The 131,153-nt window shown below is 48.1% G+C and overlaps 2 protein-coding genes across 10 annotated transcripts; one reads left to right on the top strand and one right to left on the bottom strand.

Annotated features, from left to right (window-relative positions):
• Positions 1–12,215: 12,215 nt before the first annotated feature.
• Ntsr2 (neurotensin receptor 2) lies at positions 12,216–19,120 on the bottom strand. Of its 3 annotated transcripts, none has more exons than XM_021179744.3 (4): positions 18,277–19,120; positions 15,503–15,776; positions 13,960–14,050; positions 12,216–12,712 (listed from the first exon to the last, which is right to left on the bottom strand). In XM_021179744.3, exons 1-4 carry the CDS (start codon positions 18,898–18,900, stop codon positions 12,451–12,453), a joined length of 1,251 nt encoding a protein of 416 aa, XP_021035403.1. In that variant the 5' UTR covers positions 18,901–19,120; the 3' UTR covers positions 12,216–12,450. The 3 variants fall into 3 exon arrangements, with proteins under 3 accessions (XP_021035403.1, XP_085686334.1, XP_029340213.1); XM_085830208.1 differs by having other exon boundaries at positions 12,585–12,712; positions 15,510–15,776; XM_029484353.2 differs by having other exon boundaries at positions 12,585–12,712; positions 15,684–15,776.
• A 6,478-nt stretch (positions 19,121–25,598) lies between these two features.
• Lpin1 (lipin 1) lies at positions 25,599–128,099 on the top strand. 7 transcript variants are annotated; one of them, XM_021179736.3, is made up of 22 exons: positions 25,599–25,742; positions 52,102–52,158; positions 84,654–84,854; positions 85,566–85,661; positions 88,324–88,631; positions 91,524–91,649; positions 93,939–94,034; positions 96,636–96,765; positions 99,578–99,884; positions 100,652–100,745; positions 101,502–101,692; positions 102,878–102,971; positions 104,229–104,298; positions 106,798–106,890; positions 111,249–111,328; positions 116,261–116,387; positions 117,660–117,808; positions 118,485–118,571; positions 120,438–120,590; positions 123,439–123,553; positions 124,264–124,367; positions 126,725–128,099. In XM_021179736.3, exons 1-22 carry the CDS (start codon positions 25,629–25,631, stop codon positions 126,882–126,884), a joined length of 2,952 nt encoding a protein of 983 aa, XP_021035395.2. In that variant the 5' UTR covers positions 25,599–25,628; the 3' UTR covers positions 126,885–128,099. The 7 variants fall into 7 exon arrangements, with proteins under 7 accessions (XP_021035395.2, XP_029340211.1, XP_085686332.1 ...); XM_029484351.2 differs by having other exon boundaries at positions 25,600–25,742; positions 93,936–94,034; XM_021179741.3 differs by lacking the exons at positions 25,599–25,742; positions 52,102–52,158 and adding exons at positions 74,987–75,080; positions 79,830–79,966 and having other exon boundaries at positions 93,936–94,034.
• The last annotated feature ends 3,054 nt before the right edge of the window (positions 128,100–131,153 follow it).

Genomic DNA, 131,153 nt, shown 5'->3' with positions numbered 1-131,153 from the left:
ACCTTGGGTTATCATGTCACAGTGCCTGTGACCATGATTTCACGAAGTAGGTTTCCTCTGGCTCCCTACAGAGCAATATTCCAAAGGAACATTTTAACTGTAAAGCTGGAGACAAGAAGACAAACGAGTAGATCATTTTAATAAGAATTATTCAATCCCAAACAAGTTTTCTTTGCAGGAGCTAGCCCAAAGGCATCAAATTTAATATGATAAAATGAATTGCTGTACCTTAGAAACAATGTGACTCTATTAAAATAGTATGGGGTAAGTACCCTACCTCTTATAAAGGGCAAAATGCAAAAGAAGTTTTCTTACAAACCAAAAGGGCTTTAGGGAGGAAGTTAGGGTTATAGCTGTGGACTGAAGAGTTGCCGTCCAAAGGAAAGAGGACCAAATTGCTTACATGATTAAAAAATAAGAAAAGCCAAAGAGATACAGGGGACAGTGAAGAGGGTTGGGGCAATGGCTCAGCTATGTAAGTGTGTGCTGTTCAATCCTGGGGGCTGTAAGTGTGTGCTGTTCAATCCTGGGGGCTGTAAGTGTGTGCTGTTCAATCCTGGGGGCTGTAAGTGTGTGCTGTTCAATCCTGGGGGCTGTAAGTGTGTGCTGTTCAATCCCGAGGACTGGAATTTGGATCCACCACACACATAACAAGCCACATATTCTGCCAAAGCCTGAGAGATTCTAGCCCAGAGAGATTTGATGCTTTCTTCTGTCCTCTGTGTATGCTCAGACACATGTGCACACACACACGCACACACACACACACAATCTTTAAAAAAAACAACAAAACAGTTAAGAACCAGATTTATAATTTATTGAAGTTCCCTTTTAGTAAGACCAACCGTGTTTTCTTATTCATCTTAGTTCATCTAGGGATAGTCTGGGTTTCCCAGAAAATGTGGAACCAGAGAGAAACAGGCGGGCGTGTGTTAGTTACCACGATGGTGTTTAAATCAACACCCTCGTACGCGACCTGTCGGCCTGTTGGTGTCTGGTGTGTGTGAACCCTTGAATGATTCTTCTCATTTGAAAGATGAGCAGATTAGAACGCAGAGAGTACAGACTGTGGTAAGAAGCAGAAAAGCAGTTCAAACCACTGTCTTCTGCACCCACAGTCCAACTCCATCCCAGACTTCCGTGTGTCCGAGCTAAGGGGAACACCGAGATTGCTGAGAAGTTAATCAGGGCACAGTGCACACTTAGACATGGCTCAGCACCGCGGGTGGTAGTAGTTCAAGGAGAAACCTGTCCACGTTGATGCCAAAGATTTACTGCCAACCTTTTTCCCCCAAGGGAAAAAAATATGCGCAAGTATAAAACGTCTACATCAATGTTTATAAAACAATCATTTGTGAATGTCGTGATGCTGTTTTGTAACACAAACTGAGCTCCTTTAGTTCAGTTTGTCTCCTGTAAATAGCGGCTCCTATGCCATCCTCCCTGCTTTATTAGTTAATTTAAATGAACACTCTTATGTTCCAGTCTTATAAATAAAACCTATAGTGCACTTCTTGTTTGTGTGGTGGGTACGGATTATATTGTTTTGAGGATACAAAGGTTGCCCAGGGATTTCCCAGGGCTGCCTGCTTAAAGTCTCCTGGCATGGCAGTATAGTAGAGAGCAATAAGAGACCCAGTCTCAAGGTGGAAGGTGAGGGTTGGCTGTATTAGTCACTTTGCTTTAATACTGTAATCAAACACAAAGCAAGTTAGAGCAGTGGTTCTCAACCTGTGGGTCGTGACCCCTCAGCTATCCTGCATATCAGATATGTACATTTTAATTCATGACTGTAGCAAAATTGCAGTTACACGGTAGCAACAAAATTATTTTATGGTTGGGGGGTCAGCACAGCTTGAAGAACTGTTTTAAAGGGTTGCAGCAATAGGAAGGATGAGAACCACTGAACTAGGAAAAAACAGGGCACGTTTAGCCTCCACAGCCATTTGATGTAAGGGCTACAGCAATTGAACAATAAGGAAACAGGAAATGCAGAAATTAACATAATAAAGAGCCTGAAAAAGATTCAGGAAATGCCATCTTGTGAGAGGAGGGGGTAAGCTGTGTGGAGATGGAGATAGGGAACCACACAGCATGAAGCAGGTAAGGTAGGGACTGGAGGGGAGGAGGCATGGGGTGAGGGGTCAGGATGTAAAGTGAATAAATAAATAATTTTTTTAATTGGAAAGAAGTGAGGTGATAATGTATCCAAAACATAAAGTTCAACTACAGGTCAGAGAAGGAAAAGTCAGTGCCTCCCTGGGTCACCTGAGGTGATGTCACCTGAGGTGATGACCACAATGCTTCGCAGACACCAGACACTGCTACAAGCTAACTAAAGGAGGAACTGTCAGAAGTACAAAATGGATGCTAACACAAGGTGACACTCCTGGAGAAAACTGGTTTTCCCTCTCGCAGCATGGCTGAGCAGCTCGTGGAGCAGATGAATGGAAAAGAGAAATGAGAAGAGGGCGCGTGGCCACTCCTACAGCGTGGAGGAGATTCCTATTATAGACAACAGGAGAAAGTAGACAGAGGGAAGAGTCCAGGAGGAACATGGCCAGCAGACTAAACCAGACCAGGAGTGGAGAGGGGAAGGGAGAGCAAGAGAGAAGCCACTGACCAAGATGTGGCTCAGACTAAGAGACCTGGTGTAAACAAAATGGCTGGATCGTGTAGGGAAGAGAAGCCCAGCCCCTGGGCTAGAGAGTTCAGAGTAGGGGGTGGGGTAAGCCAGCAAAGAGAGCCCTGTAACAGCAGCGTCTGAGGGATGTGAGACGAACTTGGCAGCTGGGTCTGATTTGATATGTTAATAGGGTTGAGACCTAACTGTAGAAAAAGTGCAAAATTCTAAGCTCTGCATACCATCTCCTCCCCCTCCAAATATCATGAACTAGGTTAGTACTCTGCCTGTGGGAATGGTAAATGAGGAGGCCGAGAGAAGCTAGACGTGTGCTATTGATGGTATTCCCATCAGGGAGAGGAAACATCCAAAGTTGGGAATCTTTAACACACAGGACTTGCCCCCTTACGTCTGTGATTAACATGGGTGATCTCTTGGGAGATGAAAAACTCTTAGTAAAAAGCTTGCTCTGGTTTCTAAGACTGCTCACTGCTCACCTTTTGACAGTGTTGAAACTTGGGTATTGACACAGAATGTGACTATGCATTTAGGAGGGAGGCTCAAGAAATGAAAGGGGCCAGGACCATAAACAGCCATCTTGCTCCTCTTCATGGTGGTCTATGACGAGAACCCATGACACCCTCCAAGCTACCCCACCCCACTGATCCCCTGATCAAGCTCCTGAGATTTCCGAGTTCACTTGTTGTCTGGACATAGTTTAATTGTTGGATCACGGGTTCTTTGGCCTCATAGATTCGATGCCGGTTGCACACTCCTGTCTCAAACTACTTCATGTGGTGCTGAGAAACTTTGTGTATTACCTACTTTGCTTGTTGCTATGAAAAATACCTGACAGAAGGCACTTAAGGAAGGAAGGAAGGAAGGGTTTCTTTCCACTGAGTTTGAGAGTACAGTCATGATGGGGAAGGCATGGCCGTAGTTGCTTGAGGCAGCTGGTCACATTGGTTTTTTTGTTTGTTTGTTTGTTTATTTGTTTGTTTTTTGAGACAGGGTTTTTCTGTCCTGGAACTCACTTTGTAGACCAGGCTGGCCTCGAACTCAGAAATCCACCTGCCTCTGCCTCCTGAGTGCTGGGATTAAAGGCCTGAGACACCATGCCTGGCTTTAGCTTGTCACATTGTATCCAGTCAGGAAATGCAGAGATAAATGCAGGTTGGTGCTCTGCTCTATTTCTTTTCTTCATTCATTCACTATGGAACTCTAGCCCATGGAACTGTGTCATTTACATTTAGTGTGGATAGTCTCACCTCAGCCAATCCAGTCTAAAATCTTGCCAGCAGATATGTCTAAAGCTTGACAATATTAACCTTGGTGACTCTCAATCCCTACTACTTTGACAGTATTAACCATCACACTTAGCAATCTGTCAAGTCGTCCCTATCCATTTTTATCATGGGCCCACCTGCTGTGGCTGTCTGGCTGTCTCAGACTCCCACCCAGGTGCTTTCTAACTAGTTCCTCAGCTGAGAAGCTGTGTGGAACCATGGAGACTGCCTCCTGCGGGAGCTGCCCACCTTCATGGTTGTTTCTGTGCAATCACCTTCCCAACCCTGGCGAAGGCCATAGCTCCCAGCACTCCCTTTCCTCATTCTCAATTGCTCCCAGCCTTCGATGATCTTCCTCTCTGCCACGCCCTTCTCCTGTCTCCTTTCTCCCAAATGGCTCAGCACTGGTTGCTGGTTTTAACCTTTTTAAGACACCTCCTCTCTTCCTCTGTATCTGTGGTCCTAGGACAGGAATGGGCAAGTCCAGATTAGAGTCCTTTTTTTTTTTTTTTTAATTTCTTGAGTTTTCTGCCCAGACATTTGTTTTTGCCAGCGTATGCCTATCTATTTGGTCAGCTTGGACTCCTTGAGATAGATGACACCCATGTTTGAGGCCTGCCAATTTTATGTGCCAGGCAAATAAAATGTGTACATTTTCACATATGTAAGGAAACACACACTTACTACTTAACATTTATATAACACTCTCTCCACCCTGTTCTAAGTGCAGATGTTAACTTCTCTCCCTGCATGGAATAAGCCACTCAGGAGATGCTGTATAGCTCAGGTTTGTACTCCCTGCCAGGACTTGATCTATCCACATCTGCCTGGCTTTCTCTGGTGACTTCATCCCGCTTTCCTTAGTGTTGGCCCATCTTCCAATCACCCATCAGGGTGCTTCCTCAGAACGTGGCCACTCCTGTATTTCTACATCTCTGGAAACTTAGCCAGCAGTGTTTGAAGAATTCACATTGGCATAAAAGGGCTTCTCCTCTTAGACATGCATGTCTAGACCTCTTGCTGTAGTTGTCACATTGTTATGTTCTTGGGATCTTAAAGTGCCCGACATCTAGCCCACGGTTCATACATACCATGCTATGGCTGTCCCAGTCTTAAGGAATTGGCTGTCTTCATTGCTCCCCATAATTCTCACTTGAGAATATATTTGTCACCTTTAAAGTCTGTCTTCAGAGGCTCCAGATCCTGGTCCCCTGGCAGAGACATGCCTGCTGTTCTTACAGTTAATTGCATTCCCTCACCATTTCTGATCACAAACAGTTAAACACCACCCCGGATTTCCTTACACCTTCCCAAGGGCGGCTCCGTCTGGGTTGACCTCCACCCCTGTTCCACATGCACATCGAACTTCAGCTCCTCAGTTTTACTTGAGTAAATCTGGTCAAGCCCCTTAGAGTTCTCAACTCTGATAAGAACAGCTTTCTTGGTCTCTGTTCCCTTCTGGTCTTCTTTCTGTTGGGGACACAGAGGCTCACATGCCACTATAGGCCCTCCCTGGTGAGCCAGAATATGTAGAAATAATTGATTTATAGTGTTTGGTTTACAACTGAAGCACATGTTTCTTGGATTTTATCCTATCACTTTTCCTATCAAAACTTTCCAATAAAGGCTGAGAATGTAGATCATTTGGTTAAGCACTTGCCCAGCCTACACAAGCCCATATCTATCCCCCAATAGACTTTCTCACTGAACCAGGCACGCAAGCAGCACTGTGTTCTGTTGTACTTGGAAGCTGAAGAAAGTCATCCAGAATGAAGAACACTGATCTCCGGAGGCTGGAAAAAGTGAGCCTGTAGAAGATGGAGTAGAGAGCTGTTGACAGTGGGGCTCCAGCACACAGAGGAGATTTGTGATGTTCTCAAGCATGGGGGATGGCTGTGATCAACAGTCACATAAAATGTCATTATAAAGATCTAGAATGGAGAAGCCTGAAGTCCGAAAACAACAAAAGGGGGGGGCTGCCAAATATGTCATGGGAACGCATTGAAATATCACAATGGAGGCTAGAGAGATAGCTCAGTAGTTATGAGCACACGCTGCTCTTCTAGAGGACCTAGGCTCAGTGCCACGTGGCTGTTCATAACTGTTTATAACTCCCGTTCCAGGAGATCTGAGGCCTTGTTCCAGCATTCTTGAGCACTGTACCCACATACTGCGCGTTCTTAACAGTCAGCACTTGTGAGTTAAAATTGGGGTCCCGCACCTGCTCGGGGCTCAGGCTGCTGGGCGAGGCAGACACGGGAAGTTTGACTGCGCACCCCACAGTGGCTGCCCGGCAGGTGTGAGAAGCCACAGGACCCTGCTCCAGAGGTGGGGAAGGTACTGTCTGAGGTCCCCGAGGACCAGCTGGATTCAGACTCTCGGGCACCAGACGCTGTTGGGGGCTGCGGAAGAGCCAGTTCTGGGGTTCCTGGGCCACATGGAGGCCAGGGACATCAGGTTCTCAGTCTTGGGTACCTCAGACACTGCTGGATGTTGCTGAAGAGCTGAGAACAGAAGGGGGGCCTGCGGGGCAGACTCTGGCCTGGGGGCCAAAAGGAAAAGAGCAGGGAGGAGAGAGCTCTGGTTGGTTACTGAGGAAATGAGAGTCATCAGCTAGCTCAGGTGGGTGGCTTGGGAGTGGGTGGCTTGGGTTGGTGGAGACCGTCTGGGAATGCTGAGAGGCTCCGGAGGGAGACGCGAGGCTTGTTAGGGGAAGACCTGCTCTATTGCTCCAGCATAGTGGGTCCCAATGAAAAGAGGCAGTCCATGGTTTTAGGTAGTTTATTGTAAGGCAGAGAGAGAGAGAGAGTAGGGAAGTAGAGGCTGACCATGGCCACGTGGGGAGAGGGGGGATGAGAGGGGGGAAGGGAGGGGGAGCAAGAGGGTGAAAGGCAAGAGTAAGAAAGTAGAAGCAGCAAGAGGATAAGAGAGTGAGGAGGCAAGTAGTCTCCTTTATAGCGGGCTGGGCCTACCTAGCTGTTGTCGGGTAACTGGGGAGGAGCATATCTGGCTGTTGCGAGGTAACTGTGGGGGTGGAGTCCAGACAGAATACCAGGAGCTTGGGGCATTGCCTATGTGACTGATAGCCACACACCTCTCGGCAGGGGGCGGGGCGGGGAGTTGTGGGGGGCTGTAGCTGCAACAGGAGGAGCCAGGGGCCCAGGAGGCGTGGCCAAACACCTGTGGTGCCCTGCAGGCTGGAAGTAACCACTTACCAGATCACCTGGGTTCAAGGTTTGTGCTTAACCGGGGACCAGGCTGTCTGTGCTTAACCGGGGACCAGGCTGTCTGTGCACAGCTCATCGCCCCACAAGCACTCCCACACATAAAAGAAAAATCACACTGAATTCTACTCGTGTGTGTCAATAATATGGGGCATTTAAAACTTCCTATGATGTTCCTGATCTTCTGTCTCAGGAATCCTGTGGTACCTTGTTAGCTCTGGTATTGTTCACAGCTCCCAGCTCTGGCTTTGTCTCTGTTCCTCTTTCCTCCTCCAGAAAAACTCCCAAGTAGGCCATGAAACCGTAACAAAATGTCCCTGCTGTGAGTTCCTCTATCCTGATCTTGCTTCCAGCATCTCCTGGTCCCAGCGGCTTCCTCCCTTCATAGCTCTTTGCTGTGGAGGAGCCATGTTTCTTTGGAAGTGTGAAAACCATGTCACCATCAACTCCGATCATAGTCCCCTTCAGGAGTGTGCCCCAGCAGCCCTGCATACCCCTCTTCGGGCCCTGTGCTGGGGTCATGTTTTCTATATTTGTCAATTAAAGAAGAATCTGATGAGTTCAGTTTCTCTAATTGGCAAAGCTTGTCTTTGGCTTTGCTCTTTGGTTATTTTGGAGGCTTTGACTGTTCTAAGAGGCAAGGCTGATATGTACACACTGCTCCTGGTCTCACTTATCAACAAGATCCAAATCTGCTCTCTCGGATCAATACTCCTACCAGCTTCATTCTGAACTAACAACGAAAAGGGAAGAAATGGGGCAGCAGAGACTAGGGACGGAGATTCCACATGGAAAGCTTCCATCTGCATTTTAACACCAAAAAAGCCAAGTAGCTCCCAACTTACTCTGTAGCTGCAGTGTAAGACTGTGGCAAGCCTTAGCCAGATACCCAACTCTCCAAAATGTTTGCTATCCACAAAGCAAAATCCAAGGAGTAGCAAGCACTACTGAGCCTTTGCTGAGTGCCAGGCACTCACTAAGTGACTAACACCCATGATGACATTCTGTTAATGCAATAGTGCTCTGAAGTAGGCACGATTGGGGCCATCTTAACAAGCAAAGAGGCTAAGTGATCTGTGGGAAATTACCCTGATGTTAAATGAGGAAAAAGTAGACCCAGACCCTCACCTTCAAGTGTAGTAGCTCCTGTTAGCATTACAGATGTTTTCCATCTTAACTTCTGCAGATGTCATTTTAGAAGATACTCTTGCCTTCTCTAGCTCTGTATTGGATAAGCATATTGGTCCCATATTTTTTTCACTGGAAGCCCACTTGCAGGGCTTCAAGTTGGATTTGAGTCTATAGCAAACCCACTAGACTTTGCATCTTCTGCTAAGTGTCTGATGATGCCATCACTGAAGTGTGTAAATCTCTTTTCATTCAGAGATTTGTGCCAAAACCATGAGCTCTGGCTTCAGCTTTCACAGACAGTGTTTATCTGAGGGAGGACATGAACTCAGGCTGCCTTGACTGAGCTCATTTCTTTTTTTCAATCTGCTTGCCTGGGCAGATGTCCCAGCTCAGAAAAGATTAGCATCTTAATGGACAAAACCATCGGAAAGGCCAGTGCAGATTTTTAAAAACCCTCCATGCCCAGAGAAGAAACAAGAATTCTGTGACTGCATTTGTCAATCGCTGAATATACTGCCCCAGTTTCTTTCCCTCTTTCTTCATTAAATGTTGGCAAGCTCTTGTCTTCTCCCCGGAGACCTGGGCCATGCTTGTGCCTGTTCCTCTTCAGTAGAAGCTCCTCCATAGTTACACTCCTGACCTCCAAGGTGGGGTTTCTCATGATCTTTAAAAAGAGGTATTGTGCCCCCTAGTGACATACTGGTCCCACCTAACCCTCAGTGCCTCAGGATTCTAGCCTCATTTGGGAATGAGCCACTACCATGTAATTGGCCAGAGCAGTGTTTCTCAACCTGTGGATCCTGATCCATTTGAATGGTGACCCTTTCACAGGGCTTGCCTAAGACTATCAGAAAACAGATTCTTTACATCACAATTCATTGCAGCAGCACAATTACAATTATGAAGTAGCAATGAAAATGATTTTATGGTTGGGGGTCACCACAACACAAGGAACTGTATTAAAGGGTCACAGCATTAGGAAGGTTTGGAACTGCTGCAGATAGGCTTTGGACTATGAGGGGTTGGAAGAGTGGAGGTCCCATCTGATAGCCTGTCTGCTCCCTCAAATTCATCCAGCTCAGCACCCACTATCACCCTCTACCAGAGATCTTTATTATTACACTAGTTTATATACACATGCATCACATGTATGACATATATACATACATGTCACATGTCTCATACATGCCCCTGTCCCAGTCCTTTCTTCCCGCGGAGACAAGAACGACATGGACACCAAGTCGGGTTCACGCAACAGCTTCTTCTTTTACTCCTTCTTGCAGCATTTCTTATACAGCTCTCTCTACTTAGGCAAGGGCAACAACAACAACACTCCTATACTCGCGCAGACTGACCTCATCTAGCTCCACCCCACTTCACCCAATCAGAATTCACACACGCTCCAGGCACGAACTCAGATCGGTCACCGATAGGCTGACAGGTCCTGATAGTGGGGTTACAGTCCAGCCTGGCAGGCAGCCCACGAATGCAGCCTCACTGCGCATGTTCGGGCAAGACAGTAAACATGCGGGGGGTCAGGGTGGGAACTAAAGGCAGGAGAGGAGAAATGTTGTTTATTGGCTCTCTCCCATGATTCTGTTTAGATACCTTTCTTATACAGCCCAGCCCCACCCCCTGCCTAGGAATGGTACCACCCATAGTGGGCTGAGCCTTGATAAATCAATTAACAATGGAACTATGTCCCACAGTCATGATGATAGGCTGATCTGATAGGGTAATCCCCCCACCTGAGATGCCTCTGGGCTGTTTTAAGTTGACAGCTGAAGTTAACTAGGAGACCAGGAGACCTGGCTTTCAGATCTGCAGCCTCTGCAAGTGTGAGAATCACCTGGGGTTCTTTGCAGCTGTGTCATTTGTGTTACATGGTCTTGACAGCCACACACAGCCACTCCAGGTAAGCAGTAGTTCTTTATTTCTACCCTGAGCCAGGGTCTTCTGGTCACTCAGGACAGTGGGATGTAAGCTCTAGGAACTATGTTCAGTGATTCTGGCTGGAACTCAAGGACTCTGGGGCTGGAGAACAGTCACCTCCAAGTATGTAAAGTCAGGGCAGCCTGCCTCTGTGGGGTGTGTGTGTGTGTGTGTGTGTGTGTTATTTATGGATATGTGACATTTATCTGGGATGTATGATATTCATGTAATGACTATTGTTTTGGGTATGGTACATGTATGTAATGTGTGATAAGGTATTGATGTGTAGGATGTGTGGGACATGTATGTGTAAAATGAGTGTCTAGTGTTGAATGGTGCCTGTGTGATGAATGCCTAAAACATGTAGTGTGCATAATGCACGAAATGTGTGATGGGGCATTCGGGAAGCGGGTGAGGCCGCATGGGTCAAGACGGTGCCCTGGCTCATTGCCAGGCCCCGTGAACCCCCGCATGTTTACTGTCTTGCCCGAACATGCGCAGTGAGGCTGCATTCGTGGGCTGCCTGCCAGGCTGGACTGTAACCCCACTATCAGGACCTGTCAGCCTATCGGTGACCGATCTGAGTTCGTGCCTGGAGCGTGTGTGAATTCTGATTGGGTGAAGTGGGGTGGAGCTAGATAAGGTCAGTCTGCGCGAGTATAGGAGTGTTGTTGTTGTTGTTGCCCTTGCCTAAGTAGAGAGAGCTGTATAAGAAATGCTGCAAGAAGGAGTAAAAGAAGAAGCTGTTGCGTGAACCCGACTTGGTGTCCATGTCGTTCTTGTCTCCGCGGGAAGAAAGGACTGGGACAGGGGCATGTATGAGACATGTGACATGTATGTATATATGTCATACATGTGATGCATGTGTATATAAACTAGTGTAATAATAAAGATCTCTGGTAGAGGGTGATAGTGGGTGCTGAGCTGGATGAATTTGAGGGAGCAGACAGGCTATCAGATGGGACCTCCACTCTTCCAACCCCTCATAGTCCAAAGCCTATCTGCCTCCTATAGCATATTCCACATCCAGGAAGAATCAGGGTTTCTCTCTTGGCTTGACAGCAGGGCTACAATGTGCAGTGGAGGCCTTGTGCAGGGTGGCAGTCCAAGGGACTTAAGCCTGGCCAATACTCACAAGACCTGGATTTTCCTTTCGTCCAGGGTGGAGCTGCTCAAGTGCAGCTAGGCCTATGTGTTTGGGGGCCAGCACAGCATGTAGCTGTTTCCCTCAGCCACAAAGCCATTGTCCTGCCAGCTCTCCTGGCTGCCACAGATAAACATCACATAGGCAGAGGTTGGCAGGAAGCTGGGGATACCATTCCAAAGCCTATAGAATATGTCTGTTTGCAAGCAGCTGTCCTCACCTAGAGGGGACTGTAGATAGAGCTTCACTACAGCTCCCACAATGCTACCACCCAGCCAGTACCTGTGTGTCACTTGGTTGTCATTTGTGAAAACTTATAGGACATTTTGCCTGAACTCTATGAGCACAGAGCTACAGCAGATGTCCAGAGAACTCACACCTACAGTACTACTAACGTAGGAGTTCTAGCAGGCCTGAGGTGATGACTACCAGCAAAGTCCTTGCCATCAAGCAAGAAGACTCAGGCTTGGTTACCATTATTCATGGGGGCTTTGTTGTTGTTGTTGTTGTTACTGGGTGTGGTGGCATGCACTTATAATCCTAGTGCTAGAGAGCCGGTGACAGGACCCTTGGAATTCTCTGACCCGCTAGCCTAGTATGTTTGTTGAGCTCAAGACCAGTGAGAGACTATGTCTCAAAAGCAAGGTGGATGATTAACCTTTGACCTCCACATACACAGGTACCTGGGCGCATCCATGTATCTGCATACACATGAGATCATACCAGACACACACACACACACACACAGAGAGAGAGAGAGAGAGAGAGAGAGAGAGAATGAGAGAGAGAGAGAGAGAGAGAGAGAGAGAATGAGAGAGAGAGAATGAGAGAGAGAGAGAGAGAGAGAGCAAGCAAAAAAAATAGCACCAGCTAAAATTTATTGAGTACTGGCTCTATACCAGGCCTGGCACTGGGCACCTTCATCACTAGGCAATGCATCCTATTCTACACCTTGGTTGCACAGGTGGGAAGCTGAGGGCAGGTGTTACGTGGCTTGCCTGCAGTATGCACTGGTCAATGACTGCACTGGGTCAGTAGGTCCGCTTGGACTGTTAGTGATGGCATGGCTTATCTGATGGGTGTGTCCCAAACAGCCATTGTTTGTTCTCTTCACACTTGTATTTCACCCAGGCTGGGGTTTCTTGGGGATCCCCAAAGCCGGAAACTGTATGTACTAGTGGTTGACTCTGGGGCTTCTTGGGGTAAGGGCACCACAGAGTGCTGTTCACCACACAGGGAGCTGAGGGATTCCAGGAAGAGCTTTCTGAAGGAGGAAGACACGGCATTGTAGAGGACTGGGGTCACTGCCGAGCTGACATAGAAGAGCGTGTTGGTCACCATGTAGAAATAGTGATAGAAGTCATAGAGCTCACTGGAAGGCAAACCCAGAGGTCCAGTTAGAGGCTGTCCCCTCTTACATGGCCCTCAAGTCCCCATCCGAAGTGCCAGGTGAGCAAGGAAGTTCTTTCTGTTGACAGGGCTCAATGGAAATAGTATACATTTCTATTGCTTTCCTTCCCTGATGCATTCCATCCAGCCTCTGTGACTTCCTGGCTATGATGACTGATCATCTATAAAGCAGACAACAGCCCCAATAACAGAGGTTACCTGCCTAGGGCAGTGAGATGCTGGGAGCCCTGTGCTATGGTTGAGGAGGTATGACTTCACTAAGAAGGGAAGATTTTCCCCAGCCATCCTCCTCCACGTGGCAGGTTCTTTGCAGTGTTAGGGGCTTGCTTCTGTACGCACATGTGTGCGAGAAGTGCTGCTTGCTCCTGAAGATGAGGTACCTGTGGACACAGCTAAGTCATTTCGGGATCTCTACTCTGTTGGGTGTTTGGCTTATAGTTGTGATCACAGGAATAGTGATTTCCAAAAGACTCTCGTGTAGCTCAGGCTAGCCTTCAATGTTTCATGTAGTCAAGGCTAACCTTGACCTTCTGGTACTCCTGCATGCACTTCACGAGTGCTGGGACTACAGATGTGCATCACCATATGTGATGCTGTGGATCAAATTCAGTGCTTGGTTCATATTAGGCAAAGACTCTGTCAATTGAGCTATATTTGCAGCCCATAAACTTTCTTTTCTTTAACTGTAATAAAAGAGGGTCTATTGATCGCCATGTGGCCTTTATCAGCTCATCGACCTATGTTGAGTCTTTAATAACATGGCTGTCCCCACCCTGTCTGGGCTGCAGACTTTGGTCTGTTCTGGTGTCAAGATGCTCATAGTCCTGACTTCTCTCTACAAGGCTTGTCATAACCATGGCCTTACCATGTCAGGAAGATATTTAGAGAATGCCCTGATCCTGCCAGGCATGACACATGCTGTTATCCCAGTTCTTGGAAGACTGAGGCAGAAGGACTGCCATGCTTGGCCACAAAGAAAGTAGTAGGCCAGGTAAGGCTCTATAGCAAGACTTTGCCTCAAAACAAACAAGAAAGCCCACAAACCCTTGTCTTCCACCTTCAGCTGGAAGATTTTGAAAGTACAGCCTGAGCAGGACCAGATAGACTACAGGCCAAAGATTCAGAAAACTCCAGCTGAAGCTCCATTGTCTGGCTCCAGCCCAACCCAAAAGTCTCTTCTCAGTGGCCAGAGAGCCATGGCACACTTACTTAGTCCATCCATCATCGGGGATGTAGCAATACATGAGCCTGCGGGCATGGTACGGCAGCCAGCAGATGACATACACAGCAACGATGGCTCCTGAAGGAGAGTGGGAGAGAGAGAGAGAGAGAGAGAGAGAGGGCATAGCAGACAGAAAGCAAACATGTTCTCAGTTACATCATTGTTGAGGGAAAAGCATGCCCAAGGTGACAACAGCAATTCCTGTGGCATCTTCCTGGAGCCAAAGGATGGGAAGAGAATTTTAAAGTTATTGAATACGAACCTTCCATGTCCTTGGACACAACAGGCTTCCAAAATCTTCCACTGGCTACTGGAATGTACTCTCAACTTAGGACTAGATATTCCTACCTGGATGATTGCATATGCAGCATTATATAAATGCCTTCTGTGCATTCATTGCAAAGGCTCTGCCTCAGCTCTTCCTTTTCCTTCTGCGTGCATGGTAGTTCCATCATCAGACCTCAAGCTACAGTCTTCTTAGCTTTCTCTCCTTCCACATCTTGTCTTTTAATGGGTTCTTCCTCAGGGACTGTCCACTCTGTTTCTACCTTGTCCTCACGGCTGCTACCTTATGAAGCTTCTGTCTCCTTCCCTCTGGACTCTGACAGCCTTCTCTCTCCTACATGAGCAACCACCCACATATTACCCTTTGTGATCCCTGCAGCAGTAGCATTGACTGGTATTCTGGTAGAAATTCAAATTCATCAACCCACTCAAGGCCTCTTGGGTTGGAATCTCATGGCTGGGCCCTGCACTCTGGCTCTTACAATGTCCTGGATCACTGCCTCAGACCTTGAAGTTTAGGAGTATGATTTGGCCCATATGCTAAAGAGCTATGAAGACAACAGATCTTCCAGACATTGGTTCTTGGACCGTTCTGCTCAGCGACTACAAAGTGAAGCCTGACACCTTCCTGGGCTGATTATGTGTGACTCATCACATCCAGTGCACTCAGCACTTACATCTTTTCCCACAAGATGGGGATGTTGCAAAGAACACAGATCTGCCTCATTGGATCCTCCCAGACTTCAGCTGGTGCCCAGATTTCAACTAGGGCAGATGGGCACTTGGAGAGACCTGTTTTCCTGTTCCTTTAAAAAGTGTTTCTTACAAGGCCAGATTGTTCTGGATCCTTACAAAGGCAGGCAAGCAAACAGATGAATGCTGTGAGCAAGAGAGGGGAGTGGTAGAGGAAAATGGGATATGGGGACCCAGCCAGTCTGAGAATCCACAATAGGCAGACTGCAGTCCTTCTCTAGAACTACTTTTGGCTTTCCCACACAGCCCAACTTTCTGAAACAGAGCCAAGACCCTCCTGTGTGGGTATGCCACTCCCTGTGTGGATCTGTAATTTCATGCATAAAATTCCAGTTCTTTCTTTTAACTATCCCATTGTGCTTTTGAGGTACAGGAAGAAGGAGGCCTAGAGAGGGGCAGTAGCTTGCCAAGGTCATCTAGTCAGGAACTGATGGACACAATCCCTGGTACCTGGGCTCCTCTCCCTCAGGGTATTGTGGTAGAGGACTTAACTGAGAACCTGGGCGCTGTGCTGGAGGCTGCGGATTTGGCTGGCATCCTTGTGTCTCACCAGGCTGGCTTGGACCCCCAGGGAGAGGGTCTTTCTCCATGTGATGAAGCCCAGGAGGCCTTCCTCACTCAGGAGCTCCAGGCGGCTGGGGATGGAGTTGACTTGGGCAGAAGCTGATGGTACCTGGGAGTAGAGGGCCATCAGGTGGTTGACAGTGATCCCATTCAGGAAAGCAGTGAGTGCCAAGGGCAGAACGAAGGAGACCAGCACGTTCACCTATAAAGGTAATGCCGAGTGTTATGGGGGCAGCCACCAAAGGCCTGTGGCTCTGGACATCAGGTTTGCTCTGTGCTAAGAATCTGCATCAACAGAAGTAGGGGATCAACGTCCTGGAAGGCAAAGCTAAGGAAAGTCTCAGAACTACAATGCTACATTGCAAGCCCAAGGTCACAGAGAAGTCATACTTCCCTATGTACAGGAATCAAATTCTTTCCAAGGAAACAGACACATCACTGAGTGCTCAGTCTCCTCAGCCCACTTTCTTCTCAGCTCTGGAAACAGGACCCTGAGTGCCCCAGCTTTTCAGCCTTTATATTCAAATGGCTCCCGCTCGATAGATACCTTCATTTAAAAACAACAGTCTGTGGGCTGGAGAGAAGGTCCAGTGGTTAAGAGCACTTACTGCTCTTGGAAAACACCAGAGTTCTGTCCCCAACATCCACCCTGGGGAGCTCACAGCAGCCTGTAATTCTGGCCCTAGGGAATCTGATGTCCTCTTTCGGCCTCTTCAGGCACCTGCACTCATGTGGACATACCCATATACCCAGACATATACACATGATTAAAATTTAAATGCATCTTTTTTAAAAAATCACAGTCCATTATCACACCCTCACATGTTGGGAATCAGGCCAGGAGGTTGCAATAAGTGTTAGCTCTGGGAAATGCCTCTCAGTCTACCCAGCAAGGGGAACAACAGCATCCAGAGCCATGTGGCAAAAGGGAGTCCATGCCAGAGCTGGGTCACTATGAGTCCCCAGTGAAGTGGGGCCGCCTGGACATACCCAGGGCAAAGACAGCAGAGGGAGTGGCTTGTGGGAACTTTCTCTCTACTCATTCTTTTAATGATTTTCCTAGAGGCCACATGGGTAGCGCCTGCAGGTTGTACATCTTATTCATATGCTTATGGAAAGACTACATGAGGACAGGATGCAGAGAGGGGAAAGGGGAAAGGCTGCATGGGGTCATGGGATAATGCCCTCAGGTGGCCCAGGTTAGGTGCTCCAGTGGGAAGGAAAACTAGAGATCAGGTCTCTAGAGCATAAGTGGGGAAGAAGAGAAGAGGACACAGAGTGAGGATCTGCTGTGCCGTATCCCTGACACCTTCATGAGGTCACATTTAATTATTTTCATGACATCTATGCCTTCTTTTTGACATCCATGCAAATCTGGGCATGTGAATGACACACACCAACAGACAAGCACTCCATTCTGCCCCAGCAGGGACAGAGAACAGAAATAGGGCCTCCTGGGAGCCAGCAAACTGATAATTCTGACTCAGGGTCCCTGTTCTACTCACCATCCCTGTCCTGAATCCTTTTCTTAACTTGAAGTTTCTTCCAACAGAGTCCCGACTAGAACCCTTCAGTTTCCTTGGACTCCCTCCCTTCCTCCCAGATAATGGCTGAACACTCTTTCTAGAGATGGGCATGATGTTTCAAATGCCAAACTCCTTTTAAAGCAAATCCATTACCAGCAAACCATTGTTAGGCATTTGGTCCCCTTGTCCCCATTCAAGGAGAACTAGAACCAGATAGGGATAAGGCAGCCCCGTAGGACATGGTTAAACATGGGCACAATTGGCTCTTTCCATGGTTTCTCTTGATTCCTCTTGGGTGAAAAGGGAGGTGGTAGTTGAAGGACAGATGAATAGGTCCTATACTCCTCCCTTCCTGTCCACCAGACCCGGCTGATACACATAGGATGGTGCAGAGAAAGAGAGGGAGCTTTATGCCAGGCACTGCAGCCTTGTACTGTGGCAAGATAATAATAGGGTAGAGAGAAAGAGGTATCAAGATTAATATAAAAGAAACCAATGGCAGAGAAAGGCTGGGGACCCTCACCAACAGCTACACATAAGAGACAAAGCAATAGAAAAAGCCCATGGATTATAAATGTGGGAGAAGGCAGGTGCTGTGTAAATGACACATAAAAGGTCACCACCTACTCTACTCCTGGCCAGTGCCCTTGAGCTTCTAACAGCTCCCTCCTCTTCTGCTCTGCATCCACTTCAGTTGTGCAAGTGTTTTTCTTCCTGACAAACCCTTCTGTTCTACAACCATATGTGTGCCCCTAGTCTAATCCATTGTTCTGGCACACACAGACTTGAAAATCTCAAACAATAGCTGCAAGACTCCAGTCCACACTTGGCCAGGAATTCAGTGCAGAAGATATGATGGTCCAGTCATCTATGCAGCCCCTAATCCCACACATGTCCTGATGCACCAGCCAGATGCCTTTCTGCACTTTCACATGTTTACCCTTCCAGATCCTCTGTGTGCTTACGGGTAGTGAAGGGATGCTGCTTGCACCCTGCCTTGGTCCTTTGAATTTCTGGGAAGGACCCTGGAGGAATTGCTTTAGTTTCTTTCACTACCCCAGTGTGTGTGTGTGTGTGTGTGTGTATGTATGTATGTGTGTGTGTATGTGTGTGTTAAACGCTAACTGTAGGACATAGGTTTCCCCTTCTACTGTGCCCCACTCCCCACTCCCTTACCTGGATGAAGACTTGGAGGGTGGCGTGACTTACTAGCACCGTGCACACACGTGAGGCAGGCTCAGGCTCCCCGTCGGCCCTCTCCATTTCGTGCTTCTGTCCCATGATAACCGCCATGGGCAGGGCAAGGCCCAGAGAGGCGACCCAGACCAGTGACAGCAGGCGGCGGGTGCGGCGCGGGGTGAGCAGGCGGCGGGCTCGCAGCGGCTGGCACACGGCCAGGCAGCGCTCTGCGCTCAGGCTGGCCACGCTCAGCACCGTGGCGTAGGCGCACAGCTCGCGCACGAAGTAATAGCCACGACAGCCGAGATCGCCGAAGACCCAGGGGTAGTGGGACCACACGAAGTTGTAGAGCTCCATGGGCACGCTGATCAGCAGTAGCAGCAGGGCTGACAGTGCCAGGCTGAGCACGTGGTAACGCAGGCGCCCGGGGCGACCCGCCCGCGCCTTCAGCACCACGTGCACGGACAGCGCATTGCCGGCCGTGCCAAGCGCGAAGATGAGCGAATAGAGCGCGGTGAACAGCACCTTGGCCCAGAGGCGAGTGTCCACGCCCAGCCGCGCCTCCAGGCTCAGCCCTGCGCTGGGGCTGGGCCTCGGGGGCCACAGGCTGCTGGTCTCCATCTCTGTCTCGTGGTGGCCTGATCTCCCTCCCTCTCACTGCCCAGAGCCTGGGCTAGCTGCCCAGGGAGCCAGCACCACCTCCTTTCTGGGAACCTCCAAAACTGGGAGGACACGCCTCTGGAGGGAGTTCCAGAATCAGTCTTCAATCTTTCTGCCATTCGGCTCATCCAGAAAAGCACGTGTTGGTGAAAAAAGGTGGGGGAGGACATCCTTTGAGGTTCACCTGGATGGCATTGCTGGTAAGCCATGTGACCCGTGGGTAGGTTTTTAAAAGCCCTCTGTCCCCATCCCATTGCTTTTCAACTTTAAAATACTACCCATGCTGCAGAATTTTTCTAGGGATCAAATGAGTTAATTGGCAGGCAGATGCTCAAGCTACAGTATAGGCAGACAGACACAGAATTTGAACTTTGCAACATCCCTCACCCCCGTCTGTTTGTTGTTATTTCTATGAGCAATCTGAGAAAGAGACGGCTCAGAGAAGGCTTTGCCAGGCTCCAGCAACTTTGCTCTCATTAACCTGGCTGCCTCTGTGTGATGGTTTGTATGTGCTTGGCCCAGGGAGTGGCACTATTAGAAGGCGTGGCCTTAGCCAGGCATGGTGGCACACACCTTTAATCCCAGTACTTGGGAGGCAGAGGCAGGCGAATTTCTGAGTTCGATGCCAGTCTGGTCTACAGAGTGAGTTCCAGGACATCCAACCCTGTCTCAGAAAAACAAAAAACAACAAAAGGCGTGGCCTTGTTGGAGTAGGTGTGTCACTGTGCGTGTGGGCTATAAGACCCTCATCCTAGGTGCCTGGAGGTGTCTTCTCATAGCAGCCTTCAGATGAAGATGTAGAACTCTCAGTTCTGCCTGTACCATGCCTGCCTGGATGCTGCCATGCTCCTGCCTTGATAATAATGGACTAAACCTCTGAACCTGTAAGCCAGCCCCAATTAAAAGTTGTCTTTTATAAGAGTTGCCTTGGTCATGGTGTGTGTTCACAGCAGTACAACCCTAACTATGACACTCTGTTGCAGTGTGGCAAGTGCACGCAAGAAGGTGGCCAGTGCACGCACCCTCCTGGTATCACACTGTCCCAGGATGTCACCCTCAGAGCAGAGGGACGAGTGTGTGTTAAATCTGTTAAACTGTGCGTATTTGTGAGCTCATGAAGAAATGAGAACTCTGGAGCTGGAAGACTTTTTAGATACCCATCTTCCTGTCCAGAAGAGGTCTAGTGTCTACTGGGGACAGAATTAGATTGACACCCATACCTCCGGATTCTGTTTTTCCAACCCCACAGGTTGTATGGCCCAGTGACAATCAGTTTCATCTTCTTCCAGATCCATATCCACAATGAAACTGAGATTTATTCTCCTTCTATACGGGAAGGCTTCTGAGGTGGGGAATGGACAGGGAACAACACACACTCCATGCCTTTATCTCCAAACCAGAGTTGGAGAGATGAACATGCAGGCAGATACAGAGAAGCACAGTGTTGTGGAGCAGAAACCAAAGCCTCTCTTCCCTGAAGATGCTCTTGTCAGGTTTGTCTGAGCATCACTGAAAGTAGCTAATACAATGAGCTTGCTCTGCTCAAACATAAGCACATCTTGAAGGGCTATATTTACTGTAAATGCCTTTATTAAACAAAACATTGGCTTTACCTCCCGAAGCTGCCAACTAACCATACTACAGGGACTCTTCTACCAACCCAGAGCAAATACTGTGGCTATGTAACTATAGCCCATGAAATATTTCTGGATTTGCCTTATGAAAGCCATTCCCTCCTGTCCCCTGTGGGACCCATTACAATGTTGGACACTGGCTGATTCATGCATCGCTATTTGCTCAAATATACCTTAAGCAGTGTAACTGTGTATCAGTTAGCTGGTTTACAATGGCAAAAGTGAACTAAATCTGCACCTCATCCTGAGAGACTGCTGTGCGTGTTATGATTTGAGACACAAATAACAGACCCTCCCTGGCACATTCAGAGCGTGTAATAAAGGAACTGGATGAGAGAACTCTGTTGAAGTTGCCCCCATTGTGGCCTGTGAACTGCCCAACTCTTCACCTGGAAATTCCTGTCTAAGCCCAAGAAAGTTTGTGGAGAGTTATGTGTAAAAAGAGCATGTGGCTCTCAGAACGACCCCAGCAATGTCAGCCCCACACACTAAGCTTTCCCCTCAAAAGTTAGAAGAAGAAATCATTCTGTGATGGTGGAGAAGTCTTGGCCTTGGCAGGGGACAAGCATGAGAAGGGTGAAATCATGGCAGAAAATGCTCTGTGTGTTTGCATGTGACTCCGAGATATGGCTGCCAGAGCAAGGGTGGCATCCTATGTGTTCTTGACAGCTGGGAGCTGCAAGGGACATCTATCCAGGTCCTGGTCTAATCACTGAGGGAGTGGTGGAGAACTTCAGTGTGATATCCTAAAAAGTTAGAGACTCCTGCAACTGGTGATGTTCAAAATAAAACTGAGCTTTTAGGGCTTAGGACACAGACCTGAGGTGTCCCAGTGGTGGTGAGGACGGCAAGGCATGGACTCACAGATAACAGCCCTCCTTGGCACAGTCTAAGTGTCACATAAGAGGAGCTCTGGCAAATATGAGGACTCAAATTCCATCTTCCAAACCCAAGTGAGAATGCCAAATGTGGTAGCATGCGCTTAAAAGCCCAGGGGTATGTTGATGGAGGCCAGATGGGAAAGAAAAGGCTGCTGGAGGTAGAGCAAGTCCGTCTAAGTCCTGCCAGATTCTAGGGGACAGAGCTGGATAAGAGCTGCATGGTTCTGGCTGTAGTTTCACCCCAATGCTGAGCCCATGTTTGAGCCTCATTGGTGGTCACTTCCCTGTTCTTGGCATGCTACCTAACTGTAACTCCCCATTTAACACTACTTAAGTCAATCCCGGCATTGGCAACAGTGTTCCTCACAACCCACCCACAATGTTCTGGGTTCCGGAATAACACACACACTCACACACACATACTCACACACACACACACTCAGCCTTTATATTTATATATGCCTTAAATAGCTCAATGGCTGGACCACTTCCTAACCTTCACATGGCTAATCCACCCTCTGATATTCCCAAATTACTAAAATCTATATTACATCTTTGCTGTCCTAGCCCTAGATGTGCAACCCTCTTGGGCTGTGATCTCCTGACTCCTACAAGGTGTAGGACCTATGTTCTCTGTCCTGTGCCTCTCAGGTGTGGCATCTAAGTCCCTTCTCTTGGCATGGAGGATCTCTCTCTCTCCCTTCCTCTTTCTGTTCCTAGCCAGGAATCCTAAAAGTCCCACTTCTGTCTGCCCCGCCCAGCCATTGGCTGTTGGCATTTTTATTTACCAATCAGAACCAAATGTGGGCAGGGTCCCTCAGTGTCTTACATGTGAGACTCTGCAAACAGGTTTTTGGGGGAACATAATTAGCAGAATACAAGCAGCATTAGACCAAACCCACAACACCGGCCCAGTGCAAACTCCCAGCTGTCTAATCCGCAGTGAGACATGTGTCACCACGAACTCTGTCACTTTCAGCAAGTTGCCAGTGTGTGTGAAAGCCCTGTGATAGGCTTGGAACTCCGGGGACGATGGCGGAGATGCAGCCCACTCTGTCTTCCTCACAGTGCAGTGTGCCAGGCATCCAGATGCACAGGCTACATGCGCTGGTGTTCTCATCAGCCTGTGGGCCAGTGCTGAACCTGACAGGTACAATCTTATCACCTGTCAGTCATGAGGTTCCTAAAATAACTTGACAGGCCAAATTAAAAATAGTAAGATGAGTGTTGACCCAGATTAGCGGAAGTGTCCCGGGGAGTTGGCATTTTTTTTCTCTTGTACTTAAAGGCCTTTCAGAACATTCAGATGTGGACACGAGTCCATGTCATAGTGGTGGGGTGCCTGCTATGAACTGTGTACACCCGTCCTCCTCAGGGTAAGGAAGGCCCAGGGTGTCCCTGCTGAGTGGGTAGGGACAGAGAGGCCCAGGGTGGAACCCCAATCTGACTTTATAGATCTTGTCCCTATACAACCAGCCTAAGGTCTCTGAAGTCACCTGTCCTGCTTTGCCATGTTCTGTTTTATCACGGAAGACCAACTCTGCAAGCTCTTGTTTTGTGTGTGTGTAATCTTTCAGGGATGCTGTAAGAACCATAGGCTGTCATAACCAAGGGGCAGAACTAAAGATGTCAGGGAATGTCCTAGCCTCTGGGGCTACAGGAACACGAGGAAGGGGTTACACAGAGGAAGATGAGGCAGGCCGCAGCTTCTGCTACCCACTGTCCTTTGCTGACTCTTCCTGTCTTGGGTATAAGAGTGCAGTGGCCATGTCATACCTGAAAGTCAAACTCTACACTGGGCCCCCACTTCCTCTCACTCTTATTTTCTTTCTTTCTCTTCATCTGAGATGTTTCACGAGTCTTAGGAAGGTTGATATAGATGTCCTACTTATGGCTGGGCATTTTGCAGTCACCCATTCTTGTCATTCTGACCAGTTATGAGTCTGTATTTACCACTGTCCACTGCAAGGAAGTATCTCTGTCTAAAGCTGAGTATAAAAATGTAATTATTTAGAAAGCTGTTTGACAAAAATATTGTGTCTATTTAACAAGTCAGTAGCAATAGCTTTTCCTCCTGAGGCCTATGACCTCCCTAATTACAGACTTTTGACCAGGCTTACAAGACCAGATGTGAATTTCTTCCTGTGGAGTAGTCTTCATATCCTAACAGAGAGCAGTTGGTTACCTCCATAACAGTCATGTCACTATAGATGAATGGCCAACATAGTGCTACCCACAGAGTCCACAGTTAAGTACAGCAGATCGATGACATCTTCCTCCCAGCATCCTACATAATCTTGTCTTCACTATGAGGGCTATGCAGCAGTGAGGAAACTCCCAGCTTAACTCCAGCTTGATCTCCCTATGTGCTTAGAGCAGTGCGTAGCATCTTCAGCAATAGAGCTTGTGATCTAGATCTGGTTGCAGGCTTGCTCATCTCTGGCTTCCTTTGTCCACCAGCGTGCTCAGAGACAGTATTCTGAAGTCCCTTCCTAGGCCCTGTATGCAGGTGCACTCCCTCTCATGTACCTTTGACCTCAGTTTTGCCCAGAATCAGCCTCCCTCCTTGCAACCGCAGGCCACCTGAGCCCAACAGAATCCAGGACTTGCGGGAATACAAGAATCCGTTTAAGGGCTGTCCCTTAAGTCACCTGGCCTGCTTTGTCACTTTTCAATTCTTGACCCAAGGCCAGCTCTTGAAGCTGCTATTTTCTTTGTGTAACATTAGAGCTGTGCTGGCAAAGCACACACCATCATGCAGCTTCCATGCTCAGTAGAGTTCCCAAGGTGTACAAAAACCATTGCAAAACCAGAGTTATGTAAGATGCATAGAGCTAGGAAGCAGATTGGTAATGAAGGGTACAGGGAAAGGGGACAGAACTCAGTGTACCACGTAGCCACATGGGAAATGCAGCCCTGCCGTGGAACCCTGCTTTCTTGACTCCAACAGGCCTGTGACAGCACTAACAGAGAGCAAGCTCTCTCAGATTTGGTGGGAAACTCATAGAGTAAGCCATGGATAGTATGGATTTTTGTTGTTGCTGTGTGATGTTCTGTGGTGTGTGTGTGTGTGAATAATAGTACATGCATGCCACAGCACGGAAGTGAGAGGACCACCAACCACTTGGGTCTCTTCTTTTGCCTGTGGGCATCAGTCTAGATGCCAACAAGATTCTGGGGAGTCTCCTGTCCCCACCTCCTATATCTTGAAGGTACACCAGGATTATAGATGCCCCTCATGGTACCAACTTTATGTAGGCTCTAGGAATTTGAACTCAGGTCCTCTTATTTGCACATGTGCTGGATAGTTTATGCCAACTTGACACAAGCCAACATCGTCTGAGAGGAGGGAACCTCCATTAAGAAAATGTTTCCAGGAGATCAAGTTGTAGGCAAGCCTGTAGGGCACTTACTTAGTGTTTGATGTCGGAGGGGACAGCCCTTTGTAGATGGTGCCATCTCTGGGCTGGTGGTTCTGGGTTCTATAAAAAAGCAGGCTAAGTAAGCCTGTATCTTCCATGGGCACTGTATCAGCTCATGTCTCTAGTTTCTTTTTCCTCCCCAATTTGCTTTTGATCACGGTATTTTATCACAGCAATAGAAACCCCAACTAAGGCACACAGCAAGCAAGTTTGCACACCGAGCCATCTCCTGGGCGGTAGATTTTTGTGACTTTAAAGCATCATTCTCTGCACTCAACCAGGAAAGGGGCTTCAGTGATAGTCTCTCTGCCAACACTTCCTCTGTGCAAACTTCCTTTGTGGATGCTCTGTGGGTTTGAATCCACATTCTGTCTTAGGACTTCTCAGCTTTGGGAGTTACTCAGTCTCTGGGTCTTATTCCTGAGATAGATGGACCTCAAAGGCAGGAGTGAACATAATGGATTTGAAGTGTCCTGCTGAGTCAGCTGGCCTCATGCCCCCTTCCCTTGTAGCCCGCACAAACTGGACAGAAACTGGCATTTTCTGGTATCTTTGCATCTTCCTTGTGGTGTTTGTCAGCCAGTCCCCAGGTGGGAAAGGATTTGCAATTCAACACCCTGCTCTTTGCTTGGGCCTTGTGACTTGGCCCAGGCTCAGTAAAGAGAAGCAGCTTTGCCTACTCCGATGTCACTAGGCCCGGCCTCCAGCTTCTGAGCCGGGTGTCCCCAGGGTCATTTCTCTCCAGACACTGAATGAGGAGGTGGCTAGACCGTGCAGGTCCAGCCATGGCAGAGCAGGATCGTGTCTGCAGCTCCAAGTGGGAGGCATCACGAGACAAGAGCTCCCTCGACTCGGCATGGTCATGGGTAAGACTGCATGTGGCTGCCTGAAGACTCAGCGTCTGCTCACAGCCACAGCTGTGCCCAGAGGCTCCATTTGGGAGGGTCCTGCCCTCCTGGTATCCAGCTGTGTGCCCTGCAAGCTTCCACTTTAGGGCTCTCAGGGAGGTTTGTTTACAGGTTGATGTATTCCAGCCTTGAAGCCTGGTTTCTTTGCGCTGAATGGAAAAAATGCTTGGGGTATGCTCTGAGCCTGGGTGTTTTCAGGTCCCCACCTCCTCAGAGAGAAAGGCAGAGAGGCATGAAAATGACTGGTCTTTACCATGGTCATTTGCAGCACTGTGTATGACATGGGGTTCCTTGGACTCGGAAGCCCTCAGCTCTTCTGTACTGTCTATTTCAGACCTCATTCAAAGTCCAGGAAAGGGTTGCTTAGACATAACTACGGTCACTGAAGACCCCAAAGTTCAAAGGGAAGGAAGCTATGATCACTCTAAGTGGCAGTGAGTATTGAGGATAGGACCTGGGCTAGATTCAGACCTCGCTATTCCTGAAAAGGCTAGAGGGTTTGGGTGCAGTGCAGACATTATGCCCCTGATCCAAATGGTGCCCCTGGATATCCCCATGATACTCTGTTAGGATCCCAGATGTAGGGGCTAGACCGGTGGCAGGGAAGGCTTTGGGAGCAGAGAGCACCTGTTATTCTGCACCTGCAGGAAGAAGCCTCCCAGAGGCTGGTGTCCCAGAGCACCTGGTAAGGATGGTCAGTTTGCTCATCTTTATCCTCAGGACAGGTGGTCCATTAGGGGGATGGGGTGCAATGTAGTCAGGGTAGCTGAGGAGAGAGGAGGTCCTGGATTCTGCTCCCGCTTCTGACCCATAAATCACTTCGTCCCAAGGGCAGATATTTTGTGAAAGGACCCGTGCTTGTGGAGGTGTTTCCATAGGCCTAGCCCTAGGGACAGGAGTGGCACATCTCTTTGGGAACACTGCTCTGACAGTCAATGAGCTGTTTTTTGCGGTTAATCGGGAATTAAAGTCGCTTTTCTTCTTTCAGTCCAGGAATGCCACTTAAAAATGTAGCACACATCCTCACCTGAATCAGTTCAGATGCAAACTCACTCCTCCTTTGTGGGCAGCTCTGGATGCCCACCAGACACATCTGTGTCCACCATAATCAGTGACACCCTGTAGGTCTGAGATGCAGGCCTCATTGTCATGTTGTTGTCTTGTCCAGCCCAGGTAGCAGGCATCTGAGGAAGCTGACTGTTAAAATGGGACTTGCCCATGGCGACTGAGTGGGAGGATGGATTGAAGATATATGGTGGGAAGCCGGGACCGCTGTGTATGGTGAAGAGTCTGTTCTATCCTCCAGTCTGTGCCCATTGGCTCTTCAATCTGAGGAAGCTCTCTGGCTGAATATCTGTGTTCTGCTTGTGCGTGTATGTGTGTGTGTGTGTGTGTGTGTGTGTCTGCCTGTCTGCCTGTCTCTGTCTCTCTCTGTGTGTCTGTATCTGTCTATCTCTGTATGTGTGTCTGTCTCTGTGTGTGTTTCTTCATGTGTGTGTCTGTCTCTGTTGCTGTCTCTCTGTCTCTCTGTGTGCATGTGTGTGTCTGTGTGTGTTAGGTCAGAGGTCAACCCTAGGTGTTATTCCTCAGGTGCCACCCACCTTGTTTTTTGAGACAGGGTGCCTCCTTGATCCAGGACTTGCCATGTAGGCTGACTAACCAACTAAGTCCACTGCTCTGTATCTCTGCCTCCCCACCTGTAAATACAAGCATGCAGCCACTGTACCTAGGATTTTTCACATGGGTTTCTTGTGGGGGCTCAAAGCCAGGTCCTCGGGCCTGCAAGGCGAGCTCCTCGTTGACGAGGCCCCTTCCAGCCCCTGCTCATGTTTGGAATGTGGTCAGTGTGGATTGTGCAGGACATAAAGGAGCATGTGAACAAACGCCTAGAGCATTGTAAGCCGAGGCGGAGCGTCCATCTTCGGTGGCTTTTTATAATAAAGGGACAAAGGGGTTTGAAATCCACACTTTGTCCCCTTTAATTCGGTCACTTTCCCCACGGTCTCATGTACTAGATAAGTGCTCATTCACTGAAGAAGCTTAGTCTGTAACAGGTCTGTCCCCTGTGCCACCATAGCCTGGCTTCTCTTGTTTGTTCTCAGAGCAAAACAGGCTATGGTGGGGGGGTGGGGGGTGGGACAGACAATGAGAGGTGATAGAGTCTTGGCTGCTGCTGGAGACACACTGCTTCTGGTTCCCCGCAAGGGGGGTTGACTCTAAGGTTGGGCTTTGTAGGTCCTTGATTCATTGGCTCAGCCTTCTGGAAGAATCTGACCCCCTGTTATGATAGCATCCTGGAGTGCCTAAACAGCAGGCCCAGCGAAACCAATGCCTTTCTCTCTTGGTGGGGGTTTGAGCAGGATCTGGATCAGGATCAGGCACTGGATCTCAGGAGACAAGGGAGTGCCCAAGCTATGGCTTTAATGAAGCGTAAGAACTGGGTCCAACCCCAGACTCTGGAGCAGGATCCCAGACGGACCTGTGAGATCAGGGATGCTTCAGGGTGGCTTCAGAGGATCTGGTGAACAGACAAAGGCAGGAGCTACAGCTGCCCTGGCTCGGGGCCCAGGCTCAGCTGCCTGGCTTCTGGGAAGGGTAAAAGCAGCTCAGCCACTGTGAGGCTGGGAAAAGGGCAGCTGGCAGAGACGCAGCTCCTGGAAGCACCTGCTCAGCTGGCACCACCCACCTGCAGCGTTGGCCACAGAGTCTCTGGGCTCTGTTTCAGGCCCATAGGCATTGCTGGGTCCTGAGTATGTTTAGAGCCCAGCAGGGTGGGGGAGATGCTAAGCTTGGCCCTTAAAGGAGGTCAGGCAACTGTGGGTGGGCAGACTGCAGCCTGCCATCCACAGAGTTCTCAAGGCCCAGTTCAGGAGTGACCGTGCCGAGCAAGGCCAGGAAGGCGCCTGTGAGAAGCTGGCCTAAGGCAGAAGAGGAGTAGGGTTTCAATAAACAGCAATCAGGGATAGAGCCCACTTGTCTGGGGGGTGAGTGTGAGCACAAGCAAGCTTGAGGGTACAGGGTGTTCCTACCCCAAGCTGCCTGCTCTCGGGGAGTCTTTTTTTTTTTCTTTCTTCCTAGTTGGGACGTGCACTCTGACATTCATCTTGGCTGGGCACCTAGCCTCTGAAAGACAGCAAGCAGTCATGGGCCAAATATGAGACCCAGAAGGCCAAAGTGCAGGAGCCAGAAAGCTTTGGGTTCATATGCCAGTTTAGCTTGCTAGAGCCTTAGTTTCCCCATCTGTAAAGCAGTGCTTCTAATATTTAACGATAAAAGAGTCACCAGAGTTCCAAAGACAGAAATTGTCCTTAATACTACCATTGAAGCTGGGAAGGATGCCCTGTGGCTAAGGGCTGTAAATGTAATAGTGACAAGTAATCAAATTTTGAGCCGGAGGTGGGGAACTCAGTAGTGAAGAGCACCTGTTGCTCTTGCAGAAGAGCTGGGTTCAATTCCCAGCTCCCACCTGGAGATTTACAACCATCCATCTCTCACTCCAGTTCCAGGGCATCCAAAGTCCTCTTCTGAACTGCTTGGGCACCAAACATGCATGTGATGCACATATATACATGCAACCCACATATCACATGTAAAATAAATTAATAAATCTAAACTTTAAGAGATCAAAAAACTGAGGGCCGGGCATAGAACTCAGTTAGTGTTTGCCCATTATGTCCAAAGCTCAAGTTTCACCCTGAGCACCGCATACAGCAAGGTATAGTGGTGCATGTATGTGACTCCAGGACACAGGAGCTGGAGACAACAGAATCAGGAGCTGAAGGTCACCATTGACGACACAGCTAGCTGTACATGAGATTCTCTCTCTCTTTCATATATATATGTGTGTGTGTGTGTTACATGTTTCTATATTATAAAATATAATATATAACTATATAAATTTATCTGTACTATAAATTATATATATGCTATAATTTGCAAAAGTACATATGTTCACTTAGGTGTTGGACCTACAGAGCACTTTTAGGACATAGACAAATGGAACCTTGTGTTATTGTTATCTATCCTGAGTGCAGGTTTCATCCAGGCCAGACCTTTAGTCAGCCCAGCCACTCCTCAGCGTTGTGCACAAACTTCATCCATCTTGGACACACCTTGCCTGGGGCCATGTCCTTTTCTTCAGAGGTTTTAGCTGGATCTCCAGGGAGGTGACTCTTCAGGACCCCAGGCCCAACCTACTCTGTCAGATCTAGGCTCTGCTAGGGATTACAAAAAAGACTAAATACAGAGCATGTTTGTCTCTAGGATATTGCCTCCACCTTCCAGATACCTGGACAGAGGCTGGGGGATGATTTCTTGGGGGATCTCTGGCACCAAGGGACAAGGTCTGTCTATGCCCTGTGCAGGCTGAGCACCTGTGTCCAAGAGCTTTTGCCTTTGGGCAGGAGTGTTGGGGGAGAACCAGAGAGAAAAATGGCCGGAAGTGTTGTGCAGAGAGGTAGGAAGAGGGGAGTCTGGTAACAGCCTTTACATGGCTCCTGCCCCTGCGACTAAGGCCCACCTTGGCCAGTATCAGGTGAGCACGAGAGTCTTGAGCTCCCTCTGCAGGTGGTACCCTGACATCACATGCAGAAAACCAGCCGTCTTCTAACACGGTGGCTCTCAACCTTCCTAACGCTGAGCTGAGACCCTCATGTTGTGGTGACCCCCAATCATAAAATTATTTCCATTGCTACTTCATAACTAATTTTGCTACTGCTGTGAGTCATAATGGTATCTGTGTTTTCCGATGTCCTTAGGCAACCCATGTGGAAGGGTTGTTCAACCCACAAAGGGATCATGATCCACCCACCGTCTGAGAACATGGCTTTAACCTGATCCCTAAGGGACCTAATGATGCCAAGTTAGAATGAACACATTGCAGAAGTGTTGTGATTAGTTCTGTTGTTGTTGTTTTTTGTTTTGCCAAGTTGACGCAAACTATCTAGGAAGAAGGGATGTCAGTTGAGAAGTTGCCTCTATCAGATTGGCCCATCGACAAATCTCTGGGGGCATTTTATAAATTAAGTATTGGTGTGGAAGGGCCCCAGGGTGATGTCACCTATGGGCAGGTGGTCCTGTGTTGTATAAGCAAGTGGCCTGAATAAGCCACGAGGAGCAAGCCAGTGAGCAGCACTCTTCCATGGCCCCCTCTTCAGTTCCTGCCTCCAAGTTCCTGCATTGAATTCCTACCTTGACTTCCTTCTGTGATGGCATACAACTGTAAGCGGAAGTGAACTCCTTCCTTCCTGAGTTGTTCATCACGGAGCACAGTAACAGTAACCTAACCAGAAATCTCACTAGAGTAAGGACTTAAAGCCAGTCCTAGGAATGAGCAGGCGGGGCAGTCTGTTGGATGCTCCACGGAGCATAGCCATCATCTTGTATGGACATGGCACTGATCTACTCCTCCCTGCAACCACCACAGCCCTGCCTATCCCCGCGGGTTTAGTTATTGCCACCTCCATAACTGTACAATCTACGGTGGACCTCTTCTCTTCTTTAAAGTATGTGCCTAGATTTTCTTCACTTCATAGTTGTGTTTCTGATATAAATAGATTTTGTATTGCTTTATGGAGTTGAGTTACCAGAGACAAGCAGACACTGCTTTTAAGTGAGCCTAGTGTTTCCGTCGATCTCAGGCTGTGACATTCCAGGCCTCCAGCCTGTACCTCCACTCTCTTTCCCTCTAGCAAATTGAGATGACACAACTTTTGATGTCTAATTGTTTCCTCTAGGTCAGTGGTTCACAACCTTCCTAATGCTATCGGGGGGGGGGATCCCCAACCATAAAATTATTTTCATAACTGGAGTTCTGATACTGTTAGGAACTGTAACACAAATATCACTGTTTTCGGGCCAAAAGAATGGGAATGGGTGGGTAGGGAAGTGGGGGGCGCTATGGGGGACTTTTGGGATAGCATTGGAAATGTAATTGAGGAAAATATGTAATAAAAATATTAAAAATTAAAAAAAATCACTGTTTTCCTAATGGTCTCAGGTGAGCCCTGTGAGGGGGTCATGACCCACAGGTTGAGAACCACTTCTCTGGCTAGAGAACACAGGGTACCCCGGCTTTAGAGCCCACAGTCTCTGGATGAAATACTAGCTCTGCTGCCTCTAAACAAAGCTACTGTCCTTGACACAACTGTTTGGGGGGCTCCAGTGGTCTTGGGTTTTTTAATCTTTCAAACTGGGGCGTGGTGATGTGTCTATAATACCAACACTTGGGAAGCTGGAGCAGAAGGATCATGAGTTGAGCCAGCCCGGTTTACATATGGAGGTCTCGTCTCCAAAAAAAGCAAAACAAGTCAGAAAGCATGGTGCTTAGGAGTCTGCATTCCTTGTCCTGGGGTGAATGAGGTGATGTTGGCGAGGAGTCTGATGGTTACTATTTCGTCTTAGAAAAGGATTTTGTTTTTAAGGTTGTAGAAAAAACTTCTCATGAAAAAATGTATCAGAAGAAGCTGAGAGGAAAGCATGAACCGGTGTAAAGTTCCACAAGCCCTGCAAAGCTTGTGAATTCCAGGCAGGTCTCAGGCTCACGCTGACCTCACTGGTGACCCTGGGTCCCCGCCAGTTGCTGGAGCTTCAACCTCCAATGCTCGCTAGTGCCAAGAATGATGCTGACGTAGGCAGGAGAGTCTGCTGGAGCAAGGGCCAGGCCAGGAGTGGATGGCTCTCCAACCTTTTTTTTTTTTAAATCTTGATTTTTACAAAAGGGACCAGGGTGACTCAGAGTTGGATAGTTGTGGGGTTGTGGGGTTGTGCCAAGGTTTCAGTACTGTACCCCCCAGAGGAGTTAACATCCTGGAGACATCCTCATGTCTTTCACTCTGCAGCCATGGCTGCCATTCTTTTTGGCATGGAGTAGCAGACTCCAGCCTTCCTTCACAGCCACACCAGGGGCTCTGCTTTGCTTCGCTGCCTTGTTAGACTTCTCGGGCCTCGCCTGTTTCTTATTTGCCCCCTCCCCTACCTTCTCCTCAAGGGCAGCCCTTTATAGGAGTGATCTTGGGCAGTGGTTCTCAACGTTCCTAATGCTGCAACCCTTTAATACAGTTCTTCACGCTGTGGTGACCCCTAGCTGTAACGTTATTTTCATTGCTATTTTATACCTGTGATTTTGGTATTGTTGTACACTGTAACATAACTATCTGTGCTTTCTGATGGTCCAGGCCACCCATGTGAAAGGGTTGTTTGACTCCCAAAGGGGTCTCACCCGCAGCTTAGAGCCATTGATGATCTAGGTGATTCTGAATAAGGCTCTGGTGTTCTGGCTCAGAACTAGCCTCTAGAGGGCGGTGTCACAAGATTCTCAGGCCGGGTCTTGCTGAGGGAACTCGTTCCTTCTTCAGTAAGGAATGGCCATCGTTAACAAATGGAACATGAATCAATACCTAAAACAACTTCAGCTAACAATAAGAGTTTTATTGAACTTCTTAAATGAATTCTCTTCATCTAAGAATGAAGTGGTTTAAACCAGTTCAAAATGAAAGGGGTGGGGGAGGGGAGACTTGGCTCGTCCGTCCTTTTACCGGATTTGACCTCAGCAGAAACCAAGTTTATTAATAGCCATCTGATAGACACTTTGCAGTGGCTGGTGAAGCGAGCCGAGCTCGAGTATCTAGCTTTTACACAGTTAGAAATGGCCATGGCGTCAGTACATGGAGAGAGAGAACGTGCGTCAACGTGAATGTAAGCCGTCAATTTGGGAAACGGCATTTTGCAGACATGAGTTATTCTTGGGCTTTTGGTGATCCAAAGTGCTTTAAGGTGATTTATCTGGTTTATTATTGTGTACTGTGTAAACGTTCACGTTGGGTACCATATCTGCCATTTTCCATATTTTGCTCTATCCCTGCCTAAGAATCCAACAGTGGATTCATGCATAAAGGCACTTGCTGCCAAACTTGATTGTCTGCATTTATTTCTCTAGGTTTACGTGGTGGAAGGGGAGACCTGACTCCTGAAAGTGTCCTCTGATCTCAGCCCCTAACATGAACCATGTAATAGTAAATAAGAATGTAAAACACACGCGCACGCGTGCACACACACACACACACAGAGAGAGAGAGAGAGACAGAGACAGAGACAGAGACAGAGAGACAGAGAGATAGAGAGAGACAGAGAGACACACACAGAGAGAGAGACAGAGAGATCCTACACTGACAATTAGTCACACACAGAGGACCTGAGAGAGTTTTATTAGTATTTCATTTGTGTGTGCGCGTGTGCATACGCGCGCCCCTCTGTCTGTCTGTCTGTCTCTCTCTCAGCTGTGTCATCCGGCAGCCATGCTGTTTCCATGGAGGGTCGCCTATTTCCAAAGACTCTGCTCTCTCCACTAGAGATGCTGCCTTCCTGTTTCTCTCTGCACGTGAAACATGGGACCTGACTTTCACGGATGCTAATTCTCCAGCCTGAATTAGAGATCTAATGTCTCTGAAGTGATGGTCATTTTCTGCTGACCCTAGCAGGAGCCTTCTTAGGGGGTGATAGCAGATGGGGTGTGCACATGAAGAGCCACAAGAGAGTGACTTTTGGGGGATCCATTTCTGGAAATTCCCACCAGAAGGAAGACTTGACATAGGACATTAGTCTTGAGTGCTGACTATGGGTGTGGCCTGCTTGGTCATCATGCTTTATAGGCAGAGCTGAGCATCTTCTGCTTATGTCAGCCCTGGACAGTCAGGACTGCTCACAGAGCAGCCAGATGATGTAGAATCTGAGTATATAGGCCTGGGCCCCAGGCAGCCCTGTTTTCTTACAGCTCTGGTGATGACGCCTGGCCAGGGTTGGAAAGGGTTATTCTAATTACACTGAGTTCTTGTGAGAAATGAAGTCTGACTTTCTGTAGTGAGTGTCAGAATTACACTCTGTGTTTTGACTTGCTGGTGCTTCCGAGAACCAGTGGTGTGTGTGTGTGTGTGTGTGTGTGTGTGTGTGAGAGAGAGAGAGAGAGAGAGACAGACAGACAGACAGAGACAGAGACAGAGAGACAGGGACAGAGAGACAGAGAGACAGAGACGGAGAGGCAGAGACAGAGAGAGACAGAGGCACACACAGAGGAAAAGGGAGGGAGCGCGGTAAGTTGGCTATTGGGGGCTAGTGGGATGGCTCAGTAGATTGCCACCAGTCTGACAATCTCAGCTCAGTCTGAGCAGGCTCCTGCAAGTCACACTCTGCTCTTTTCATGTGCACTGTGGCATGGGCACATGTATAATAAGTAAGTAGAAAACTGACATAAAATATTTTAAAATTTTATTTCATGTGTATGGGTGTTCCACCTGCGTTTGTCTATGTACCATATGAACGCCGGTGGAGGTGCCTGAAGAGGACACTGAATCTTCTGAAACTAGAGTCACAGAAAAGTACCAGTCACTGTCTGTAGGCCTGTGGCTTGCTCAACCACATCCAACTCTTTACATTCTTTTTAAAAAATATGTATCTATTTGTGTGTGTGTGTGTGTGTGTGTGTGTAGGGGAAGGGGGCATCATGTGTCATGGTACACACTTGGAAGTCAGGGATTGAACTCAGGTTGTCAGAATTGGCAGCAGGCACCTTTCCCCACGAAGCCATCTTGCTAACCCTCTCTTTACATCTCTGCTCTGATTTCGGCTTCTGCAAACACCCTCTTTGTAAGCCTGTGTCTTTTCTCTATGACGTAATTTTTCTTCCATCTATTTACGTACCAGGGGGTTAAGATGATTTGAAGAACCAATTTATGATGTCATCTTGGCCATAAGCTACAAACATGCTTTCTTTCTTAGCTCAACATTGCTAAAATGTTTAAGAGAGGGTAAGACTAGAGCCACCAGTGTACCATTTGAAGCCTCCATCTGAACCATCCTCCCTTTCCTGGATAGAGTGGTTTATCTAGCTGGACTCAGTACATGAGCCCCACCACCCACAAGCCCTCTCATCTGCCCTGTTGGGCCTCATGGAAGATTTTTATCAAATGCCTTACTGGAGCCTTTTTGACCATGTGTGTAGAAAGCACGTGTGTCCTTGGGTGCCTGTGCCTGCTCTTCTCTGCCTGACACTCCAAGTTCTCCATGGGAAAGGAAAACTTGCTTCAGCACAGCTGAATGATGTGTACACATTCCCAATGATGCCTTCTTGCAGGAGTTAATGTCCCTCGTTTTCCAGTGCTAAGAATGACTCACTGGAAGGCATTTAGGACACAATCCACTCCCTGACGCCTGGGTTTCCTAGAAGATGTGTTCAAAGCAAAAAGGTGTGTCCTGCTTCTTCTTACCTGGGACAGTCAAAGCTTTGACCTTCTGTGAAAGTGTCATTCCAGAGGCTGGTGTTCTTCCCTCCGCTTTGCTTTGGCTCTGGTGCATCCTTGCTTTGTGATGTCGGTGAGTCACTCTGCTCGCAAGCAGCCTTATTTGAAAGTCCAGTTGCTGTGGGACTTGCAAAGCAATGAGTGATTCCCAAATAGCAGAGTCACTGAAAGCTCTGACAAGTCCCTGCATTACTGTAGGTCATCTGGGTCTAAGTCGGGTGTTTCCAGGTTCTTGGCTTCTTACCTAAAGAACTGAAAATATGGGGTCACAGATTTGTAAAAGGAACAATATAATTTCGTTTGAGAAATGATAGTGCCGATTGTAGAGGGACCCACTACCAAGATTGACAGAGGGCCATGAGTCTGGAGGAAGGAGGGCAGTTTACTCAGGAGAGTAGTGGATGGATCCTTGTTTTGAGTGGTCACATATTCATTTTCCCACTGTGCATTTTTCTTCCCATAATGCATTTAATTTTAATCATATGCACACCCAATTATGCATATGCATACGATGGTACAAGGTGGACATAGTTTTGCTTTACTGCACATGCATCCTAAGCTAGTTCACGCCAGATTGGCCTTTCTGTTCTTCATACCTGGACAATATGGGAACATACATGGATAGCAACTATCTAAATTTGATTGTTACTAGGGGCAGAGAAGTATATTATTGTTTCCTAGTGTAGGTGGAGAGAACCAGGTGGTTGCTGGGTGTGTTGTTTGGAGAGAAGTATGTGTGCATAGTTTGTAAACCCAGGAGAAGAAATTAAGTTGCCAAGTGCATTATTGTGAGGTGTGTGTGTGTGTGTGTGTGTGTGTGTGTGTGTGTATGTGTGTGTGTGTGTGCGCGCGCATGTATCACAAACCAAATAGTTTCAGGCTAAATGATCTTCTAGACCTTGCCTGGTTCCCGTCGGCTCATCTGCTTGCTATTGGTAGCTGATAAACAGGGATTGGGAGTGTACAATGCTATAGAAACCTTTAGCTGATTCTGGTGAAAAAACAGGATTAGTCTTTGTACCATAAACTTTGTGACGTGTATAGCAGTGATTGGAGCTTCCTGTAAGTGTCTTACGAATGCTTCCTCCCCAACTCCCAGAGCTCATGCCTCCTTCTCTACTTTCCTCCAAGGGACATGAGACTAGGATTGCTGGAATTGGATCACAGAGTACTGCAGGACAGGATTTGTTCAGGCTCCTTTCTATAGATGTCTTCCTTTGAAAATCGTTATCAGAAAGTGAGACACTGCAGGCTCAGGTACCTTTTGTTAAATTCCAAGCCACAGAGACGAACGGGATTCTGAGATCCCCCTGAGATACTGAGAATTCGCTGCAGTCTGAGAGTAGCTGAAGTCAGGAAGATATGTTATCTGGGGACAGGGATCAGCTTTTCCCATACACATAATCAATCATAGAGACTTTGTCTGGACTGGGTCAGAGTGGAACTTCCAGGTGGTGGGGATGGATGCTTTGTGCACAGTAGGTGGCGCTGGAGAGTCGGAGAACTAGATAAAAGCCTCACAGCTGGGTCCCAAAGATATTAGAAGTGAGTAAACTCAGCATTTGGGAGGTGAAGGCTGGAGGATCAAAAGTTCAAAGTTACCCTGGGCTACATAGCAAGTTTGAGATCAGCCTAGGCTACACAAGACCCTGTTTAAGTGGAAAAGGTCTGGTAAGAGTGTCCAAAATGCGGGTTTGTCCTTTTCCCACTGAGTCAACGAGTCAGTTTGGCACAGCATTTTGGGGCTCTTGAAATAAGAGTTGATTTTTGTAGGTTGTGGAGAACGGTTTCTCTGAGCTGATAAGGAAGTCGAGGGGAGGTTAAACAATGTGTTCAGATGGTCCGCAACTATCACGTGATCTACCCCGTGACCAGTACAGGGTTTGCAGAGCCCTCCAACTCTGTGTCAATGCCATCTCTAGGAACTCACCCTTCCCTTGGCTCTTGAGAGCTGAGCTCAGCCTCTGCGATCCCTCTCCCCGCGGCCATCTCTGTTTCCTCAGATCTTCTGCAACATCATATGGCACAGTGGCTTTGGGACTCTGGTCTGGCTTCATTCGACAGCCTTGGTGTGTGTGGGGGGGGAGGGGAGCACGGAGGCAGGACACAGTGTGCATGCGATGCGAAGGAGACAGGGCCATGGTTCTTGGAGTACCTCATCAGCCACTGAGGATAGGACTGAATATATAATAGGCATGTATAGCTTTTGAAATTTTGTTTTTTAAAATATATATACGCTCTTTTCATATATACCCACTATAAGGAGAAAACAGTCAATTATTTTCTCAGTGGATTTCAGTGACAGTCAATATGAGCTATTATAGGACATTATTATTATTATTTGCCATTATTATCATTATTGTGACGCTGGAGTGTAAGCCTATGGCCTCACACATGCCTGACAAGCATCCTACCACTAAGATATACCCCAAGCCCCAAATCAGGATCTTAGCCCCATGGTCCAAGGCAATCACCAGGCTGTGCTTTGCCCACTTCGATCACCCAGTGATGTTTACTGAAATCAGTTAGATGCTCGCTCCTCTGCTGGAGATTTGTGAGCAATTCTGGCCCACACAGCCTAAACCCAGACTAAAGTCTAGCCTTCCTGGACCTCCCATCCTGGACAGTCTTATAAACAAACAGTGAAAGCAAAACATTGTATGCTGTGCTATATGAGAGGGAAAATAGAGCAGAGTGTAGGGCCCGGGCTCTGAGTCGGGAGGGAGGCTCACTGGGAAGACGCCATTGGAGCAAAGACTTGAAGGGGACCAGAGGAACTGACACTGAGTTTGGGGATAAGTGCTCCAGATACGTGACTTGCTGGGACCCAGGAAGGATGGACAGGAGACCGTTTGTATTTTATATTACATGGGGACATTTATACCGTGTATTGCAAAAAGGGATGTACCACACATACAGGCCACTGATAGCTTAGCAGGTACGTACTGCTAATGGCTTGTTCTGAGCTGACTGTTCAGCCCAGGTGACCGTGAAAGAGCACAAGGCATCAGGGAACACTAACTAGGTTGAATATCTAAAATTTTCTTATATTTATTTTGGGTGTGGGTGGTACATACAATGCTTGTGTGTACCTTGGCATGTGTGTGTTTGTGTGTGTATACCTTGGCATGTATGTGTGCATGTGCTTGTGTGTGCCTTGGCCTGCGTGTGTGTATGTGGGGGGGGGTGGTGGTGGTGGTCAGAGGACAACTTTGGAGAGTTGGTTTTCTTCTTCCACCATGTGGGTTGTAGGGATTGATGTCAGACCATCGGGAGCCTGTACCTGATAGGCCAACTCACTTGACCCACATTCAATATTTTAAACTGTGCCAGAGTCCAGATCTCCAGATGATGAGGGAGAAGTGTAGGAGATGAGGGAGACATAGCTATCCTGAACTTCAGGGAGAAGCTGACCAGCTGACTGGAGAGGCTAAGACTGAACTCTGGGATGACTGTCTTTCTACCCCTCCTACAACGCCTGCTGTCTGGAGAGGAGATGGAAGGCAGAACGTAGGGTACCAACCTTCATCCTTCTGGACTAGCCAGCTCTCTAGATAAAACATGACTTTGTTATTTCTCTCTCATTGTTCCACTCACGTAATCACCACCTCAAAGTCCCAGGAGCATTTTGGCACTGGTATAGGTAGGTGCTCCTTTGAGGCTGCCTTTTGCCCATTTTATCCTTGGATCTTCCTTACCTTGCCTCTCTGATCCACTCTCTGCCCCCACCACACACACACTTGTAGTTTCCGAACCACAAGTCTTATTTCCCCAAAAGCTGATCTCCCCCTGGGAGTAGTTGTTATCTCTATCGTACTGCTGAGGAGTTGGAGGCACACATTCTGTGGTTTGCCTTTGGGCACACAGAGATGATGGCACCATTGTTTAAAAAAGCAGGGCACATTTCAATTATTACCCAGAGTCACAGTGTTCAGATTTTTTTGTTGGTGGTGGTTGTAAAGAGAACATGGCGGCTCAAGGTACTTACAAAGAACTGGCTTCGAGTTCAGAATAACCTTGCACAGAGGTGGATGCTGGGAATGTGTGTTGAGCAGCTCTGTCTTTAGAACAACTCCTATCCTATTGGGAATGGGAGCCGGGATGGAGAAACAGCTGGCCTTGGGAAAGGTCATTTTGATTCTGCAGGTCATGAAATGTGAGAGAAAAACAAACAAACAAACAAACAAACAACCTTAACCAAAACAAAACAAAAATACAAAATCTCAGAGTGATGTCCTTATGTGGTTCTGCAAGTCCTTACTAGTGTGTGAGCACCTAGAGTTTGTCCTTCTGACCTCACCCTGGCTCTTTCCCTCCCATCTTACAGGGCTGGGGAACAAGCTCTACCTCATCCTACTCAAAGGAAAATGAGTTCAAGAATAGGTCTTCCGAGGACAACTATTGAGGGAAGGAAGACAGCCCTGATTTGTCATGCACCTGGGCTTTGGGTGGCTTTCCAGCATGCCCTTGGGCTTTGGGTGGCTTCCCAGGCCAGGCAGGCAAGGCTGTGGCCTTGGAGTTTTGCTCTGTGCAGGACTGACTGTGCCATTAATTTCTCCCAAGCTACGGAACCCCCTTGAAGCTAAAATCCTGCCCAGCTCCTGGCTTTTCAGAGACATGGGAGTCTGCATTTTCAGGTAGCTCATCCTCATATGCAGCAAGACCTAACCACGGCTGGTGTGAGGGGGTTGGGGGCTGGGGCAGTCATGACTGCGGGCTGCCTTGGCAGGGACCCAGTTGACTGTGGATAGCCTCGTTCATGCTTGGTAATGTCACCATGGCAGTCTCAGGAGGCCAAAGGCTTTCAGAGGAGGAACTGGATGTTCTAGAGGCCAAAGGGCTTTGTCTGAGTTATTTATTGAAAACTTCTCTCCTGATCACGGTTGCAAGAACTGGCTGCCGTGCATCTACCTCTTCTAAGAAATGTAAGAACAGTCCAGGCACCCCCAGGACAGTATCTAGGTGCTCATGTTGTCAGAAACAGTGATTTCTCCACACTTGGGGCTGCTGTTTCTATTGATAAGCTTTTGCTTTTGAGTTGATGACGTAGAGTCAGATGTCACAGTTGTCAGTGGCCCAGTTCCATGCAGCCGCACTGTGACCATTGACTGACTTCTTTCCTCCCACTCCAAGTGCCATGTTCTTTAGCAGCTGGCAGTTCTTCCAAAGAGGAGCTCTGCTCTCTGCATGTGCAAACCTGCTCAGCTGGAACCCATTGTGCTGTGAACAAGGTCAAGGCTTTGCATTTTGTAAGCAGAAGGCTTACTATGACAGTGAAGGTACCCAAGGTAGATGCCAGATGTGATATCAGCCCCTCTCCCAGACACCTCCCACTGTGAGGTCAAGTCCATAGACGCTGGATTTGCATGCAAAATGTTGTGTTATTTCAGTAGCAAGGAACCAGAATCAACCCATCACCAACAAACAGATAATGGTATTTATACATATACACATGTTTGTTTGTTTGTTTGTTTATGTTTGTTTTTTGAGACAAGGTGTCACTACATAGCTCTGGCTGTCCTAGAACTCATGCTGTAGACCAGGCTGACCTTGAACTCACAAAGACCTGCCTGCCTCTGACTCCCGAGTGCTGAGATTAAAATGAAAGAGTGCAAAATATATCTGGCTCACAATGAAATTGTTGTCACCCATAAAGAAAAATGAAATTATGGAATTTACAGAAAGAAAGATGGATGGAACTGTGAAAATGTATGAAGCAAGGACAGCCAGGTACACACACACACACACACACACACACACACGCATGCATAAACAAAACAAAATCAAACAAACACAACACCCTCTCTCTCACACACATGTATCCTGGCTTCTAGTTTTTACTATGTATATGTATGTGAAAAGAGTCTGGGTGGCAGTCAGGAAACTAGAGGAGGAAGGAGGTTTTAAGGGAGGTGGGTATGAGGGTAATGGAACACATGTAATATGCAATTGGGAAAAAGAGGAATACCAGGGCAGATGGACACAGCCAGGATCAAGTCAGGGAGATGAGAGGGGTGGGGCGACAAGAACTAAGTATGTATAAAAATATGGCAGGGAAACCTGTTACTTTGAATGCAAATTAAAAATAAAGCTTAAAACTTAAGAAGATTGAAAATTTGTCTCTCTGTAGTCCCAAGTCACATGCAGACACTTTGGGGAACTATTTCTTGCCAAGAAAAAAAAAATCCTTGTGTTGAAAGAAATACCTTGCAGGTCGATTTCAGCTCCATGGGCACAAACTAACAAGGTTAAATTAATGGGGTTGGGTGAGTTCCAACCTTCTAAGAAGTACTCAAGCTTTGCCCACATGCTGTACTGGATCGGTGATGTCATGAGGGGTCTGGAGTCCTTGAGACACCTGGGGACAAGATGGCAGAATAGGGAGTGAAGTCTCATCTTCCCACCCCTTCCTAGTGGTCACAAGGTTAGCAGAACATCTTTCCCACTCTTCAAGCCTGTGACATAGCTGGTGGCATTGACATCACACATGCTGGGAAGGTCTAAATGAGGTGACTTCTGGCCATCAGCGTAGTGATGTCACCCCTGCCTTCTATACGTCAAGGTCGTGAGTCAAGGGTCACCAAGTGATTGCTGCATGTACCTTGTTCTAAAGAACAGGGAGGATGAGGCTGGGGTTGCCTTTGGTGAGCTCCGGGATTAGTGGAGGGAGGGGGATGGGCAGAATAGGGAAAGACTACATCCACCTGCAGGAGCTCTGGGAAGAGTGAGATGGGAGCCAAGGATGAGACTAGCTGACCTGGGGGAAATGAGCCAGCGTTTCTGAAATTGTTTCACTAAAATGGAAACAAGCAAAACAAAAATACCACAATGGAGATGCTCTCAATGCTTAGACAATTAGATGAGTTCAGTGGAGTGGCACCTGGCTAGTCTAGTAGGAGGAGTTTATGTTTCTGTCACCATCTCCCTGCCTTGCTTGCTGCAGGTGCAAGCCAATGGACTCCGTTTGTCAGGCTCACTTCAGTGCAGGGATCACTGTCCATCACCGGGTGCATGCTCATCTGGTGCCCAAGAACACACTCTTAGTCAGGTACAGCCTCAAGTTTGTCCTGCTACAAAAAATGCTCAAAATACTAGATGCTTGGAGGGCTAGACCAACCTTGATCAGGGATACAACACCCAGCATCACATGTTCCATGGCCCTGGTTCGTGTGATGACGGCTTCTTCCTTTCTTCTACAGCTGCCTACCCCATGGGCCTCTCAGGAGGCAGAGACTGGGGAGTAAGGTGTTTGGGGCAGGGCAGATCTAGTTCAGTCTGCTTTGGGGCAGTGTACCTACCATGTGTAAACTCGGGAAGGTCGCATAAAGCTGCTTTTGAGACTTGGCTTCTAGAAGTGGCAGGCTTAAGAGTGACACAGGGCTGTGACGTCCCTGGTGCAGAGTAAGGACTGTGGCTGACACTCGCTGACAGATGAAGACTCTGAACTGGAGCTCATCTTTCTTTCCTGGCTTTCCTGGCTCCTCTCTGGCTATGGCTGGAGTTTCACTGACTCTACTGTGGACAAAACAGTTCTTTGATGCTCTAAGTCATTCTGTCTCTTCCTACTTTCTCTTCCTGAGTGCTCAAATTTCTTCTCTTCCTCAATTCATTCTCCCCAGGCCTTGAGCTGTAGTCTCACTCCTCGCAACTCAAGACTCCCCTGCTAAGTGTCTTGACTTTGCTCCCTGGGTCATCTTATCCTCCTGGGTTGTCTTCCCTCCCCTTTCCCTACAGTTCTCAAAGAAAAATTCCTTCTTTCTCTAAGACACACTTCATGCTAAATTACACACGCTTCCTCCCTGTTTCCCATGAGCAATCCCAGTATCCTGTCTCCATCCTCATAGAAATCACCGCATGAGCTCAGCACTTAGCACAGGCGTGGCTCCCAGTAGGCTCCCAGTACATGTGAGACTGGACTTGACCAAACCAGTCTCCAGGCCCTGTGCTCAGACTGCCACAAGCTCTTAGGTTTGTCCCCAGTACAGGACCCAGGTGGCCCATCCTGGGGGACTGTCATACCAAAGAGTTACTGCCCTGTCCTGTTGCTATGTAGTGATATTCTAAACAGCAACAGCCAAACAATGAAAGTCTGATAGTTGTTGAATTCAGACAGCATTCTGGTTTTCTGGACTAATTTCCCCATCGTTGCTGTCATTTAATTCTTGCATTAACTGTGTGTCATCATCTCTCTTACAGCAGAGAAGCAAGTGTGGGTGATAAGTCAGGGTTGAGCTCTGCTGGTCAAACTGCAGTCTTCTGAATTGCATCAAGCTGGTGGCATCACTTCTTGGGGTAGGGGAACCCAGGGATGACTTGTCTGTTCTGGCTGGCAGAAGTCTAGTCCATCACCCACGCTGCCTTGCTGAACTAGCCTGTGCAGTGTCTGGTTGTCAGTATACCAATGCCATTTTGCTTGTCTCCACTGAGTTCCAGCTAGTCACGGGCTCCAGGGAGCCAGAGGTTTTAAAGGTATTCAGAATTGTCTTTAAGAAGGTGTGTTAGGAGTGCAGACATATAAATGAGTGTCATGAACGGACAGTGTGGTGTCACCCTAGGAAGCAGGAGGCCTAGGGGGATCATATAGGGAAACAGGGGCTGTCTGGGAGGTATTGCAAGCCAGGTAATACAAGCCAGATGGGGTTTCTATGGGAAAGAGGGAATAAGGTGGGACACTCAGGCTAGGACCAGCCAGCCTGCATCATCTGGAACAGAGGAGCTGGCCTTATTGTGTGGTGACAGTCCTCAGGTGAAAAGGACAGACATTTGGTTGGAGGCTCAAGGCCATGAGAGCCCAGAGAGGTTGCAGTTAGAGGCAAGGTTCGGTTTGCTTGAGAATGGCTGCCTAGTCCTGGGAGGACATCAGTGCAGCAAAATGTAAGACGACAAGAGAGCTGAGGATGCAGCTCAGTGGTGGTGCATGTGTGAGACCTTGCCATCTGTCCCTAGTATAATATAAGAAGACAGGAAGCTGAGACTGGTGCTCAGCGACAGCATATGTGTCTAGCATACATGAGACCCTGCTTTCTGTCCCCGGTACCTCAAAACCCCCAAGCCTTTCAAATAGATGGAAACACATGGCATGTAAGATTTCAAAGAGCATGGTGGTACCTGTCTGTAATCCTAGCACTTTGGAGGCTGAGGCAGGAGAATTGCTTCAAGTTTCACTACAGCTGGGTTGCATAGCAAAACCCTATCTCAAAGAACCCCAAAATAAATAAATTTAAAGAAGGCATGGTTAAAGCTGCCACTTGGAGTCTAGAGAGAGACAAACCTTGCCCTCCTTGGCATGGCTTGGCAAGGAAAAGACAGTGTGCAACAGAAAGCCCACAGGGTTTATGGATGGCTAGGTGGAAGGCTGCAGTGAGAGCCTCCTCTTCCCTCAGGTCCCTCTGGGAATGTTTCCCTGCTGCCGGGTGGGGGTGGGGGACGACTGGAGTAGGGGTGGCTCTGAGCCAGTGCTCTTTGGCTTGCCTCCAGTCTTGGAGGCCAGAACTTCAGGGAGGCCAGTGAGGCTGGAATAGCTGCCTGTCAGCTCTGGATCCTAGGGTTGGCCCATTTCCCAGGCAACCTGACCCTACACAGAAGCATTTGCGTGTGCAAACACGTGGAGTCTGCATGGTGCCTTTCGTAAATAGCCAGGCGGCTGAGTGAGCCGTGGGATCGATTTCGCTCAGAGAAGAGTGTCAGTTTGCTATAAATACACACACACACACACACACACACACCACACACACACAAAACACACACACACACACACACACACACACACACACACACACGGGGTGGAGGATAGAAATCACACAGAGGTCAAAACTGTCCGTACAGACAAGACAGACATTCTAGTCCAAGACAGGCTAAGTCACTGTCCATGTCACCTTCCAGGTACATGCAGGTCAGTTCACAGAAGCGCCCAGTCCAGACTGTCTTCCTGTTCCTTGTACATGTTCTCTTCTGGCTGTTTACTCTTCTGGAACACGCTGCTCCAACACTTGCTGGCTTGCATATGGGGAAGCCTCTGATGTTTTGCTAACTGGACACAGTGTGCCTGGCAAACTTGCCTTCTAAACAACTATGTTTATGTCCATAGGTTAGAACTTTTCTCAGCTTTCGTCACAAAGACCTTTTTTTTTTTTTTTTTGAGTAGTGGTTACTGCAGAGACTCAGAACCAGTCACAGCATGGAGAAGAAGTGACTGTGAATGCTATCCCTAAATGGGACAACTATATCACCTCCTCCAAGGCTGGGGGGGGGGGTGGGCCTTGCAGAAGAAGGGGCAGAAAAAAATGACAGAGAGGCCATTGAATTCCTGGAGCTCACGTAGGGAACAGAGAGAACTGAGTCCTGCAAGGAGCCTGCTGACCTCCAGACACTGCTGTAGCAAAGTGGTGACATCCAGACCTAAAGAGTTAAATGTTTTAAAAAAGTCAGAAGTGGGCTGGGCATAGTAGTGCATGCTTTTAATCCCATCTATCAGGTCTCTGTGAGTTCAAGGTCAGCCTATATTATATAATGAGACTGTTTCTAAAAAGAAATGTACAAACAGGAGGAAGTAGTTGGGGAGTAGTGGGAGGTGCTGACTTTTGGGTATGATGAGTGTCATGAAGGGGGATGAGGGACTCACATGTCTTAGTTAGGGTTTTACTGCTGTGAACAGACACTATGACCAAGGCAACTCTTTTTGTTTGTTTGCTTGTTGTTGTTTTTGGTTTTTTTGGTTTTTTTTCGAGACAGGGTTTCTCTGTGTATCCCTGGCTGTCCTGGAATTCACTCTAAAGACCAGGTTGGCCTTGAACTCAGAAATCCACATGCCTCTGCCTCTCAAGTGCTGGGGTTAAAGATGTGTGTATCATCAAGGCAGGAACATGGCAGCATTCAGGCAGGCGTGGCGCAGGAGGAGCTGAGAATTCTACATCTTCGTCTGAAGGCTGTTAGCAGAATACTGGCTTCTAGGCAGCTAGGATGAGGGTATTAAAGTATTAAAGACCATACCCACAGTGACATGCCTTCTCCAATAGAAGACACCTTCTAGAATAGTGTCACCCTCTGAGCCAAGTATATGCAAACCATCACATCATGCAACCCCAGCTCTCCCTGAGGATTCATAGACAAGTGATGACTGCTGGCGAGGTCTCCTGTGATCAACACCCCCCACCCATGCTCCTGCACACAGCCCCAACTCATGCTCCTGTAAGTATGAAACTCATTGGATCATTAAAAATAAGACATGAAGGTCAAAGGAAGACTGGATGGGAAACGAGAGAATCAGCAGGAGGAGGAACACGAGAGAGACTAATGATCTGGGGTGAAGAGCATCAGAACACGCTATCTACATGTATGGAAACATCACAATGAAACCCATTATGCATAATCAATATATAATAATAAAATCAATATATGATATTGAAAACATTAACTATTTCAGATATGGAATGTGTGTGGGATTCAACTCTATGATTCTTCTGCCCCACGGTGTTGGCTGACTCAGTGGTACCTGTCAGCTAATTGAGCTGAGCAACCCATCTATGCCTGTGGGAGAAGGGAGCGCAAGGGCCCAGGACAGTGGGGACTGTGGGCAAGAGTTGTATACAAGTCCCTGAAGGGCAACACTGCAGAGCCAGGGTCCTTACCTGGTGTCCAACACTTCAAGAAAGAGCGTGGCTGGAGACATAAAAGAATGATGTGAGGACTCTCACAACCTGGCCTGTGAGGTGGTTGTCATGGGTCCTTCATGTTATTGACCAAGTCACAGTCACTCAGAGTGGCTCAGATTTAAGGGGAGAGTGGTCGGATTCCCCGATACCAAGAGTCATGAAGAATCTGAAGGCATTATTAATCTAGAACAGAGGCATGCCCATATGTATGCATGTGAACACAGGAATACACACCTACACACATGCATATGTACACAGACACAAACTCTGTCACACTCACACTCACACACACACACACTCACATACACTCACACATACTTACTCACACACACTCATACATACAGACATTCCTCCATACAATTCTTACACACATGCACACACATGCACACGCACACATTGTTCATGCAAGCCCAAGCCTGCCTTCTCTGCCAGCAGGGTATATGTAGGCTAGAAGTAGCAGGCCATGTGATGACCTTGTTGGGACAGAGCTAGGAGCTCACAGGCTCCCTGCAAGTGTCTGTCCTGGGTCCTCATGACTTACATTTTCTTCTGGGGGACTTAAATCCCTCATTATCTTCTTCACCCCTTGGTGAATCTACTGATATCTCGTGTCCCTCTTACAGAGTATCCACGAAGTCAGGTTGTCCATACCCACTGGAGTCAGTGAATGTTAGATCAGGTAGCACCGTGCCCCTCACTGCACCCCAGGACATGGGGTCACATCCTTGGTGGATCTTCTTTGGATTTCACACAGTCCTGGGCTCTTCCTCTCCAGTGTCTTTTGTTAGATCTGTTCTGTGGAATGTGCCCAGCCTTGCCTTTCAACTATGGAGGGTCCTGCAGAAGCCACATATTTATGTAAACATTGGGTAAAGCCTGGGGACTCCAGCTCTCCTACATGTAGCCAAGAGGATGTGACTAGAAACAGAGAGTAGAGGGAACTCCTGGACCCAGGACAGAGGTGATAGAGGTGGCAGAGGCTGCAGGCAGAGCTGTAGAACGAACTGAAGGATCCCTGCCTCCCCACACACATCTTGTTAGGAAAGGTGTTTAAGAATAAGGCTGTGCTAGCCCCTCCCACAGCCATCAGCTTGGAATACAGATGGCATCCTGGCTTTGAAGTTACTGGAACTAGGGATGAATTCCTGCTCACCCCCCACAATCTGCTGGTTGTATAATGAGCTAATTCACTTGACCCTCTTAGCTCCAGTGTCTTCCCTTGAATGTTGAGAAAATTATACCTCTGTTCTTCCATTCAGCAATATTTAATGACTACCTACCATGGCCTGAGGCTCCAGCGAATTTGATGACAAGAATAGGCCATGTTCCTTATGGAGGAGGCTGTCATTAAGTGAACACTTGTGCAAACGAATGCAGATTGTCAAGCTGTGCTCTGAGGGAAGCATGCAGGTGCGCCGAGAAGGTACAATTCTCCGTGATCATGTTGAGGAGGCCAAGGGCAGCTTTGCTGAGCAGCTGACACACTTGGCTGTGTCTCACCAGCTGAAGTGTATCCCAGGCAGGAGGAATGGCCTGTGTGAGGATGGGAAGGCTGCTCTCAGAAGCTGAATGAGCTGCAGAGTGTGGCAGAAAGCAGAGGGATGTAGATGGAAGAAGGGTTGCTCTCCTTGAACCCCCCCAACACACACACACAGGGAGGTTTTCTGGGGTGATTCAGTACATGCGATGTCATGATAGCTTGCTCATGCCAGCCCTGAAGCTCAGTTTAACTGGAGACAAGGACCCACTGAGACATGATTGGACTCACTCAAGGCTAAATATTATGGAGTATTATTAAGAAAGCAGGGGCCTGAAGAGATGGCGTAGGGGGTTAAGAGCACTTGCTGATCTTCCAGAGGACCTCAGTTTGGTTCCCTGAACCCACATGTTGGCTCCAAACCATCCATAACTCCAGTTCCAGGGGATCCGATAACTTCTTCTGAACTCTGTGGGCACCAGGCACTCACGTGGTACACATATATACATGCAGGCAAAACACTCAACATACAGAAGATAAATCTTTAAAAATTTTTAAAAGGCGTGGACCCAGCTGCCTTGTTTTCCTTCCCTCCATCCCTCCATCCATCTATCCCTCTGTCCCTCCCCTTCCTCCCCCTCCTCTCCCTTCCTTTCTCTCTTCTTTTCTTCCCTTCTGTCCCCTCTCTCTCCGTCCCTCCTTCCTTCTCTGTCCTTCTCCTTTGACACATGGTCCCAGGCAGCCTTGGACAGTTTCAAACGCTCTGTGCAGTTGAGGATGACCTTGAACTTCAAATTCTCCTGGCTCTACCTTCTAAGTCCTCCCTTGCTCAATTTTCATGCTCTTCTGAGAAAGCCCTGGAAAGCCACAGAGTAGAGCACTGCCAGTCTGATCTCCACTGCCCCATGGAGCCTGTGGAGTAACATACACTTCTACCATTCTTGGTGTCCCTGTGTTTTAACCTCCGAAATCAAAACAACTCTCATGGGAGGTGGTGTTTGAGACACCATGCATCTGTTGGTAGGAGAATAGCTTTGAGGTTTGATCAGAATTTTCATTTTCCATCAGGGCCAGATGCATTCACTGTGATTTTCAATTGCTGTCTGCCTTCCTAGTCAACCATGTGGCTGGGCAAACAGTTCAGTTGTCACACAGACAGACTGCTGTATGCATGACCATGTTTATGGCCCCTGAAGAATTTGAGTCAGCTGTTCTCAAACATTGGAGTTCAAATCAAAAGTCTCCTTGTAGCGTCCAATAGAGATGGGGGTTAAATAGCAAGTGGAAGTGTGTCAAAGGCAGTGGTCATTTGAAACCAGGATGTCATTAAATGCCATGGGGTCATTGCAGAAGTGGGAGAGCCAGAGGAACAGAAAACTTGCTGTGAAGTTGTGTCTCCTAGAAATATCAGGGAATCTGTATCTGAGAAATCGCACTAACATGGTGTCTTAGATAGTTTTGCTGCTGTGAAGTGATGGTTGCAGGGCTGCTTTAGCACGGACACACTATACCTGGAGTACTGACAGCTGTACCAGGGAACCAAGCTTTGCCCTTTAGTCTCTGTGGACTCAGAGACTAAACAAAGCCCCTAAGATCCCCCTTTAGAGGTGAACAAGAGGGCTGTGCGCACTTACACACTCCTAGGAAGCAGGTGTGGCTGCTCTCCTGAGTTCTGATCCCACTGCTAACTCTGCCTGACCTGTGGCTTCACCCAAGTGTTGTGTGGTAGGAGGCGGGATGGAGAAAGAGGGAAGGAATGGGGTTCGTGGCTACATCACATTCTGGATGCCAAGGGAAGTCACCGCATGCTGCTTAGTCCTGAGTTCTTTTAAAGCTGAGCTGCAGCTCTCTGCAGTAAAGTACAGTCACTGGTTCTTTAACCCCCACTACGGGCTGATTCCAGAGTGTCCCATTGATTCCTCTAAAACCTCATTTTGTTGTTAATTGTTTTGTTCTTTTGAGTTTGGATCTCACTCATGCTATAGTTCTAGCTGGCCTGGAACTCACTGTGTAGCCTAAGTGGGGCACAAGCTCCCTGTAATCCTCCTGCTTCACTTTTCTGAACACTGGAATTACAGATGAGAGTTACCACCGATGATTGTTGTGCCCCCCCCCCATGTGTGTGTGTGTCTAAATGCCAATCAATGCACATGCAGAATCCAAATCCAGAGGAGGATATTGGGTGTCTTCCTTGGTCATTCTTTGCTGCCTTGGGACAGGCTCACTGTTTCAGCTGGCTAGTGAGCTCCTGAGATCTGCTTTTAATCCACACCCCCAATGTTGGGGCTATTCGCCACACCCACCATATTTTATAAGTGAGTGTTGAGGATTCGAACTCAGGCCCTCAGTGTGTGCAGCAAGTGGTTTTTTTGTTGTTGTTATTGTTGTTTGTTTGTTCATTTGTTTGCTTTTTTTTTTTTTTTCGAGACAGGGTTTCTCTGTAGCCCTGGCTGTCCTGGAACTCACTTTGTAGACCAGGCTGGCCTCGAACTCAGAAATCTGCCTGCCTCTGCCTCCCAAGTGCTGGGATTAAAGGCGTGCGCCAGCAGCAAGTGTTTTTATCCACTGAGCCATCTCCCCCACACCCTCCCTGGGGTTGGTGAGTCTCTCACTGACCTGGGTTGCAGATGGTTTGGCTACACCAGCTGGCCAGCCACTCTCTGCCTCCTTAGTGCTAGGATAACAAGCTCAGGCCCCCATGCTCAATTCTATTATGTGGGTTTTGGGGATCAAACTCAGGTGCTGGTGTTTGTAGAGCAAGCACTTTGCTGGCTGAGCCGTGTCCCCAGCTCCATGATTTTCTACTGGATATGTAAACACATAAAGACTTTGACATATAACCAGGTCATGGTTTGCTTATTGCAAATTTCTAATTCACTTCTCTTTTTGTCTTTCAGATTCCAATGATGCGAGACCCCGGATGGATCCGAAGTGTGTGGCCTTCAAACATTAACGTGAGTAGAGCAGCTATCAGGTGCTCTTGTGATTTCATAGGTCAAGATGAAACCTTCCTTCTTGTCACAAGGCAGCTTCCCACTGTAGGCAAGCCTAGTCTTCAAAGCAGGGACTGTGCCATCCAGTGGATGCTTCCAGAGCACTCCCTGTGTTTCATAAGCTCTGCCCCGCCGGCTCTGCTCCGCCAGCTAACTTTACCTGGCTTCTTATTTTTCCTTCTAGCCCATCCCCCTCCAGACATAGATGGAATTTTGTCATCTCCCCAATTAAAAACCATCCTCTAAACTTTAGATTTGAAGGGCTCCTAGCATAGTGGGAGAAGGTCCACAGCAACTCATGCCTTTGGTTGCCCTTGACAGGTGTCCCTGTCTCTGGTCACAAGTGTCTAATTAAAGCCTTGGTAGCAACACCTGAGCTCTTCACAGCTTCTTCTGGGTCCTGCTGTGGACTCCTTTCTCCTTGTAGCTAGTACAAGTAGGTTCCACCTCTTCCCCTCATCTTTAGGATTATACTCCAGCCTTGTTCTGTTTGCCCTTGGAGCCTGTCTTTGTAGATCTCCCCAGACACCATTTTCAGCACCCCAATGCCCATTGTAAGTTGTTACAGCTCAGATGGAAAGGTATCCTGGTAGCCGGAAGCCAAGGACTACCACAAAGTCTCACTGCACAACAAACTTTACATAAGAGATTTATTGGGAAGGGAAATCAAGGAGGGTGGCTGCCTCTGCTTGGATGAGAAGCAGCAACGAACTGAGCAGGAGGTAGGCTTTCTTGAGGGTTGGGGGGGGGTGAAAGAGCTTTCCAGGGTAGCCTGGCATTGGAGGGATTATTTGGCCAGATCTTGAGGGCAAGCTCAGTGACTGGGGTCTTGGAAATGGCCTTGCTACCTCCCAAGTCCTTTTCTTAGCATTCAGTTCCTTTGCCCTGGTGCTTGGCATAGTCTCAAAAGCATCATATAGCACATTACAGCTCATGGTTGTGAAATGTTCAGATTATCTAGAGGTGACAGTGGGTTTGAGGTAGGCAAGCTGTTGTAAAAGTCCAAGGAAGAATGGATACCTGAGGCTTACTTGACTCTACTGCAGCTTGTTCTGAGGTTATAAAACAACTTTGGGTCTGCCTTTAAAGAACTCACAGGCTGGAGGGATTCAGGAGCAAGGTGTGGACTAAGGCTTCCAGAGGACCTCAGAGGCCTAGTAAAGTGCTTGCCCGAGCAAGGGATTCATCCTTGTGCTGATCTTGAGGCCCCAGTGGAGTGAGTGAAGAAGGGAGCTGAAGGAGACAGAGCTCTAGACACTCTGTAAGAGATGAAGTTCTACTTCTAAGCTCTAGAGAGAGATGGGTGCCACAGGAGGCCAAGAAGCCTGGGTAGTGAGCAGTTGGTGGCAGTTGAGCCCAGAATGGGGAATCAGTGTTCTGTGAGAAGGGGCAGGGAGTCTCTGGGTAAGCAGTGCTCCTTCTGAGGACAGCTGTGTAGGCTGATGGTCTTGGAAGTAGCTTGAGGTCACTTCCTGTAGTCAACTACCTATTCTACAGAACCTGGGTTGGAAGCCATGGTTACCAGATTTCCAGCCCACTTCTGGTCCAACATGCAGGCCAGTGGTTATGGTTTACAGGCCGGGCAGGTGAAGGAAGCAGCTCCCTAGCCCTGGAGATGGCACCATTCGCAGAATTACTCACCCTAACAGGGCAGGACACTGGGCAGAAGACCCAAACTGCATATCTTGCTTAAAGGGCACAATTACGGAACATCTTTATCACCCAAGGTAGGGGATGAAATCCCAACCCGTGGCTGTTGCTCTGCTACTTAAAGTATATGAAATACACTAAGAGAGATGTCTAATAACCTGCCAGCTCCTGTGTATACTAGGCAATCACTTAATCCCACATGAGTCCTGGCTGTTTACCACAAGCCTCTGCAGTAGGAGAGGAGAGTTAACAACTTGTCTGAGATGGGTAGAGAAAGATTAGGAGCTATTTTAGAGCAAGGTCTCCAATATAAGGTGAGTCTTATGGGAAACAATGGAAAAGCCCTAACAGTTGGCTGAGCACGAGGTAAGCAATGGCATTGGGCTCCAGGACTGGAGAGGGGAGCCATTGGACACACATAGAGAATGGGAGGAGGTAGCAGGAGCTAATGCCAATAACCAGGAGGACTTACCTGGTCTTTTAGGGACCTCAGATAATGGGGTGTTTACCTCAACTCTCTTTTTGCTTTCACATCTGATTAAGCCTATGTTTCAGTAGTGGTGGTTACTGTGCCAACTTGACATGACCCAGAGTCACCTGGAAGAGAGTCTCAGTGAGAGAGGTTGTCTAGTTCAAGTTAGCCTTCTAGCATGTCTGTGGGGAATTGTCTTGATGACTAGTGTTAATTGATGTGGAAAGCCCCAGTCCACTGTGGGTGACACCATTCCCTGGTTAGGGGCCCTGGACTGTGTAAGAGTAGAGGAAGTGAGCTGAGTACGAAGCATGCACATCTTCATTCTCTCTGATCTTGATTGTGGATGTGACTATTTGCTTTGGTTTCCTGCTTTGACTTCCCCACAGTGATAGACTGTCACTCACCTGAGACTGTGAGCTAAAGCAAACATTTTCTCTTCCAGGTTGCTTTTTTCAAGGTATTTTATCACAGCAACAGACATTAAACCAGCAGGTTTAAACAGGTGAAAATGACCCTCCTATTTCCAATATTGAATTTTTACATTCTAAAAACTTGAGTCTTGTGCTGGCTAGTTTTATGTCAACTTAACACAGGCTAGAGTCATCAGAGAGAAGGGAGCCTCAATTGAGAAAATGCCTTCATAAGATCTAGCAATAGGCAAGCCTGTAAGGTATTTTCTTAGTGACTGATAGAGGAGAGCCCAGCCCATTTTGTGTAGGGACATCCCTGGTTCTGGATTCTAATAGAAAGCAGGCTGAGTAAGCCATGGGGAGAAAGATAGTAAGCAGCACCCCTCCATTGCCTCTGCATCAGCTCCTGCTTCCTGGTTCCTGCCCTGAGTTCCTGTTCTTACTGCTTTTCATGATGGAATTCTGAGTGAAATAAACTCTTTCCTCCTCAAGTTGCTTTGGTCATGGTGTTTCATCACAGCAATGGTAATCCTAAAACTCATCTTTTGAAGCAAAGGGAGCATAGCGTATGCGGTTTGTCCTGTTGGTGTGCTTCTTGCTCTGTGGTTTTCTCCTTACCAGGAATTTGAAGTGGGAGCCCTCTCAGGTATCTGAGATATTCAGAGCCATTTGCTGGGGTTTTTCCTTGTTTTAAATATCAGTTTGTGTATGTGTGTGTGTGGGGGGGAGTGTTGACTACCAACAGGCACCTGCACAGTCTGTTACAATCATGATGTCTTTAACTTTCATATGACCATAAAGTACAGAGCTTTAATTTTCTATTCAGTGGTTTCTTGGGTTTTCTAGAGATGCCCCAAGGCATTGCTTCATTTGTCAGTGGCCACACTGTAGTAACAGATCAGTTTTCTGTCTTCTGTTTATAGCTCCACATAACCATCTCTTTTCCCATCCCAGGGAACACCTTGGTTTGGACTCTCCTTGCTGTCTCTTCCCAGAGGTCTGGGATCTGTTATTGGGTTGGGCCTTAACTTCCTTGAGGGTAGAGTCATCATCTCCTATGTACTTACTTGCTGCTGGGCTCGGTACGTTGTAAGCATCAGGGTGGTCTCTGACAAGGGTGGCAACACCTTCTATACCGTGGCAGGGTTCATTCATTTATTTTCAGTGTGATGAGTGTATATTTAAACGAGTTTATTTGTAATTATAACAAGCCTATTTGTAATCAGGTAGAACACTTCAAGATATGTTAATTAGTCATTCATTTAGAAAATATTTGTTGAGACCTGAGTGTCAGGCTCAGTTTAGATATGTTGTGGAAAAAAAAATCAATAGCTGCCTACTGGAGAGTGATTCCTAACAGTCATGGGTACAAATAGAACATTGCGTTTGGAGTCCAGTAGGGCAGCACATTGAGAGCCTCTGACGGAACCCACGTAGTTTGCTGGTGGTGGGGGTAGTGATACTTACAGTGAGGTTGAAGGTGGGACGGGGAAGACCCTTGTCCCAAGGCTGTTCTGAATAGAGAATGGTCCACCCTAGCCACTCTTTGGGCTTTGAATGAGGTAAAGTTTTAAGTCCAAAGTGAGCAAAAGTAAAGGAACAAACAAGCCACAGACAGACAGAAGCAGAAGATTAAAGAGAAAAATCATCAAATCCACAGGCTTAGGGCATGCAGCAGAGATGACTTGGGAATGGCTCGCTGGGAGTCACAAAGTCTTGATTGGGAATTCCTAGGCAAAGTAGAGCTGCCTCTGTGTGGGTGAGCTTCCAGCCTCTGGTCCCCACTTCAGGCGTGTTTTTTGTTTGTTTGTTTTCTACCTCAGGATAAACAGGGCGACTAACCTCAGTTGGAAATGCTATACCTTCCAGCTATTCTCAAGAGTACAGTGCTTTTTAACACCCTCAGCTGGTTCCCTACCTCCCTGTTTCAGGGCCAGGAGACCTGCCCCCAGAATAGGGTGTCTTGATATAAGCATGAGTCTGAGACAAGGAGGGGGAGTCTCCTCATCCCCACAATCTGCTTTCACCAAGTACAAATACATGATCAATATAATTGATGTTACAAGGGTGAATCATGGACAGAGACACTGTGGCAGAAGGGATTCGAAGAGTGGAGAATAAAAACGACCCAAGGAGGCTTGAACCCAGAGCCAGAGGGGAAGCAGCACTGCCACCAGGGTAGTGGTGTCTGGCTTTTGATTGGTCAGGTGTTTGGCGAAGATTTAGAGATGCATCTCTCTGAGCCTCATGCTCTCATGGAGCTGGGTAGTCCCAGGTCTCTTGACTGCAGCAGAATGGAGTGGTGACTTGGCTGGTTCATACAGTGACACAGTGGACTCCACAAAATGAGAGAATTCAAAGTTGTAGTGGGGTGTTCCAAGGGCAGCCTCAAACCTCTTGGCTAGACCATTCTTCATGTAAGTGACTCAGGCAGAGAGGTGATAGGAATGAGTAATGGGTGTTATCTATTCTAAAATTAAAGGACTTCATGCTAATTCCTTCTTCTGATGTGATCCTAACACCCCTTTAGGTGCTTAGGGATAGATAGTGACACCCTTCAAGTTGACCACTGCTGGGGAGGACACGCATATGTGTGGTGAGGGTACAAAGACACTGTGGACATCCTGTGAGGTCCCAGCTTAAGCTGTGGGTCCTGACTGTGACATCTGAATGTGGGAGTCAGTCACAAAAAACTTGACGAAGGTTTCTGAACTTTCTCTCGACTCCCAGAAATTAATTAAAACATCGAAGATGTAATGAACCCAGGTGTTTCTGGCATCATGTGGCACCACTGCAGCCTTGGATCTGCAGCTTTGCACACATGTGTCTGTGTGGTTTCAACTATCTTGGCCTGAAACACTTTGGCTCAGGCTCATGACTATTGCCTTAGAAATTGCAATTATTTTTTAACTGTACATAACAAATTTTTCTGCTATCATGTTATTAGAAACATAACAGCTTAATTACAGAAAACAAAGATTTTCGCTATTTTCTACCATCAGTCCTTAGCATGTAAATGCCAGTTTAGCATGTCTTTAGATTGTATTAGCCCAGCAAGCACATGCTGCTAATTAGCATGCAAGTCTGCTCCCGTCTTTAACTGTAAAATTATATGTGTCAAACTATTATTTTGAAGATTTACTTATTTTATTTTGTGTGCACGAGTGCTGATATTTACATAAGTGTACCATATGCATGCAATGCCCATGGAGGCCAGGAGAAGGTGTCTGATATTCTGGAACTGGATTTAGACAACTGCAAGCTACCATGTGGATGCCAGGGACTGAACCCAAGGGCTTTGCAAGAACAGCCAGTGCTCGCTCTTAACCTCTGAGCCATCTTTTCATCCCCCAGAGAACTGTATTAGGTAATTTCTTTCTGAGTTACTAGCAGAAATTGTTTGATTTGTATGTCTATTCTATATACCTATCACTCAGGGTCACAGCGTTCTTGTCATGAGTAGAAGTTTAAGAAGCCCTGATTGAGATGGTAGGTCAGAGGAGGAAGGTACCAGATGGTTCTGTTCATTGTTGCTTTCTAGTGGGAGGCCCGGGGTCCTCAGGTGATATGACCTGGTAATGTCAGAGAACAAATTGGAACCCTATGCTCTTCTGCTGGCTCACACTTGTCAGGACACAGTAGGCTCTAGAAAGATCTGAGCTCTTTTGTTTGTTGGTTGGTTGTTGTTCATTGGACCTGACTTTTGGGGACAGGGTACAAAATCAAACAAAACAGAATGTTCTGGGTCTCAAGACAGATTCAGTGCAGTGATCTGGCCACCACTTTTCCCTGTGGGGACTTGAGCAGCCCACAGGTGGGATATGTGGTCTGGTTCAAGGGCAAACGTAAAACTCTGAACTTTCCAAGCAAGTTTTCTTGCCACCTCATGACTCATGGGGTGAAACTGTGGTCCCCTCTTCAAAAACACCCAGTATGGAGCTTCTCCATGTCTAGATCATCCTTGATGGGGAGGGGGCGGGGAGGGCAGGGGAGGGGAGGGGAGGGGAGGGGGAGAGGAGAGCCACTAAAGACCACAGAGGCCCAGCAAGGTGGAGTCATAGCAGCCTTCAGAAGCTGGCTCTTCTCCAGATGCCACCTCCAGGTCCATCTGTGGTCTCCTCAGATGAGGAAAAAGACAGCTCTCTATGGACTTCTCAGACTCCATCGGCAAACACACAGCAATTCACTGCAGAAGAGAGAGAGAGAGAGAGAGAGAGAGAGAGAGAGAGAGAGAGAGAGAGAGAGAGAGAGAGAGAAGGGGAGGGGGAGGGGGGAGAGACAGACAGAGACACAGAGAGACAGAGAGACAGAGAGACAGGGAGACAGAGAGACAGAGAGACAGAGAGACAGAGAGACAGAGAGACAGAGAGACAGAGAGACAGGGAGACAGGGAGACAGGGAGACAGAGAGACAGAGGGAGAGTGCAAGAGAGCCAGCCGTCCTGCTTTTTGTGTGGGGAGGTTACAAGAGTAAAGGGGAAGAATTATATCTTCATTTGAATTCCCCCCAAATTTTGGTATAGAAGGGTCATCACACTGCAGTTACTGTAGAAGAGTCTGGTACTCAGTAGGAATTCTTCAAGGATGTTTTCGGTACAATCTCATTCTTTTAGAGGACAGCTCAAGGTGCTAGATCTGCACATAACTTACTAAGAGGGGCTATCCCATACAGACAAGCCAACAAATAACACAGAGGATTCCCCTGTGGTTTCTACACCCTTCTGCCCTGCTCTAAACAGTGGTGCATGACCTGTAGAGTCCCCCAGACAAAGTGCCAGGAGCAACACAAGAAAAACAAGTCTTTCAGATGCAGCTTTCTTTTCACAGTTCAGGAGCACCAACCAGAAGCCACGTGGGATGGCAGAGTCAGGTCTCTGCATACAGTCAGACTCTGTGCATAGTCAGGCTCTACCTTAGGTTTCCAGGATTCACATCAGTGGTAGAGCACTTTCTACCTGGAAGCTGATCATGAACTTTGATCCTAGGTCTCTATACAGTGACAGAAAGGAAGGAGCCAAGGTGCACCTTGATGCTGAGAAAGCCTTGGAAGCTAGTGTGACACCCCGGCAGAGTCCTGACACTAGTGTGGTGGCACTGTTACTACCTAGAAGATTCATTTCTCCTTAATAACTTTCCACCTTTTACAGTTATCTAAAAGCTTTTGTTTGTAGTGAGCTAGGCAGTGAGTATGTAGCACTTGTATTCCTTGTGATTACACATAGCTCCCCTTTCTGTCTTAGTTATTTTTTTGTGTGTGTGCGTGCATGTGTGTGTGTGTGTGTGTGTGTTGACAACCTCAGATGTCATCTTCAAGAATGCTGTCTACCTCCTTTGAGACAGACTCTTTTGTTGACTTGGAACTTACCAATTAGGCTAGACTTACTCGGCCAGTGAGCTCTAGGGTTTCTCCTGTCTCAGCTTCTCCATTCTGAGATTACAAACTCATACTATCATGCCCTATATCGTTCTAAAAAGGTGAATGCTGGGTCTTGAACTCCATCTTTCATGCTTGCAAGGCAATCTAGTCACTGACTGAGTTATCGCCCCAGCCCCTGCTTTAGCCATTTCTGAGACCTCACATGTAGCTACAATTTCCTGGAATCATTTTATTTTTTCTATACAACATCTATTAGAAGAATCTCAGTAAGAGCCTTGATAAACAACACTAATTGCCCATGCTCTGTGAAGAAAAGTGGAAGTATTCCCCTGACAGCTTCTGTCTGTTGGGTCCTGGATTATGGATTCTGTGATTGCAAGAAGGATAGGTACCCATTCATCTGCCTCCAGCATTGCTCAGGCTCTGTGCTGAATCCAAAACTGGTCTCTAAGCACTTGCTTGAGTCCTCATCCACCTCTCTCTTCTAAGCTCCATCAGATGGTGATGTCACACCCCCAGTGATGACATCACAATCCTGACACCCACCAATGAGCTTGGAGCTTTAGCAGAGAATGGTCATGAAAGAAAGCTGGAGAAGGGGAGACAATAAGTGTGTGTGTGGGGGGGGACTGGGGGAGGGAGGATGGGGAAGAAAGAACGGGAAGAGGGAGACTCGGGGAGCCAGTCATGCCTACCCTAATCACTACCACAGAGGGTTGGCTTAGTAGACCGACACCTACAGAACAGTGAGAAAAAAAAGGAACAATTCACTGGGGTACTAAAGAGTTCACAAGCAGGGACCTTCCTGTGAAACTGATGGAAGACAGATGGGGTCGTCACAGCCTATTCTCCAGCAGAAGAGACTTTCTTCATGCAACTAAGGTACCTGAGGCCAGGAAGGGTGGAGGGTAACGAGGCTTCAATGGCTCTGTTGATTTGCTTTAACTTTGTGTGTGTTGATGTGTGTGTGTATGTGTCGTACATACGGACTTGCATGTAATGGTGTAGGTGCCTAAGTGTGTAATAGAAGCCAGAGGGACATGCTGGATGCCTTGGTCTACCAGTCTTTACCTTGTTTCCCTACTGAATCTGCAGCTAAGCTGGCAGCTAGGAAGCTGGAGAGAGCCCTAGTCCCTAGTCTCCATTAGTACTAGTTGGGGGTATAGATGTTGGTGCAGACATGCTCGATGAGTGTTGGGGATTTGAACTTAGGTCCTCTTGCTTGAATATGAGGCACTTTAATTCACGGAGCCATCTCCCTAGGCGCTCAATAGCCCTTTAGATATCTCACATTCATGCTCCGTTAGTTGGTTTCCTTTGGACTTTTTTCTCCATCTTCATTTTCATCTGTCCCTGTCCCTGTCCCTGTCCCTGTCCCTGTCCCTGTCCCTGTCCCTGTCCCTGTCCCTGTCCCTGTCCCTGTCCCTCTCCCTCTCCCTCTCCCTCTCCCTCTCCCTCTCTTTTTCTCTTCTCCACCCTTGCATAATTCAGAAGCTAAATGATATCCTGAAGGGCCTAGTTAGAGATCCTTAGGTCACTGGAGGCACAACCCCAGAAAGAGATTGTTGCTGGATGACTTGGGAGAGTTAGTACTAATGGGACTGGATTGCCGTAAAGCAAGGCTACCCCATGTTTGCATGCCCATATTTCTTTCTGATCCTTTGCCATGTTGTTACCCAGTCAAGGAGGCCCTCCCTGGATACTGAATAGATCATGCTTCCAAGTGTCCAAAACTGTGACCCTATGAATTCCTTTACTTTACCAAGTATTCTGCTTTAGCAATAGAAAACAGGATCTGTGTTCTGTGGCAAAATATACTCGGGTGAAGCCTAACTTTTAAGGGAATTTATATACTCAGTCAAAGAAATCACCAAATACACAAGACAAGTCATCTATGTGCTGCTGTAGAACTTGAGTTTCATATTGAAATGTTTCCAAGACAACAACTAGGATGGCCCCTTCCCTCTTCTGTTTCTGTCTCTGTCTCTGTCTCCCTCTCTGTCTCTGTCCGTGTCTGTCTGTCTGTCTGTCTGTCTGTCTCTGTGTGTGTGTGCATGCATACAGGAGTCAAGTCCAACCTTGTGGGCCTCTCCAAACAATACTTCAATATCCCTGGGAGAATGGCCCCTATAGGCTTATATATCTAAATGTCTGGTTCCCACCTGATCAACTATTGAGGAATGGTGGGAGGTGTGGCTTTATTGGACGAGGTGTGTCACTGGGAGTGGGCTTTGAAATTTCAAAAGCCCAGGCCAGGCCCAGTCTGTCTCTGTGTCTCTCCCTCCAACTTGCGGATCTGATGTTAAGTTCTCAGCCACTGCTCCGGTACCATACCTGCCTGTCAGCTGCCATGCTCCCCGCTATGATAACCATGGACTAACCCTCTGAAACTGTAAGCAAGCTTCCTCTTGCCTCTATCATGGTGACACAACAGTTCAGTTACAGTGGTGAGGAATAATCCTGATCTGTGCTTTTGCAGGCCTGCTCCCTCCCATAGGTGAGTGTGTGTGTGCACGTGTACATGTGTATGTGTTATTATATCTATACACACACACACACACACACACACACACACACACACACACACATATATATTAAACCCACAGTCACCAGAGCAGCTCCCTGGAAATACAGTAAGATAGAGGCAATCTGTTGATTGTAATTTTGCTTGGGAATAAAACTCTACAGAGTTCAAAGGGCAACTTTGTCAAGTTTCAGGAATGGGGTAGACCCACAGGGGACCTGCCCAGATGACCTTGAGTGACGGTGGAGCTGCAAGAAGGTGGGTGAGAGTTCTGGTGGAGAACTTGAGGCTGGCCTTCAGTGAAGTCCATCAGGATGAAGCAGATCTGAATGTCCCTGCCACTCTCCTACTGTGCATAGGCATCTGTCTTCACTACTGTTCTATTGCTGTGACAAGACACCACCTTAGGGACACACGGAAGCACTCCACGAGTTCCATTTGATCAAAAGTAACGATGCAGGAGGCTATGGGAGAGCTCTTTGTAAAGGTATGATCAAATTGAAGTTCAGGTGTACCTTGGCTGCAGTCACACAACTGATGAGAGGCAGGGCAGAGACATAAGGCCATCTTTTTTGATTTTTAAATCTTTGGTTTTTTTCCTATACTCAAAAATTCTATGCCAGCAAAAGACATTGTGTGTTTGTCCATGAATTAAAAGAGGGTCTCATAAAGAATAAGCCCCAGCCGCCCCCCCCCCCGCCCCTCTCAAAAATGCGGAAGGCAAGACAGGGAGATACCTAATGCTAACCACTGGCCTTTGCATGCATGTTCCTGCACTTGAGGGGATACACATACACACACATACACACACGCACACACACTCACACACATGCACGCGTGACTCTCAAAAGACTATGGAAAGAATTTATAAGCAGCTGCTGTAAATGCTCCATGAAAACCAGGGAAAGCCATCTCTTTCCCTTAGTGCACAAGGATAAAGGAGCAATACAGCTCCATTCACTAAACAGAAGGGTGGCGGGTGGAGACAAGGACCAGAGGCTGAGAAAGTGTTCCCAGGCTGCCCGGGAAGAGGATAAGGTTGGCCTAGCATTTTAACTCTCCTTTTAGATACATGGAACTTTATTTATATATGACATTAATACTGTGTCTTATGTTAAATTTCTTGTCACCTTTCTATGTACAAAGGAGTGTGTTTAAATCCAGGACGATGTCTGAAGTCTTCTCACCCTTTCTTCTACTCAACCAACCTTATGCAGTCACCTCCTGGCTTGTTGATTAAGTCTTCTGAGCCTGTCCTGTGGGCTCAGCACACAGCGATCGAACCCCATGGGATGGGGGGAAAGCAGGAAGCCCCTCTCCCTACCAACCCCAGGGTCTAGGTTAACCATGACAGGTGTCCAGGTGGCAAGCTGGCAACTGTGACTGATACAGGCAACTTTGAAATTCTTATCACTTGTTGGCAAACCTCATCTCTCTAGTTTCCTTGTTGCTTCTTAAGAGATAATTAATGACTCTGTCCCTGGGCTTTGAAGATTTTTATCTTAAGCGGTGCAAAGGTCGATCTACTGAACCACCTCCCAGTAGCTGAACAATTTATTCAGGGGTGACTTGGATGTTTTATCACTGCTGGCCGGCTGCTAGACGGCTGCTGGACAGCTCACTGATTGACATCCAAGGCTGTTACTCAGGTTCTCTGGCTTGCTGACCAGCTCTGAGGAAGGACTAAATGACCTCAGCAATATCTTCTGGAGAGGTTGGCTTTGCAGATCAGAACCACCTAGAACCTATCTATTTATCTATTTATTTATTTATCTTTCTATTTATTTATTTATTAAAATGAGCTTTTTCTGTATGCTTAACAAGCTGTTAAGTCCTTCCAGGCAGTAAGAAAGAAAACTACCAGCAGGAATTCATTTCTTCAGAGGATGGAGGTCCAAGATGAGGGAGCCAGCATGGCATAGTTCTGGTGAGGGTTGGTTTCCTCTGGTCTCATAAGAGCTCTGGTCCACCCTTGAGTTTAGCTAAACCTGTTCACTTCGTGAAGGCCCCGCCTCCTGGTACCGTGGGAGAGTGTGTCAATGTATGAATTTGGAGGAGGCATAAATGGCTAGTTAACAGCAGATACTTTTCTCCATTGTGGCTAAAAATAATTCCAAGTAGTTTTTTTTCCCCCCTATGTCCACAGAGGCCAGATGAGTTCCTAAGATGTGCTGGGTGCTGGGGGGCTGGGAAGGTCAGCTCTTAACTTGCTGAGTGATCTCTCCAGCCTCTGCTGTAGAGCAACTCCATCTAGGGGCTGGGGAAGTAGCTGAGTTGGTAGACTACTCCCCTCACACGCATAAAGACACAGGTTTGCTCTCCAACATTGTAAATGCTCACCATAGTGGCCTGTGCCTTGGCTACACGGCAAGCTGGAGGCTAGCCTACCTCGTATGAGACCCTGTCTTAACCCAACTGAAAAATGTTAATAGAGTAGATTGGCCTAGTATATATTTGATACAACCTTGACAATAACTAAACCTTAGATTAATTAATGCCAGTTTTAAGCATTGCTCAAAGTCCCCAAGAGAGGGGATAACGGATGCTTCTTTCAACCTGCTCAGCAACCTTACAGACGTCTGCCCTGCTGTGGCTAACACTTGTTCTGATTGGCTGGTACACATTTCATTCGAAATAGTTAACAGGCAGGGAGGCAGTGCTCACACAGGCGGAAGGGAGAGCTGGAGGGAGAAGCCTGCAGAACTACATGTATACATTCTGCTCTAAAGTATATCCCAAAGGGTCATTTCTAAGGCAGCAATCCAGGTGCCTTCTGGTGAAATGGGCTGTTGGCCTAGAAGTGAACCAGGGAGAAAAGAAGGTACCATTTGGCTGACTCTCCCTCTATTGCTTCATTCCAGAGGTCACTGCAGCTACCAGGGATGGACACTTACGGTACTGATGGACCAACAGGGGAAAACTTAGACCACTGCCTTGAACAGCCAGAGAAGGGGCAGATGTTTGAAACAGCAGTTAGTGGAGGCCATGATGAGGGAGCGGGGAAGCAAACAAGACTTCAGCAGGTATCTTGCTGCTGTGCCAGAGGTTAGAGTTTGATTCCCAGCACCCATGTTGGGTGGTTCAGAATCCAAGCTCCAGTGGATAATGACCTCCTCTGGCCTCCTTGGGAACTCACACACATGTGCCACAAAACACACATACAACCTTAAAAAAAATAAGTGTGCAAGCTCAGTTTGGAAGATGTGCCCTAAATAGTGCTCAAGGGCTTCCCAAGAAAAGGAGAGTTTGGAGTTGAGGGTGTTAGGATTGGCAGGGCAACATGCAGAGAGGATGCAGCCTGAGAGAGGTGGGCAGAGGGCCTCCTTTGCTCTGACTGAGGCTCAGTCTGCACATGATTGACTGAAGCTGCCAAAGGGGCATCTTCTGGTTGTAACCGTCTCCAGAGATGACCCAGGCCTGGAATAATCTGGGTTGCTGGTGAGTCTTTCAACTCGAGGAGTCTGGTCCTACTTTCCCCAAGTGTGGCTGGATTTACTTATTCACGTGGTTCTCAGGAACAGAATGCGGTGGCAGGGAGGGTGACAGGTGTGCCAAAAGTGTCCCTAAAGTCACTTTAGCAAGAAACTAGGCCATAAAAAGTATTCTGGCAAGGTGGAAACCTTGCCCTCTCTTAGACCCACCACTCTTGGGGAAGCCAAAGCTATGTCAACTCAAGCAACCCTATGGGGAAGGTCCCGGTGGAAAGGATCTGAGCCCTTTACCAAGATACATGAAACAAGCTCTTTCGGAAGCAGGCCTCATCCCCAGTCACTGTGACTATAACCTTTTCAGAGATTGCAATTTGATTTCCAAACATTACCATGTATGGTTGGTTGTCTTATGATCTTAATGAATGAAATGGTGTTCATTGGTAAACAAAGCAGCCATCCTGGGTGGGAGGATTCCCTACAATGCAGAGCTTTGGGCAGAGGACCATGAAGGGAGTCCCACAGCATCAGTGACAGGGATCATATGTCAGATTTGCAGGAGCCAGGCTTGAAGTCATGCCTCAGAAGATTTCAATTAAGCTCAAGTGTCTTACCTGCATCTCAGAGCAAAGCCCAATAAAGCTTAAAGGAATGTAACAAAACCCGGCTACCCACAAGGCAAAATGTCCTTGCAGAAAACACAGGGCATGCAAAGAAGCATTGCACTATGGGAAGAAATCATTCAGAAATTGTGTTTGCTTTGACCAAACACCTAAGCAGAAGCAACTGAAGGGAGGGGAGAAATATTCTTTGGTCCACAGTCCCAAAAGGTCCAGTCCACTGTGGTAAGAAAGGTGTGCTTGGGAATTTTGTGGGCATGGGGCATGTAGAGACCACTTACCACAGTTCTGCAGCACCAGGAAAGAGATAGTAGAACAGGAAACAGGTAGAAATATAATCCTTGAGTTAGTGTCTTTATTGGTTTATGTTTGCCTGGCTAGGTTCTATGCCTTAAAGATCACACATCTGCATGCTGTGCCACCAGATGGGGAAGTAGTTTTCCAATGCACGAATCCATGGAGGCTTAGTCAGGGTTTCTATTCCTGAACAAACATCATGACCAAGAAGCAAATTGGGGAGGAAAGGGTTTATTCAGCTTACACTTCCATACTGCTGTTCATCACCAAAGGAAGTCAGGACTGGAACTCAAGTAGGTGAGAAAGCAGGAGCTGATGCAGAGGCCATGGAGGGATGTTCTTTACTGGCTTGCTTCCTCTGGCTTGCTCAGCCTACTCTCTTATAGAACCAAGACTACCAGCCCAGAGATGGTCCCACCCACAAGGGGCCTTTCTCCCTTGATCACTAGTTGAGAAAATGCCTTACAGTTGGATCTCATGGAGGCATTTCCTCAACTGAAGCTCCTTTCTCTGTGATAACTCCAGCTGTGTCAAGTTGACACAAAACTAGCCAGTACAGAGGCTGTTTCATACTCAAACCACAGGATGAGCAGAGAGGATTGTCAGAGATGGTAGAATAGTAGACAAACACACTAAGATAATTATTTCGAGGCAAGGTTTCTCTATGTAGACCTAGTTGTCCTAGAACCCACTCTATAGACCAGGCTGGCCTTGAACTCAGTTCTGTCTGCTTCTGCCTCCCAAATGCTAGAACTAAAGGCATGTGCCCACATGCCCTGTTAAAACAATTATTCTTAAAAAAATGTGTATGAGTGTTTTCCTGTGTGTATGTACATGCGCCATTTGTATACCTGGTACCCACAGACGTTGTCAGATTCCCTAGAGCTGGAGTCAGAGAAGGTTGTGAGCCACTATGTGAGTGCTGAGAACTAAACCTGGGTCCTCTGCAAGAGCAGCGAGTGCTCTTAACTCCTGAACCATCTCTCTGGGTCCTGAAATAGCTATTCTTCAGGAGCAACCATGCCACCAATGATGCGAAATGAGAATCCCTGGTGTTTGTCAGTGTTCTTCTGAGAAATGGAGTCCACAGAACACAGGCAGTTTGGGGAGAGGGCCCACTGGATGCTGATAAGTCTTCAGTCTGAAAGCAGAGGACCGGGCAGTCAATGGGATTGTTCAGTTTGGGTGTAAAACTAGGGAAGCCTGCAGTCCAAAGGCAGTAGGTGAGAGAGGGAGAGGGAAGGGGGAGAATGGTTTCCTCTTGTGTGTGTATGTGTGTGTGTGTGTGTGTGTGTGTGTGCTGGCTAGTTTATGTTGCTTTGGCACAAGCTATAGTCATTGGAGAGGAGGGAGCCTCAGGAGAAAATGTTTCCATAAGATTGGGCTGTAGGGCATTTTCTTAATTTGTGATTGATGGAGAAGGGCTCAGCCCATGGTGGGTGGAGTCATCACTGGGTCGGTGGTCCTGGGTTCTGTAAGAAAGCAGGCTGAGCAAGCCATGGGGAGCAAGCCAGTAAGCAGCATTCCTCTAAGGCCTTTGCATTATCAGCTCCTGCCTCCAGGTTTCTGCCCTTCTTGAGTTCCTGTCCTGGCTTCCTTCAGTGATGGACTATGATCTGCAAGTTCAAACCAAATAAAACCTTTCCTCTCCAAGTTGCTTTTAGCCATGGTGTTTCATCACTGTAATAGTAACCCTGACCAAGACAGCGTTCTATCCAGACCTCCAGATGAGCGATGGTGACAACCCACAAGAAAATCATTCTTTCTTGATCCATTGACTCAGATGCCATTGTCTCCAAGAAGCATCCCCATGGATGCACCCAGAAAGGAAAACAAAACAAAACAGAACAAAACGAAGGAAGGAAGGTTTTAGCAGCTGTCTAGGTGTTTCTGCACTCAGTTAAGTTGCCTGTTAGAGCCAACCACCACAGTAAAATGCAGGGCTTGTCAGATTGGGTAAAAAGAAGACGCTTCTTGATGTTGTAAACAGGAGATCCAACTTAAACAAAACAGCAGGGTAAAAGTAAGTGGAATAGAAGCTTGGTGTGGCCACACATGCCTTATATCTCAGCACGATGGGAGGTAGTCAGGAGGAGCTCTGTGAGCCTGTGGCCAGCCTGGTCTACATAGTGAGTTCCAGAACAGCCAAGGCTACCAAGTCAGATCCTGTTTTTTAAAAATGTAAACAGAATAGAAAAATATTCAACGCTAACATGAATATAATGAGCTGGAGTCTTGCATTGTGGCACATGACTGTAATTCCAGCACTTGGGAAACTGAGGCAGGAGGAATGCTGTGAGTTTGAGGTGAGTTTCTGTATAGTTTATGCTGTAGAGTGAAACCATGTATCAAAACATAAAAGCAAAGGCATCAACACCCAAAGAGAAAAAGATGTAGAACAGCTTATCGGTGTCAAACATTCAGAGCATGTGATAGCTGGAATTCAGGGTCATAGAGATCTAGAAGCAGAAAGATGTGTGCGGAGAGAGGGCCTTTGTCTGGAGAGAGTTCCATGAACCCTTGGCTTCTGGGTGCTGCTTCAGGTTATGCATCTGTCAAAATAGCTTGTTCTTCCCCATGAATCTGAGGTTAATTTTACTGCACAAATGTAAAGTCCTTTCCCCCTGGATGTGCCAGTGATCAGAAGCAGCCAGAGCAAATTCAATAAGACCCAGGGCTGTTCCTCTCAAGAGGTGAGATGTTCCCCAATCTTTCCTGGCTGTGAGCTCAATGCACAGGCTGGTCACAGAGCAGAGGCCATTGAGACATCAGCCTTGGGCCTGGCAAGCTCAGACGAGTGACTGAGCTGGGCCCCAAAAGTCTACCCCAGAGATACCACCAACTTGCTTGGTGACCCTTTGTGGAAGGTGAAGATGGTTCTGGTCTTAAAATCTCCCACGGACACCATGGCGAGAAGATTACTTTCTTAACAGACTCTCACCTTGTTGGCACCAAGTTACTGTGTCAGAGTGTTGTCATCTGCTGGGGTGTCCTGACCTACTCTAAGTGACAGTTTGGCAAGATGAATGGTAGACATTCTTTCTTAAATACTTGTCAATCATTATCAACAATATGTCTCTGTGAATGCTGAGTGAGAGCCAAGGATGGTCTAGTGACAAGAATTTTACATGACACATGTCCAAATACAGGAACTCCTCTGATTGCACCAAAATGCTGAGCCGAGACTAGGTCACTCATGATGGATGGCCAAGGGAGTTGAGGTTCAGCCATGCCTATGCCAGGGATAAGCTAGGCTGGAACTCAGGTCCACAGAATTTTAGTCCCTAAATATTGTGTATCTACCCAGGTTGCTTATTTTTTGTGGGAAATTGTAGACCAGTTGTTCTCAACTTGTGGGTCATGACCCCTTTGGAGGTCACATATCCTGCATTATCAGATTTCAGGCCTGCCCTGAAAAAGACGACATGGAATTCCATTGACCAGGGAGCACTGGGGCTAAGGAGACTCTAGGGGAAAGGTCTAGGGCTCAGATCGACAAGTATATACCATGAAGTCTAGCTTCAACTAACTGGCCGTGTGACTTCAGCCACTTCTTGTTGCCTTACTTTCTTTATTCCTCTGGGACAGCAAATGGTATCTACTCCATAGGGCTTGTTAAAAAAGAAATGCGGTATACAGAGTCTAGAGCCGGGGTTGGCTTGGAAATAGCCTTTAAACGCTAGCCGCCGCTGTCCTTACTCTATGTCTATTGGTCTGCCACTCCGTATACAGGAGGACTCTTTGAGCCTTGGGATTCACAGAGGTACTCTGACTGTACTCATCTCACGCTCAACTCTTGGGTCTCTGCCCTTGTCTCACCCTTTCTGGGCAGCTAGTTTCTTAGCTGGGCAATGTGAGACTTGAGACACATGACTCACAGGTCTGGTGCCCTCACCCTGGCCTGACAAGGTCACAGGTGACACAGCTGACTGGGGACAGAGAATTTTGTTTGTCCCTAGCAGCAAGTGGTGAAGCTATCAGTAGCTTCCCAGAGCAGCATCAGTTCTTCCTAAATTATAGAATTCATCCGTCCAGTCTATGCTGACGTTGACCTCCATCAGCCTTGCTCTGTACCTTGGCACCACTAGAGTCCAGTGTTGTCCTTCTAGTCTAGCCTGGCTCATTGAATCTTTCCCATATGACCACAGTGAAAAGGCTGTTACGGTGGTGCCTCTCTTGCTTTCTCTGAGGGAGACATCTTACACAGTAGCTACGACTGTCCCTGCCCACCGAGGCCAGACTCTGTCAGCTCTGATGGACCCCAGGTTCTCCGTATTCACTGTTGATTGGCCCTTGCCCTTAGCTCCTCCATCTGGCCTGGATTTGCCCAGAGGATCTCAGGACTCCAGACTGGGACGAATCCTCTTGCTTGGGAACTAGACTGCCCAGACCCTTGGTCAGTGGACAACGCTTGGGCTCGTAGCAACATTGAACATATGATCACTACTTGAGACCGCGTGCTTACTGAGGACAGGTACCCTCATGTAGCCCAGGAACCTACGACACCACAGGCCGCTGTGCTGACTGGGAACTGAGTAAATGACTAGGGACCACGGCCACAGTGTGGGTGTCGGCCCGAGGCTGCGTGTGTTGGCAATGTTGTAGGCCTGGGTCCCAGGGGAGCCTGGGTGCTATTTCCTTCCTGGCGTGATGGGGGATGGATTGGAGTAACACAGACTCTAAGATGTGTGCTTGCTGCCAGCTAGCAGCTTCCCTTATATGTCTTTGACCTCCCCTAACCCGCTTTGCTCTCCTGGAGCATCACCCTGATTAAGATGGCTCTGGTGACACTCTGAAGTCTGTCTTCCCTGATGCCTTTGTTCCTGCTCCTTGCCATTCCCAGATTACCTTCCTCTTCCTCTGCCTTTGGAACCAGGACCATTTATACCCTCTCCCCAGAAATTCCCCCAGGCCCAGGCCCAGTGCCATGGGCTGTATCCTGTCTCTGCTGGGGTTTCCCACTGCTGGGTCGAGTTGTCCTCCCTCACCCTAGTGAAGCAGTACCAGGTGGCCAGAGGTTCCCGCCTTGCTTCTGAGGACCCCAGTAAGGAAATCCCCACGATGAAGAAGCCTCATTGTGTTACCTGGGGTTAGCGTCAATGCCTGGGCTCTGCCAATCCTAATTCCCTGACAAGTGGGGCTCTGCTCCCATGCCTTCAGTGGGCCAGTCAGACAGAAGGGCAATGGGGAAGAGCAGAGAAAGGAGACATAGTCAGTGTGGCCCCAGCAGGAAGGGGAACAAAGAAGGTGTGTGTGGATTCTCTTCCTGGGAGGCAAGCTTCCTCCTCCAGGAGGATGCTGGGCTTCATTCAGCCATTGTCTTCTCCCTGAGTGGGAGTCCTAGGGAAATTCTAGTTTCTCCAGAGGTCCAGTGTCTCCTTTGGGTACCTTAAAGCCGGGGGCCCTCTATTAAGGGCTAGCCTTAGACTCTGAAGAGCCTTCCATTCCCAGAAGCCCTAGGCATTAGTACTCTGTCCTTCTGGCACAGCATCCAGTGGCTCTGCAAGACTTTCTGCTGTGATTTTGCAGAGCCGACCACTAGAATGGAGAGGTCTACCTATGGTGGCTGTGGGGGTCTCATGCAGAGGGCAGCTCACTCTTCTGTCCACACCTGCCCAGGCACGCTGGGTCAGGCCTGTTAGCCGTGCAGCATTCAGTCTGCAAAACAGAACCTAAGGACTTAACAGTTACCATCACTGCCAGCAACTGAGGAGACCGCTTTTCATTTAGAAGGGGTGGGTGTTTTTATATTCACATCAGCAGGGACCAGTTCCTGGTGTGGTGAGGAACACCTGAGGTCCCATTTTTAGCAAAAGAGTAATTTTCAGGACGGCATAGCCTGTTGTCCCATCCTGATGGACGCCTGCATGATGCTTGTCCTCTCTGAGGGACCAGGAGCCAGCTGCAGCCACTAAGTCCTTATAGAATTCCCACTCCTAGTACTACTGTATTTTAGAATTGAAAATCTAGTCAGTGTTGGCCAAGAACTTAACAAGTTCCTCTCCAGCCTCCAAAGGACCTGCTTAACCAACACCTCCACTCACTTCCTGGATTGTAAAACTGAGTATGGAATCGAGGATGCTGTACTGCTGAGCCCAGCCAGGATTGGCTCCTTCCTCCTCTAGCTAGAGTCATTAGGTTATTTCCCCTCTTCCGACTTGGGCTGAACACAGCAGGTACTGGGATTGGCTCAGGGGATCACCTCAGTTCTCCGGCTGAGTCACAGCTCAGCGGCAAGAGCGTGCCTGCTGACAAAACACTGCCTGGGGCCCCACCAGGGGGGCTCCAGACTTTGCCGGGTTAGAACACCTGGGCTTCAGAGAATCCATCCAGTTTTTGTATAGTGACCTATAGTGACCTCCTGTGACCTAGTGAATGTTTCTGAGATAAGTGATCTGTTTGTGTGATCTTCTTATAGGCAGCAGGCAAAGCTGGACCTATCTTTGCTACTCAGAGCTGTCTGGGTGTGTTTGTGGTTGTGTGTGTATTTATGTGCGTGTTCCAGACCCCAGGTTCATTTGTGGGGTAAGGGCTTTGGGCTGGACTTTATGTGTTCGGATCCCCCTTCACCTGCTTCAAATCTGGAAAATAATAATAATAAAAAAAGCCTTATTTAGATGACAGGATGTAAGACATGCTTTCTGGAAAGCCTTGAGGTGTGGGGGTGTGGGGGATGGAGGAGATGATGGAGGTGGGGCAGGGTGCCTTCATTCTGGGGTCCAGAACCCCAGGACTTTGTGGGCAGCGGAGGCAACCCTTGTGGCTACTTGTGTTGCCCCAAGTGCAACTGGAGCGCTTCCACCTCTGTCTTTATGCACAGAATCACCCTGCCTGTGCTGATCTCCTGAGCACTGGGGTGGAGGCAGCCCAGCCTGGCTCAGTTCCGCTGCAGGTCTTCTGTGGCCTGGTCTTGGACTGGGGGCCTAGCTTGCTTGGTGGGCAGAATCCCTTGAGAGGAATCTCCAGTGCCTCGTAAACCCAGTGTGGAGGTGGGGGACCTGTAATTCCAGAAACCGGAAAGCAGAGGGGTTGGAAGTTCGCGGTCACCTTTAGATTTGTAGATTTTAGGACCAGTTTGGGGTACACAAGACACTCCTCCCTGGCCCTCCCCATGAACTAGTTTTTCTCAAGGTGGGACGCACCCGCCATCATTCTGAGCACCCTTTCCTCCCTGGTCTCCTGGGTTGCTTGTGGCTGGCATCCATTTCTGACTCATTTTCCAGTGACAGGTACGTAATACTTGGGCTCTCTTGTTGGTCTACAAGACCCCAGGTATATGCTCTCCAGCAGTCTTCCTCGAGGTCTTTGCTCTTCTGTTCCCCAGAAAGCACTGACTCTTTGGAGGGTCGTTGTATATATAATTTGATATTTATTACCTGGATGTAGCTCAGTTAGCGGATGTGAAGCTCTGGGGTCCATCCCCGGCTCGAGTAAAGTAGGCATGGTGGGGGTAGGATTGCCTGTAACCTCAACACTTGGGAGGTAAGATAGGCAGATCCGAAGTGCAGGGTCATCCAGGAACCCATAGAAAGCTTGAGGCAAGCCCGGGATATAGGAAGGAGTCCTTGTCTTCCAGTGGTCTCGTGACACTTAAGAGTGACTTGGTCTGACTTGAGCCATTCCACCCCCAGACCTGGCATTGTCCGTTATTATTTATTCCTTCCTGGCTCTGCTGACTGGTGGTGAACGTTAGCCAGGAGGGAGGCAGGATGTGGGAGTGCTAAGATTAGGAATTGATCCCTAGCTTGTGACAGGGGAAGAACTAATTGTAAACATGACATAAGGTCAAAACAGGGTCAGGCTGTGGAAATAGAAGACTTTGGCTGCCTACTCCCTGGAAAGCCAAGGCAGACAGTCCAGTCTGGGGAGGGATGGGGAGGGAAGGGGGAGGCGGGGGGGATATGTGAGGGAGGTGGTGGTGGGGTCTGTGGGCTCTGAAAGCGTCCCAGCAGCACGCTCCTCCAGAGTCCCCTGGCGTCGCCCCGGAGACTCCGCCTCCTTTCAGGCCCCGCCCTTTGCCGTGCTCCTAGCTGACAGCCGCTCGGCTGGCTGTTTGCATACAAAGGCGGCCACACGCGCGCGCGCCCGCTCGTGAATCCTCTGGTGAGTAGCAATGGGGACCCGGGGCCCAGCTTGCGCCCCAAAGCCCGTTACTGAGACGTGGGGCCCCGCAGGGAGGCGGTGTGGGCCGTGTTGTGACACAGGCCTTCCCCTGGGGTGTCGAAGCTTGCAGGGACCCCGCGGTGGTCGGAGACCCGGATGAGACGTATCGCAAAGGGTTTAGGATTCAGGCTTTGCAGCCAAGGAAACTGAGTCCAGGCTGGTAGGTTGACCTTCGTGCCCAAGGGCACGCCTCCGCTGGGTGGCAGCGAGCGGGGAACCGGGATTCTTAGATAACCAAGCTCGCAGCAGGCCTCTCTGCAGCTTTGCGGTCTGGTGGGCACTGGGCCTGTGGCTCCCTTAGTAGCTGCAGGCACTTTTATCTGGGAAAGGCCGGGGGAATATGGGAGGGAAAGCAATGCTTTGGAAGTCATATTAAGTATTAATATTAAGTCATATTAAGGGGACAGAGTCAAGGTGGCTGGCTGATAATTTGTGTGGCCAGTAGTTGCTTCAGACGCCCACCCTCCTTGGCAGGAGACAAGAAGGAAAGCAATGGTCTGGGCTGGGCTGGGCTGGGGCGTGTGGGAAAAAGCTTCCAACTGGGTAGTGAAGTTGTGGGAAAGATGAGTCTGTAATGGTTCTAGGAGGAGAGGATGGCGGCCCATGGGGATTCAGACATATACTATCTATCCTTTGTTCCATAAAATACGTTTTATGAATGAAAGCAGTTAAGGACTAATATCTGCACCACTAAGGGGACTTTCTAGTGTTCCCAGAAAGGCTGAAAGATCCCACTGTGTTTGATTCCCTGTGTTGACAAAGCTTCCTGTTTGCCGACAGCGCGCTTCTGCTGTCACGGGTTTTGTGTGTGGGTGTGTGTTTTGGCCCTTATTCCTGCTTGTGTAGGGCCTGGTGGTTGGATTGGGAAGCCTGGGGCCTGAGCTTGGTTTTGTCTTGGTGGCTGTCCCACCTCACGTGATTTCTACCCTTTTTAGGTAGCAGTCAGCAAAGTTCTTATGATACTTGTCACTTTATTGAAAGGGACAACATGCCCAGTCTTGTTGCCTGGGTGATAAGTTGGGGTTCAGATGAAGGAGATAGGATCCTTGGTTGCTGTTCTGTGTGGGGTGCTGTCTGCTGGTGGGGCTGGGGCCGGTCTTTGCTTATCTATTGCTCTCAGGGCTTCAGGCTAGAGAGAGGGAAAGGTCAGGAGATGGCAAGACAACTCACTACTGATAGCTGGAAATCCATGGGCCAGAGACATCACTTGGGAGCCTCCCTATCTAGAGTGAGGGAAAGGCCACCCTTTGTTTACTAGACTGGTACTCAGATGAACCGAGAGGCTCCAGGTTGTTACAACTTCGGATTGTTACACCCTGGTGGGGCAGCTCAGGGTACCACTGAGGTCCCTTTGTAGGGCTGGGCTGGTCCTGGCTACCCAAGGCTAGCCCCTGGTCCATAACTTGGCACACCCTTTCCCCACCTTAGATTGTGAATCCATTTTTCGTGTGTCTTTTCTCTCTTAGGTTCGGGGTCTGTAAGGGACCAATAAAGGTATAAATTGATTTGAAAAGCACATGGGTGGGAATGCTTAGGGCACAGGTATCTTGTTTCAGAATAGCTAGGTATGGGGTTGGTGTTCTTGGTTTCTGGAGCCTTTTGAAAATCAAACAGAAGTGAGTGGTGCAGGCTGGTGGGTGAATTGGCTGTACTTGGACGTCTTTGTACGTGAACTTGGAGCTGTCCTCTTGACCTTACTGTCTTGCCCAGGCTAGTCTGGAACTCAAGGTCATCCTGCCTCAGCCTTCTTGGTGCTAGAATCACAGGTGTGTGCCACCATACTCTGCCGGCCTCAAACTATGTTTATTGTGAAACACGAATATATCCTTGCAATATGCCAGTATTTATCTGATTCAGTAGTGTTCCCTGCTCTGCGTGTGTGTGTGTGTGTGTGTGTGTGTGTGTGTGTAGGTACAGCCTTCATACTTTAACTTTAAACACACATGAAGTACTCTGTACTCTGATACAGGAGACTTAGTATGGTATTTTTTGGAGCCGCTTGTTACCGTTGGGTCAGTACCCAGGCTTTCCCTGGGATGGAGACTGGGGAAAGGCCATTCCTAGCTCCTTCCTAGTACCTCTGGGTGGTGGGTGCTGTTTGAATCACCCACCCTACAGACTCAGAATGGAGCCACAATTCTCTTGGAAACGCAGGGGATATGTGACCATTACTAACGACCGAGGCAGGATTGCAGGGAAGTACAGCAATGTACAAAGGTCCCAGGAGCAGAGTCTTCTAGACCAAGCTGTGCATCTGGACAGAGCGCTCTCACAAGTGTGTGAAAAGACACTGGGGCTTCCAAGGAGAGCAAAGATCCTGAGCTCTGCAAGGGAGCTAACAGTTAAGGGCCGTTGAGGTTCTGAGTCCTAACCCAAGGCAATGTCACAGACCACAGGGGCCACACTGGGTCTTCTATGTGTGTCTGTCCTGCTGGCCAGGCCCTGGGTGCTTCTTGGCAGGGACCTGAGGACACTCATTACCTGGGATTATAATACCCACTTGTTGCCAGAGCTCAGCTCTGAGAAGTCTTATGTCACTTAGAAGACCTTCCAGCCCCAGAGCAGGGATCAGATCCTAGTTGTCTCTGCTACTGGGGCCTCCTTTCTTTTAAAATGAAGGCTAATGAAAACCTTGTTAGAAGCAGTATTCAGAAATCAGTGTGTGTGATTATGCATGTCACAGCTTGTGTGTGTTTGTGTGTGTGTGTGTGTGTGTGTGAGAGAGAGAGAGAGAGACAGAGAGAGAGACAGAGAGAGACAGAGAGCTTATGCATGTCACAGCATGAGTGTGGAGGACAGAGGACAACTTCATAGAATCTTTTCTCTGCCCCTGCCTTTATGCCAGTGGGCTGTAGGGCTTGAACTCAGGTCCTTAGGTTTGCCAGCAGGTAGCTTGTCTGGTGAGCCATCTCGCCAGCTGCTTCACGTCCCTTTTCCCCATCTCAGTCAAGTCTGTGATTACTGCTACTCACAAAGATCCTGTTGTTTCTGGGGCCTGGTGAGATGGTTCAGCAGGTAAAGGTGCTGGCTGCCAAACAGGCTCACTTGAGTCCGATTTCTGGAACCCACATTCATGGAAAGAAAGAACGAACTCTTGCTAGTTCTGTGGAAAGAACTGATTCCCACTAGTTGTCCTCTGAGGTCCGCACACATGCTGTGGCATGTGCCTGCATGTCCCTGTGTGTACACGCACACTCTAAGAACATGATCTATCTGTAGAATTGGTAAGGAGTTGCTGGGGTATGCTAGTATGTGTCAATCGGGTAGTTCTTTCTGGGACTTTATCCCGTTAATGACTGGAGCACTGATTGATTCTACTCTCACTATTGGGGTATTTACAGAATATTTTTGTCTGGGGCCTTCTGTAAGGCCTTAAAAATTAATCATTTTTGTGCATGTGTGTGCAAGGGTCTCTGTGTGTGTGAAAGTGGGTGTGTCTCTGTGTGTGGGTATGTGTGCACACTGGTGGGTATATTTGTGTATACAGATATGTGCTTGGGCAGCGAATGTGTGTGTTCAGATGTGTATGTGTGCGTGGGCAGGTGCATATGTGTGCATTCAAGTTTGTGTGTGGGTGGGTGTATACATGTGCACAAACCTAGGGACTTTACCTTTTGAGCTAGGGTCTCTTAACTGAACTTGTTGCGGCTGACTGAGTTGGATTCGCTGTCCTAGGAAGTCCTAGGGATCTCACTGTTTCCTCTCCGTTCCTCCCCAGTGGGTTGTGCCAGCCTTTTATGCTGGGATTAAGCTCAGGTTGTCATGATTTGAGACAGGTACTTTATGGACTGAGCCATCTCTCTTTTGATTTGCATATCTGTAGGAATCTGGGTTGATGACTACTCAAGCATGGTTGTCCTGGAGTCTTTTAACTGTCTTATGAGCCCCTTATGTTATTGTGACAAGTTTACAGTAGGACTGACCTGAGGCCACCTTCACATAACCTTAATATTCCAGGTGGTGGAACGGCATTAACAGAATGTGTGCTGTTAGGAGAGCTATGGCAAGGTTTTTGAATTTTGGCAGATAGAGATAGAGAATAGAGATAGAGATAGAGAGAGGGGCAGATACAGATGCAGCATTTGGACTAAGTGTAGACTTTTTCTAATATCCTAACTAGTTGAGGAGTCACGAGACTTGTGACACTTCTTGATGGTATCCCGAGGCTGCGTCTGAGGCTGGGGTGGTGGCTGTGCCAAGCCCTTGTAGAATGCCACAATTGATGAGGGAGGCACGTGGCCTCCAGTTCCAGGTTGGGGCCTTGAAGTTGGGCTTCCTTCCAATATGAGCTCCACATTTATCTAGGAAGATCTTACCTAGAGATGGCATTTCAGAGAACTTAGGGTTGGTTCAGAATGCCAACTGAGAAGCATTAAAGAAAAAAAAAATCTGTGTATTTTGTGACTGCAGAGTTCCGGGAGGCCCTGGCTTATGCCAGAGCAGCGGTTCTCAACCTGGGGGTCTCAGCTCTTTCACAGGGGTTGCACATCAGATATTTACATTACAATCCATAATAGTAGCAAATTACAGTTATGAAGTAGCAATGAAAATAATTTTAAGGTTGGAGGTCATCACAACAAGAGGAACTGTCTTAAAGGGTCGCAGCATTGGGAAGGCTGAGAACAACTGGTATAGAGAATTCCAGGCTTGTCAGAGGAGTCTGTAAGACTTGGTGAAATTCTCCTTCAGAACCCATTGGAGCCTGGACTTGTGTCTCCAGTATGTAAATCCCTGCCAGGCGCAACATCTTGCCAAACTTGAAGATAAAACCCAGCAGATTTTAAAGTAGTCCGGTCAGTGTCTTCAAGCAGGCCCATTGGAAACAGGTGAGCACTGGGCTTTGTTCTCTTCCAGCTCCTCTGAACTTCCTTCTGAGGGACTTGTCCATCTGCTTTCTTTCGCAAATCAAACCTCTCCCCCTTTCTGCCTCCTCAAGTGCTTTCAGAGACGCTGAAACACCTCAGCAATAATGGGATTAATAATGGGAGGCCCCTCTGCCTGGGGAGGTTTATTCTGGCTGCTTATCTACAGGCTAAAGGAATTATCCCCTTCCTTGAGAGCTTTTCAGTGCCAGCGCAGCTGAAGGAAGTGAAATTTGGGACTTTAAGTCTAGTGGTTTGATTGTATAGAACTTTTAAAGAGAAAGTTGCACGGGGCGTATTTAGAAGAGAGCCTAGTGTGGGCAGGGGCAAAGAAGGAAGGGCCCTGCCCACACCCGCCTTGCCTGATTTCAGCCCACTGTGGCTTGCTAAAGGTCATTGTGCGTCACATGCCTCCTAGGGAGGACTTGTCCCTGGCACTTAAAGTTTTTTTTTTTTTTTTTTTTTTTTTTTTTGAGGCAGGGTCTCATGTAGTCTTGGCTGGCCTCAAACCTCGGATGACTTTGAATTTCTGATTTTCTGATTTTCCTGATTTCTGACTGGGACTGCAGGCTGCAGCACTATACCTGGTTTATACAGTGCTGGGGACTGAGCCATGGCTCTGTGCTGCCAGACAAACGCTCTACCCCCTGAGCTTCGTCTCCAGCCCTTAAATAATTTAAAAGCGGATGCCTTACTTAGGGTTTCATTGCTGTGAAGAGACACCATGACCAAGGCAGCTCTTATAAAGGCAGCTATTTAATTGCAGCTGGCTTACAGTTTCAGAGGTCCAGTCCATTCTCAGCATGGCAGGAAGCATGGCAGTGTGCCAGCAGACGTGGTGCCAGAGCCAAGAGTTCTACGTCTTGATCTGCTGGCAGCCAGGAGGAGACTGCAATTGTTTCACATTGGGTGTAACCTGAGCATTTAAGACAAAGCCCCACCTCCACAGTGACACAGTTCCTCTGACAAGGCTACACCTTCTCCAATAAGGCCACACCTTCTAATGGTGACCCTCCCTCTGGCCAAGCGTTCTACAAGGGGGCCATTCCTATTCAAACCACCACTGTGTGCAACTCAGTGCAGCCATCAGTGTATCAGTGTATGCCTCTGGATCAGAAACCCTTGACCCACGGCTGCCCACTCCACATCTCTGTTCCCTCTCAGCCCCTGGTAGCTGCTCTTCTGCTCACGTGACTTCTTGTAGCTTCTCTGGTTAGTCCTCAGTGTTTGTCCTGTTTTGACTGGCTTCATTCACTATCCTCACTGCCCTCCTGCCTCCATATTGTGGCAGCTTGCAGAATTCCCTCCCTTCCTTTCCTTGCATTGTGTATGTGATCCGGTGTATATGTATGTGTGTGTACATGCGTGTCATGGTTCAGGGAGTGGCACTCTTTGGAGGTGTGGCCTTTATGCAATAGGTGTGTCACTGTGGGCATGGGCTTTAAGACCCTTATCCTAGCTGCCTGGAAGTGAGTATTCTGCTAGCAGCCGTCAGATGAAGATGTAGAGCTCTCAGCTCCTCCTGCCCCATGCCTGCCTGGATGCTGCCATGTTCCTGTCTTGATGATAATGGGCTGAACTTCTGAACTTCCTTATAAGAGTTGCCTTGGTCACGGTGTCTGTTCACAGCAGTAAAACCCTAACTAAGACCAATGTAGGTAGAGCCCACGAGTGGGCATTGGGTGTCTTCTTCTCTCTCCTGATCATACTGAGGTCAGGACTCTCACCGAACCCAGAACTCACTGATTGGACAGGCCTAGGGAGTCTTTTAAATCTCACAGCCCACCCCCAGTAATGACGTTTAGCATGGCTACATCACCCCAGCCACCAACTGGGGACCAGGTATTCAAATGCCCAATACTGTGGGGGAGGGAGGGTGCTCATTCAAACCACCACACTGATGTAACTTCCTTTTGACTATCAATACCTTGCAATCATATTCTTGCACTGGCTTCTACCAGTTCACAAGTTAAGAATCTTATTGTATAACACTTCAAACCTGGCAGCAGAATTTTCTGTCTTCATTGCACCCTGCTTATATAGTCTCAATCAATGATCAGGCAGACATCTTTATGCATGACATCTGTGTCCTGTGACTGCTGCAGTCTCATGCAACTGTTTTGACAGTGGAACACAGGACTCAGGGGAACCAAACCTGTGTTGTCAGTGCTTGCTCACTTGCAGTCGCTCTAGAATAAACCATCTTGTACTCTCTTTGCAGCGAGAGCTGTGTTTGCTCCACATTGTGGAAAATTTCAAAGTCGGTCTTAGCTGAGCTGGCCTGGGCTGGGGCTTCCTTGCCCAAGAACTTGGTTTGTTGCTCAGTGATAAGCACAGCCCCAGCAGGAGCAGGGTAGAATTAGGGGATGGTGTGGTGGACGTCACAAGAGGGCTTGACTGGACCAGACTAGGGTCTGCTTCCAGTGAGCCTGCCTCTGGTCTGACAGCTTGGCACCAAGCCTGTGATCATGAGTATCTGCTTCGGGATGCTTGAATGTACCTTCCTGTTTCTTCCTGTGGCAGGCCTTCTACCTACAGGGCTATTGAATGAGGCACAGGGATGTGAGATTGGATATAGGACAGATATTGTGAGAAAAAAATGCCCCTAAAAATGATCCCACAGGACTGGAGAGTTGAGACTTTCTCTTTTGCTAGACTCAGCAAAAGTTAAAATCTTAAGTTTAATGTGGAGGGCGGCATTCTGTGGAAGAATGTGAGGGTTGCGACATCATGCTTTTTAAATTGCGGGTCTTTGGGGGGAATTCTGCATCTCCTTTTTTATTTTCTGAGGCAGGATCTCACGTAGCACAGGATTGCTACATGAAATCCCTGTCCTCCTGTCTCCACCTTTCGTGTGCTGAGATTACAGGGATGTGCTATATCACTGACTGATACTTTGGTTAGAGGAGAATCAGTTCTCTATCCCCGTTTTTATGCAAGCAGTAGTGCCAGGTCCAGTAGGGTAGAAGTTCCAAAGGTTTGCTGAGGATGGTGGTTGGCTGGCTGGTTGGGCAAGCTCCCTAGCATATATGTCCCCTGCAGTTGTCAGAGAATAGGTGGGCAGGCAGGGATTGGACAGAGACTGATAGAAGCCATCATCTCCCTGTTGGCTAGCATTCAGTGTCAGAATGCAGTACAGGCCGGCTGTTGGAGAACTATCCAATTGTCATCAGCTATCTCCCTGGGCATGGGCCCTGCGTACTACAGTACCGACTGGACTTGTAAGATATGCCCATGTTGGAGTAGTGGCATGCTTGCGAGGGAACCAACTGCTTCCTGATTGGATCTGAAGTGCTCCATGGGAGAGAATGCATGGCTAACCCTACATGTAGACCTGATCAAAAGCTTATGGCTGGGGAGGTCACAGGCCCTAGGAGGGGATCTGTTACTGATGTGAGGGACATCCACTCCTAATGTTTTACCAAATGGACACATAATTAAACCGACTTGTAAATATTTATGACATGAATGTGAGGAGGTCAGAGGATCAGAGGGTGATCTGTGGGAGTTGGTTCCCATTCCTCCACCGTGTCCTGCAGACTGAACTCAGGTTTCCAGGCTTGGTGGCAAGCCTCACAGCAGCAGAGCCATCTTGCTAGCCCCTGAACATGTTCACACATACAGGCAGGCGCAGCTCTCATGCTCGGGCAGAGATACCTTTCAGCAGCGTCAGAGTTTCATCGCTGTGAAGAGACACCCTGACTACGATCACTCTTATAAAGGAAAACACTTAACTGGGGCTGGCTCACAGTTTCAGAAGTCCAGTCCATTATCCTCAGGGCAGAAGCATGGCAGCCTGCAGGCAGAGATGCTGCTGGACTTGCTCCATCAAGGCCACACCTACTCCAAAGAGGCCAGTCTCCTAATAATGCCACTCCCTGTGGACCTATGGGGGCTATTTTTTTTTTCTTTTTCAAGACAGGGTTTCTCTGTGTAGCCCTGGCTGTCCTGGAACTCACTTTGTAGACCAGGCTGGCCTCGAACTCAGAAATCCTCCTGCCTCTGCCTCCCAAGTGCTGGGATTAAAGGTGTGCGCCACCACGCCCGGCTGGCTATTTTTTATTCAAACCTCCATAGGCCGTGAGTAATGGTCAAAATGGGGATTCCTAACTTACCGGAGTGTTGAGGAAGTGCTGAGAGCTTGACCCTAACTGGGACATCGGCCCAGGGGACCTCGTGGAAGAGCACTTGGAATGGAAGAACGGGAGGAGTGTCAAATGTTTTCTGTGCTGTCGTGTTTGTGTTTCCAGATCCTACTGTAGTACTTCCTCTGACTGAGCCCCGCATAAGGAGTGGTCTCTGTACTCCAGCCTCCTAAGCTTCCTTGATTGATGCTGAGGCAACATTACCAAGCACAGGCGTGAGGGATCACATTCATAGTCATCCTGGGATGCTTCTTGTGTTAGGGTTCTGGGCCTCTCCGTTCTGGACCCCGTGGTGGGAAAGATGCTGGGCTTCCGGATGGGGTGGGAGAAATGAGCCGGCACACGGGTGTTGTGGAGAACATCCCAGAAACAAAGTGGTGTGGGCAGAGTGTGAGAAGAGAATGTGTTCAGCTGCGTCATTGAAACGGAGTGCTGAGTTGGAGGCTCTGGGCGGCCCTCCCTTGTTAGTTGCTCTTGTGAACCTGTGTGCTCTGTCTGCCTTTCAGGTTCAGACAATGAATTACGTGGGGCAGCTGGCCGGCCAGGTGTTTGTGACGGTGAAGGAGCTCTACAAGGGACTGAACCCCGCCACACTGTCGGGATGCATCGACATCATTGTCATCCGGCAGCCCAATGGCAGTCTGCAGTGCTCCCCTTTCCACGTCCGCTTCGGCAAGATGGGTGTCCTCCGCTCCCGAGAGAAAGTGGTGAGGCCTGGGTACCCCTCTCCTCAGAGCATGAAGCGCTCGCTGTCTCCTGCCCTCACTCTCCTCTTCTCAGACTCACTCTTACAAGAAGCCTCGTTGCACAGTTTAATGCTCACGAGTGAGCACATTGTTCCGGGTTCTGTGGCATTGACAGTTACTCTAAGGCATTGGGCACACCCATCTTACTGCTTATCAAGGATGATGCTCAGAAGGCACAGCAGCAGGGCAGGCAGGGCAGGCAGGGCAGGAGAGCATGGCAGCGAGGCAGGGGTGGCCACTTCTCAGGAAAACTCAAGGCAGAGATCACCTGACCGCCCAGTGCCCTCCTGTGCCTGGGGCCTGGTTCTGTGTTCTAAGTTGCTCTTCTATGTGGTCTGCTCTCATTTTCAGCATGGTGGCTGTTTATGAAGGAATGGTGTTTTTATGGCCTGGTTTCCGAAGCCCCATGGAGTTAGTTCTGGTTGGGTGCTAGTCACATAGGCTTCCTCAGCCTCAGAGAGAGGGGAAGTGTTCACACTGGTGGGGAATGGGGAAGTTCTGGGTCAACAGTGGAGGTATTAAGAAGGACCAGCGTAGCTCTGTTTGGAAACCCAAGCTCCCTTCCCACCTCCCCAGAGGTCAGGGCAGGTGTGCTTGGGTTAGGGACACCAGGAGAGACGTGCGGCGCCTTCAGGGAAGCTCACTGTGTTCTTCACGGTATTCCCTCCTCAGGTGGACATAGAAATCAATGGGGAGTCGGTGGATTTGCACATGAAGTTGGGAGACAACGGAGAAGCATTTTTTGTTCAAGAGACTGACAACGATCAGGTGAGGAGGGCTGGGTGTCCAGGGTCACTCCCGGGTGTGGAGGCACAGCAGGTAGGCCCGAGCAAAAGGGATTCTGAGCCCTTTGCCCAGTAGACGCTGGCATCCGAGCAAAGACATACTTACCTGTCATAAGGACTGAGCCAGGCAGGCAGCCTGTATGCTGAGACCGCAGAGACCCAGTCCCAGCTGGCTTCAGCTAACTTGCCGTTTCCAGGAGACAGAGAGACTAACATTGTACACTGGCTAAATGTGTGCTGGTGTACATCTGAAATGCCTGACTATTCTCAGTTTTATTATTATTATTATTGTTTGTGTATGTAGGGTATGCATATATGGTATATACTTATGTGTGTGTATTCATGATTGTACCCATGCAAATATACAGTGTCTTTCTCTGTCACTGTCCACCTTAGTTTTGAGACAGGGTCTCTGATGGAACTTGAAGCTTGTCTCTTTGGTCATTCTGTCTGGGCACTGATCTCTGGTGATCCTTCTGTTGCGGTTCCCTGATGATGGGTTTATAGCATGAGTGACATCATGGCCAGCTGTTACATGGATGCTGTAGATTTGAATGCAAGTCCTCTTACTTTCACAGCAAGCAGTCTTACCCATGATGTCCTGATGGTTTTACTGAGATACCTATCACTAGTACGGTTCCGTGGCTTTAAGTCTGTTCATAGATACATGCAGCCACTGCGTTTGTCAGTTTCAGAACGCTTGAGTCACATGAAAAAGGAACATCACATCTTAAACACACCACTTCCTTATATTCAGCCAGTCTCCCAGCACCTGACCCTAGAGCAACTAAGTTACCCTGTGTATAAATTTTCCTATTTTGAGTTTCCATACGAATACAATAATGCAGGAGGCTGCACTCGCGCCTGGTGTCTTTTTACTTTTGGGAACTCTTCAAGCTTCAGCTGTGTCGCCACACGTGTCTGAATTTTGATATTAGTTTATTATTTTTGGAGGTGCCCGTGTACACACGTGTATGTGTGGACATCAGAGGATACCTGAGAGCTGGTTCTTGTCTTCCCTGTGTGGATCCCAGAGGTGGAACTTTGAATTGCCAGGGTTAGCAATAGGTGCTTTACCCACTGAGCCAACTTTTGGGCCCTGTTAGTGTTTTCAGTGGCTGACTAGTTTGATACACAACACTTTGTTTACCTACGTTGTCTCTTGAGGGACTCGTGTGCTGTTATCTTTTTGCTAGTGTGAGTAATGGCGTTGTGAACATTCATATTCAAGTTTCTGTGAGGACCTGTGCTTTGGTCTGGCTCCTCCCCTCCCTAAGCCCCCCCCCCCCCCATGCCCTCTCCCGCTCCTGTGTAGGCCCAGGGGTGAAATGACTGTGTTGAGCGCTAACTTCATAAAGTTTAACACTTTGAGGGGCTAGGCCTGGGGAGAAGACTTAGTGGTTTAAAAATGTTTGCTCTGCAAGTTTGAGGACCTGAGTTTCAATCTCTAGCACCCAGGGTAAGACGAGCTCAGTAAATGCCTGTGACTTTAGCCTTGCAGGGCAGAGGCAGGCAGATCCAAAGACCTTGCTGGCTTGACAGCCAGCCTCACTGAAGCATCCAGCTTCAGGTTCATCGAGAGATTGTGTCTGAGCTCAGTAGGGTGGAGAAGGATAGAGTGAGATGTCCAGTGGCCTTTGTGGGGCTCCCAAGCAAGTGATCTTTTGCAGGGGGCTTCTTGCTGAATCCATGTAAGTTGATTCTTTCCTGGGAAGAAGGTTCCATGGAGCCTCAAGTTATAAAACGAGTGTCTGCAATTTAAATGGCCCCAGGCTAATGACTCCCCCTTTATGTACTTGAGGGAACGGCTTCTGGGCTGGAAGCCAAAGGCTGCTTCTGCCCCACTGTCTGCTGTAGGCCCCACAGCCTCCAGGCAACGCCTGTCTAAATGGGAAGCCCTGCTTTCACTAGCTGGTTTACTATAACTTCCTATTGCTCCTGGCTGAGATCCATTTTAGGCTCTTGGAGCTGAGTTGGTTGGGACTCCTGTGCCATAGAGGCTGTGTACAAGCTGCCCAGCTCAGCATCAGTGAGTGCCTGGAGCCTGCTGGAAGCTGAGACTTGTACTGTCACCACTGCTCCCTAGGGCTCATGCCACCTCCACTCTTCTGCATGTCTTTCCAAGGGATTCCGTCTCCCGGCTATGCAGCTGGATGCGCCCTGGAACGACAGGCTCACAGACAGAGTTATCATCTGGGTTTCTTTCTCTTTTGTAAAACGAGACTGGTCTCATCCATTTCAGAGCTGGGATGTGAAAATGCACACATATACACACCCACACACTTGCCCCTGGAAACCTACTCACGTTTACTCTGACGCAATACAATGTAAAACTGTGTCCAGGTTCCAGCAACAGTGTCAGTGCCTGTGCCTTCATTGTTCTCGGCCTTGGATATTGTAGATGAGTTTCGATGGTTTGGAATCATCGGTGATGGCCTGACTTATGATGATAGGAATACTATGTTCCATACAAGACAGTGTTTGAGGAGTGGATGACTCTGACCCTCTGTCCAATGCCCCCCTGTGGTTATGAAATGCTGGGCTGTGGTTCCCGTGGGTCTCTCTCTCCTGAATAAGTCCTTTGTTGTGACCCCTCTCCTTCCCTTCAGTCGTATTAATGGGACTTTTGAACACCTCCTGATTAGGAAATCATCCCCATGTACCTGGCCACGTCCCCCATCCTGTCAGAAGGAGCTGCGAGAATGGAAAGCCAGCTGAAGAGGAACTCTGTGGACAGAATCAGGTGCCTGGATCCCACTACAGCAGCCCAGGGTCTTCCTCCCAGCGACACCCCATCCACTGGTTCTCTGGGGAAGAAGAGAAGGAAAAGAAGGAGGAAGGCCCAGTTGGACAATCTCAAAAGAGATGACAATGTCAACACATCTGAGGATGAGGACATGTTTCCCATAGAGATGAGCTCGGATGAGGACACAGCACCGATGGATGGGAGCAGGTGAGTGAGCAGTGAGGTAGGATGGGTGGGAACACGTGGACAGAGGGGAGGATGGGGGCCGTGGATGGAGCACGTGGACAGTGAGGGAGGATGGGGACCCTGGATGGAGCCACGTGGACAGTGAGGGAGGACGGGGGGGGGCCATGGATGGAGCATGTGGACAGTGAGGGAGGATGGGGTTTGTGCTGTAGGAGGATGAATTAATTTCTTCTTCTTTTTTTTTTTTGGCAAATTGAACTGAATTTGTAGCTGAGGATCACCTTGACCTTCTGGTCATCATGCCTCTTGCTCTCAAATACTGGGATTATAGGCGCACACCATCCTGCTCTGTTAAATGGGCTGGGTTTGAACATGGGGTTTTATGCATGGTAGGCAAGTACTCTACCGACTGGACTATATCTCTGTCCTACATGAGTTCGTTTGTAAACATGATTTCTGTAAGTTTTTTTTTTAAAAACTGTCCCTTTTTTTAAACTGTTCCTCTGCTAGGCATCTTAGATTGAATTTTCGCAGTCAGTTCATGAGCCCAACTCAGAGAAGAATAAAGCCTCCCTCCAGTGTTTTAGCCTAAGACACAGTTGGTCAGGCCAGGCCTCTGTGGCAGGGAACTCCAGCTCTGAAATAAAGTAGGGACAAGAGTCAGCAAACGGGCATTCACAGAAACCGTCTCCTAGGAACTCGTTTATTGACTGGTGCTGGCGGCCATGTCTGTGCATGCTAAGCCACCACTGTGTTGTTGAGTCCCAGCCCTTACCCCTCACTGGCTGCCCCAAACCCAGCTGTTATTCTCCGAGCCCCAAGTCTGCCTGTGGCCTTGAGGCAGACCTGTAGGTTGGGAGGCTGTGTGGTCAACACAGTGCTAACGATGACTTGAGACTACACTCACTTCATGTTAAGCAAACCTTTCCACTTTAATTTGAATCATGCCCCCAGTTTGACGAGCTTCTCTCCTTGTCTATCTCTTTGCTTCTAAGACTGTAGCAAAGCTCAGTGTGTATGTATGAATTTCAGTGGAAAAAGCCAGTTTCGAAAACTAATTTTTTAAAAAGTTGTTTATTTTATGTATATGAGTACACTGTTGCTGTCTGCAGACACCCCAGAAGAGAGCATCAGATCCCATTACAGATGTTGTGAGCCACCATGTGGTTGCTGGGAATTGAACTCAGGACCTCTGAGCCATCTCTCCAGCCTGACCCTGTTTCAGATGTTTGATTTCACGTGCTTTTGATAATTTTTTTTTTTTTAAAGATTTATTTATTTATTATATGTAAGACACTGTAGCTGTCTTCAGACACTCCAGAAGAGGGCGCCAGATCTCGTTACGGATGGTTGCGAGCCACCATGTGGTTGCTGGGATTTGAACTCTGGACCTTTGGAAGAGCAGTCGGGTGCTCTTACCCACTAAGCCATCTCACCAGCCCGCTTTTGATAATTTTTATGTCTTGTTAACATAAAGAAGGGATAAGGAACACCAAGAGAGACTGTTTCTCTGCGTCATCGGTCAGAGGGAATTATGTTTTACCTTTTGAGACGGGGACCTTCTGTGACTGAAGATGACCTTGAACTTCCGATCCTCCTGCCTTTACTCCTCCCAAGTGCTGGGGTCACAGATGTAAGCCACCGCACTCATTTTTTTGTGGCACTGGGGTGGAACTCAGAGCTCTGAGCATACTAGGCTAAAAGCCGATGGAGCTGCACCCCCAGTCCCCAGATCTGTATTTTCTCCTGGTTTATACTAGAAGTTGTCTGGCCTCCTTGTCTTCCCTAACTGTAGCCTGTGATCTTCTGTGGGTACAGAGGCTGTTGGGCTTGCACTGGTTATAATGGCCTCTCTTAGTGGAGAGGGCCACTCACTTTGAGCAGCTGGCTACAGGCCCTTCCAGCAGCATCAGAAGTGTAAACAGAAGGCCTCTGCAGGAGTGGGCTTGTGAACCATGTGTTGTAATGTCTGTGGCCTATCTGAAGCTAGGATGTTTTACAGTCATGTTTAATGATGGCTGCCATTTATTTCTTCGGCCAGACATGAGAAGGATGTTCTCTGTGGGCTTTGTGTGTGTGGTTTTTGTTTTTTGTTTTTTGTTTTTTGTTTTGTTTTGTTTTTGAGTGGCAGTCCCCCTGTAAACGGAAATGTTCTAGAATACCTGGAAACAGTTCCTGTTGACCTACCTGTCAGGCTCTGGTGAGGGGAAATGTAAAAGGTGACAGTAAGATGCTGTAGTAGAAACCAGGTGTGGTAGCACACATCAGGAAGCCTGAAACTGGATAGACTGAGGCAGGACGATCACCAGCTTGGGTGACTTAATGAGACCCTATCTCAAAGTATAAGAGGCCAGTAGCTCAGTGGTAAAGTGCTTGCCTACCATCTGCGAGTCTTGGGTTCCATCCCCAGCACCCCTCCCCTGCCCGCCACACACTTGAGGATGTATAGTGGCACACATACACTCTTGAGGATACTGTGGTGACACAGACACATGAGAATGCTACCAGGGCTATACACACACACACACACATCACACTTGATGCTAACCAGAGATACATGTACATGCTTGAGGGTGCTGCAGTGGTACACACACATGCTCTAGGATGCTGCAGTGGTACACACATGCGTGAGGATACTGCAGTGGTACACGATTGGTGCAGTCATTGTGCTCATGCCCTGGTGAGGTCATTTTAGGTTTACAGTCCACCCAAGACAGATGCACAAATGCACACTTATATGTGCCGACTTTTACCTCTTCCATTTTCATCTCCACTCCATAGCATGTGCCTGTGTGTGTGGTGGAGGACATGCTAATCAGTGAGGTCCTTAGATGTAAGCCAGAAGAAATTGGCTGCGCTTTGAATCTGCCCTTGGTAATTTTTTTTTTTTAATTTTTTGGCTTTTCCCTCTAGAACTCTTCCTAATGATGTACCACCATTCCAAGATGATATTCCTAAGGAAAACTTCCCCTCGATTTCAACATACCCCCAGTCTGCATCGTATCCCAGTTCAGACAGAGAATGGTCCCCCAGCCCCAGGTAAGTTGCTATGTGTGTCAGAGAGTTTTGAAGTCAGCTATAGAAAATATGTCTAAAAGAAATAGTGAAATAGAAATTAAAACTGAAAGTAATTAGGATCAGAAAATCTTGAATGTGTGTGTTGAGGGGTGTAAATTAGGATTGAATGTGGAAGGCAAGTGAATCTCAGACTTGCGTTGAATTGAGATTCCATCTGCAGGCACATTGCAAGGTTCTGTGGGGCAGAGGCCCAGCAGGAGGAAAAACACCTGCTGAGTTACCTAGTGCCCATTGGCAGCAGGAGAGGGCAGCATGGCCAACCCGGCTTTGGTCCTTAGCCTTGAAGTGACATTCAGATGCAGGGACACTGCTCCTGTGGGGCTCTGACATCACCGAGGACTGGCAAAGGGATGCTGCCCTCCGTTTAATCCACACTGCTGGGTTCAGGAGCTCCTGCTTCCTGGGATGCCTTTCCCCTTGTCCTGGAGCTCCATGTGAGCCTGAGAACGGAGCTGCAGCTGCTCTGAGCACAAGCGACCTTCCCGAAGTTCTGCCAAGAACCTAGGGAGGGCAAAGACCCAAATCCTGTGTTCTCTGTGGGACAGGCTCACCCCTGCTAGGGAGAAAACTGGTTGCAGATCCTGGGCATGATAATGGTTTGTGGCCTCTAAAGGACAATAGTTTTAAGTGTCATGGTGGGTGGAGGACAGGTTGTTAGCTTGCCAAGCTGTTTGGGGATGTGGAGATAGTCAAGCCAGCTAAGAAGCGTGGTGGCTATGGTGTCCTTGGGCTAGCCTACCAGATGCTGTATGTTCACTTGTAGTTTAGAATGGAAGTGAATGTACCCTGGAACTGTGGCATGAGCTGCCATCCTTGTCAGACACCTGTCTTGGTTCCAGTTTGATCAGGGTCATCTTGAGAATGAGGTATCCACAAGTCATAAGCTAGGGCTGAGCTATCATGCTTGATTCTAGCTGGGGCTGACGGGAAATGCTCATCTACCAGAGGATAGGGTCTACCTGCTTAGAGGTCAGACCTTCCATTAGGTACCAAATAGCCATTAGCCATATATATGTATGTATGTGTGTGTATATATATATATATATGTTTATATGTTTATGTATATATGTGTATATAAGTATATATACATATATATGCATGTGTGAATGTATGTATATATATAAATATGTATATGTATGTAGTTTTATATTAGACATGTTGTTTTAATTTCTTTTCCTATTGTTGTCGTAATAAAATGCCCTGACAAGTGACATGCATGCATGCACGCACAAAAACACAAGTACAAACAAACCTTTGCAAAAAAATCAAATTAACTTAAAAGGTAGATTTTATTCGACCCACATTTCACAGAGTAATCCATTTAAAAACATTAATGAGATCTTTTAAATCTTGTTTTCATAATAAATCTTTTAGATCAGTGATCCATTCTTTGGACCCAGCAGACAACTATCTACACATCTCTAAGATGCCTGGAACCTCATGTGTTCTTGTCCTGGTTCAGGGGAGATGATCCTAAAGAAGAGAAGACATACTGATTTAGGAAGAAAACAGAGCACCGTCTTTAGACACTGTTCATTAATTGACGAAACCTATTCTTCATTAATCTGAAGAATGTAAAAGGAATGTTTAGGACAGCCCAGGGAGGGACTCACTGTCTGTCTTGTTCTCTTTGTGAGTCCAGGATACTGATGGCACCAGATTATTGTCACATGGATTGAACATAAGGATACATAGATTCTTATGTCCACACTTGGAATAATGTGTTTTATAGGAAACGAGAGAAAGAGAGCCCATGTCTGAGTCTGTAGATCATGGAGTTCGATTCCATGCTGAGGTTCAACCAGACATGTGTGGTCTTGCCTTGGCTGAGAGTACAAGGATCAAATGGGAAATGGGTCTTGGCAGTTTCCTATCTTTGCATGCCAGGAAGTTCATGCCGATGGCGTAGGGAGGTAGCTCAGGTTAGTGGGTGCTTGCCTAGCACGCATGATGCCCTGGATTCACTCCCTGTCAGGGCGGAAAACCCAGCAGTTCAAGGTCGTCCTCAGCTACAAAGCTGGTTTGAGGCAGCCTGGGTAGCAGGAGACTAGCTCAAGAGAAAGTTCACGTTGATTTCCTACTGATTTCAACATAGCTGGCCTTTCACTGGTGCTGGTTGACAGCCAAACATTTTCATTTCTTAAGTCGTTGTGCTGAGAGCCACAAGCAGTAGTAGAATATTTCGTTTAACTGACTGTGACATTTTCCCCCCTTTCTTTTTGTTGTGTGTCCGTCCGGTGCCTCCAGCAGCCTGGTAGATTGCCAGAGGACTCCCCCTCACCTGGCCGAGGGAGTTCTCTCTAGCTCTTGTCCTCTGCAGTCTTGCCACTTCCACGCTTCGGAAAGGTAGACCTGTTTTTACAGAAGCCGTGATCTAACTCTAACCCAATCACTTGCAATGAAAATTAACTCACATGATTTGAAACAAATTTTGATCTAACACTTAAAATCAGTTGTACTCACTAACCAACTTACTTATGGAAAAAATACTTCCTTTCCTTTTAAGTTGTAAGTAGGTGATTAGACATGTTTATTTTATTTTAAAGATGTATTTACTTTGATATGTTTGAATGTGTGCCTGCATCATGTATGTCTGTGTACCACATGCATGCAGTGCCCGAGGAGGCCAGAAGAGGGTGGTGGGTTCCCCCCAGAACTGAAGTTGGGAAGAATGTAGAGCTGCCTTGTGGGTGCACCCTGGCTGTCCTGGAACTCACTCTGTAGACCAGGCTGGCCTCGAACTCAGAAATCTGCCTGCCTCTGCCTCCTGAGTGCTGGGATTAAAGGCCTGCGCCACCACGCCTGGTGAGCATGCATTCTTAAGCAATGAGCCCTGATTAGGCTTGCTTAGAATTCCTCAGATGGTCTGTCCTAGGTGCTGCTTGACTCAGTGAGTGGCCTTGAAAATCAGGACAAGGAGCTCGAGACTGAGAGGCCATGTTTTCTGTGGTGGAGCAATTGACAGACAAATCTCTGAGCTAATTTTAGAACGCCACTTTAGAATAGCCACTTACTATAAATATTTAAACAGCCTATTAGGCTCTCTGTATAATGGGTTCCCACACTCTCCACGGCATTTCTAGAGCAGAATTTAGAAGAACAGCTTAGGACTAGTCGTGGGGCATGGGCTTGTGTTTTTATCAGGGCCTTCCCCACTCCCCCTCGGTATTGTTAATTTTGTGGACATTCCTCATCTACGTTTGAAACTTTATAATCAAAGTAGGCACTGATTAATTTCTATCTGGGAATCATAACTTTTACAATTTTATTTGACTTAAAATTTAAAAATTGATTTTACATTTAATTATATGTACCGACTCCCCCCTCTTCTTCAAAGCACATATGTGTGCATTCATGTAGGTGGCTGTGTGCTTGTGTAAGTGAAGTGTACAAGTGGACACTGGGTCCCCTAGAGTGGGAGTTAGAGGCAGCTGTGAGCAGCCTGGTATGGGTACCGGGAATTCCAGTCCTCTGTAAGAACTGTTAACTCTCCTTAGTGTTTCATCTTCCCAGCTACCTCCCCAGTTCCCGTGTGGTGTGTATGGTGTGGGTATGGTGTAGGGTTCTATTGTAGAAGCTCTTTGTGTATGTGTGTGTGTGTGTTGTCTGTATGGTGTAGGGTTCTATCGTAGAAGCTCTCACAATATGATTGACCAGGAGCCTCCTCCCCAGTCAGGCTAGACCATGAGGGTTGCCCTATGGTAGTGTGCTTTCATTGGGAAGATCTGTGGTCAGCGGGTGCCAAGGGAAGGGGAAGCCCTTTGTGACTCACTGTAAAACGAGGGTCAAAAAGCCTGAGGTCTGGCTTTATGGAAGCACCAAGGTCAGGCTAGCTATGTAGAAAATCTCTCAAATAGATAGAAGTTCACGTGGCCACGAAGTTGTGTGCACTACGGGGTTCTTCTTTAACCAACAGGAAGTGCCATCTTGAGTTGGCGATGGGACTTGACTCAGATAAGTGAGATTTGGCACAGCCAGGGGAACGGATAGGGGCTGTAGAGAAGCCATTTCCTGCTTTGTGTGAAAGGGCTGCTATGTTCCTCTTGAGGGAAGTGGTGTGGGAGAATAAAAAGAAAGAGAACTATGACATTTCTTCCGGCCTTGTAGCTTGGTGTCTGTGAGAATCGTGGGTCTGCATTGATACTTTTGGCCCGTTAATTTGGCCGAACAGATATGAGACTTGGTTTAAATGTTCGAAGTAAAAATGTGTGCCGTGGAATGGAGGCATGTCACTGTCACTTAGGAGCAGCACAGTGAAGTGACACAGAAAGCCTTTGTTTGATAGGTTCCTTGAGACAGCTGTCTGGTGATCCAGTGTAGGGAAGTTGGCACACAGGATGTTTTCCTTGTTCTCAAAGCCAGTGTCTAAACCTGGGATACAGTGTCAGCTGGTCAGGACCCCTTTGCACCTGCTGGAAAGCTGGTGCTTGCTGGGAAAGTGAGAGCACAGGTGACAAGCCTGTGTGACAAAGGACAGCAGTTTGTACCCAAGAACCCCTTCCCCACTTTTCCTCTCTTTGCCCCTCTGATTGTTTCGTCTCCTCTTCTCTGTCCTCCTCCTCTTCTCTGTCCTCCTCCTCTTCTTCATTCTCCTCCTCCTCTCCTCCTCCTTTCTTTAGTTTATTGAGAACTTCCATTTCTGATTCTATCCCCCTCACCTCTCAAGTTATGGCTCCTTCCTTTTCTTACTGTCCCTCAGTTTGGCCACAAGGCTGGTCACCTTGTTGGATGTGGTAAACACTGACCTCTAGTGGCCGAAGGCAGGCTTGTCAGAGGGAAGGGCCCCAGGGACGTATCTTCTTCTGGGTTACTAGAGCCTTTGACTCTGAGACAAAACCAAAGGTTTTTTTTTTTTTTTTTTTTTTTATTGTTTATTTTGTTGTTTTGCTGTTGTTGTTGTTGTTTTCTGATTCCCCCATTCAAAGCATGGTTTTGTGGTTTCTTAAGTCCTTCAGGCTCCCGGCCCTCAACACCAAAGAGTGACTCTGAGCTGGTCAGTAAGTCTGCAGACAGGTTGACGCCCAAGAATAACCTGGAAATGCTCTGGCTATGGGGTGAATTGCCACAGGCTGCAAAGGTAAGCCTTTGAATCGCAGGGTTCATCGCGGTGCATCGAGGATGTGTAAGTTAGCTCCATTTGTGTGGAATTACTATCCCAGCTTTGTAAAGGGATGGACTCAGCGAGTGTGCGTCTGGGCAGGGTGTGGCTGTGTATCTTGAACAAATGAACCTACACTGTATATCACAACGAATGCAAAGTCAGTAAAGAAGATAACACAGCTTGTGTACAGACCCTAGCTTCTAGAAGCTGCAAAGAAAAACACTTTGCAGCCTTACTTCCCCAAGGCCCATGGTGGTTAGAGAGGTATCACGTCGTAGGAATGGAGCGGTGGAATCTGAGCCCCTTGGAAGAAATGCTGTTATCTAGGAAGGCTAGGCTCTCCTTTAGAGAGAAGCCACTGGGGCTGAGATGGGGGTGTGTGCGGTGTAAGGACGAGGAGAAGCCAATGGAACGCAGCGTGTGAAGCCTTCAGCCCATCAGCGGGGCATAGTTCTAACATCTCGTTGGTGAGGTTTTGATCTTAAACCTTTGTACACCCGGAGGAGATGGAGAAAACCTGGGTGTGGTAGAGGCCAGGAGGGTCTGGGAGGCGCATTGCCTTGGGTGTGAGTTCCCCACTGCACTTGACAGCAAGGTGATCTTGGACATGGAGAAGCCTGCATATCCTTATCAGTAAAATATATGAATAGACAGATAAGCTGAAAGAGATGGTGTGTGAAGTCACTTCCTCAAACCTTCTCTAAGCACCCGCTTCTTAAAAAATATTTTTAAATGATGTACATGGTGTACATTTGCATATAAATGCAAGTGCCCAAGGAGACCAGGAGCATTGATCCCCTGGAGCTGGAGTCCCAGGCAATGTGCTATGATTAGGTAGCTTGCTACCAGATGTGGGTACTGGGAACTCAACTTACCATCTCTCCAGCTCAGTATTCCCTTTCTTCCTTCTTGGGTGTGCCTCGGTTTCTCATCTTCTCACCCTGTAAAGTTCACATATACAGTTGGTTAAAAAAAAAAAATATATATATATATACACACACACACACACATATATATATACACACACATATACATACACACACACACACACACACACACACGCACACACACACACACACACACACATATATATCAGGCACATTTCCAAGAACACAGGATGACAGGATTTTGTTTCAAGACACTTTGTCTCATATTTCAACGCATTACAGACATCTTAAATTATTTCATTTCCACCTTTAAGAATAAATCATAAGGGCTGGATATGGTGGTGCATGCTTGTAATCCCTACACTTGAGGGGGAGTCAGAGATAGGCCTGGTCTTGCAAGTTCTACATAGCAAGACCCTGTCTATGATATATCTAATATGTATGTACACACACACACACACACATGTTTACATATACATTAAATCTATATCACAAGGTTCTTAGAGGATATTATGGTCCCTTGAAGTTCCGTTCAGTGCATGTAATGAGTGCATGAGTGAAGGCAGAGAGTGGGTCTGTTGTGGCTGGTTATGGGTGGCTTCTTTCCCCTTCCAGGCTGTATTACGCTTTTGTGGAGAGTTCTAATCTCTGTCTGTGAGCCTCAGGCCTGGTCCAGCCAGCCATCCTAACACATCCACCTCAGTAGTTGCTGGAGAGCTAGTGTGACAGTGCAGACCTGGCTGCTTCTGGCCAAGCAGCTCTAACTGCAGATCTACCTACTGTGGCCTGGTTCTGTCTGTGAGGGGCCCAGGGATATCAGCTAGGGAGGGCCTGCCTGTGCGCATCAGTTTGCGTTTGTTTTCCTTTTTCCGTAACTGCAGATCTCTGCATGGTAAATTCCCTCTGGTGCAAACTGATCACCACCATGTCTTCTCCAGTCCCATTTTTTGGGGAGAAGGTTTTGTGAAATCTGATAGGTGTGTCTAGAGAGATGCGGGTTTTAAGTACGCAGCTCTGTATTTGCACAGTGGGTGCATATCGATGCATCCTGATCCCAGGTCCCAGAGAGACTGTGTGGCCAGCAACAGGGAGAGCCTGACCCGTTCTAGCTGCTGTCCATGCTGACTGCCCACCCTCTTGCCCTGTGGTAACAGAGATTGCTCTTGCAGGATCCCTTCCCCACACTGTCCTGCATATTCTCATTTCTGAAGGCTGTCCTACCGTGAGAGCCACTTCCCGTCCTGCAGAGGGCTGCGGGGGCTGCATGCACTTGGCTTACCGCACTCTCTCAGTCCCTTCTGCTTGGCAGCTTATGCTTTCTTTCTTCCTTGTGCTTACTTAATTTTTACTCATAATCATAAATGTAACTGAGATCCAACTAGATTGGAGGAGAATAAGGAAAATATGAAAACCAAATTGCTGCAGGGAGAACCCATAGCTCATGGGAGATGTCGAGTGTGGGCGGGGGCTCCTGCTCTGCAGCAGGGATGGCCCCTTGCAGGTGCAGACGAGGTAGATGGATCAGAGTTGTCATAGCCAGCAACAGTGTCCCTCCTCCTCGACTTCGATTCAGTTTTGGACTCAAGTTGTCCACAGCTCCCACCGTGCCATGCCACCCCTCCCAAAGACACTTGTGTGCTCTCTGGCTGCTCAGCCTTGGCAATGCAGGTGAAAACCTGGGACCCATGTGTTTGGGGCAGCATTTGCCACGAGAAAGAGAAGCTACCAGGGCCACGATGTTCTCTCTGCAAGCTTTGGAGCTCCTGCTCTTGGGGTCTCTAGGCAGGTGCCGCGGACTATTAACTGACCTCCTGTTGTTTAACTTCCTAGCTTTTCTCTTTGCCTGGGCTTTCAACTTTCCTCAAATCCCCCTTTCCTCTTTTTTCTCTCCTTTCTTACAGTCCTCTCCTCCGCACAAGATGAAAGAGTCCAGCCCCTTAGGGAGTCGGAAGATTCCTGACAAAATTAATTTTCAGGCCATTCATAGTGAGTCTTCAGATACTTTTAGTGACCAGTCGCCAACAATGGCCCGGGGGCTGCTCATCCACCAGAGTAAGGCTCAGACGGAAATGCAGTTTGTGAACGAGGAGGATCTCGAGTCCTTGGGGGCGGCAGCCCCACCTTCACCTGTGGCCGAAGAGCTCAAGGCCCCATATCCCAACACCGCACAGTCGTCAAGCAAGACAGATTCCCCTTCCAGGAAGAAAGGTATGAAGCCGAGCATGGGGCTCCCCACGTACTCCCAGGCTGCACACCAGAGACACTCCAGCCTCATCCAAAGTTTCAAATATATCACAGAAGACCCAGGTCCACGGCATCTGTTGTGTTTAATTTCAACCTGTGCTTTCCCGACTCGTGAGGAGATTGAGTGCTCCTTGTCCTAGTGTGAGGCCAGCCATGCTTAGCAGATCTGTGGTTCCTAACCGTGACAGTGACAGTGATGTATGATCAGCTTACACCCGTGCCAAGTAGTGATGACACAGCCTCACCCCGGTTAGCCAGGTTGCACTGTGCAGCACTGTGGGTTGGTATGGACCAGCCACACAGTTCCCAGCAGGGAGTGGAGAGGAAGTCTGTGAACACAGTGCCCAGGGACCCATCATGCAGCCATAGGGATGCTGTGTCTTAGAGTGTCAGCAGGGAAGTGTTCAGGCAAGGTTTTGTCGTCTGCAGCTATCAATTAAGGTAATCCTGGTGACAGCTTTACTGTTGAGGGACTAGAACCCGTCAGGCCCTCTGTGGATGAGTGCTATGATGTCACTCCCTCTGGGACGTGCAGAAGGGAGTTCTGCAGTGATGTGCACTTGTTGGCATCTTGGTTTGTGGCTCATGCAGGGAGGGGCATGGGGAAAGGGAGGGGAGGGGGAGGCAGCCATGGTACTGCACTTTGGGCTCCGACGCTGTTCTTGGAGATGGAGCTCCTGAGTTGGTTTCTGGGCTAACACATTTCTGATCCACTCCATGTACTCTTTCAGATAAACGGAGCCGACACCTTGGAGCTGATGGTGTTTATCTGGACGACCTCACGGACATGGACCCTGAAGTGGCAGCCCTGTATTTCCCCAAGAAGTAAAAGTTCTTCTCATCACTCAGACTACTTTACTTTTAGACTGTGTTCAAGTCTAGGGTGTCCTGGAACTCGTGGTGGTCCTGCTGCCTCAACTTCTTGAGTGCTTGGATTGCAGGGTTGAGCTATGATATCATTATCTGTCATAATGGTTGATACCATTTTTTGTAGTCTGAGAAGGGCCAGTTTAAGACTCTCTCTCCCTCTGTGTGTGTGTGTGTGTGTGTGTGTGTGTGTGTGTGTGTGGTGTAGGGACACGTGGCTGCCCTGTACCCTCTCTACAGGAATGTGAGTTCAAGGCTATTCCATGAAGGAGCCTGAGTCTGGGTTGCAGTGAGCAGTGGCCCTCCATCCAAGTGAGAGAGAGAGAGAGAGAGAGAGAGAGAGAGAGAGAGAGAGAGAGAGAGAGAGAGAGAGAAGGAGGGGAGGGGAGAGAGAGAGGCAGAGAGACAGAGAGACAGAGAGACAGAGAGAGAGACAGAGAAGGGTCCCTTTGGATATAAGGAGAGCCAGTGCCCTGGTGGGTAACAGTGGCCTCTCTCACACACACTTTCACTGAGGTTTGGAGTGTCAGAGGAAAATGTGACAGGCCCTCCTGAACCAGCCTTTACTTTGACGCCTATACCGATGTGTTGATGGCAAAGCTGCCCTGAGGTGGTAGCAATTGCTCCTTTTTGGTGCAGCTTTCTGGGGGTCATTTGGTATAATAGTCGGAGTGAGGAGGGCGGATGGTCAGGACAGCTTCTCTCTCCTTTCAGTGGGGATCCTGGTGGGCTCCCCAAACAAGCCAGTGACAACGGAGCCAGGTCAGCCAACCAGTCACCACAGTCAGTGGGAGGCTCGGGCATCGACAGTGGTGTGGAGAGCACCTCCGACAGCCTGAGGGACCTGCCATCCATCGCCATCTCTCTCTGCGGTGGCCTCAGTGACCACAGAGAGATCACCAAAGGTACTAGGCCGTATGGGACAGCACCCTCTAGTGGCCACTGGTCAGAAGACCCGGGAGCTGAGAACTCTAGGATCAGTTCTCCAGCTCCTGGGTGAGCTGGAGAGAAAAAGGAAGGTTCACCGGTCTCTGGCCCCACACGAGTCTGGTTACAGTTAGAATTTTGTCAGGGTGCAAGGGCCTTTAGGCAGCAAGAAGGCTGTTGGGTCTGTTTATTCTCAGAGATGATCGTTGAGCACAAGTGGGTGTCCCCTGTGTCCAGGGCCAGCCCTGAAGAGTGTTCAAGGCAATCCTGTTGGGGGACAGGGTGGGGTAACATCAGTTGCTCTGTAATGTTGGGAGTATGTGTGAAATCTCAGGTCCTAGAGGAGGGAGAGGGCGGTTGAGTCAGTTTGGGGAATTCTGGAAATGTTTCTCTCCTGGGTTCCAGAGGCTACGCTACTAGTCGGGCCTTAGCGACTTATGTACACCATCTGCCATACTGGAAAGAAAGGTCTGGGCACCCCATGATAGGCCCAAGGCATGGCCCCACTGGGCAGGGAAGGTGAAGGAAGTCAGTGTCTTCAGCCAGACCCTCAGAGGCTCTCTGGTCCAGGGCTGAGGACTGGCCTTCTGCTCCCATAGCATTCCCACCTGGAGGGCCTGCCCTGAGCTTGGGGAGGCTGGCACCTCCAAGGATGAGCGAGAATGAGCATGGTCAGCAGCAGGCCCTATAGGGCCGGAGCTCCCGCACTTGGCATAGGTGACAGCCATTGGCCATGCAGCTGCCAACACTGCCCAAGCCCTCACTTTGGGCAGGATGCCAAGTGCCATCCTCCCTCACTTAAAGGACCATGATGCACATGGTAAGGGCACAGTCTCTGAGGCCTGGGAGTTCAGTCACTTGTCTCAGGTTACCACAGCGAAAGTGACTCAAGCTGGCATCCCTGGTAAACATTCTCCGCTTCTACATGCTGGCTCCACCCCCATGTTTGTTGATATCTTAATACCCCCTACCCCCAAATAAAACATCAAGCCAGGCTCCCTCTTTCCTATTGCATTTTGTAGGATTTGTAGGACTGTCTGATGAAGTGCAGTTTGTAATCTCCCAGGGAAACACATGGGGGATGAGTCCGCTGAAAATTGGCCTGCTTCTTTAAGAAACACACTTTGTGATTCCCCCCTCCTGTCCTACCGTTGCTACCACAGATGCATTTTTGGAACAAGCCGTGTCATATCAGCAATTTGCCGACAACCCTGCAATCATCGATGACCCCAACCTCGTGGTCAAGGTTGGCAATAAGTGAGTTCTTGTTGACAGTGGCACTGTGTCAGGCCTTCCGTCAGGCCTTAACAAAGTCGTTGTTAAACTTAATTGTTGCCCTTTATCATTTGTAAAATTTTATGTTCCCATGCAGCTGCTGGGTTGAGATTATTGCGAGTCTTGGGGAGTGTGTGTGTGTGTGTGTGTGTCTGTCTGTGTGTGCACGTGTATGTGTGTTTTGTGTAAGTAAATATGTGTGGTGTGTGTATATATGGTGTGTTTGTGCATGTGTCATATGTATGTATATATGAGGAGGCCAGAGGTCCACATTTTCTGTCATCTTTGAGCACTCTATCTTTTTTTGTTTGTTTGTTTGTTTGTTTTTTTGAGGCAGGGTCTCTCTGTGTAGTCCTAGCTGTCCTGGAACTATGTAGACCATGTTGGCTTCAAACTCCCTGAGATCTGCCTACCTCTGCCTCTCTAGTTGCTGGGATTAAAGGTGGTTGGCACCATGCCCAGTCTCCTACCTTATTTTTGAGATGGGGTCTCCCACTGAATCTGGAACTTGCTGGTTTGGCCTGACTGGCTGACAGGCAATCCCCAGGCATCCCTCTGCTTCCACACTTCCCTAGCACTGGAGTTACGGGTCTGTGCCACCAGGCTTGGCTTTTTAATGTGGGGGCTGGGGATCTGAAGTCAGAGTCTTTCAGGGCATGCACCTTACTTACTGAGCTGTCTCCCCAGCCCCATCTTGGGAATTTTAATATGTGCCTGCACCAGAGGTTGAAATTGACAATGTCAGGGGTGGTGCCCAGACCGTGGGACTTTGACTATATCTGGTCCTATGCATAGGCACAGCTGCCCTTAAGTTTAGAGAGGTAGTTTATGGACATCCGAGGTCTGTGGTATGCAGTGATCTCTACTGACTGTTGGTAGACTTTCCCCACTGAGATGAGGTGACAAGTGGCTTTTCTATGTGTGGTCTCAGGAGGTTATGGAGTAGTTGCCTGTCCCTTTTCCATCGAGGTCAGTAGGTCATGGCTTGGAGCAAGGATCACAGTGGGACTCGACTGCTGCCCAGCTAGTGGCATGCCTGTCTGTCCACCCCCACCACCTTGTCTGCTGCTGATCCTTCACCATAGCTGTGAGGTGAACAGGAGGGAGGGAGGCATTGTGTAGACAGGATCAGTGCGGAAGGCTTGATAAAAGGCGTCATTGGGGTCCACCTGTTCTGTGACATCCCACGTGACAGTAGACACGGCCCCCTCTTCTGACACCATTTCCTTGTCTCGCTAGGTATTACAACTGGACAACGGCAGCTCCTCTACTTCTGGCGATGCAAGCTTTCCAGAAACCTTTGCCAAAGGTGAGCGCTAACACAATTAAGAAAAGGGGGTTGGGGAGGGACAGGGTAATGGGGAGTCATAGCTTGGCTTGGGAAACCTGAGGCCATGGTGTCCTGATGCTCAGGAGTTCCCATATCAGTGTTTGTCATCTCCCTCTCTTGCACCTGACCCCACTTCCCTCCCGCACCAGGGCAAGAGTTTGCAAATCATGGTACTGTAGGCTCTTGCTCCCACTCCCAACACCTAGAGTGGCACACACCAGGATGCAGAAACAAGGGAAGTTGCAGAGGGAAAGCATACTTGTGGAAAGGCAGGAGTAGACCCCGGGGCAGATGCACAGGTCATGACTGTCAACAGGTGTTGACAGAAGAAGCCAGTCCAGTGCCTGCTTCTCCAAGGCAGGGCTGAGGATGGGACTTGAGTAGCTCCTGGCCTGCAGGGGAACAGGGGAGTGGCTGCAAGCCAGAGCTGGATGAGGAAGGCAGCCCCGCCAGCCCCACAGTGTTCACCTCCTTCTCCACTTGCCTAGAATTGCTCATGTCTTCTGTGTCGTCTTCCTTCTAGATTTTGGGCCTGCTCTTTGGGCTGTGGAGTCACAGTTTTTGATGGGCTAGTTCCTGACAGCCAAGGAACTGTTGCAGTCTGTTAGATCTTTCCCAAGTCTAAGGTTTTGGAGGTCAAATCTCACTTTGTTTAGCCTGGGTGTCCCTTTTATGTGAGCTGTAGCTTGGGGGTGGTGGCTGTGTGTTTGGTAGCCCTTTTCAATATTGTAGCTGAGGCACAGCTTACAGATGACGAAGCCCATGGGTTGTGATCTAGTGGATTAGGGGTTCTGCTAACGCTGTTCCTCTAATACAGAACTGGTTTTCAATGTAGTATTTAGCCTTTGTTATGCTGTTGGTTACATAATTAGCACTTTTAAAATGGTCTTGGTGACCGTGCTTCACACATTTCCTTATATAACAGTGCCCAGAGTAGGAATGGAGGTAGGACAGACTCTTCATGCCTCACTGCTCAAAGCTTGATCACTTCTAAACTGGTTCTCGGCAGAGCAGCGGAATGAGCATGAATGGTACGGGCAAATGGGGTTTTGTCTCTGGAACTGAGTGCACTCCCCCAAGCCTCTCTGAATATGTTGCAGCCTGGTTCTGGACCACAGTTTGGAAGGAGGCAGTTGCTCGGCTTACAGGGTCTAAAAGTTCAGAATCACCTTAGGGTCACCCCAGTGTCATTTGCTAGGTAGCCTGCTTGATGGTTGGTGGTGGCTGTCCCATTTATCTATGAGTTGAGGCTAGTTTCTTAATCTGAACTTTATTTTCTGTCCCAGTGATGTGTTTACTCATGAACCGGCATGGAACTTTTTGGATTGTTGTAGATTTAACACCCAATACCTACTTACTGTAGTCCTGTCCGAGGGTTTTCTTGGCTGTTTTTGTTTGTTAGTGGACCTTAGATGCCATCTAAAAGGCATAATCCTGTTAGGTTTTCTTGTTAGGTTGTATAGCTTGTCTCTGTGGATGAACTCGCAGGGGTGGAGGCGGAGAGAGGACAGTATATCTGCAGGCTGTGCTGTCCATGAACATTGTATGCACAGTTTGCATTTGAGTGGACTCAGTTTACCTTCTGTGTCAGATACGGATCTCTTAAATATGAATTGCATATCTGAATATAAGTCTGTGAAGCATGTATCTATCTACCTACCCATGTCCTGTTAGATTGAAATACTTAGTTTCTCCACTCTGAGATTTCTCCATTAGCTGAGATAATGGCTGCTTCTAAATGGAAGAGGGAAATGTAGATAACATTGGCTTTGGCCCCCAAATAGCCTTAAGCCAGGCATTGCTAGTTAGAATTATTTACAAAATGACTATTTTATATCTAATCCCCCCCCATCAAGCTTTGTATGCAAGGCATCCATATGAGTTTTGTCTTTAATCTTTGATTTTGATTTTTAAATCAATCTGCTAAACCTCAGTTGGTCAAACTTTGAAAACTTAAATTTGCCAAAAAAAAAAAAAGAGCCATGCATTTTGACTGTGCTGGCGGCAGCTGTGCATTTTGACTGACTGTGCTGGCGGCAGCCGTGCAGCTTTTTGGTCCTGTGCTGCAGCGACCACGTTTTCCTTTTCTTGTTTTATTTTGTAGTCGCCATATTGAAGCTAGTAGTACTGTACTGTCATCAGCCATTGTACTGTGAACACTTAAGATCTACTAACCACTAATGGTTTCTAATCCTTTCTTCCCTGTTGTTGCTGTGGTGTTTTCTGTTTGTTGTCTGTTGCTTCTTTTCCCATCTTCTTAAGTCTTCGTGTCTCAGTTACCTCCACGGGATTTTGGACGCCATTAGGTTTTGCCTTTCTAAAATTTTCAGTCCACCCACAGTATGTTGTGTTCTGTTTCATTTGTTTGCTTTTCGCCTCCGACTTTGATTTGCACGTATGTTTTCTTTTGTTTTGGTCGTGCTAAGTTGATTTTTTTTTTTTGGTTCCATTATTTATGTTACCATCCATTTAAAACAGGCCACTGTGGAATCCATCATGAGAGATAAGATGCCCAAAAAGGGAGGAAGATGGTGGTTTTCCTGGAGAGGAAGAAATGCCACGATCAAAGAGGTGAGTGGAGAGCGTGACGTGGGGTTGCACCCAGTGAGGTTTGGCTTGGTGTAGATGGGTTTACTTCTGTCTGTTTGTAGGTGTGAAATAAACACATGCCATAATACCGGGTTTCGGTGAGCTGGCTCTACTGCAAAGGGGCCACAGGTAGAAGGTGAACAGGAAGGAGGAGAGGCCAGCAGAGCCTGGCTCTGTCACCTTCTGGCTTGTAGATCCAAGTCAAGTTGTTTTTCCACTCTGGGGTTTCTTTATGAGTAAAAAGGAAGATGTACTAGGTGCATGTCCTGTTGCCGGGGCAGAATACCCAACAGCAACTTAAGGGAGGTGGAACTTTTTTTGGCTGACAGATTATTGAAAGCGCGGCCTATCACGGTGGAGATGTGAAGGCAGCAGGAGCTTGAAGCAGCCGGTCACATTGAGAGATGGAGGCTGGTGCTGGCTCAGCCGGCTTTCTCCTCTGTGTTCAGTCCAGGACTCCAGGCCATGAATGGTGCCACTCACAATTAGGGTGGGTCTTTCCAGGCAAATTAACCCAACCTAGATCTCGCCAAGTTAACAGTAGTAACCGTCACAGAAGGGTTTCGCCATAACTTACATTTTAAACACGTTATGCTGATGAGGGTTGTGCTGGCGAGACTTGCCATGGCTCGTGACTGAGCCCTTGTAGTCATGTCCCTGAAGGGGCAGGTCTGATACACATGGCTTTGCTTGAGATCCTGGGAAAGGCCCTGCTTTTCCTGGTCTCTCTCTGTCTCTTAGCCCCTGTCCAGAGCACTTTCCTTGCTTGGCCTCCAGACTCAGGGCTCTCCTGGCTTTTCTCCCCTCTCTCTCAATTGCTCTTCCTCTGGCCAGCTGCACGCTGTACGTAGGGTCCTTTCTCTTCTGTTTTCACCACTTGGTTTTCCTCCAGCATCCACTCATGCCTCTAGGGTGACTCGATTTCTTGTTTCCAGGCCAGACAAACCAGACGGTCCTTTGTGTTCCACACCCATCTGTCACTTAGCCAGCTAGGCAGAAGCTTTGAGGCATGCAGGTGTGAGGTGCTCTCAGGCACACTCAGGGTGTCCCTTTGTGGGAACAGTGGGCTGGGAATGGCTCCACTGGCCGTCTGTGACTGGACATGGCCTTTATTCATATCCTCTCCTTGGAGGCTTATGAGGATACGGAATAAGTGTTGCTCGAAGTTGAGCATTTCCCTTGCTCTCCCACAAGTCCAGACCACCTCCCCCTCTTCCAGGCTGCTCTCCAGCCCACCCTTGTCTCCTCTTTCTCGTTCTCTGTATCGAGTTGGATTGGCTTGTTTAAGGTGGTGATCCTAATTTATGTTGGTCCTTGCTCAAATCTTTTTTCATTATTGATGTGCACATGTATGTACATGTGTGGTAATGTGCACATCTTTGTGTGTGTGGAGTACATATTTATGTATGTGTGAGTGTGTGTGTGTGTGTATTTGTGCTGTATGTGTGCATGGTAACGTACACAGCCCTCTGTGTGTGTCTGTGTGTGTCTGGTATGTGCTTGAGGCCAGAGGAGGGTACTGGGTGTCCTGCTCTGTTCCTTTTCTCCCCATTTCCTTGAGACCCTGTCTCCCACTGAGCCTGGAGCTAGGCTGGCCGTCAGCAAGCTCTGGTGAGCCTTCTCTCCGAGACCTGCCACAGATCTGGATTTACGGGCATGCCTAGCCAGGCCCTGCTTTTTCACAGGTGCTGAGAGCTGATGCAGACCCTCTTGCTTGTGAAGCAAGTGCTCTTCCTATTGAGTCATTTCTTCAGTTCCTGATTCAACCTTTTTAGTGGCTTTTCAGGGCTCCTACAGTGATGACCAAGGTCTTCATCATCCTAAAGTACTTGTGTGTTTTAGCCCTGCCCTCTCTTGTTATCCTATTATTGCCTTCCTTCTATCCTTTAGCCTTCGTGACTAGAATCAACTCTGCCCCTGGGCCTTTGCACATGCTCTTTCCTCTAACTACTGCTGTCAGGATCCCTTTGATCCCTCTTCACTCAATTAACCAGCAACTTAACTCTTTTTTTTTTTTTTTTTTTGTGCCAGATTAACCCAGCCTGCTGTTGCTGGTTTTGTAGGCCATGTCCTTCTCCCTCCTGAACTTTGTCAGGATTTATAACTATACATTTATTAGTGAGACCATTTGACTAATATTTCTTACCTCCTCTACACCCTAAGTTCCAGGAAAACAGAAACCTCTTACAGCTTTGCTTCCTGTGGAGCTGGTAGAGGGGTGTGGTGTGTACTTACTGAGCGATGGTTGTTTCTGGAAGGTAGTATAAAAAAACAGAAGGCTATGCAAACACTACCAGCAATGTCACTGAGCTCACTTGATTCTGTGAGTTTAAAGGGAGAAGGTGCCCTGAAGAGCTGTATGCAGATCCAGTTGTTCTTTGATGTGCTGCTCGGGCATCTGCATATTGCCGCCTGCTGCCTTATCTCCAAGCGTTTGTGCAAGTCCGCACAAGCATAGACGCCATCCTGCAGTGGACTCAAGCATAAAGGGCTTTTCAGTTTCCTTACCAGAGGGCAGAATGTTCTAGAATTTCAGGAAGAAGTACACTTCAAAGACTTCTTATTTGTAGATTTCCTAGATTCTCAACAGTTAGAATTAAGGGGAATTCCAGTGAAGTAAGGGGCATTTATGGAAATAAATGTTTCTCTAAAGAATGGAAATTATTTCCAAATTAGCCTAATGAAAAGTTCTTAACTGTGGTGGCCAAGTCACTTACTTAAAATCATTCAGTCGATAATACATAACTGGCTATGTCTGTTGCTTTTATCTTGTAAAAGAAAACAGAGGCTGGGCATGGTGATGCATGGCTTTAATGAGTCAGAGGCAGGTGGCTCTCTATGAGTTCAAGCTCAGCCTGGTCTACTAGAGTGGTCTAGTGAGTTTTAGGTCAGCCAAGGTCACATAATGAGACCCCGTCTCAAAAACCAAACCAAGACAAAACAAAACAAAAGGAAATGCAAAAAAAAACGAACAATCAGAAACAAAAAAGCCTACATAGTAAAGCTGGGTGTGGCATTGCATGCCTGTGACTGGGATACTCCAGAGGCAGAGGCAGGAGAATCACCACAGGTTGGAGACCAGTCCAGGTTACATAGTGAGTGTCAGGCCAGCTAGGAATTACTTACAAGACTCCTGCATCCATCCATCCATCTATCCATCCATCCACCCATCCACCCACCTAGCCACCCAAGCCACCCTGCCACCCATCCTACCACCCAGCCAGACACCCTGCCACCCAGCCAGACACCCAGCCAGATACCCTGCCACCCTGCCATCCACCCTGCCACCCAGCCACCCAGCCAGCTAGCTGAAGGACTATTTCAAACTAGTTTCCAGTGTGCTACTTTAAGATATTTATTATTAGCTTGACTTAACGTCACTTCCCTTGAGAGTCTCTGTTTAGAGTCTCACTTACTGCAAACTTGCAGTGGTCTTCCTGTCTCAGCTTCCCCAGTGCTGAGATTTTAAGCATGAGCCTTCATGCCCCGCCTAACTTGCTTGCTTTATTAAAACATGACAGTGGAAGTAGTTAACCTGTCTCCTGACCAAAGGACACACACAAAGGTGTCTTCACTGTGTCTCCTACATCTGTTGACATGTTCTATGGCCTCTTCTGACTCAGTGGTGGTCCCCTGTCCCTGTTGCGTCCCCTCCCTGATTCCTCCCTGGTGTGTCAGGCTTTCTGTTTGAAGCATCAACAGCCACTGGGTCAGCCCAGTGTTTGAGAGGCTGAGGGAGTGAAGCTGAGGGAGCGAGGCTGGAGGAATCAGCTGGCTTGCCCTGTGGTCCACAAACTCAAGCCATGCATGGGCTTGGGCCCAGGATTTTCTTAGACACACCAGGCTCTCTCCCATATATCCAAGAGCCATATCCCTTTAGGATTACGCTGCATTGGAAGAGAGAAATGTGTTCTCATTTTCCCTGAGAAAAATATGGTGTGCAAATATTTTTGAACATTTCTATTGGCAATTAGAAGAAAATACTGTGAAAATGCTCAGGAATCCAGGCAACCCTGATAAAGCAGGCACTTCTGTGACAGGGATGATGGCGTTTGGTCGGGGGCCAGGAACACTTATGGATAACAGACTCATTTCTGTCAAAAAATGTTTCTCAGCTTGATCTTAGGATATTTCTAGGCAAGGAGGTAATGAGGACCTGCCAGAACAAACATCCCGCCAGATCTTCCTCTGTGTGTTTGTGTGTGTGTGTGTGTGTCCCATCCTGGATGTGCGCCTTCGCTGTTGTGCCTGGGCCTTAGGGAGCCCTTTGGTGGGACCCGAGCTTTTGGAGAGTCCGTTCTCTTTCTTCTGTCTCTGATGGCCTCTTTTCTTTTCTCTAGGAAAGCAAGCCTGAACAGTGCCTGACTGGGAAAGGCCACAATACCGGAGAGCAGCCTGCCCAGCTTGGCCTGGCCACCAGGTATGGATAGCCAGTGGCCCACATCCTAGGCCTGGGTTCCTCTGGAGTCAATAGGTGACCGAGACTGGGAGTGGTTTATTTAGATGGTCGTCTTTCTCCTTGCGCCAGAATATACAGCTTCTCTGATAGTTGAGGTTCAAGGTAAATGTGAGGCTTCATCAAGATACTTAGCTAGAATGTCTCTACTGGCCCTGGCATGTGTGGTGTGTGTGTGTGTGTGTGTATGTGTGTGTGTGTGTGTGTGTGCGAGCGCACAGTGCACACATGCAAGTATACTTGCCTGGGAGTGCATGTGCGAGGTCAGAGGTCAGCACTGGACTCTTCCTCGTTTGCTGATGGCTTCCCTGTGCGCTGGTTCATTTACAGGGGGAACCTGGCTTAGGCTTGTTCCCTAGCTCCTGGCCACAGCTATGTACTTTAAAGGATGTCTTCCTCTGTCACTTTCCACCTTGTTTTCTGAGGCAGGATCTCTCACAGGACTCAGGCCTGGCCATTGAGCCCTGTCTCCATCTCCCCCAGCCTCAGCAATGGGATTTTATTATTATAGTGAGCTGCTGAGCCTGGGTTTTAAGTGGATGCTGGTGATCCCCACTCAGACCCTCATGCTGGCATGGCAAGCACTTTACTCCACTGAGCCATCTCTTCAGCCCCTGGTTGACTTTTGGTGCCGTAGTCAGCGTCTGGCATTCTGTCTTCAGGGCAGTCTCTGTAGGACTTGAGGGTGCCTTGACTCTGAGGGCGATGTCCTTCATCTGTGCTGATGCTGATGCTGGCACTGAGGTTGACATGGGATAGTATCACACTGACATACTGATACCTGGCCATTGCAACCTTCCTGTTCCTAGGGAACCAGAGACTGCATTTCTTACTCAGCAGCTAAAACCCATGGACAGAGTCACCGAGGGCCCCATCCACATTTTCATCAATTTTGTGCCTTGGAGGCCAAGCCCATTATGGTTGGGGCATGTTAAGAACATGGAATCTACCTGATCTGATGTCCCTGCACCCTGTGCCTGTTCAGTTGCAGGCAAAGCCGGCTTAGGTTTCATGTCCTCTGGATCCAGGCCACAGCTCTGCACCTTAATCTAATTTGTTTCTAAAAGTCTCTATTGGTAGAAGCTTGTTCCATTGACAAGGAAGGGTCTGCTTTCTTATTCTCCATGGAGAAGGCTAACTAGGGGTGGGGCTGGGGTGGGGTAAGAGGGTGGAGAACTAAAGACTGGGATGTACACTGTGTTGTGCATGGATGGGCTGCTCTCGGCGGGAGGCCCTCTAGGTTTACTCCTGGTGCCCACGTGGTGGCACTTTGTCCTTCTCCTGCTGCTCTGTGCTCTCCTGTGCCAGGCCTGGGATAGATGCCACACGCAGAAGTGTGAGCCTCAGCACTGTCTTCCTGTCATTCTGGTCAAGAGTTCTGTCTGTGTCTGCAGTGGTGTCTAAAGGCCAGAGTGGCTCAGAGCAGGGCTTAGGGCAGGGTGGTGTCAGGTTGCCTCTCTTCCGTCTTTGACGTCAAGACTCTTCTCTGCATCCCTGTCTGTGACACAGGGTGAGGCTCCCTGAAGTCTCTCTTTCCCGTCAGCCTCATGGAATGTTGCCAGTGAGCCTGTGACAAGAATGCACAGGCGCACCAGGCCAGACCGTAGTCACCTAAGGACACATGGCAATCCTAACTAAACTGGGCATTTTAAACTATTTTGAGGTGTACTGCGCGGGCCACATGCTGGGTGTCTTTCAAACTTAACTGCTGTTGCAGGCCAGGCCTAGAGCTGGAGGAGATGGCCCTGGGGCCCAGTGAGCTGTTAGGAATTATGGGCAGGGACACAGAGGTCACGGTGCCACTGCTGGTCTCATCACCACTTCTCTCCTTTCTGTTTCTGGCCATGGAGGAACTCGGGGACATGGGGGTGGGCTGAGGGTGGAGGGACAGCAGGACACTTGCGGAGCACAGCTCTGGGAGTTGATGCGTGCCGTGGTGGGCTTTCTTGCTGTCTGGACTGAACTGTGGACAAGTTCTTTCCTGTTGTATATACGCAGCCCCACTCTGCCCCGTTATGAATTCCATTATCAAACTGAAGAAGTTAGAAATCGGCTCGTGCATAATGGAACTGAGACTGGAATGTGTGGAAGCTCTCTTGAGGGATGTGACTCTCTTCATCTGTGGTGGCACCCTTGACTTCCACTCTTGTCAGAGTCATGTGGATGCCTTTAAAGAAGCTGGCATCGGAATGGTTTTCTGATTGACAGACTTGACTGACAGAACCGTCCCCAAAGTTCCATAATTGAGCAAACAGCTTGTCACCATACAAATAATTAAAATGCCATTTGAAAAATGTGTGCTGTGACAAGCACTAACTTAAACGTTGTTCACAGTTCCTCATCCGAACACGGAGTTTTCAAATGACTTGGGGCCCTTTTGTTGCTGTTTGCAGCCACCGTAAAGCAAGTGACATTTAATGAGCCACTTCAAGAGGGTTGTGGAAGGCTCTGCCTAGGAACAGCCTGTTCCACTCAGAGTGGTTAGGGCTGGAAGGTGGCAGTCTCCAACCGCTGTCCATGTGCCCATCAGAGAGCTGCCAGCAGCCAACTGTACAACTCCCGCTTTGGTGTTGGAGTCTGTGTTTCCCTCCCTGTATTCCGTCAACATGGCACGCCACATGAATTTAGTGGGCCGTTCTTTTCCTGAGCGGCAGATGGAAATCACAGCTAGTCCAACTTGCACACTCATCTCCCCCTCCCCCAAGGAGGCACACATCAATCTGTTGTTGCTAAGATCTGCAGTTACATTCAGATCTTGCTTCGCTCTAGTCTGGCTAGAGCACCAAAGCTTTCCTCTTCAGAGAGGGCCCTTCAGCCTCATCCCACTTGACAAGGATCCCTTTGTCTGGAGTGTGTCATGTGGCTCAGGACCGTGTCTGCCCTGGGTGCTCTGTAGGGAATCTGCAGATATTGGAAGGGGAAGGGACTTTGGCTGAGCATGCTGTTTTATGGGAGAGCTGACTGAGGTACAGAGAAAAGTCCTCTGGTGTCTGGCATTGGGCTCAGATGTCTGTTTCATTGTCCGCACACTGTTACTGCTGCATCCTGAGGTTTGGAGGGGTGGAACTGAGTGTGTTCTGGACTTTAGGATGAGGTTAACAGGCTGAAAGGCAGGAATAGTTATAATTAATTCATCTTAAGTAGTGCAGCATGTGTTTCCTTGGCCTGGTAACCTTGGGTGTTCAGATCGCAGCTGCTGCCTGTACTCCAACTCGAGCCGAGCTCAGGTCTGTCTCAGATCAACCGGAAGGAATTACAGCCTATACATGGCCTGTCTCCTTTGGCATCATCTTGACAAGCTTCGGGATTGTCGAGAGTACTTCTTCTCCAGTCCTGGTGGCTGTGCTGGGATTGACTTGTTAGGCATAAGCCCACGGAGAGCAGGCTATTATCTGTTTTTTTGTGTGTTTTGTTTTGTTTTTTCCATATCTGGCTCCATCCAGAGCCAAGCCTCCACACAGATGTGGGGTGCTGTGTGGGGGCTCCCCTTAGTGACTCCTTGGTACTGGGCATCATGGGGCTGTTTGAATCACTTCCTGATGACCACATGGTGAGGAGCCTTGTATGGGATGCCTTGTATGGGTGACCGTGAGGCAGGCCAGGGAACAGGGCAGGGATGAGCTGAGAGATGTTGGAAGGAGCACTTCCTGAGGTAAAGAAAGAAGGAGTTCTATGTGCCTATTGTTTTGTATAAAGGGATGAGAGAGTTGCTGTGCTTGTTGATGTATTTATTTTTTGTCAACTTGACCCAATCCTAAGCATATCTTAGAAGAGGGAGTCTTAATTGAAAAAAAAAAAAAAAGACCTCCTTGAGATTGGCCTATAGGCAAATCTGTAAGATATGTAATGATTGATGTAGGAGATGCCCATTTTACCACGGGCAGTGCCATTTATTTCTCGGCAAGTGGTCCTAGGTTGTAGTACAAGAAAGCAGGCTGAACAAACCATGAGGAGCAAGCCAGCAAGCAGCACTCCTTTGTGACTTCTGCTTCAGCTCCTGCCTCCAGTTCCTGCCCTGCCCTCCATCAGTGATGGAGTTTGTGACTGGACAGTGAGAAGCTGAAATAAACCCTTTTCTCCCTATGTTGTTTTTGGTCATGGTGTTTTCTCACAGCAGTAGAAATCCCAGCCAGGACCATCAGGGACATGCCTGCTTTGGGGATACTTGGGTTTTTCCATTCTGTCCAAGGCCATTAAGCGCTTCGCATGGGGCTAAGACTTAGGGGGCAGAGCAGACACTATTAGGTTGGAGATGAAGCCATAAAATTGAGCCCAGGGACCAACTAATTTACTGACCTGCTTTCTATGGCGCACTTAAAGACAGCAGCCTGAGTTTTTCCCTGCCTCCCTGCCCCAGCTTGGAGGAAGGAGACAGTAGAGGAGCAGGGCATTGGTCTGTGGATGCTGTGCTGTCACAGCTTTTGGCTCACAGTGACATCATAGGAGTCTTAGGGGGAGGGGTGAGTTGGTAACTCTTATTAAGCCCTAATTGTTTGGAGTTGGATATGAGGGAATTGATGGTGTTTGGACTGGAGACATTTGGACTTTTAGGGCTTGGCCCTCAGCCTTCTGTGGAAAGAGAAAAGAAGGCAGGAGAGTGTGATTGCATTTGTGATTTTCTGGGCCAGAATGGATGCAGTTCTGCTCATCAGGAGTGGAATCACACTAGTTAACAGTGAGTGATGAGGGTTCGTAAACTGGGGAGAGATGGCCCCCTCCCCCTCAACACTGAAGCCATGTATGAATGGGGATTGAAGAAGAGTTCATTGATAAATCTAAAGCCATATGGCAAATGACCACCCAAGAGACCCAATTGCCTAAGTCATTGATTCGGGCCTAATGCATTTTTAATGGTTACCCAGATGCCTTTCCTAATTGCATCACCATGTGTTCCAGGATAAAGCATGAGTCATCCTCCAGTGATGAAGAGCACGCAGCTGCCAAGCCATCAAGTTCAAGCCACCTCTCTCTCTTGTCCAATGTCAGCTACAAAAAGACCCTGCGGCTCACGTCGGAGCAGCTGGTGAGTCTCAGCTGTGGTTCTGCTCCTCGGGTCATGGCCAGAGAGAGTTTAGAGCTTTGTTGCAGGTCTGGGAATTCCTTCTACTTTCCGTGCCCACTTAGCCCTTCCTAGACCTTTGAGATGCCAGCATGGCCACTGGTGGCCTCACACCTCAGTGGTACCCTGTGTTTCCAGCGTTCAGATGGACTCTCCGCGTGACTTTGCGTTCTGACTTGCTCTTTTTCTGACCTAGAAGGAGGAGACAGCTTTGACTGATCCCGTTTATCCTCATTATCATTGCTTGAGAGACTTTGTAAGGCCTCTCCTGAGTGATTTTGCTTTGAGAGAGATGCTTGTTAACCCAATCGCATCTATAAAATTGATGGAAATCAAGCAGGTGTGAGGGGATTTAGGGAATTTTAGGAAGAAAATGGTTCCCCCTCCTTCCTCTTGTGTGTGTGTGTGTGTGTGTGTGTGTGTTTATGAGACCTTCCCCACCCCGGACTTATTTCACATTGTGACCATCCAGCGAGCAGATATTGCTGCTTTTCTATAAATAAAGTCTTGTGTATTTTGTAAGAATTTAGGGGAGCAGGCTTGGATAGGATGGTATTTAAATGGGCAAAGATGATTCCGTGTTTAGCCATGTGCAGGGCCCTGGGGGACACTGGGTCAACCTTTGGGTCTGTGTGACCAGCGGCTGTGTCTCAGAGTATCCCAGCAAAGACTCAAGCCTGACCAAAGGCGGTTTTGTTTGAATTTGGTATGATGTGCTTGAGCCCAGTCCACATTTTTTACGGATTTAAAAGGCCTCTTTTTCCAATATGTGTCGTTGCGATAGCAGAACCGTGCTTCTGAGGACAAACATTGTTGCCTGTCTTACATTTGCGTCCTCACATCAAGGCACTTTACATTTCCTAGGTAATGGTGTGACTGAGGAGAAGCCTGGTTGCCTGTCACTTAACGCTGCATTCACTCTCTGGGTACTGATCAAGTCAGCATTATGTTGGAATCGGAATGCCTTGTAAAGAGGGGCTGGTACACAAATAGGGCTAGAGAGGGCTGGACTTGACTTCAGTTGCTTGTCCAGCCCTGGAAAGAACTAGAACCAGAAACAGAAGAGAGGACTTTGTAGAACTGGGGGAAAGGTTTGCTTTAAAACCAAAGTGTTGTCCTTATGGGATGGGAGCCAAACGATGCCTCATCCAGACCCCTGCTCAAGCACACAAGTTGTTCATGATTTTATTTATTTATTTATTTATTTATTTATTTATTTTTATTTTTCATTTTCAGAAAAGCTTGAAGTTGAAGAACGGCCCCAATGATGTGGTGTTCAGTGTCACTACCCAGTACCAGGGCACCTGTCGCTGCGAGGGCACCATCTACCTGTGGAATTGGGACGACAAAGTCATCATCTCAGATATCGATGGGACCATCACAAGGTGGGCTTGACTGTGGTGCGGTCTGCAGCCAGCTTTCATCTTAGTCTGAGGAGCACTGTGGGACCCTAGTACAGTTTCTGGTGTAGCTGGAACTGCACAGATGGGGCAACGCCTTGGCCTCAGCAGCTGCCACTAGGGCTGTGGCTTGTTTCTGTTTGGGCATCATACTCCAACATGGTGGGGTTTGGAGAATACTGTTCTAGAATGGTTAGCAGCCCTTCACTTGGGTTTGGCAAACTCAGTCTTCAGCATTGTGGCTCGCCATAGCCGTACCTTAGTGGTCTTGCTTGATTCTGTGAGCCTGAGGCTTTCTGTTGAGAAAACCATGGATTTCACTCAGTCACACTGTTGTTTCTTTTAGTTTTTTTTTGGTTTTGTTTTTATGTTTTTGTGGGTGCACATGCATGTATGCACATGAGCATTGACTTCAGGAATCAACTTGTAACAGTCTATTCTGTCCTTCTGGCCTGTGAGGGCTGGGATCAAACTCAGGCCACTAGACTTTGTAGCAAGCACCTTTACCCTCTGAGCCATCTTGCCAGTCCTCATTCATACTGTTATTTGTTTGTTTTGTTTGTTTTAATGAAGCATGAGTAGTGAATCTAAGCCAAATGGACATTTTTTTTTCTCCCCTTGCAGTAACCCTTTGCTTTTGCTTGTCTTCATCTTTATTTAGATCTGACACTCTTGGGCACATTTTGCCCACGCTGGGAAAGGATTGGACTCACCAGGGCATTGCAAAGCTGTACCACAAAGTAAGCCAGTAAGTATACATGGCTCTGTTCTCTACTCCCATCTTGTAACTGCCAGGGTGTGAACCCCCACTCGGTATCCAGAATATCTCCCACCAAGCATGGAGTGACTTACAAGGTTGGGGGATGGGTGTGTCACTGCAAGGAGAGGAAATGAAGGGACAGTGATGGCAGGAAACTCCGTGTGCACAGTGACTCCTGCCAGCTCCCAAGGGAAGCCTAGGTGGGTCAGAGATGGCCAGGAGGTGCCAGGGGAGGACTGTTGTACATGCCGGGATGAAAACAAAGGCAGTCATACACTGCCTTTTACATACACTGTTTATAATCCAGGACGTGCGTTTGGATAAATAGAGAACATGCACATTTAGGGGGAGGCTGCCGTGAGGTTTGGCTTCCAGAAGTTGAAGCTGGCAAGGATTTCATGACCCTGCGAGACGCCCCCTGCCCACAGCCTCCCATGGCTGGCCTGTGGTTTAGAGGCACAACCATTCTCAACCTGCCTCCACTTGTGTGACACTGAGAACTGCATCTGTTTACAGCTGAAGGAAGGCAGCAGACCTGGAGGGCCAGGATACTGAGTAATTCCTGGACAAGTTGGCAAGGGGTTATCACATTGAGCAGACAGTGTTTAGTGAGGAGTGACTAGGTCCCACTGGCCAGAGGTGTCCCAGCTGGTTTCATTGACAAGGTGGCTTTCAATCTGTGTCTTCATGGATGAGCAGGGGTTCACAGAGGGAAGCTCCCCTTGGTGGGAAGAGAAGTGGACTGTCCTAGGGTTTCTGTTGCTGTGAAGACACATCAGGACCACAGCAGCTCTTATACAGGAGAACATTTCATTGGGGCTGGCTTACAGTTTTAGAGGCTTGGTCCATTATTGTCAGGGTGGGAGACATGGTGGCAGCATTCAGGCAGACATGGTGCTGGAAAAGGAGCTGAGAATTCTACATCTTGATCCTCAGGCAGCAGGGATGAATGCCACACTAAGTCTTGCTTGAGCTTCTGAGACCTCAGAGCTGGCCCCCACAGTGGCACACTTCCTCCCACAAGGCCACACCTTATGCAGTGCCATTCCCTATGGGCCTGTGGAGGACATTTTCATTAACACCACTGCATGACCCCAGTCTAAATGCTTGTCTAGGAAAATTTGATAGTGGTAAATCATTTAAAACTATTTATGGGCTAACTGTGGGCTTTGAAACTTTTAACTGTTTTTAAAAAATTTTTTTTATCCTGTGTTGTGTGTGGTGTGGGTGATGGTGGTGGTGGTGGTGGTATGTGTGTGTATGTGTTTGTATGCGTGGCATTCCACAGCCTGATTGTGGAGGTCAGGGGATAGACAGCCTTCAAGAGTTGCCCTCTATTCTCTTTGAGGGCAGGGCCATGCTGAGCCCCATCTTGGGGCTGACTTGCTGGCCAGCCTGGTTCTTCCTCTTCCTCATCACGAGCTTGGCCCCATCTCTGGCCATCTTGGGCTATGTGGAGGGCTGAGAGCATGCAGCTGAGGAATGATAGCGGAGAGCCTCAGACTCCACACAGACTTGGGCTGAACAGTCTGTGGTGCTGCCCTTCTCAGTGGTGGACAAGTCTTACCCCCAACCCCAAGCACAGGAATGTCACTCCAATCGTGTGCTTACCAAGGGTTCTGTAGACACTACCCATCTGTGGGAAGCACCGGATGGTCTGGTTTGCAGAACAGGTGAATGGTCGCTTATGGTCAGGGAGTGCTACTCTAGCTAGGATTTGGAGAGCTAGTCTATGATGTAGTGAGAGACTTTCACATGTGGGCCACTTGCAGCTATGCTGTTCTTCATAGGGCTGAGAGAGCAAAAAGTTGTATCCCATAATGCTATTCAAGGTGAATGGATTGTATCTTTCAGGAATGGCTACAAGTTTCTCTATTGTTCAGCACGTGCCATTGGGATGGCGGACATGACAAGGGGCTACCTGCACTGGGTCAACGAGAGGGGCACCGTGCTTCCACAGGGCCCGCTTCTGCTCAGCCCGAGCAGCCTCTTCTCTGCCTTGCACAGGTACTGCCCAACCAGCCAGCTCCGTGCACTGACTTGCCGGCCAGCCTGGTTCTTCCTCTTCCTCATCACGCGCTTAGCAGGATGAGTAGCCTGTTGGTCTGGAGACGTGACTCCGCTGGTAAATGTCCTTGCCTTGAGCCCTAGAAGCCATGTGTGTATATGAAGTCATTGAAGATTTCTCACACAAGGCACCAAAATGCAGTCACTTTGAATGCATTAATAATAAACTCTGAGTCACCAATAATTCGTTACTCTTCCATTAATGTAAGAAATCATTCCCGGTGTCATCTAATCAAGAATGATCCCAGATTTGGTTTTTCTACTTCCTCTCCCTCTCTCTTCTGTCTTCTTGTCTGTCCGTCCTGTCTGAGTCTGTGCCTGCCAGACTTGTAAACCTCTCCCTGTTTGTGTATGTATACGTATCTGTTCCTAACCAAGGGTTTCTGCTCTGTCTTCATTGAACAGCATAGAAAGCATCACTTGAGGAAGGAGTGAGGGAGACTTTATAGAAATATTTAACGGAGCTTTATAAGGGATCAAGTCACTGTCTCCAACTGACCCTGACTGACCGAGATAACAAATATTGTTGCTTATTAAGCAATATCTAAATCTTGTACTCAACATTTATGGTGGATAGGATGGCTTTCAACCTCTGTTTTTGCTGTTTTTAGGAAATTATTGTTGTAACATACAAATACACACATGTTACTCTGGTCAGAGGCATAGAAGAGTACATAATTAAGATTACAGCTATGCATTAACTTAGATTGTACAAACCGATTACACGGGAACTCCGGAGCAAGGAAGGTAGCTGATACATTGTTCTTTTAAAGGCAGATCAAACAGACAGGCTGAGCACAGTAGGATGGCAGTTTTAAATCTTAAGTGACCTCAAGGTATATTATTAACTCTGACTGTGAGGTTCAGCAAAAGTTCCAGTGTCTTAGGATATAATAGATGTCGTCATAATATTGCATTGCCATGTGAAAGAGATGATGGCTGTGGTGGCAGAGACAGTCCATGCCTGGGGCCTCACTGGTCAGTCCGCCTTGCCATTGAGAAACCTTGTCAGGAGGATACCATAGGTTGATAGCACCCGAGGAGTGGCCCCTGAGGCTGACCTCTGACCTCCACACTTCCTAATGCACCCACACAGATGTGCATGCACGCATACACACTTGCTCCGGAGCTGGCTTCTCTGAGCACAATCATAGCCCAGTGCTTCCTTCCCACCCTCAGGAGCATCCGAGCCTGTCAAACCCTACTGCTCAGCTGGCTGTGTGGCTGTGTGGCTTTTATAACCTCCACAGGTCTGTTATGGTTTGTCAAAAAATGCAATAAATCTAGAGACCAGTTTAGAGAGAATTAATAGCCATGTAATATAATTGTTCAATTCAAGAATCTAGTCTGTTTACTAGGATTTTCTTCCCTATTATATTTCAGAGTTTTTATAATTTTAGCCAAGAAGGTCGATTATATCTTTGTTATATATATTTCTAGATTCTTGATGTTTACAAATTTATCTAAAAACACTATTTATATGATTATATTTTCACCTGTTTCTGATGCACAAACATCCACTGATTTGTGTATTGCTTTGTGTTTGTCTATTGACTTTTAATAATCTTCCTAACTTCTTATTTTGATAACTCACCCTGACTCTGTGTTACTGGGAGCTGGGGGATGGGTCTGTGTAATGGTGCTTGCTGCCAAGCCTGCTGAGCTAGATTTGATTGGTGGGCACCTTCATAGTGGGAAAGAACTGATTCCTGTAAGTTGTCTTATGGTCTCTATGTGATATGAATATGTGCATGCATGTGCATATATAAAAATCAGTTCATTAAATAGATACATAAGGATTATTTCTGCATAAATAATGACCCCCTAAAATTCTAATTTTTATAGCCTTCATCTACCTTTTCTTCTTTTATTCTCTGGCTAATTTCAGAAGCCCAGTACTGAACTGCAATGCTTCCAGAGACAGTTGTTTGACTGCCCAGAGGATGTCTGCAGAGGTCCATATGGGAGTGTCTCACTATGTAGCCCTGCTTTGGCCTGGGACTCAGTATGTAGACCATACTAACCCCTGAATTTTTGGCTATACCCAGGCCTCTCCTTTCCCAGTTCTGGGATTACAGGTGTTTGCCACCATGACTGGCTTTTTGAAGTAGGTTTTTGAAAAATCTTTTTCTATTCTTGATGTAAGAATTTTTATTACAGGGCTAGAGAAATGGCTCAGCAGTGTGGAGCGCTTGCCGCTCATGCAGAGGATGTCCCTCCTTTCTGTAATGACCCTGCTTTCCCACATTGCCTCTCTTTGTATTTACAGATGTCCCTGGAACTTCGCCTGGGTGTTTACCCGTGAGTGTGGCCCATGCTAACACAAACTTTAATTTCTGTGGTTACACCTTGGCCATGGCCGATCCTTTACATTTGTCTTGTGCTGAGAGTGGGGTTTAGTCTGAGTTGTTTTCCTGACTGCTGGGCCAACTTTATAGCTTGCATATTGAAAACTAGTTTAAAGTTTTAAATTGCTCATGTATGTATGTATGTGTATTAGAGAGAATTAATAGCAATGTAATATAATTGTTCAATTCAAGAATCTAGTCTGTTTATGTGTGTGTGTGTGTGTGTGTGTGTGTGTGTGTGTGTGTGTAGGTCAGGGGACAGCATGCAGGATGCAGTTCTCTTCTACCATGTGGGTTCTGGGGAATACACTCAGGTAGTCAGGTTTGGCAGCAAGCATCCTTACCCACTAAGCAGCATTGCTGGCTTTCAGGCTACTTCACCACAAGCAAGGCTGAAGACTTCTCATGCTGACCGCTTGCTTGTTTGTTTGTTTTAATAGAGAAGTGATTGAAAAGAAGCCAGAAAAGTTCAAAGTCCAGTGTTTGACAGACATCAAAAACCTGTTCTTCCCAAACACGGAACCCTTCTATGCTGCTTTTGGGAACCGGCCTGCTGTAAGTACCCGAGGGGTCAGTGGAGCCACAGACACTGCCCTTGGTGCGAGCAGTTTCCACAAAGGCCTGGTCCCTCAGCTGTGGGAAGCCGGCCTCATCCTAAGGCAGAGTGGTTAAACCCCATCAGGTGTGGCCTCTGGTCTTCTTTGAAGGCTGGCCAGTGACTTTGAAGCTGGTGACCTGGGCCACCACTTGCAATTGCACATTACTTGTTAAATTAGTAAAGCAAGGACACTGTAGGTGCTGGGACCACCATGCTGGGACCGCCATGCCAGCCTTGCCTGACTGCAGGGTTGGGTTCAGCACCTCCAGTCTGAAGCATACAGTGAGGTATCCTTGGCTGAAGGAAATGTGTGGAGATGATGTGTGTGACCCACGCTTTCTGGAAGGTTCAGTTTGAAACCTGCAGCAAAGATTCATGGGTGGCAGAAATGTTCACATATGTTGTGTATGTGACCCACACTTGCTAGAAGGTTCTGTATTCTATAGATCATAGCCGGGTATTAACTACTGGGCTGGAAAATTCTGCAGATTACTATGAAATGAGAAAACAGGTTAGAAAATAATCCTGAGGAGTGCCAGCCAGCTGAGGTGCAGTACTGATTAGTGAAACTTGGATATTACAACATTTGGTGAAAGATGGCGTGTGCTCGTTTGTACGGTGAACTCCCCACCTCCCTGACATGTTACATCACCTCTCCTAAACATAGGATGTGTATTCCTACAAGCAAGTGGGAGTGTCCCTGAATAGGATCTTCACTGTCAACCCCAAGGGTGAGCTGGTGCAGGAGCATGCCAAGACCAACATCAGCTCGTGAGTATTATGAGCTCCTGATTTACTGTGTGGAATGAGGCCTTGTGGTCCTTGTAGCATCACTCTTGGCTCTGCTTCATCTCATGGCGTTCTCACTGGTTAGCACTACTAGGTGAACTGCCGCTCTGCCTTGTCCACTGCAGAGGCTGTTTAGCTGTTAGTGTGCTCTGTAAAACCAGAAAATGCCTCTGGCTTGTGTGATCCCAACACTGTTATAAGCGGGAGAGTTGGAACTGGGGAGTTGGCTGCAAGATTCCTCCTGGAGTTTGTAAGTACCTCCCAGGCTTTTTTGAGCTAGGCGTGGCCACAACTCACACCTGTGATCCCAGCACCATGGGGAAGTAGAAGCAGGAGGATTGCTGTAGGTTTGAAGCTAGCTATAGGCTGCATAGTGAGTTCCAGGCCAGCCTGGATTTTTGAGAGAGACCACCAAGGTAGTTTCTCACTTTGAAGATGGTTTTTATTTTGCAGCTGGACTAGAGTCCAGCGTGACTCAAGCAGTTCCAGATGTGAGGGAACCCTGGCTTCCTGGTCAGGCCCTCAGGCAGCTCTTTAGTGGGGAGAGGAGATGGAGCCCCCCCCCCCTTCTGTCCTGTAGTAGGTCAGCCGGGGCCTTTCACCTGGCCTGGTGATGAGACTGGTCCTCTGAGATGAACCCCCATCTTTAGGAAGCATGTATACCAAGGCCCAGAACTTGGATGACCTTTTCTTTCAATTTTTTTTTTGTGTGTGTGTGTGTGTATGTGTGCATGCACAGGCAAGTACATGCATATGTCATAGTGTGCATGTGGAAGTCAGAGGACTGTTTCTGCGGAGACCATTTTCTGCTCTCCCCTTTATGTGGGTTCCTGGGAACTGGCCACTGAACATGAGCACTTCTTTACTGGCTGAGTTACCTTGAGGGCCCTTGGGTGTGACTGGTGCTAGCTAAGCAGGCGTTATCCCTTGGAGCCTGGATAAACTGGGACATTTTTAAGTGAAACCCCACTGGGAGGGGCACCGAGCTCAGGGTTTTCTCCCGTTCTAGTCAGGAAATGGGCAGTCCTTGCTCCAGGGAGCCCCAGGCCTGGAGGCTAGAAGGGGCCACCCAGATGGAGCAGGCCCCGCTGCCGGGGCACGTGAGCCGCAGGAGCTTGGTTCTGGTACCTTCCACCGCCTGGCAGGGGACAGCTCCCTGTGGGGAGCTGCTCACCTCCTTAGCCACAAACTTTAGGTCAGGAGGTATTTTAAAAATGTGTTTGATTTAATCTCCAGGAAGGACATAGTCCTTGGTGTGTTATTAAGGGAGGCTTCCCTGCCTTGTACAGACACAACTGTTCTCAGGAGTCTCTCCGAGGCCCTTTATTAAACACACACTGCCTTAGTGAATACGTCATTTCATGCCACAGAACATGCTAATTCCTGAAGTTTGGATTTCGAAAGCCCCCCTTTGGTTCTCGGCATGAGTGAAGAGGGGCCCAGAGACCGTCAGACAGAAGTCTGGGTGTGCAGGAGAGGGCTGGGTGTGTGTGAATCACTGTGGAGGAGCCTGGAGGTCTCCCAGGCTGATCGATGTAGCTGCTCTCCTTCTGCAGTGCAGGCTATGGCTAGGCAACATCCTCCTGGAGGCAGAGGAGATGCCCTGAGTAGGGAGTGCTGGAAACCCCTGTGTGGTGTAGCCCCACACACCGTGGGGATGGAGGAGTTGAAGCTCAGGGAGGGCAAGATACTTTCCCAGAGTCACACAGCAAGTAAGGCTGGAGGAGGCCTCAGGCTTGCTGACCAGGGATTCTTTCCTGAAGTGGAAGTGATCCACTGTGGAGTGATGGGTCTTCAGTACCTGCAGCTGAATCACTGGGTATGTTATTCTGTTTCTGATGCTAAGCAAGTGGCACGGTTTTCATTTTCCTTCCTTCACGGTGGAGGAAGTCAGGGTGTGGAGACATCTGGGCCTCTCTCTGCCTGAGATCACACAGCTGGAACAGGGCAGGATTGATGTCAGATCTGCACTGTGATAAGAACAAGGCCCTGTACCTGTTCACTGTGACTGTAGTTGTCCCTGCTGCTTCAGAGCTGTGACTTGTCTGCGGTTCCTCCCCCATGGCCTGCACATGCCCTCTGTGGCAGGCAGATGCCCCTGACTGTGCTGTCCGTCCCTTGCACCTCTGCACAAGCTGTCTGTTCTTCACGAAGTCAGGCTTGGCATACCCTGTCTCCCCTGCTCACTTCCAGGGAATTCCTAAGGCTAGAATGGCTCTGGTTAGGCAGAGATAGTGTACCCTTCCTGAGGCTCAAGTGCAGCCCAGAGTCTGCCATTGCCCTTCATGTATCAGGTATGACTCCGTGGGCAGTGACCTCACTGTTCTTTTACCTTCCAGGTATGTGCGGCTCTGCGAAGTGGTCGATCACGTCTTCCCATTGCTAAAGAGAAGCCATTCCTGTGACTTCCCCTGTTCAGACACTTTCAGTAACTTCACCTTTTGGAGGGAGCCACTGCCACCTTTTGAAAACCAGGACATGCATTCAGCCTCAGCTTGATGCGACCAAGCATTAAAGGATAGGTTGTGGGGACCCTGGAGCTGCTGGGAAGGCTGATATGTGGCCATCTGCCTAAGAGAGAAGCATTTCTCCCTCGACTCGCTCGCTCGCCCCAGGGTGACACTTCTAAGCATGGAGGGCGGAGAGAGGCTGCATCTCATCCAATAGGCTGCAAGAGGATTGGGTGCACTAGGAGTGTGCAGAGCAGCCCTCTGTCTGGGTTTAGCACATGCAATGCTGCACCCTCCAGTCTGCTCCAGCAATTAGTTAATGTGCAATACAGGTGATGACCCCTTATCAGCGTGCAGGCCACCTGAGAGCTGTCTCAGTATCACTGTACCCCTACCCCCGGGAACTCTGATGTGCATAGGGATCGGTAGCATCAGGGACACATTTCCATGACAGAGACATCCATGCCACCTTCTGCACACAGGCTGTGTCCCGAGTCTAAGTGAAGGGAACATGGGCCTCGCTGGGTCTCAGCCCTAGCCTTGGCTTTGACTTTTTAGACGTTCCCTTGCAGTATTGCCCACTTAGTCTCACTTTAGGTGATAAGCTCTTTAATTGCTTTGGTTAAAGGTGGCCTGTGATGCAGCTGCATCTCTCCCCATTCCTCATAGCTCAAGGCTGGGCTATTTATGCCTTAACGCATCTGCAGCAGGCATTTCCTTAGCGTGCACTGTCTAGCTCTCCGTAACTGCAATGCCTTACCTTACAAGGGTAGTCCCTAAGGCAGCGTGTGTCCGCGGCATCTCAGCACCTTCTGCGTCCTGCTACCCAGCAAGGAAGAGCCACTAGTGTGGACTCAGCAGCACTTATGCCCACCAGGAAGGATGCCGCTAAAGAAACTGGTTGTGTTTTTTAAGAAACATAGTTTCCGGAAGTTAAATTATTTTCATTGCAGATATTATTTATTTCTTTACTGTCACTGGGCTGCTGTTGTGAGCATCCTAGCCAGATCCTTAGGCTTATAGCTGTCATGAATGCATTAAAAGTTAAGTGTGCTAGACAATCCAAAGAGCCTTATTCTGTGGATGTCACACTCTGATCTTCTAGAATCTCCAAATCACTAATTTTTCTTAGTTCCCCCCCCCCCCCACAGTCTAAGGGCAAGAAAAAAAAGTAATAATTTGAGCAATGTTCTTTAAGCTGATAGAAAGTTGCTGTGAACTGTCTCAGAACAATGTGAAAAATGAAAAGTATTTTGCTAAAAGAGTTGCTTTGCTTTGAAAGTATTATTTTTCTTAAAGGGTGTTCTACTCCAGAGACAGAAAGATCTTTCTATTTAAATTTCATTGTTAGGGTCAGAGGAGACAGGAAAAAAAGGGGGGGGGGAAGGAAAAGATTGAAAAAGAGTTAAGAAAGAAAAAAGCAGTAGAATGGACTGTTACTCTTTCTGTGAAAGAAAACCTAGAGTCACTGCCCTTGGAGTCACTGGGCTCTGTTAAGGTCTCATGTGGTCCACATAGTTCACAGGATTGGAATGAAAGCCACCGTCATCTGCTGTGGGCGCCCACGGATGGAGACACTTGGCCCTGAATGTGTGGCTCCCTCGGGAGTCAGGGAAGCCATGAAGCTCCTGGCTTGCTCTCTCGTGACCTTCAGAGGCCACGGTAACCCTTCTGCCACCACCATGGGTTTGTGTGTATTTCGATGGCTGTGGACTGTATACGAGCTCATCGGCCTGCAGAGAGAGGTTCCCGGCCGTCTCCCTCATGCCCAGGGGAAGCTCTGGAAGCTCTTTTCAAATGCCCTCTGCAGCCTGCTGTCCAGGTGGCTTCCTGACACCATGCTAGGACTTGAGCCAGAGTCTCTCTATAACCAAGGCTGGTCTACAATGCACCATTTTAGACATACAGCAGTCCTTCCACCTGGCTTGGGAACCTAGTTTTGATATACCTTAAACTTCCCTGTCACTCGACCCTGAAACAGAGCACACCTCCCACAAAACCACACTCTACGATCTCTGTGAAAATTTTCAAGAGCCCTGTCCAGGCAGTTATGTGGACACCTACTGTTAGGCTCCCTGTGAGATCCAAATGAGAGCTGCACCCAGGTTCTCTCAAGTTGCTTATTTGCATCTGCACTTAAACCCAGGGGCTCCAAGGTCACGTGTTAGGATACTATATGGGTACCATACATTTCAAAGTTGCTCATGGAAATGAGTGACTCGCTCCATAGTAACATGTCCTCAAATGGTGATCCCATATGATGAAGGAGAACACCTGGCACATCTGAGACAGGCTTCTGTCGTCAGATACTTTCCCTTTGGATTTCAGGTTCGGATCACTACTTCAGAATATTTTACTTACAACGTTGGCTGTGTGTTTGCAAATGCCGGTGCCATGATTAAAAAAAAATCAATATAATATTTCACTGTGTTGTGTTTGATGCAGAGCTAGGAATTTCTGTAATAAACAAGATGGATGAAAGACTTCTGAAAATCAGGCATATGAACTTTAAATTATTTTTATAAGTTCTTAAGGTGCTCTTATTTTTTTCTGTTTTCTTATATACAAATACTTAGTCATTTACTTGAAGGGGGGGAAAACCCTTAGTGTGGGCTAGGGAAATGGCTTAGGCAGTAAGAGTACTTGCCATGCAAACAAGCACATCCAAGTTCTATCCCCATTATCCATGTATGAGGCCTAATGACAGTGTGCATTGTTATACCAGTGCCTGGAGATGAGGATGGGTGGATCCTTGGTGCTGGCTAGGCAGACAGCCCAGTAGAATCCATAAGCCCCAGGTCCCAGTGTGAGACCCTTGTCTCAATAAACATGGCAGACTGAACCTGAGGAGGGACAACACTGGAGGCCCTGGTTCCTACATGGATGGGCATATAAGTACATGCACATCCATCCGAGGTGACAGGCCTCCGGGGTTTTTCCCTTTTCTTTTTCTTATTTAAATTTATTTATTTTTATTAGATGTTTATTTACATTTCAAATGCTATCCCGAAAGTTCCCTATACCCTCCCCCTGCCCTGCTCCCCTACCCACCCACTCCCAAGGAGCTGAAGGGGTCTGCAACCTTATAGGTGGAACAACAATATGAACTAACCAGTACCCCCGGAGCTCGTGTCTCTAGCTGCATATGTAGCAGAAGATGGCCTAGTCGGCCATCATTGGGAAGAGAGGCCCCTTGGTCTTGCAAACTTTATATGCCTCAGTACAGGGGAACGCCACGTTTTTCCCTTTTCTAGTCAGCTTGTAAAATGATTCCGCTTCTGCTTTGTGAGTTGCAAGGATTATAGGTGACCACCACATCTGGATTTTTTTGTGGGTTCTGGGGATTTCAATGCTGGGCCCCTCACTTGTTTGGCAAGTGCTTTATCCACTGAGCTATCTTCCCAGCATCAGTCTCCTGAGGATAGCCTAGAACACTATAGTCAAGGATGACTTTGAATTAGATCATTACTGCCACCCCACCCCCACCCCCACCCCCAGTGCTGGGATTGCACGAATGTGCCACTATGGGTGTCTTATTTGGTACTGGGAATTGAACCAGGGCTTCATGCATGCTAGGCAAGTCCATGCCCTACACCCCCCAGGATAGACTTTACATTTGTAGTCCCTCTTTCTATCCTGTAGCACCAACGAGGATAATTGCTATCACTTGTGGTACAGCCAGGCTTGGTCCCCAAAGGGAAGCAGAGTCTGACCAGAGAAGCTGACCCTGGAAGTCAGTGAAAGCCAGTGGCCACAGGGGGGCATAGTTGGTTCTTGTTTGACCGAATAGCCTTTCAAAGCAGCCTCTGCTTTGACAAAGGCCTTTCCTTGTGGTCCCAGGCTTGGAGACCAGCCAGGTTGTGGGTTGGATTTGTGTGGAGGCAGGGGAGTTTCTTCAGGGGACTGTTTCAGTGCGGATGTCCCTTGGATGAGCTCAATCCGAGACCCAAATCTTTAAGTGAGCTTTGGAGGCCAGTCTGTTGAGATTTAAAATCTGCTCTTTGTGGCCCTGGAGGATCTGGGAGTTTGTCCTGGGAGTTTGTTAAAAATAAAATTGTTTAGGACCTTACCCTAGACCTACTGGCCCTAGCAGTGGGTGCGGGCCTCTGAGAATATTTTAATAAGTCCTGTGGGGTTTGGATGCACTCACATGTTGTGGACCATTGCAGCCCAGGCCCGGGCTCAAGTCTGTCATCTGGCCAGCTCAGGAATGCTGTAATGCTATCAGCTTAGGACTCACATCAGCTCCACCCCACTTGCTCAAACGGTAGAAGCTGCTACAAAGAACACCTTACCTCTTTCTATTAAAGGATCTTGG

This window comes from Mus caroli, unplaced genomic scaffold, assembly GCF_978045245.1.
Source record: "Mus caroli unplaced genomic scaffold, Mus_caroli_1 scaffold_14, whole genome shotgun sequence".
NCBI lineage: Eukaryota > Metazoa > Chordata > Mammalia > Rodentia > Muridae > Mus > Mus caroli.
Note: the sequence above shows the minus strand (reverse complement) of the source record. Positions and strands in the feature narration are given on the sequence as shown.

What these genes read in the sequence shown, in the direction of transcription:
- Ntsr2 (XM_021179744.3), bottom strand. Translation starts at nt 18,900, where the DNA reads ATGGAGACCAGCAGCCTGTGGCCCCCGAGGCCCAGCCCCAGCGCAGGG. An exon ending in GCACAGCGCCCAGGTTCTCA is followed by an intron (nt 14,051 to 15,502) that starts GTTAAGTCCTCT and finishes ACTCTCCTTCAG; the next exon opens with GAGCCATCGTTGCTGTGTAT. An exon ending in CCCGATGATGGATGGACTAA is followed by an intron (nt 12,713 to 13,959) that starts GTAAGTGTGCCA and finishes TTTGCCTTCCAG; the next exon opens with TGAGCTCTATGACTTCTATC.
- Lpin1 (XM_029484351.2), top strand. Translation starts at nt 25,629, where the DNA reads ATGAGGAGGTGGCTAGACCGTGCAGGTCCAGCCATGGCAGAGCAGGAT. An exon ending in GAAATGCCACGATCAAAGAG is followed by an intron (nt 106,891 to 111,248) that starts GTGAGTGGAGAG and finishes TCTTTTCTCTAG; the next exon opens with GAAAGCAAGCCTGAACAGTG. An exon ending in CTCTTCTCTGCCTTGCACAG is followed by an intron (nt 120,591 to 123,438) that starts GTACTGCCCAAC and finishes TTGTTTTAATAG; the next exon opens with AGAAGTGATTGAAAAGAAGC.